Source organism: Dromiciops gliroides, chromosome 1 (assembly GCF_019393635.1).
Source record: "Dromiciops gliroides isolate mDroGli1 chromosome 1, mDroGli1.pri, whole genome shotgun sequence".
Lineage (NCBI taxonomy): Eukaryota > Metazoa > Chordata > Mammalia > Microbiotheria > Microbiotheriidae > Dromiciops > Dromiciops gliroides.
Window position 1 is genome coordinate 53,266,624 of NC_057861.1, and position 144,179 is coordinate 53,410,802.

General features: G+C 45.3%; 2 protein-coding genes across 2 annotated transcripts; both read left to right on the plus strand.

The window, feature by feature from the left end:
• The first annotated feature begins 22,437 nt into the window (after positions 1–22,437).
• Positions 22,438–106,380, plus strand: SCAMP4 (secretory carrier membrane protein 4). Its single transcript, XM_043978664.1, has 7 exons — positions 22,438–22,532; positions 61,196–61,252; positions 75,755–75,883; positions 82,730–82,886; positions 86,326–86,427; positions 98,928–99,045; positions 103,597–106,380. The coding sequence occupies exons 2-7, from the start codon at positions 61,246–61,248 to the stop codon at positions 103,771–103,773; spliced, it is 690 nt and encodes a 229-aa protein (XP_043834599.1). The 5' UTR covers positions 22,438–22,532; positions 61,196–61,245; the 3' UTR covers positions 103,774–106,380.
• Positions 22,452–55,996, plus strand: ADAT3 (adenosine deaminase tRNA specific 3). Its single transcript, XM_043978663.1, has 2 exons — positions 22,452–22,532; positions 53,429–55,996. Exon 2 carries the CDS (start codon positions 53,465–53,467, stop codon positions 54,542–54,544), a length of 1,080 nt encoding a protein of 359 aa, XP_043834598.1. The 5' UTR covers positions 22,452–22,532; positions 53,429–53,464; the 3' UTR covers positions 54,545–55,996.
• Positions 106,381–144,179: the final 37,799 nt, after the last annotated feature.

Sequence of the window (144,179 nt, forward strand, 5' to 3'; positions counted from 1 at the left end):
CTGCTTAATTTAAACTGCCGAGTTTCCCCACTTCTAATATGAGCTAGAGAACCATATAACCAAGCTCGTTCATATTGCGTGTAGATTATGAGTGATTAGGCGCTGAGTGGAGTGACTACTGAGGTGGTACTATGGCATCATTAATCCCCAGATGTTTGCCCTGTTTATGCTTCCTTAGCTGTGCGCTAGACTTAACTAGTATGGCTGGATAAGTGACCCCTGGCTTGGTGAGGCATGACTATAGCTTTATTGCCTAATATTTGTAGAGATCAGACATGGTAGAGCACCTAAAAATGTGGCTCACTTCTAGAGGAAAAGTAAATGGGAAGGAGAGAAAGAGAAGACTTCCCTATACCCTTCCCACCCTGGGGTTTAATGGGTCCCCAAACCGCATCCAGAGTTCTTTGCTTGCTTTTTCTGTAGATTTATCCAATCTTTCCCCAGATAGAATGAAGTCAAATGCTGCTTTGAAGGATGAAGCCTCCTCCTTGGCCAGCTCCAGGCATGGAGCTCCAAGGTTGAGCAGGCTATGAACGAACTGCTCTTAGCTCCCCAGGGCACCCCTGATGGATGGAGTTGTTAGCCTCAGAAGGGCATCCTGGGAAAGGTCGAGTGACTTTTTAAGTGGTGTGAGGTGGGGCATAGTGGAAAGAGCGCAGGATAGGCAACCAGCATCTTATTGCCAATCATTCTTTTTTTTTTTTTTTTTTTTGCGGGGGGCAATGAGGGTCAAGTGACTTGCCCAGGGTCACACAGCAAGCAAGTGTCAAGTGTCTGAGGCCAGATTTGAAGTCAGGTCTTCCTGAATCCAGGACCAGTGCTTTATCCACTGCGCCACCTAGCTGCCCCCGCCAATCATTCTTTAAGCACCAAGCAATGTGCCAGGCACTGGCTAGACATCTGACGCTGCAAATACAAAAGTGAGGTGTCCCTGCCCTCAAGGAGCTTACAGTCTATGTTTGTATCCCAATTCTAACTAGCTGTGGGACCCTGGGCTAGTCACTGTGGGCCTCAGTTTTTTCATCTGTAACAGGAAGGGTTTTATCTCAACAAGGTGTGATATAAGCACCCTTCTAGCTCTCAAATACTATGACCAATGATTAATAGCCCCCTGAGAGAAGGTATCACGGAACAGGAAATACAAGGGACCATAAACATTTATTCCAGTCCCTTCGGGTTTTTTTGTTTGTTTTTTGTTTTTTTGGGGGTTTTTTTGTGGGGCAATAGGGGTTAAGTGACTTGCCCAGGGTCACACAGCTAGTAAGTATTAAGTGTGTGAGGCCGGATTTGAACTCAAGTACTCCTGAATCCAGGGCCGGTGCTTTAACCACTGCGCCATCTAGCTGCCCCCCAGGCCCTTTGTTTTTACAGATGGAGAAAGTAAGGCCCAATTGAAGGAAAACTGACTTGCCTAAGGTCTCACAGCCAGACAGTGGTAGAGCCACTGGAACTCAGGTCTTTTTAGTGGCTCCAGTTTACTTTCTGTTATTCCAGACTGCCTCTCATGTCTTAATATGCCCTTTGTATTCCAGCATAGCAGTGGGCCTGGCATCATCCCTTCCATGTGTTGGTTGGGATGGGTTAGACTGAATTGGCCCATTGAGGAAGGGGGTACTTATTAGTGATAGTAATGGGTTTGGGGAATGGTTCCAAATGCTGACCCTTCCTTTCTAAGTCTTTGTTGTTTATTTCCCCTACACACAGAGGGACAGATCCCATTTCACCCCCCCAGGTAACTCAAAGTACTTTAACTGAAGGAAGAATGAATGCTTAGAGTGTATGCATTCTCCATCATTATTTTTTTTTAATTTAAAAAAAATGTTTTGGTAAGGCATTTGGGGTAAAGTGACTTGCCCAAGGTCACATAGCTAGTAAGTGTCAAGTGTCTGAGGCTGGATTTGAGCTCAGATCATCCTGACTCCAGGGCTGGTGCTCTATCCACTGCACCACCTAGCTGCCCCCGGCTTCTTGTCTTAAGGGACGTGTAATATTGGAATCTTTGACTATCAGAGCTTGGAGGGCCCTTAAAACAAGGGATGACAGAACCAGGAGAGCCCTTGGAACATAGGAGGTCAGTGCTGGGAAGACCCTTAGAATACAGAAGGTCAGAGCTGGGAGGGCCTTAGAACACAGGATATCAGGGCTGGGGGTGTCCTTAGAACCAAGGATGTCAGAACTAGAAGGCTCCTTAGAACCCAGAACATCAGGCCTGGGAGGGCCCTTAGAATAGAGAATGTCAGAATATCAGAAACAGTAGATGTCACCTAGTCCAAGGATTGTTCGCCAAACAGTCCACAGACAGATTTCAGGAGGTCCATAAACTTGGATGAGGGAAAAAAATTTACATGTATTTTCACTGACTTCTAACTGTAATTTAGCATTTCCTTTCATCATGAATATAGACCGCAAACGTTCCTCTGAGGTGTCCACAGACTTGGTAAGCCTGTCAAAGGGGTCTGTGACAAAAAAAGATGAAGAACCTCTGATCTTGTCCAACCTCCCCTTACCATTTTTACAGATGGAAAAACTGATACCAAAGAAAGGGAAAGTGCCTTCCCCATGGCTACCTGGTGGGGCTGGGGTAGAACCTAGAATTCAGATCTCCTGACTCCCTACATTCAGTATTCTTTCAAGCCTCTAAGATAGAATGAAGAGGAGAGATTTGACAGGTGATTCTCCTATGCCCCACACTGCCAGAGAGGATTAACACTGGGGGCAGTGGAGGGGACGGAGAGGCAGGAGATCTGGGGAGGCCAGTGCCAGCTCTGCTGCAGATTTACTGTGGAATTTCGGATGAGTGAGCTCTCCCCTCCGGGCCTTAGCTTCTCCTCTGCACAATAAGAGCCCCGGACTAACAGATCTCTGTGGGCCCCACTAGCTGTTGTTTTCAGGGCCCTCCTGGCCCTGCCGTTTTGTGGATCCTTGATTTTCCTTTGGGTTTCAAGCAGCTGCTTGTAAGCATTAAGCACTCTGTAAATAGGAATTACTGTTGTTTTTTTATTATTATGATTGTAAAAGGTTTTCAGAGCTTGGTCAGGTGGTGGGCAGATGTCCAGAGGTGAACTGATGGGCGAAATGAAATTTGTCCTCTGGGATGACCAAAGCCCTGTCCCTCCAGAGGGACTCTCTGCCAGATCCCCGTCTCTCCCTTGATCCTGTGGGCTGCACTGATTCTAGTGAGGATCATGTGAACTGATTCTAGTGAGGATCATGTGACCTGGCGATGGAAAACTTGGCAGACATCTTCAAGATCGCCCTTCTCCTCCTCCCTTCAATTTCACAGATGAAGAAGCTGAGGCCCAGAGAAAGGACTTGCCCAAGGTCACACAGGCAGTCAATGATTATTTCCAAAGGTCAAATGACTGGACACATTGACTACATATAAACTAGTTTATAACTTTCTCTGTGTGTTGTATAAGAGCAGCCCCATGCAGGAAGAGTTCTGGTACTTGCAGCCATACCCCATCTCTGTTACTGCCACATGGATAGAAACGAGGCAGCTTGGTGGCTTGGCGGCTAGAATGCTGGACACAGAGCTGGGAAGACCCAAGTTCAAATCCAGCCTCATCCACCTAACTAGCTGAGTAACACTGGGCACGTCCCTTACCCTGCCTGCCTCAGTTTCCTCATCTGTAAAATGGGGATGATGATAATAATAATAATAATAATAGTAGCCCCTACCTCACAGGGTTGTTGTGAGGATCAAACGAGATACTATTTGTAAAGCACTTTGCAAACCTTAAAGCACCATAGAAATACCAGTTGTTGTTATGGTTATGATTTTTATGGTTATTGCTATGACTCCTTCCTTCCTGCTGTCTTTGGGGCTGTCTTTTCGTGTTTACAGTGACCCTCGGTGACACCGAAATCATCTGACCCTGAGCCCAAATGCCTCGTCCACCCATTGGCCTCCTGTCTGTCCTGTCCAGTTTTCTTTCAGGGGCTGCTATGGCTCTAAACGTTTCTCGTGGCCTTTGTTTTTCTTTGGCAGATTCTGCTGGTGGCATTATCCCTGTCTGTCCTCCCGAGATTGCTCGCAAACTTCAGACCCCACCCTCCCTCTGGTTATTTCATCTGCCAATGTGAACAATAACCCTTTTTGCCTTAGTACGTGCTCTTCAGGAATCGCTGTGGTTGAAAAAACTTGTCAGCCAGTGGCCAGCCTGGCAGTGTGCTTCTCCTGACTTCACTGGGCTGGTCCTTGAATGACAGACTCTCTCCCTAGGCATGTCCTACAAGCCTTTCCAGCTTAGCTGGGTTTATAGCTTATATTCCAATGGCCTAGTCTTTGAGATCCCGGGATCACCCATATACTATACACCATGAGGCATCAGGGGAGGACTATGGGGGAAGGCTGACTCTATAGCATCACATTAAAATTATGAAACCAGGGATTGAAAGTCTTTGGAAAGTGATGGATATGCTAATGTTCTGACTCTTCCCAGTATCCTTTGGGTGGGAGGCTGCTACCCAGGCACTCACTTATAAGCCAGGTGGTGGGCAGATGCCCAGAGGTGAATTGATGGGCAAAATGAAATTTGTCTTCTGGGATGACCAAAGCCCTGTCTCTCCAGAGGGACTCTCTGTCAGATCCCTGTCTCTCTCCTGAACCCATGGGTTGAACTGAGGTAGGGAGTGACCATATTCATAGACTGTCACCTTCTGTAGGAGATGGCCATTCAGAGATCATAGGATCAGAGATCTAAGGCTGAAAGTATCTAGTTCACCTCCCTTCCCCAAGCAATTTGCTTAAGGTCATGTGGGTGGTAAGACTCATAGGCAAGATTTGAACCCGGGGAATTCTGTCCTCAGAGCCAATGCTCTTTCCACAGAACCACACATTGTCAAGGTAAAGGCAACTAGCCAACTGAATCAGGCATCCAAGAGGAGCCATACCAGTAAGGTCTTGGGACCCGCTGATCATTCTACAGAGAGCTGGTGAAAGTATAGCTTACTGGGATCATTCTGGGGGATGTTTGGAAGATTAGGGTCTTTTGACTGATCTTTCTTTGACTGAATTTTTGAAACTTAAACAAAAGGAACTATACTACCAAAACTTAAAGGGATTTCTCTCCCCTTCTATGTGAATATATTCTCTACATATTTTATGTTGTATAGAAAAGTTAAGAGATGTTCATATAAGTACAGATTGCCACTTAAGTATTTATAGAAAGGAACATTGCCTATGTATCAGTCACAAACATAAGTACAAAAAGAGACTACTGAGTTTCGCTATTTTTTCCCCTTTCTCTCAAACTGGAGGAATGGGCAGACTCTAGAAACTGTCCTTTTTCCCCCTCCCTACCCTTACTCAGGGAATCTCAGAGGAGGGGACATGCTGATGATGTTTTCTAGCTGCGGGGGGAAAAATACCTTTGTTCTTGCTGAATGTTGTCTGTATCTTGTCAGATTGTAACATCTATCTTTTTTAAAGAAAAATATTTGGTGAATTGGTGGTAATGGTTCTTGTCAATGGTTTGACCAGAAAAGGAAAATGTTTATTTTTTTAAAAGAGAAAAGAAAAAAAATTGTCTGAATTCTTCTTGAATTAAGATGGCAATATAAACTAGGAAAAGGAAACCCTTTTCCTGAGTGTAGCCTGTGAAGAGAGAGATGTCTCTTACATAAGATGTATCAGAAGAAAAATAAAATGTTTTGCAGATTGGAAGAAAAAAAAGTATTTCAGTAAAGACAAGAAGGTGGGTTGTGGCTCCCTTACCCTGGAAGGGTTGGTTGGGCTAGGCTTGTTTGCAGAGTGGGGGAAGGGCAACACCATACCAGGTGTCTGGCCAGCATCTTGGTCTTCGGTCCAGGCCAAAAATAGTCCCCTCCAAGTAAAAGTGGCAGAAATCTCTGTCATCTAAGGCAAGGGTTCTTAACTTTTTTTTTTTTCATCACAGACCCTCTTGAGCAGTCTGGTGAAGCTCATGTCATTTATTTATTCATATATCTATTTTGATATTTTAGGCAATCAGGGTTAAATGACTTGCCCAGGGTCACACAGCTAGTAAGTGTCAAGTGTTTGAGGTCAGATTTGAACTCAGGTCCTCCTGAATACAGGGCCCATGCCTTATACACTGCACCACCTAGCTGATTCCTACCAAAATATTTTTTAAAACAAGTTCACAGACCCCTGGGTAAGAATCCCCTGATTCAAAGAAATGGGTCAGGGCACAGCTATCACTAGGAATTCTGGTGCCTGGGATTAGTACCATAAGCCACGCAGCAATTGGGCAAGTGGTCCTATGTATGTCCTCAGTTGAGATTGGAAGAGCTGGGTGGGCTTAGAGAGGTCAAGCTAGTTTGTAATCTGGTAGCTTCTTATTTTTACTAGTTCTTTTTGATTACTATATGCTAAACTCTGTTGTTTGGATATTGCTGAAGAACTCTAAATTCTAGACTCTAGGACAAAGCCTTTGTGGTCCATCCTAGTTATGGCTCCAGTTTGAGGGGAAGAAGATGTATATGGTTTTGGTTTCTGGGTGACAGTTACCCTCATTCATTTAGAGAAGGGAAGGGAAAAGGCATCAACATAGCACCTACTATGTGCCAGGCATTATGCTAAGTGCTTTATAAATATTATCTAATTTAATTTTCACATTTTGGGCAGTCTAGCAAAGCTAATTTTATTTCTATTAGGCAATCAGGGCCAAGTGACTTGCCCAGGGTCATAGAGCTAGTAAATGTCTGAGGTTGGATTTGAACTCAGGTCCTCCTGACTTCAGGGCCAGTACTCTGGGCTAGCTTGACCTTCTCCCTAAGCCCACCCAGCTCAGTATCTGCTCTGAGCAGGGCCATGTGCTTTTGTCTGAGCAGAGAACAGAGATGAATAAGACCTGGTCCACCATCTGTACTACCTAGAAAGATCAGACCTCAGAGTCTGAAGTGGAAGAGGGTTTGGTTTTGTGTTGTTTAGGTTTTTTTCAGTCATATCTGACTCTTTGTGACCCCATTTAGGAGGTCACATTTTTGTTTTTGTTTTTTGGTGAGGCAATTGGAGTTAAGTAACTTGCCCAGGATCACACAGCTAGTAAGTGTCAAGTGTCTGAGGCCAGATTTGAATTCAGGTACTCCTGAATCCAGGGCCAGTGCTTTATCCATTGCGCCACCTAGCCGCCCCTAACAGCTGAATTTTTTTTTTTTATCGAGGTAATTGGGGTTAAGTGACTTGCCCAGGGTCACACAGCTAGTAAATGTTAAGTGTCTGAGGCCGGGTTTGAACTCAGGTACTCCTGACTCCAAAGCCAGTGCTCTATCCACTGCGCCACCTAGCTGTCCCTAGGAGGTCACATTTTCTTGGCAGAGATACCAAAGTGGTTTACCATTTCCTTTTCTGGCTCATTTTTACAGATGAGAAAACTGAGGCAAACAGGGTGAAGTGACTTGCCCAGGGTCACACAACCTTACGTGTCTGAGGCCACGTTTGAAATTGGAAAGATGAGTCTTCCTGATTCCAGGCTGGGCACTCTATCCACTGTCCCACATAGCTGCCCACCTGAAGTGGAAGAAGACCCTAGGATAAATACAAACCTTGCAAGGTTCCCATTTTCAAGAGAAAATCATCAGACATCTTAGGAAGAATCTCAGATTACTGAGGAAATAGGCAGGGAGAGAAGGAAGGACCTACTCAAGGTCACCCAAGGAGTTAATGAGAGCACCAGAATTAGAACCTAGGTCCCCTGATGCCTGACCTGGCACTATTTCCCCCATAACTACCAAGTCAGCTCCTCATTAAAATTTAGTGAAAATGCTATCTTGGCCTTTTTCCCCCTTCAATCAGCTGGTATCTTCAGCTTCCAGAGGGCAAGAGGGAAACATGGTCAGAAAGGAATGAAAGATTGGTGAAATTGTTGGTACAAACCCATTTACAGACTGATAAGCATCAGTCTTATTTCTATTGCAAAACTTAGAAAAGCCTCATTAAAAGGAAAAAGCAAAAAACCTTCACTCAATATGTGTATTTCTGCTTGCCTGGAAGGGAGAAACAGCTGAGCTTCCAAAACACGTTACTTACATAAGCCTTGACCCTTAATAGATTTTTGCTCTCACAAACCTAGACTTGGAAGGGAACTCGAACTCTTCAGTCTCCCCCTCAACATCAGTCTGGACCCCTCTGGAATCCTTGAACTCAGCTCCATCCTTCTTTATAAATACGGATGTGCTTTATTTGTAGATTCCTAGAACATCAGAATGGGAAATTGCTTAGGGAACACCCACTTCAACTTTTTTTATTTGGTGGGTGACGAAACAGACCCTTTGAGAGGGGAGGTCGGAGGTCACAGTGTCAGAGCCTAGAGATGCTGGCAGGAACTTAAGTCTTTTGACTCTTAGTTCAGGCTCTTTGTGTAATGAAGAGTTACACGTAAGTAATGTTTCCAGGCAAACAAAGCTCTCTAGTAAAATGCTCAATTAAAAAAAATTAGCTACTTTGTGTGGATGTTTTTTACGAGTATATTCCTTGCCTTCTTCAGCGGAAGTCACTGAATGTAATTTAGCCTTTTCTTGTTGATTTAGGAAGACCAGAGAGGTTTGTCTAGTTTTGTGGTTGGTACGAATGTTAAATAAAGTCCAATAATGTCGTAGCCGGCAGTTAGGCAGGAATATACTACAAATAATCTAAATCGTAGCCATATGACTTCATCTAGCGTTTTTGTTCCTTGCGTCAAGTTGATTTGTCTGCCAAGCCAGAGAATTATGGGAAGCTAAAAGAAACCTTGGATGCTGCCTTGAATGATTCCTTGGTAGTTTTGTTTGTGTGAGGTTCTTGAAAAGAGCTGAGGGGACATAGACTGACAATCAAAAGGAGTTTTCTAACCCTAAGTCAGGTAGTTGGCTGGAACCAAGGATTTTGGTGTAAGAGTAGAAGCATCAAAAAAGCAGAATTAATCCTAGGCTAAGGGTTCTGGCTAGGTGTGGCTATCATGATTTTAGCCCTCCCTTGCTAAATGGAGGGTGACTACTTGCTTCGCTCCAGCAATTGGTAGAGGAGAAAAGTATGTGGCAAGAAGAGGCTAAAACAGCTGAAGATTAGCAGATGCTAACAGAGAGTATGTGTAGCAAATAAATACATCAGTTAGAAACTAGTATAAATGATGATGATGCATCACCTGACAGAGATGCACTGGTTAGCAGAGAAAAGGGATAAAGAGATGCAACTACTACTCCCACCAAATAGCATCAGAGGACAGAACAGCTCTGTCTCAAGAGAGTATCATACAACTGATGTTGCCTTAGCCATGTTATGCCCTGGCCACAAATGTTCCTATATGTGTGCCTTCCATATGTGTTCCCTGTGTCTATCTCCTTATTCCTGGTCACATGTACCCCTCCATGTATGTTCCCTGGTCATGCATGTACTATTATGTGTTTGTTCCACACTCCCCATGGTGATGTAGCTACCTGTGGCAGAGTGTATCCCTCTGAGTCCAAGGGCAATATTTTCTTGTTATCCAATTTGCTATAATTTGATTAAATGTCTTTTGCTTTAAAGTGTATCTTTTCTGTTTGGTTTAAGAGAAAACATCACTGGGGCTTATGAACTATGGTTGTATGCAGATCCTGATATACCCACAGAATGCCTTAAAGCTGGCAGAATTTTCTGTAGCTAGGGGGAAGGGGAGAGTACATGTCATTGGCATAGATGCAACATATCATCAACTTGGTAAATATTAAGTATAAATTATGCACAGGGGCAGCTAGATGGCGCAGTGGATAGAGCACTGGCCCTGGAGTCAGGAGGACCTGAGTTCAAAGCCAGCCTCAGACACTTAATACTTACTAGCTGTGTGACCTTGGGCAAGTCACTTAACCCCAACTGCCTCACCAAAAAAAAAAAAAAATTACGCACAAAACTTTGGGCATAATGCTGAGGACACAGAAATTCCATATCACAGAGTCTTCCCTCAAGGCACTTACACCTAATATAGGAGATTCATCACATATACCATAGGAAAAGGCAGAATATGATAGGGGCAAATCTGAAATCTAGACAAAATACTTTAGGAAATGTGAAGATCAACACATCGCTTTTAGCTGGAGGATAAGGGAAGGCTTCATGGAGGAGGGGATGGAAACTCAGCTGGACCTTGGAGGACAAGAAAGGTTTCAACAGGGGCAGCTAGGTGGTGCAGTAGATAAAGCACCAGCCCTGTATTCAGAAGGACCTGAGTTCAAATCTGACCTTAGACACTTGACACTTACTAGCTGTGTGACCCTGGGCAAGTCACTTAACCCCCACTGCCCTGCAAAACAAAACAAAACAAAAAAGAAAGGTTTCAACAGATAGACTCCCAGACATGGAGTGGACTTTGGATCCCTAATGCTGAGCACAGTGCCTGGCACCTAGTAGGTGCTTACTAAATATTCCCAATTGCTAGATAATGCCTTTATTTCTCTCCACTATCTTTTGCAATATCTCAATCACCTCTGACTCCTAGCTTCTCCTCACTACCCACATCCAATGAGGTGCCAAGTTTTGTCACTTCTGGATCCACAATGCATATCATGTCCATTCCCTTCTCTCTACTTAAATAATTCCTCCAGGACTTCTGCAATAGCCTCCTAATTGTTCTCCTTGCTTCCACCCTCCCTTCTCCAATACATCCCCCAGAGGAATAAAATTGATATTTGTCAGTCAGTAAGCATTTATTAAGAATCTGTGCAGGGGGCGGCTAGGTGGCGAAGTGGATAAAGCACCGGCCTTGGATTCAGGAGTACCTGAGTTCAAATCCGGCCTCAGACACTTACTAGCTGTGTGACCTTGGGCAAGTCACTTAATCCCCATTGCCCGCCAAAAAAAAAAAAAAAAAAGAATCTGTGCAGAGGGCAGTTAGGTGGTGCCGTGGATAAAACAGCGGCCCTGGATTCAGGAGGACCTGAGTTCAAATCCAGCCTCAGACACTTGACACTTACTAGCTGTGTGACCCTGGACAAGTCACTTAACCCTCATTGCCCTGAAAAAAAAAAAAAGAATCTGTGCAAAAGGCAGTGCAGTGTTTGCCTCCAAAGAGCTCACAGTCTCATGGAAGAGACAGCAAGTAAACAAATGTATATAGCAAATAAATGGGAAATAATTAAAAGAGGAAAAGGCTAGATTTAAGGGGGTTGGGAAGGGCTTCCTGTTGGGACTTGAAGGAAGTCAGGGAAGGCAGTAGGTAGAGGGAAGGAAGCAGAGCATTCCTAGCTTGGGGGGTCAGCCAGGGAAAATGCCCAGAACCAGAACCACGAGATGGAGTGTTTTGCTCTTGCAACAGTCAGTCAGGAGACTAGTGTCACTGGGTCAAGGAGTACCTGTTGGGGGGTAAGATGTAAGAAGATTGGAAAGGTAGGAGGGGGTGAGGTTATGAAGGGCTTTGAATGCCAAACAGAGCACTTTGTATTTGATTCTGGTGGCAATAGGAAGCCACAGGAGGGCATGTCATGATCAGGCTATTGCAATAGTCCAGGTGTGAGCTGATGTGGGTCTGCTCTGGAGGGGTGACAGTATCAGAGGAGATTAAGGGGGCACATTTGATAGATGTTGCAAAGAGGAAATTGACCAGCCTTGGCAACAGCTTGGATATGGGCATGGGGATGGCGGGGGTGGGGAGGGGAGGGGAGAGATTGCAAAGGGTCCAGGATGACTCCTAGGTTGTGAGCCTAAGAGGTGGGGGGATGGTATTGTCTTCTATGCTAAGAGGGAAGGTAGGAGTGGGGGAGAGTTTAGGGGGAAAGATAATGGGCTTAGTTTTGGACTTGCTGAGTTGAAGATGTCTGTTACACATCCAGTTTGAGATGTACGAAAGACAATTGGAGATGTGAGACTGGAGGTCAGCAGAGAGGTTAGGAAAGCATAAACAGATTTGAGAATCGTCTGCACAGAGCTGGTCATTAAATCCATGAGAGCTGATGAGATCACCAAGCGAAATACTAAGGAGGGAAAAGAGAAGAGGGCATGATCTGGATGAAGATCCAACAAAGGAGCATTCTGATAAAAAGGAGAGTCAAAAGAGACTGTTGTCCTGAAAAGGGAGAGAGAAGAGTATATCAAGAGTGATAAACAGCGTCGGAGGTTGCAAAGAGGTTGAGAAGAATGAGGGCCAATGGATTTGTCAACTAAGAGATCAGTGGTAACTTTGGAGAAAATTGTTTGGGTGGAATGAGAACAGATGGTAAGTTAGTAAGAGGAGAAAAAGTGGAGGCACCTATTGTAGACAGCCTTCCCAAAGAATTTAGCCACAGAGAGCAGAAGAGATAAAGGATGATAAATAGCGGGGATGGAAGGATCAAAGGAAGTGTTTTTAAGGGTGGGGGAGACATGGGCATGTTTGTACACAGTAGAGAAGGACCAAGTAGATATAGAGAGATTGAAGGTAATTGACATATCCTTTGGCCATTTGACTCGTATTCTTATAAATTTGACTTAGTTCTCTATATATATTGAGAAATCAGACCTTTATCAGAGAAACTAGCTTTTTTTCCCTCCAGTTTCCTGCTTTCCTTCTAATCTTGGCTGCATTGGTTAGAAGGAAAGCAGAAAACTGGGGGGGAATTTTTTTACAGCAAGTTTTTCTAAGGGCTTCATTTCTCAAATAGAGAACTGAGTTGAATTCATAAGAATATGAGTCATTCCTCTATTGATAAATCATCAAAGGCTATGAATAAGCAGTTTACAGAAGGAAAAAAATCAAAGCTATCTATCATCACATGAAAAAATGCTCCAAATCACTACTGATTAGAGAAATGTAAATTAAAACAACTCTGAAATACCACCTCAAACCTATCACGTTGGCTAAGGAAAATTACAAATGTTGGAGGTAATATGGGAAAATTGGAACACTGATGCACTATTGGTAAGGTTATGAATGGATCCATCTAGTCTGGAAAACAATTTGGGAATATGCTCAAAAGGCTATAAAACTATACATACCCTTTGACCCAGCAATAGCACTACCTGGTCTGTACCAGATTTAAAAAAAAAAAAAAGGAAAGGAAAAGGACCTCTATGTACAAAAATATTTATAGCAGGGGCAGCTAGGTGGCACAGTGGATAAAGCACGGGCCCTGGATTCAGAAGGACCTGAGTTCAAATCCGACCCCAAACACTTGATACTTACTAGCTGTGTGACCCTGGGCAAGTCACTAAACCCTCATTGCCCTGCCCAAAAACCAAAACAAAACAAAATATTTATAGCAGCTCTTTTTGTGGTGGCAAAGAATTGGAAATTGAGGAGATGCCCATCAATTGGGGAATGGCCAAGCAAGTTGTGGCATTGTTGTTGTTTGTCCTTCTTTCTTGAAGCAGACCAATGACATCAGGAGGGTGATATCTTGACTCACCAGTGAATTGGATTGAAGTGAGTCAGAGCTTTGCAAAGTCATCAGCCTCACTCCCTCCTCCAGAGTAACAGGAGTCAAGTGGCAAGATATGCATCAGGAAGGCTGATGGTGGCCCAGGATTGTTTTGGTTATGGCCTGTTTCAGACAGAATCTGAATATTAATTGTCCAAATAATTATATTTGTGAAACACATTAACTTACAACCATCTGAAGAGAGAGAAACTCCATTTCTCCTAGGTATAGTTTATTATCATAAATAGTCACCAATTAAGGGAAGATTCCACTGGAAGGACTACAAAATACTTTTTTTTCCCCTGCTGCTTTCACTAACAACAAATTTTAGTGCCTCTTTCGTTAGTCTTACATACTGAGTTAGGATCTGGCTCAACCTCTTAAATTTCACATTCTTGATTTTAGGAGTGCTTTTATTTAGATTGAAACCACTGTGGAATAAAATGCTTTGACTGCTAATAAAGAACTAAATTTAAAAAGATATTTGCATTTTTGAAAAGGTCAAGAATGTTTCCCAATCTGAAAGAAAAGCTTCTTTTGAAACAGTACAGACTTGCAACGTTTTTGTTTCTCCCTTGCAGAAAATGAGAAATAAACTGATAACCTAAAGAAAGAAGTGATATTCATGTTTTTAAATTAATAAAGTATTTTATTTTTTTCCTGTTACACGTAAAGATAGTTCTCAACTTTTGTTTATACAAGCTCTCCAATTTCAGATTTTTTCTCCCTCCCTCCCCTCCCTCCCCCTTCCCCTAGACAGCAGGCAATTTGATATAGGTTTATATATATATACATAATAACATTAAACATATTTCTGCATTAGTCATGTTATAAGAGAAAAATCAGAGCAATGACGACAAACCTCAAAATAGATAAACATCAGCACCAAAAACAAAAGAAGTAGTATGGTTCATTCAGCATCTATACTCCACAGTTCTTTTTTTTCCTGGATTTGGAGATCCTCTTCCATCATGAGTCCCCTGGAACTTTTCTGTACCATTGCATTGGTGAGAAGAATCTAGTCTATCACAGTAGGTCAACACACAATGTTGATGATACTGTGTACAATGTTCTTCTGGTTCTGCTCATCTCACTCATCATCAGCCCGCGCAAGACCCTGAAGGTTTCTCTGAACTCCTCCTGCTCATCGTTTCTTACAGCACAATAGTATTCCATTACATTCATATACCACAACTTGTCCAGCCATTCCCCAATTGATGGGCATCCCCTCAACTTCCAATTCTTTGCCACCACATAAAGAGCAGCTATAAATATTTTTGTACATGTGGGTCCCTTTCCCCTTTCCATGATTTCTTTGGGCAAAAGACCCAAAAGTGGTATTGCTGAGTCAAAGGGTATGCACAGCTTTATCGCTCAGTTTCCTCACCTGTAAAATAGGATTAATTAGGGTAGTTGTATGGATAAAATGAGATAATATTTGTAAAGTGCTTAGCACAGTAACTGGCACATAGTAGGCATTTAATAAATGCCTATTTCCTTCCTTCCTACTCTGTAAAACATCCAGTATAAAGAAAAAGCTTGCAAGTAGTCAAGATAGTAAAGATCTTTTCAGGAAACAATGAACAGAGATTCTAATTGTAATCTTTAAAGTTATGTCATTGAATTATTCAAATGATTGTAGGGAAAATTACAAAGTTACGGGAAAATATTATTGCATAATAGAAGTAGCACATAATCTATTAGTGAAATAAAAATTTCTGGGGGTAGGTAGGTGGCACAGTGGATAAAGCACCAGCCCTGGATTCAGGAGGACCTGGGTTCAAATCTGGCCTCAGACAATTGTTAGAAACCTGGCTAACCACTCAAATAGTGTTGTGCAGCTCTAGTGTTGCTAGCAGGTCGCTGCCCAAAGAATCCAAGCAAGCAGCAGTCAGTGGGTGAAGGCTTCTTTATTCATCTTCCCAAATATGGAAACTCTTCTGAATGTGTTGGAGAGTGCACTGAAGTAAGGTCCCTCATCTCTATACCCACCAAAGGTCCCTTTTGACCAATCACAGTACAGTTCTCATTTGCATAGAGCACTACAAAAACAACCAATCACAGCATATAGTACCAATTTCCCATATATAGTAACTGTAAGGACCAATCAGATCGTATCAATCAGACAATCAGACTGCCCTGTTAACAACCAATCATATTGTACCGGTCAACCAATCAGATTGCGGCACTAGGCCTTAACCATATTCTGGGCAAGAATGTCCCCATTCCTCACTAGAACAGTGCTGTGTGAACATACATAACCATACATAACTTGTCAAAAAACAAAACAAGTTGGGGTTTGAACATTGGGGTCACGTGGGAATCACCTCAGGCGCCTCAAGGTGAACTCCCAGCCCATTCTGACTCCCACAAAACCCAAGCCCCTCTTCAGGCCCTACTCGGGCCTAAGGCCCAGGAACCTCCTGTGCTGGGTGGCCCCCTACTGGGGGGTTTGGGTAACAAAGCTGTAGGGCCTGAAACCAGATTCACTCTCTGCCTTTAGGGCTCTGAGAAGAGTCTAAATATAGTCTTTTCTTTCATACTTGACACTTACTAGCTGTGTGACCCTGGGTAAGTCACTTAACCTTCAATGCCCTGCCAAAAAGAAATTTCTAATTCCCAAATTTGCTACCATCACTAATTCTGGGTGATAACAAATAATAAATATTATGTTTTATATCCCCCCTAAATTAGTTCCAAAGATAGAATTGGTTGGGTTTGTTTTTGTCTTATGAACTGCACAACAAAGATGTCACTATTTAAAATGTAATACACATTCGGGGCAGCTAGATGGTGCAGTGGTAAAGCACCGGCCCTGGATTCAGGAGTACCTGAGTTCAAATCTGGCCTCAGACACTTGACACTTACTAGCTGTGTGACCCTGGGCAAGTCACTTAACCCTCATTGCCCTACAAAAAAACAAACAAACAAAAGATGTAATACACATTCATTCTCTATCTCTTTCCCTATACACATATACATATAGATACACACAAACAAGTTGTGGTATATGACTGATGGAACACTATTGTGCTATAAGAAAAGTGCTATATGAAAGCTGGATGCACTTAGAAAAACCTAGAAAGACTCACATGAACTGATGCAAAGTGAAGCAAGCAGAACCAGGAGAACACTGTATGCAGTAACAGCAATATTACAGCATGACCAACTGTGAATGACTTGGCTATTCTCAGCAAGGCAATGATCCAAGACAATTCTGAGGTATTCATGATGAAAAATGCTATCCACCTCCAGATAAAGAACTGATAGAGTCTGAATATAGATAGAAGCTTGCTTTTTTTTTTTTTTTACTTTCTTTTTTTTTCTTGGGTTTTTTTTTGCCCATTTTCTTTCACAACATAACCGATATGGAAATGTATTTTGCACGATCGCACGTGAATAACCTATATTAGATTGCTTGTCTTCTCTCTCTCTCTCTCTTTTTTTGCAGGGCAATGAGGGTTAAGTGACTTGCCCAGGGTCACACAGCTAGTAAGTATCAAGTGTCTGAGGCTGGATTTGAACTCAGGTCCCCTGAATCCAGGGCCGGTGCTTTATCCACTGCGCCACCTAGCTGCCCCCTAGATTGCTTGTCTTCTCAATGAGGGGGGAGGAGAATAAGCAAGGGAAAGAACTTGGAACTTAAAATTCTAAAAAATTAATGTTAAAAAATTTTACATGTAAATATTTTTAATAAGATAATTAACAGAGTAGAGGTGCCAGAGGAGACAATCAGTTGGAAGAGAGGCAAACAGGGACCTGCCCAGGGTCATTCAGCTAGTCTCTGAGACCAGATTTGAACTCAGGAAATGAGTCTTCCTGAGTCCGCCCCAGGGCACTCTGTGCAGTATGGTGCCACTTAGATGCCCCAGCCTAGGCTAGAGGTGGTAAACTAAGGTGGTAGCTACCTGGCTGGCCCCAGAAGGTAGAACTACAATACAAGCAAATGGCGGAAATGACAGAGGCATAAAATGACAAAGAGGCTCCATCTAAGGAAAAATCTAACAATTATAGCTATCCACAATTGGTTTTACATAATCATTTTTCTTTGTTACAAGGGAAGGTTCAGTTCTAGGGACAAAGTGTGTGTGAGTAGGTGGGGATATATTCAGAAATTACAGATGTAAAAATAAAATCCATCAACATCGTTAAAGCTTACTTTTAAAACAAAACAAACCCAACCAGAAGCTAACCAGAAGTGAAATGGGTTTCCTTGGAAGCTAGTGACTTTCACATTATGGGTCTTCTTCAAAAAGAGGCTTGGGGTACCACTTTGTCAGGGATGCTCCCCTGACAACTCTTCCACCTTGAAGAATCTGAGGCAGATTTTGGTTCAATACAAGGAATGTATCCTACTAATCAGAGATGTTTCCTCTTCTTGAAATCTCTTTGTCCATATGTTTCACTTAAGAGGTGCAGAAAGAAATAGCTGGCCTAAAAGCCAGGAGGATCTGGGTTCAGGTCCTGTCTCTGATACACACTGGCTGTGTGATCTTGGGCAAGTCACTTAATCTCTTAGTAAGACTTAGTAAGTTTTGGTGAATGTGCTGAGCTACACTGGAAGAGGGAGTTTCCCATACTGAGAAATCAAAGATCCTGTCCATCAATCCCAAAGGACTACTGATGAAACATACCATCCATCTGATGTAGGAGGCAAAAAAAGGTTAATAGAAAAAACCTAAGACCCAAGCTCTAGTACAGATATTAGCTCTAAAAGGGAGTCAGATCCCAGTTAATGGATAACTTATGTTAGGTTCTCCTACCCATAGTGATCAACATCTATAATGGACCAGAACAGGTCAGGTCAAAATAACAGTAAAGGAAAAAGACAACCTATAGAAATTCTAATGAAAAATAGAGATGTTTTGAAACTAGCCATGGGAATCAGAAAGAGACATGTGCAGAAAAGGCCAAATTTGTCCCCAGATTCACCTTATGACGTGTAAACTCCCAAAACACACCTCTACTGAAAAAGGTACCTGCCTCGAGGGTTGACTTAGGACCCCAGGAACTCCAAATTAGGATAGGCCCTCCTTTGTAACACCCCAGGTGGAGAATAGTATAATGAGTAGAACAGGCCCTCCCCTGTACCTCCCCAAGGTGGAGATTATTATAATGAGACTGATAATCAATTTATCCATACTATAAATATAACTGTCTTTCCTTTCCTTATTTGAGAGATACCTTTCCAATATTCTGGTTCCCCGTGGTCACTCACAGTATTGCAATAAAATCTGGGAAACTGAGTCACTGAGTCTTGTCATTCTTTTGGGATGACTCACAATCAATTGGACTCCAAATTCCAGCCCACATCACATCTACAAAGAAAGAACTGATATTGATGGAACAGAATGAAGCATGCTATTTTTCACTTTCTTTCATTTTTTTTCTTTTAGTTAAGTTTGTTCGTACAAAATGACAAATATGGTAATGTTTTACATAATCATACATGTATAACCCATATCTGATTGTTTGCCCCCACAGGGAGGGGGGAGGAGAAGGAAGGAAAGAGGGATAAAAATTGGAACCCCAAACTATAAATAAAAAAGTTTATTATTATTATTTTTAAAAGGTCCTGTACTTTGGACTTAGGATCTCACAGAGTTGAAAGGGACCTTAGAAGTTTCTTAGTCCAATCCATTCATTTCATTTTTTTTTCCACTCAAATTTTTTTATCCTTGGGAAAGTTATTCCAGATAATGTAACTTTAAATTAATGAATATTTTCCTCATAAAGCTTTACCAAATACAGTATTAGATTTTTATGAATACTGTAAAAATTGTATTAACTATAATATAGTCTAAAAATTATAAGTATATGAAAACTTATAAGTTTAGAAAAATTATAATTGGGCCTTAAGTCCTGCTGCAGTCGCTATTCAAATGTAAAAATACTTTTACTAACTTGCTAGCTGGGCCTAATTTATCCAGGGGACTAATCTGGGGACTTTTGACTGGCTGGCTGACTGCTATTAACTTCTCCACACAGTTCCCAAATTGATGAGCAAAAGATTAAGAAGGGGGGGCAGCTAGATGGCGCAGTGGATAGAGCACCAACCCTGGATTCAGGAGTACCTGAGTTCAAACCCAACCTCAGACACTTAACATTTACTAGCTGTGTGACCCTGGGCAAGTCACTTAACCCCAATTGCCTTACTAAAAAAAAAGAAAAAAAGATTAGGAAGCCTCTTAATTAAATAATCAAAGCAGAATTTATTTATAAAAATCAATGTAAAAGATAAGGGTAAAGAAATGCAAATTATACAACCTGTCTGCTTTTAACATAATAAGGGCCGTTGTGGCCTCTTGCCTTAGGGTATGCTGTTTGGATTGATTCTCTCCAACTTTCACCCTTTTTCTCCTTCACTCCAACTTTTATTTTATTGACACCCCGCTGAAAAGCCCCTTAGCGTCCTCACCTCTGTTGCCACCCCCCTGGCATCTCTAGCATCTCTGTATGGTAGTGCTTTCTCCAACCACCTTACTGTCTCCTGTTCTCTTAATCTTCCGGCCTCTCTCAACCTCCATATGTCTCCTGCGTCCCCCCTTCCTGTCTCGCCAGCTCCCCCTGTATATATGTTCCTTCTCTCCCCTCAAACCTGGGGCTCTCTGCACCCCCGCACACACCAAGCACCGCACTACGGCTGTGCCCAGCGGGGCTCGAGGGGCCCCTGCCCCCACTGCACTCCTGGGACCTCGCAAAGGCCTGGGCCTAGGGCCTAGGGCCTGGCAGGACAAGCCTGAGATCTCCAGGGCAGCTCCCCTCAAGGCATAGGGGACAAGCTGGGGCTTCCCCCCCCCTCCCCCGACCCCCAGCCATCTGACCTGGAGTCCTGAAAAGCCCATGGGGCTTTTTTGGCTCAGCTGAAGTGGAGGGGGAGGGGCACCAGCCCCTCACACAGAAAAAACCCCTGAGAGCCTAAGGCTTTTTAATCTCAGCCCAAAGGCAGGGTCCCCAAATCAAAATAAAATTCCACAATACAAACTACAAATAACTTGAAAACACTTTATTCAAATTATGACTGAACATCCTTGTAAACGATTTAGATACTAATTACAAGCCTACCCTGCTATGGGGCATTTTCTTTAGCTCTAATAATAACCTCATTGGGATATGACCAACAAAATTCAATTCAATTCAGTTCAATAAGCATTTATTAAGTGCCTACTATATGCCAGGCACTAAAATAAAGATGAAACTACCAATTAAGAAAACCATTTGCAGGGGCAGCTAGATGGCACAGTGGATAAAGCACTGGCCTTGGATTCAGGAGGACCTGAGTTCAAATCCAGCCTCAGATACTTGACACTTACTAGCTGTGTGACCCTGGGCAAGTCACTTAACCCCAATTGCCTCACCAAAAAAAAAGGAAAAAGAAAACTATTTTCAACCTGACCTGGATTTACTGTCGGAAAAGTCCCCTCTGTACTTAATTTTTGACAACACTTTACCTAAAATTTTGTGCCAAAAAAAATCGTGTTTTTTTCATTGAAAAATGCATATGGTGACAATTTATATTTATATTTCTTTCTTTTTTTTTGTAGGGCAATGAGGGTTAAGTGACTTGCCCAGGGTCACACAGCTAGTAAGTGTCAAGTGTCTGAGACCAAAATTGAACTCAGATCCTCCTGAATCCAGGGCCTGTGCTTTATCTACTGTGCCCCCCTAATTTATATTTCTTACAGGATTCAAAAGTATCAAGCAAGACACACTGTCATACAATTTTTAACTACATGATCCTCTCCTCCCCAAAGTTTGTGGCCTTAATAACTTTTCATTCTTTTCATGAAAAGCCCATCTTTCCAGTCTTATTCCTTTTTCCTCCTCACCTTGTATGTACTCTTGCATCCAGTGACACTGGCCACCTGGCTTTACCACCCTGAGGTGTTCCATCTCTTGATCTGGGCTTCCTTCCTTCCTTCCTTCCTTCCTTCCTTCCTTCCTTCCTTCCTTCCTTCCTTCCTTCCTTCCTTCCTGCCTGCCTGCCTGCCTGCCTGCCTGCCTGCCTGCCTGCCTGCCTGCCTTCCTTCTTTTGCGGGTCAATGAGGGTTAAATGGCATGCCCAGGGTCACACAGCTAGTAAGTGTCAAGTGTCTGAGACCGGATTTGAACTCAGGTCCTCCTGAATCCACAGCCGGTGCTTTATCCACTGCCACGTAGCTGCCCGCTCTTCCCCATGCCTGGAAAGCTCTTTGTCCTCAATTTCTGCCTAAAATTCCACTTTTTACAGGAAGCCTTTCCTAAACTCTCTTAATTCCAGCGCCTTCCCTCTGCTAACTTATTTATTCTATACTTAGCTTGTTTGTGCATGTTTGTGTCCCCCATTAGTTTGAACCCCTTGCAGTCAGAGACTATCTTTTGCCTTTGGGCATCCTTAGTGCTTAGCCTACCTAGTGTCTGGCACATAGTAGATACTTGATGTTTATTAGCGTACTGACTCAGTGTACAATTCCTAAAAGCTAACTCTAAGGTTGTCTCCCCTCTGCTCTATGTATCTTGTACACTCCTATTTATTTATAGGTTGTCCTTCTGAGCCATTAGAATGTAAGCTCCTTGAAGGCAGGAGCTGTTTTTTGTTTGTGTGTACTTTTCCTTCTATCTCGGGGATTTAGGAACAGCGCCTGGCACACAGGAGGCGCTTAATAAACGCCTGCTTACTTAACGACCAGCTCCTAGCACAGTCTTGATAAAGTAGCCTCTCCATAAACAAGTGTTGGATGGAATAGAACGGGATGTCGTTAGGCTGTAAACTCCCCATCACTGAAATCGCTGGACGTGTTCAAAGAGAGGACAGATGATTTCCTGTTGCAGGAAGAGCCGAGTGGACCATTCCGGCGTCCAAGACGCCACGAGGAGACAGGTCGCCACGCACTTGAGGGGCACCACCCCACCATCGTCCCCGCCCTGGACTGCCCCGTGACCCCCCCGCTTCCAGAAAGGCCACGCCCCCGTCACGAGAACAAAGGACCGCCCAAGGGGGGCGGTGATTCGGCTAAGGAGCGCCAGGGCTCCTGGGGGTTGTAGTCCGATTCGGTCACTGTAGGTCCGCGTCCGGTCCCGCGGAACTACGACTCCCGTCGTGCCCCACGGCGTCGGAGACGCGAGCTGGTGGGGGCGGGGGAGGAGAAGACGAGGAGGCAGCCGGCGAGCGTACAGCCTGTTGCTAAGCCTTGAAGGAAGCTCCGTGCTCGGGCTGCGCTCAGGTAAGGTCGAGGAAAGCATCTGTCCGGCGGGCGATGGCGGGTAGTGGCGGGCCGTGGATTCTCTGCGGTCGTTAGGCTGGGCTCCGGGAACGGACCACGCCCCCTCTTCTTTCCAACGCGGTCCCTGGGCCTGGGCCTGGGCCTGGGTCCCGGCCTGGAGGGTCCTGGGAGGGGGAAGGGCTAGGGAAAAGGTAAGGGAGGAAAGGGGAGAATGAGGAGGAGGAGGAGGAGGAAGGAAGGAAGGAGAGGGGAAGGATCAGGGATGGAGAGGAAGAAGGAAAGGGAAAGAGAGATTGAAAATGAGAAAGAGGGGAAGGACAAGGGAGGGGAGAGAGAAAGGGAGGGGGGAGGGAATGATTGGAGGGGAGGGGAGGAAAAAGGGAGAAAGGGGGAGGGGATAGAAAGGGAGAGAGAAAAGGAGGGCAGAATGAAGCCCCTTCAGGAAGGCAGGGTGGCCAACTGGGCACACAGGTGGTCGGTGGGCTGGGTAGTTGAGAGGAAGGCACTTTTGGGGGGGGGGGAAGAATAGTGCTTTCCTTTCTCCCTTTCTCTCTTCTCTGTCTGACAGTCTCTCTCCTCCTCCCTGGCTGAGCCCTTCCCTTTTCTCCCCCTTCTCCAAACAGTTTCCCCAGTGACAATTGCTTGTGAGCTAAGTCACCCTTTCTGGTATAGGAATTCCTCTTCAGGTACTGGTTGGACCAAATTATTTGGGGGAAGTACCTTCGTACTCTGAGATGCTCTTATTTCCTGGAGGAGGCATGAATGAATGAAAGAAAAAGCATTTATGAAGTTTATCACATGCTAGACAGTCAAGCCTGTATGTGCCAAGCTATAAAGATACAGAGAAAAGACACAAGCAGTACCTGCCCTAAAGAAGCTTAGGTTATAATGGTAGGGATTGTAGGTGTTGGGTCGTGTCTGGCTGTGTGCAGCCCCATTTGGGTGTTTGGTTTTTTTGTTGGAAAAGATACTGGAATGGTCTGCCATTTCCTTCTCTAGCTCATTTTACAGAGGAGGACACTGAGGCAAATAGGGTGAAGTGACTTAGCCAGACTCACACAGCTAGTAAGTACCTGAGGCTGGATTTGAACTTGGAAGAGTCTTCCTGACTCCGGGGCCCCATCCCCTATCTACTGCACCACCTAGCTGCCCCATAGTAAAGATAGCACATGTATAATTAGGTACAGACGGTCGCTTTATCTAAGAAGACCAAAGTGATTTTTATGTTTGAATTTGTTTAGGCAGACAGTGGGAAATGGAGGGATGGAGGTAGGAAGGGGGCCCAGCTCCCATGGAGGGTGGGGGTCAGTGCACCATTCAAGTATTTTGGGTGGGGGCCTGGGATAAAGACTGTCCGAGCAGGAGGACGTGCAGGGGACAGAAGTGTCCAGGCTGAATATGCATACACGGGACTGAAGGAAGAGAGACAGGGGCCAGACACCCAACAGGTGGGCAGACCCAACAAAGGTCTTCTCTCTGGGCCCAGAGGTCTCAAGCTGAGCCCCCAGAGCAGCCTTTGTCTCTCCTCTGTAAGTTCTTCTGCTTTCACTTTGGAGGGTTGCTTGGGTTTTGTTTTTTTTTTTAGGGTTTAAGGGTTTTGTTTTGGTTTGGTGGGAGCCCTCAGCGAGCCAAGTGGGGCAGGAGGAGAGAGCACAGTACTTTGTAGTAAAGTTAATTTAGGTGTTTTCTTTGGGAATGCTGAATTTTTTTACTTAAAGCCAATTTGTGTAATGACAATTTACATAAAGTGAGCACTGGAGACTTAGAAAATGCTGAGTAAGTGGAAAGCAGCTGTAGGAGGGAAGGCAGCTGGGGGGGGTTAGGGTAGAGGGGGGGGTCCTTGGAAAAGATGGGGGTTGAGCTGAATTGAAGGAAGGCGGGAAATAAGAAGGGAAAATGAGGGAGGGTATCCCAGTTTATAGGAGATAACCAGGGCAGGGCCTTAGTTTCTTCAATTATAAAATGAGAACAATGATAACCTTCTGTTTTTTCTCACTGGGGCCTGTGATTTCTTTGATGTGGGCAGACTTGCCAGTGAGGAAACTGAGGCAGTTGTTCTTCGACTTTTAGAGCCACCTCAGGCCTCTGCGGGCTTGAATGGTTTGCTCTAGGTCCTTGGGTCTTGGTGTCTGGGACAGGACCTGAATCCTAGTCTAGCTGAAGCCTACTGTAGATTGATGTTTAGATAAAACCCAAGACCTGGGGAGAGCAATAAAAAGTAAACAATGGGGCAGGACTTGGTGGAAAGAGGGGGGTGGGGAGATGCAGCTTCCAGACGTAGACTCCTTCATCAGATCCCTCTGGCTCCACTCTTGGTGTCTTCAGTGAGATGTTTGTAGGACTTCACAAACTCCATCAGAGTGCTTCGTGAACAAGAGGGTTTGGGGTTTTTCTCTGTAACCTTCCTGATTCTCCCTTTTATGTTGGAAAAAGGTGTTCCTGTCATGAATCTGGAGCCCAGGACTGAGTGGATGGCCCCAGCCCTGCTTCAGTACCCGAAAAAGTCAAAGACTTAGATCTGCAGTTCTTAACCTGCAGTCTGGAGATTTATCTTTAAAAGCTATTTTGACAACTTTCAGTATAATGGGTTTCCTTTGTAATTCTGTTATTTTGTTTTATGCATTTACAAACATGATTGCCAGAAGCCCAAAGGCTTAGCCAGGCTGACTGCCAGAGAGGTCCAGGATCCATAAAAGGGTCATGAATGAAGCCCTTATCTAGAGGAAGGAATCTGAGATATTGGGTAAATCCCTTCTGGGAGCTTGTGGGCTGACTAGGTGTATGGATGAGTTGGAGAACACAGAGATAAAAGTATGTATGTCATTCCCCCCTCCCTTCTCCTCACTCCCCATGTTGACCCTGGGTTTTATGAGGGCCGGGCAGGACTTCACTCTCTCCTTCTGTAGATACTCACCATACTGTATTTACTTAATTGGTATTTGTCAAGTAAGGTAGATTTAACTACAGTGAAATGAACATTTCATTTTCATGAGTGCTAGTAGTGAGTTCACTGTCACTCCTGAACTTCCAGTGGAGGCTGAATGATTGCTTCTCCTCCATAATTGCAGAGGGCATTTAGAAGGAAAACAGGCCCCTGGAGGTTAAGGGACTTGCCTGAGGTTACTCAAGTGGTAAAGCCTTAAAGGGAGCATTTGAACTAAAGACATCTGATTTCCAACTCAGTGATCTGACCCTGTACCATTTACACTGAAAGAGACTTTTAAGTTATATGGGTAACTGAACTTTATGTAAATGAGGCCCCGGGAGGATAAGTCATTTGCTTACACTCACTTGGGCTATAAGTGGCTAAGCTGGCACTCCTTCTCTTTCCACTGGATGGTCACCTCAGACTAAATGACTTGCCCAAAGTCTTACTCCCATCATGAGTCCCAGTTCCTAACCATTGATTAGGGTTGCAGGCCGATGAAATTAGGCAAAACTAAGTAGCCTGCGTGGTGCAAGGCCTTCTGGATCAGAAGCAGCAGCAGCACCCATAACAGCCAGCCTGAAAATCTGGGATCATGGAAACATGCAAATATGGGCACTCAGTTGCAGCCATGCTGCTGATAAGCAGGTGAATGGGAGCCATGGGCAGCTTAGCGAAGTGATGACACATGCAAAGAGCTGGTTCAGTGGTTGGTTTTCCAGCCAAGTTTGACCTAATTAGAACACAAGTTCAGGGTGTTCTCCCTCTACGACTGCAGGTGTGTTCCTTGTTAGTATGTTGGCTAGTATCCCCTGGACGTGGTGTATACAGGAGGCTTTGCTCCTACCACTGGAAGGTGAGTTTTCTCAGGCAGTGTGGCCTGATGGAAAGTGCCCTGACCTGGGAGTAAGAGGGGAATTCTTTAGACCATTTATTGGCGGGCCAAAAGGAGGGAGAAAAACAAGTGCAAAGGATATTTGTCAACAGAGATTCGATTACATTCACCTGGGAGGGAGAAGAAGGGAGGAGGGGAAGGGGAGCTGTACTTTTTGGTCCCCCAACATTTTTCTTCTTACCTGAAGGAACTTATTTGGGTGAGGAGACCGAAGGTGGGTCTCATAACATTTGTTTATATATATATATTTTTTTTTAAACTTGGGGGAAGAAATTAACATTCTGCTAGAGACAAATAAGGGTGTTTTGTGTTTTGAGTTGGAGACAGTGGCTGCTTTCATGGAGCCTAGCCTGGGTTTTGTGTACCACGGGAGTCATGTGGTAGGGAATAGATGGTATTCCATCTTCTCCTATCAACTAGAGAGAAACTTGGATTTCAGACCAAGCCCTGTGCCCTGCACAAGTAGCAACAGCCAATTTTATCATTTCTGTAGAAGGATGGGTAGAGGGCTGGAGTTAGGAAGACCAGGCTTAGTCATTTAGCTGTCTGAGCCCTTAAGAAGACTAGAAGTTACAGATTTGTTGTCTGTAAAAAAAAAAAAAAGTCACTTTCAATGATATAGATTGTAGAGATCACTCATAAAGCTATAACAACAGTTAATATATGATGCTTTAAGGCTTGCAAAGTGCTTTGCATATTCCATTCCTATGACCACCCTGTGAGGTAGGTGGTGTTATCCCCATTTTACGGATGCAGAAACTGAGGCTAGTGAAGGACTGAGATGGGACTCTAACTCAGGCCTTTCTGTCTCAAATCTCAGACTCTGTCTACTGTACCTCCTTAGCCACCTGGAATAAAGAAATCATTCTTTTCTAGTATTTACATATACTTGCAAAATGCAGAAGTGATACATTCCAATATGATGGGTCTTTTCAATCCACAGCTAGTTGTTAGAACAAGACTTTTCTAGACCCAATGGTGAGGGCAGAATCAAAAGCACTTAACTGAGCTCATCTTAGTTTCTAAAGTCTTTTCAAGTAGTTGGAAGTAGTAGAAACACCCTTCATTTTCTAGCACCAGTTGGGAGAGGTAGAAACTGACTAACAATTAAGACCTTCCCCTGCTTTGTTAGAGACAGAGAGATGCTGAAGCTTAATGTTGGCCTAGTCACATAACCTTTCTAGGCTTGATCTCCTTGTCTCTTAAATGAAAGGGTTGGATGATATGATTTTCAGGGTCCTTTCCAGCTCCCAGTCCTGCTGTCCTCCAAAGTCCTTGTCACTGGGGTTTGGAGGGGTTTTTTTGTTTGTTTTTGAAAAAAATCTTACTATCTTTATTTATACCTTTTGTTTGTTTTGGAGGCAGCTGGTGGGTAGCTCTGTGGAGAGAGAACACTGGCCCTGGAGTCAGGAAGATGAGTTCAAATCCAATCTCAGACACTTAGCTGTGTGATCCTGGGCAAGTCCCTTAACCCCTGTTTGCCTCAGTTTCTTGACCTGTAAAATAGGGATCATACACCTATCTCAGAGAGGGTTGTTGCAAGGAACAAATGAGATAATATTTATAAAGTGCTTAGCACATAGTAGGTGCTCTATAAATGCTCATTCCTTTCCTTTGTACATTCATTTCTGAATCTGCCTCCTCCCTGCTCCTCTAGTCATCAAGCCATCCCTAGTAATAAAGATCGAAAAATAAAGAATCCCAGGGGCAACTGGGTGGCGCAGTGGATAAAGCACCAGTCCTAGATTCAGGAGGACCTGAGTTCAAATCCAGCCTTAGACAACTGGCACTTACTAGCTGTGTGACCCTCAAGTCACTTTCTTTGCCCTGCAAAGAAAAAAGAGTCGGATCAGCTAGATGGCGCAGTGGTAAAGCACCGGCCCTGGATTCAGGAGTACCTGAGTTCAAATCTGGCCTCAGACACTTAACACTTACTAGCTGTGTGACCCTGGGCAAGTCACTTAACCCCAATTGCCTCACTAAAAAAGAAAAAAGAGTCCCTAGTAATAAAGATTGAAAAATAAGAAGGGAGAAAAATCATTGCCCCGCCAAAAAAACCAAATTAATTAAAAATGGTGACCAGCCTAGGAACAAACACAGATCCCTGGTGCTATATATACCCTGCTCCCCTCCCAACATACTTTGAAGTTCACAGGAAGGCATTAATCATTTTTCTTTGGATAGAACTGGTCAACCAGTTTAGAATCCTCCTCACTGTACTGTTTCATCTAGCTTACTCCTTTCCATCTCGTTTACAAGAGACTTCTATCATATGTTTTGCTTAAGTTGCAGCCGTATAGCTAGCATTTCCCCGAGCTACGGATTTAGTAACCAACCCTAGCAAAAAAAGGAAATGCAGTTCATTTAGCATGACCCGTTCTTAGTGGAGCTGTGCTGGCTCTTTGCTATCCTTGCTTCCTTTTTTTATTTTTAGATGGGATGTTTGCCAACCCTCTCTCTAATAAGACACTCTAAAATTTTGCCAGGAATCAAGTTAAGATTGCTGGCCTGTAATTTACAGATCTATTCTCTTCTCTCTTTTGAAAATTGTGCCTCAGGGCAGCTAGGTGGTACAGTGGATAGATAGAACACTGTTCCTGGATTCAGGAGGACCTGAGTTCAAATCCGGCTTTAGATGCTTAACACTTACTAGCTATGTGACCCTGGGCAAGTCACTTAACCCCAATTGCCTCACTAAAAAAAAAAAAGAAAATTGTGCCTCTCTCCAGCCCCGTGGTCCCTCCCTCTGCTTTTTGTGTTTCAAAGCTCACTGGGTTCAGCCATCCCCCCCACCAATGCTTTCAGGGCCCAAGGATGCAGTTTATCTGGGGCTGCCTGATCTGAATTCAACAAGGGCAGCGGTGAGGGGCTGTCTTAGGACCTCTAAGACCCTGTTAGTCCCTCTTTGGTCCAGAGTTTATCCTCATTGGCAGAGAAAGCAGATCCAGAATAAGAACTGAGCCTCGTTGCCTTCTCTCCCTGTTAGTTGTTATTGTTGTTGTCCTGTCCGCCCTGAGCTCCTCTCCCTGCCTTCGACCTTCCCTTTTCCTTCATGGAATTGAAAGAGCCACTTTCATTGCCCTCCTTTTCCTTACCAGCCCCAGCTCATTCTGAGCGTTGTCACTGCCAACACTGTTCTAGAAAGCCTGCCCTGCTTTTGTATCCTTACCTGCCCCGATTACATTAGGCCGGGGCAGGGCCGAGAATGGGATTGTGTGATTAAAGAAGAATGGCCCACTTTTTGTAGGGTCACAGATTTAGAGCTGGAAGGGACCTTATAGGTCACTGAGGCCAATCCCCTTATTTTACAGGTGAAGAAACTGCTGCCCAGAGAAGTTAAGTGAGTTGTCCAGGGTCATAGAGCTCAAAAAATAACCAAGGCAAGATTTGAATCCAGCTCCTCCTGACTCTAAGTCCTGTGGCCTGTCCATTATTCTATGCTGCCTCACAAGAAGACCAAGGAAATCAAGAAAATGTCCCAAGGACCTGGGCTAGAGCATTGTTTCTAAGCATTTCTTCCTCCATTGCATTGTTTTTTAGTGAGGCAATTGGGGTTAAGTGACTTGCCCAGGGTCACACAGCTACTAAGTGTTAAGTGTCTGAGGCTGGATTTGAACTCAGGTACTCCTGACTCCAGAGCCAGTGCTCTTTCCACTGTGCCACCTAGCCGCCCCCCCCAATTGCATTGTGACTCTGGGCATGACAGCCCTTGGCACCAGTGGGGAAAATGCCCAAGAAATGGGGGGGAGAGTGAAGGGGGGGTTGCCTTGCATGTGCCGGCTGCTTGCCTTTTCTCTGCTGTGGGTAGCCTGAGAGTTGGCAGCTGGCACAGGCCCTCCATCCTGTTCCCAGGACAGCTGCCCACACTCCCACTCACCAGTGCTAGTCAGCATCCCCGCCCTCGGGACAAATAGAAGGGAGTCAGCACCCCGCCAAGTCCTTACAAAAACATGGCACTGAACACGGAAATTAGAGCTTCCTACCTGTGGAGGAAACTCTGTTGTTTCCCTCTCTACTTGGCCCTGGCTTAAAGAGCGGCCATGACCCACTGCTGACATTCAGTCGTTTGTTAAGGCTCCCATAGAAGACGGTCCTGTGGACAAGAGGTGCAAGTGCAAGTGCTGATTGATATCCCCTTCCCCATGTTACAGATGGAGAAATTGAGGCCCAGGGAGTCATAATCAGTATCGCAAGAACCCCTTGTCTTCCCATTCTTCAGCCCGGTCTCCTTTCCCAGTGCACCAGACTGTCTTTAATTCTTATAGCAGCTACTCTCATTTATTTAGCATTTATTTAGCATCCTTAACCCGAACTTGCTTTTTGACGGTTTGATAACTACTCCAGTATAATTGATTTCCTTTGTAATCCTATGTATTTTTTTTTTTTAGTGAGGCAATTGGGGTTAAGTGACTTGCCCAGGGTCACACAGCTAGTAAGTGTTAAGTGTCTGAGGTCAGATTTGAACTCAGGTCCTCCTGACTCCAGGGCCAGTGCTCTATCCACTACACCACCTAGCTGCCCCGCCTATGTATTATTTAATAACATGATTCTCAGAAGGGTCTACCAGCCTCACCACACAGACTGCCAAAGGGCTCCAGGACAGGAACAGGGTGGAGAAGGCCTGCTTCAGCCCTGGGGTATTGGTGACACGACTAACTCCGGACAGCCTGGGGAGGCCCGGTTGTACCAGTGTTCTCTCCATTTTATAGAGGAGCTCAGTGGCTAGAGGAGCAGGAGCTGCCTGGGGGTGCGGCAGTAGGGCTGTCACCCATAGATTAAAGGCCCAGCTCTGGGATGGGCTGCCATGAGGCCAGGCGGGGGCACCACAGGCAAACCCTTTCTTTTTTCATGGCATTACTTATGGGATAAAGAGTTTGGAAGAGGCAGGTGAGTGAAGCCTTGGTTGGTGGGAATGAAGGAAGGCGGTCTTGCTCTCAACAGTGGAAAGGCCATATGTGTACTGAGCTCTTGTTGGGAGTTCACAGCCTCGCAAAGCCCCCGACTTATCAGGGTAACATCTGGAGCCCAGGAGTTGACTGGAAAACCTTACGGAAGGCCTTGATCAGTGACAAAGAAAGGCAGCGTCCCCCTAAGTAATGGGCTTTAGGCAAGAACAACTGGAGCCGTTCTCTAGAGGTTTTAGGGCCTAGTAGGTTTACCCAGCCGGGTCTGAAGGAGCCAAGAACACAGCATCCTGTAGCTACTTCCTCAGTGTCTTACAACAGAGCACGCTGGGCCTGCCTGGGCCTGGCAGATTGTGACCCTCTAAAGGCCGTGGCAAAGGGATGATCTTTGGGGCTCAATAAGGAGAGTGAATGATGATAATAATGTCATCATCACCGCAACCACAATGATAATAATAATAATAAAATAGCATTTATATAACACTTTAAGGTTTGCTGTTAGGCATCTAGGTGGCGTAGTGGATAACTGGGCCTGGAGTCAGGAAGACCTGAGTTCAGATGTGGCCCCAGACACATACTAACTGTGTGACTCTGGGCAAGTCACTTAATCCTGTTTCCTCATCTGTCAAATGAGCTGGAGAAGAAAATGGCAAATCATTCCAGTATCTTTCTTGGCCAAGAAAACCCCAAAGGGGTCACAGAGAGTTACAACTGATACGACTGAACTAGTTTGCAAAGCACTTTATATATTTAGTGTTTTCTTACATCAAGTGAATTTAGGCTTGATGTAAGCAAATATTTTTAGATATAGGAAAAACAATCATTATTCTTGAGAAGGAGAATTAGGTAATAATGACATATTACATATTATATCTTATTATGTAGATATTATATGCTATTATTCTATAGCATTCATAAAATGTTTTAAGGTTTTAAAAATGCTGTACGTTAGTTATCTCACTTGATCCTCATGATATCCCCGGGAGGCAGGTGCTATTATTATCCCCATTTTACAGATGAGGAAACTGAGGCAGAGCATGATTAATTGACTTTCCCAAGATCACATAGGTAGGAAGTGTCTCAGGCAAGTTATTCACTGTGGTACCTGGCTGCTTATACAGAACTTATCTATAACTGTGAATTTGCAAAGATACATGATAAAATAATGGCAGGATTAGGGACTACTGGAAATCAGTCAGTAAGTTGCCAGGTGCCCAGCACTCTGCTCCATGCTAAAAACACATACAGTGAAATAATTCCTATTCACATGGAGTTTAAATTCTAATGCGAGACAACTGGTGTGGAGAAGGGATTGAGTATTGTGTGTGAGGAACAGAGAGATGACTTGTTTGCCTAAATCCCAGAGTACTGCAAGTAATGTCAGTGTGGCTGGGAAGACAGGCTGGGGCCACGTTGTGAAGGGCTTTAAAAGCTAAGCAGAAGAGTTTGGACAAATGACTGTCTTTTCAGATTTTTTTGGAGAAAATTGAATGGGGATAGAGAGGAATTTACCTTTTTCTCAGCAGTACATGACACATACTCAAAAATTGACCACGTATTAGGGCACAAAACCCTCATAGTCAAATGTAAAATGGCAGAAATAGTAAATGTGTCCTTCTCAGATCATGATGCAATAAAAATTACATGTAAGAAAGAGCCATGGAAAGGTAGACTGAAAAATTAATTGGAAACTAAATAATCTCATCCTAAAGAGTGAGTGGGTCAAACAACAAATCATAGAAACAATCAATAACTTCATCCAAGAGAATGACAATAATGAGACAACAAACCAAAACCTATGGGATGCAGCCAAAGCAGTGCTTAGGGGAAATTTTCTTGTCTCTGAATGCTTACGTGAATGAAAAAGAGAAAGAGGAGATCAATGAATTGGGCATGCAACTAAAAAAGGTAGAAGAAGAACAAATTTAAAATCCCCAGTTAAATACTGAATTAGAAATCCTGAGATTCAAAGGAGAAATTAATAAAATTGAAAGCAAGAAAACTAGAATTAGTAAAACTAAGAGGTGGTTTTATGAAAAAATCAAGATAAACCTTTGGTTAATTTGATTTTAAAAATAGATTTTTTTTGTTTGTTTCTGTTTTGTTTTGGTTTTTTGCAGGGCAATGAGGGTTAAGTGACTTGTCCAAGGTCACACAGCTAGTAAATGCCAAGTGTCTGAGGCCGGATTTGAACTCAGGTCCTCCTGAATCCAGAGCCCATGCACAACTTTTTGAAAAGAAAAAAGACAAAAAGGAGAAAGAAAACCAGTAAAACTAATTGACACATCAAGTGGTTGTAACAATAATGTCTTATTTTATCTTTTTTTTTTTTAAGTGAGGCAGTTGCCCGGGGTCACATAGCTAGTAAGTGTTAAGTGTGTGAGGCCGGATTTGAACTCAGGTACTCCTGACTCCAGGGCCGGTGCTCTATCCTAAAGTTTTAAAATTAATATCTTTTTTTTTTTTGCATCACTTTACAAAAATTTCTCTTCCCTACCCTACCCAGAGAGAGCATCCCTTGTAACAAAATAAGAAAGAGAAAAAAGACTCTTCAAAATGAACTCATTATATGCTGTATTCTCCCATAGTCCACCACCTCTCCTGTGAAGGGATTGAAATACATTTTCTCATTTTTTAGGGGGCCAGTCTTGTTTATCATCCTTAGGCAGGGTCCAGTTTCCATTTATGTTGTAATCATTGTACATAGAAGTCTCTTCAGTCTTCTCTGTATTCTTCATGTTCATCATGTCTTTTGATGCAATAAGATTCTATATTATATAACAAAGTATAGAACATGTTTAGCCCTTCTCTCGTTGATGGGCATCTACATCTATTTTGTTGTGAATCCTTTGCTACCACAGAAAGGGCACTCTGCGTATTCTGGTATAGATGGAATCTTTTTTTTTTTTTTTCCTATTAGTATTTGCCTAGCAACAGGATCCCTGGGTAAGAGGTTCTGGGCATTTTAGTTACTTTCTTCGAGTGATTCCAAATTGCTTGGAGCAGTGCACAGCTCCACTAGGAAATGCCTTGGGGTTTTTTGGGTGGTTGGTTGTTTTTTGTTTTGGTTTGTTTTGGTTTGGATTTTTTTGCTGGGCAATGAGGGTTAAGTGAGTTGCCCAGGGGCACACAGCTAATAAGTGTCAAGTGTCTGAGGACAGATTTGAACTCAGATCCTCTTGAATCCAGGGCTGGTGCTTTATCCACTGTGCCACCTAGCTGCCCCCCAGAAATGCCTTGTTTTAAAAGAGCAATAATCCCTGGCCACAGATAGTATCGTGGGACCCATTGTAGGGGCTTTGCTGCGTTTAGATTCATCGTCACTGACTCTACTGTTAAAACACGGCTCCCCTCATTCCCATGTTGGGACCAGAGGCAGGGCAGAGCTCACTTGAGACAGTGTTCCAGCAGATCCAAAGAGGCAAAGGGTTAAGATTTGTTAGCACCACCCTTTCATTTTCTGCTGGAGCATTAAGAAAAACTCCATGTGGAGTAAAACAAATAATGAACCTCCCTTAGAGAATTAAGTCTCTGCCTGACAAGCTAACATTGGAGGTGGGCCAGAGTCCAAAGGCTGGTTGATCAGAACTGACCTGTTGGTAAAGGGACTTGGTGAAGGGCATCTGGTTCTCCAGTGGGTGATATCTCTCACTTTTACGGCTGTGTCAGTAAGAAGAAGGCTGGGGAGATCAGACACTGAGCAGAGCTGCATCCTCCTCTTTATGCTAAGGAACCTCTTCAGAACAAGGCTCCTTCACCCCTTGTATGCCCTGCACTTCCTTGACAGCCAGGCTGCTGAAGCCAGTGGACATCTTCCCAGGAGGACCTTTCTAAGTCATTGAAGGAAGTGCTAAGTTTTAGTCAGACATTGGTTTAAAAAAAAATTGTTTTCTTCCCCCACCCTCACCCCCTAACAGGTGTTCATAGCTCCTCCTCAAATCTATCTATGGACTTGTGGTTTAAGGACCCAAAAGCTGGTTACTAAGTCCTCATCCCATGGACCATTTCCCTCAGTGGACACAAGCAGGGCTAGGATGAAGTTCTCAGGCTAGAGGGTGCAGACTCCCGTGCCTGGCCACCCCGCCATGGGGAAGCCGTTAGTCACATGTCCTTGAACCAAGTTCAAGAGGTTGTGACCTTCCTGAACTGGCGCCACCCAGGCCTTCGACCACCACAGTGGGAAAGTGTCTGAGTCACTGAGGGCAGGGGAGGGAAGGGCCTTCTGGCATTTAGGGCCCTGAGGGCACTCTGTCTGCTGTTGGCCAGAGCACTTACAGTTAAAGCACATGGAAGAGAGGAGTTGAAAGTTGATCAGCCACACCCTGGGTTCCTGAACCCCCTTTACGCTGGAGACTCGTCTTCGTTGGTGAATTCCTTTGGGTCCGGGTTTGTGTGTTGCGTCGCCATGCCTTTGGTTCCTCAGGCCTTCTGTTTTCTTATTCTGGCTGTTAAAACTGTGGCCAGCAGCTGCTGCTCATCGTCAGGGGCTTGGTTTTGCCACCTGGCACAGCTGGTGTGCTTAATTCTTGTCATGTTGGGAGGAGACCCTGGACGAAGGCAGTGATTGCTATCTTTGGCATTGTGGGCTGGGTCATCATCATCAGTCCCAGGGTGTTGCTCACAGCCCCCTCTTTAAGGGATCTAAATTGGGGCTTCTTGTTTTGTTTTGTTTTTTTAGTGAGGCAATTGGGGTTAAGTGACTTGCCCAGGGTCACACAGCTAGTAAGTATTAAGTGTCTGAGGCTGGATTTGAACTCAGGTACTCCTGACTTCAGGGCCAGTACTCTATCCACTGCGCCACCTAGCTGCCCTAAATTGGGGCTTCTTAACCCTTTTCCACTCGTGACCTATTTTCACCCAAGAAATTTTTACACGGCCCTGCGTATATGGTTATATCTAAAATAGTTCTCCATAACCTTTGACTGTTGCCAGATTTTTTCATAGCCCCCACACTCAGTTACCCCCACAGTTGAAGAAGCTTCTAAATTAACAGAACGCTTGTCCTTCTTTTGATTCTAACCATGATTTTCCCCCAATCCCATTTTCTAATAAGATTATCAAGCAAGTCCTCAGTCTCCAGCCCAGTCCTGACCTTTCTTTGGCCTTGCAGCCTCCTCTGGAGTGCCGTGTGACCTCTGGGGGCAGCACAGCCCATACAAGCTGTTTGCTCTCTGCCCAGGTGGCACTTTAAGGGCGCCTCATTCAGCTTTCTCAGCTCTGCACTTGGAGGAGCTCCTTAGGCAGGTTATGAAGGTCACCTCGGCGAGGCGGGGAGGCATGGATGACAAGCAGCTTCCCATCAGTGCTGGGAGTGGTTGGAGAGCACCAAGGGTCAGTGGCCATTTGGTGACCAGGTCAAGGAGGAGGTTTAGGAAGGAAGAAGAGTGAAGGAGGCACCAGGAACCTGTGGGGCCAGGTGTTGTGCCCAGTGAGAGTCCTAAGAGGGCCCCTGTTCTCTTTTTCTTTAGTAGAAAGTGAAGGGAAGGACAGACCTGCCCAGGACTCCCTGTTCAGGAGCCTGGCGTCGGTCCCACAGGACTTCTTGTCCTTTGTCTTCTTTGTCTCCTTGCTCCTCTCTCTGGATAGTCTTGCCCCCTTGTCCAGTCTATAGTGAGCATTGAAAAAATTCCTATATATTAAGCCATCTGTCAACGGACAAGCATCTGTTTGTTAGCTGCCATCTCCGTGTCAGGTCCCGTGGTAGGAGCTTGTGGTCCAGCCTGGGGAGGCACGTGGACAGAATGTTTCTGGGTTTGGTTTATAGAAAAGAGATACTCCATAATGGGGGGAGGGAAGCACTGCCCTGGGAGAGTGTGGGATCAGGAAAGGCTTCGTGCAGAAGGTGGGACTTGAGTGGAGCCGCCTCGAAGGAAATTTGAGATTCTGAGAAAGAGAATTAAGGAGGAAGATCATTGCAGGCCAAGGGGAGAGCCAGGGGAAAGGTGTGGGAAGAAGTGGGATGGTAGTGTGGGCGTGGGAAAGAGAATACCAGTGGCAGGGATACCCGCGGATCACGGCAGCATCCCTGGCAGGACATGATGATAGATAATGGCTGCACAAGGGCAGTGGCTGTTTAGTGAAGATAAAGGGACAGGTACAAGAGGTGTTGTGAATGTAGAAATGACAACTGACAGATGGGATTGTGGAGTGAGGAAGAGTGGGGAGTTGAGGGGAGCACCTGGGGGATGGGAAGGAGGGCAGGACCAAAATAAGCAAGTTGGTTAAAGGGGTGGGTGGTGAGGACTGTCCTGGACATAGTGAGTTAGAGATGCCCATGAGATGCCTAGTTTAACTGAAGGTTGGCGTAAGACTGGCAGTCATCAGCAGAAAGAGGAGGGGCTGAGGTCACTGAGAGATCAGAGAGGAGAGGCCTTGCTATCTTCCATAGCCAGGGGGCTCAAAAGAGCCAGCCAGTGAGACAGAGAAAGGGCTACCAAAGATCCAGTAAGGAGCAGGGTCACAGAAATCCAGCACTGAGAGTGTCCAGGAGGTCACAGGCTGCAGAGAGGCCTTTAGATTAGGCAGCTGAGTGATCAAGGGTCACTTTGGAGGGCGATGAGGTCAGAAGCCAGACAGACGGTGCAGGTGAAAGGTTTGGAAGTTACTCCTGTGCTGGTTGGGAACCCTGGCTAGTCCTGAGTTTGGTGGCCTTCCCAGGGTAGCTAGACGTTATAGGATCTGTGGTGACATAGCCTGTCTGATAGCGAAACAAACCTAAAGCAGGGGCAGCACATTTAACATTTCTTCATAGGTGGTTAGATTCAGGGGCCCATGAGTCCAGGTCAGGTCTCCATCCAATTCTTTTTTTGGGAGGGAGACAATTGGGGTTAAGTGACTTGCCCAGGGTCACACAGCTAAGTATGTGTCTAAGGCTGGATTTGAAGTCAAGTCCTCCTGACTCCAGGATTGGTACTCTATCCACTTCACCACCTACTAGTCCCCGTCCTGCCCCATCCAGTTCTTACGGAAAAAAGAAAAGTCCCTGTCACTGAGTCTTCCGGTTCAACCATTCTGCTTTCAAACATGCATGGTCACTTCCCCAAAGGATCATGGACAATATGGTGTCGCTGAAATTGTCGTCTCTTCATAGAATCTAGACTTGACAGCTAGGAGGGACCTCAGAGGGTCTCATGCCCAACCCCTTCATTTTACAGATCAGGAAACAGAGGTGAAGTGACTTGCCCAGGACCACACAGCACTCTGTCCACTTTACTGCCCAGCTGTCCCAGTGCCAGACATGGTATGGGACACACTACTAAAGGGAGGACTCAGCCCAGTTTGGTTTGGGCCTGACCCTAACAAAAAGTTAGTTGTAGACATTCACAGAAACAGAATAGGCACCTCCAAGAGGGTTGGCCCCATGGATTTTTGGATGTTCAGATGCCATGATGCCAGGAGGCTCCACTCGGAAAGCCCCTTGGAGTATCCTGTGATCTCCTAGAGGGGAATGATCCCGGGGAGGCCAGATTTGCAGCAGGAATGGATTTGAGCCATGGCACCACAAGCAGTGATACCTAGATGGTGAAGCCTAGTTTTTATTCAGTCTGTGGAGAGGGGGAGGGGGGCGGGTAATGGACCTACACACGTGTACATTTGTAGAATTGCCCAGACCTTCTTGCCAAGGGCTGGGACTTCTGGGAATCACTGAGCGAGTCTAGGCCCAACCTTTATTTTGTAGATAAAGAAACTGAGGCCCAAAGACAATCCCAAAGGATTCATGATGGAAAATGCTCTCTACATCCAGAAAAAAAAAACAACTGTGGAATCCAGATGCAGATTGAATTATACTGTTTCTACTTTTTGGTTGTTTTGTTTTTCTTTTTCAAGGTTTTTCCCTTGTGCTCTGATTCTTTCACAACATGACTAATGCAGAAATATGTTTAATGTGATTGTATATATATGTATATAACCTATATCAGATTGCTTGCTGTCTTGGTGAGGGGGGAGGGAATGGAGGAAGGGAGAAAAATTTGGAACTCAAAATCTTATAAAAAAAACCAAATGTTATGGAGCAGCTAGGTGGCACAGTGGATAGAGCACCCTGGAGTCAGAAGGACCTGAGTTCAAATCCGACCTCAGACACTTAACATTTACTAGCTGTATGACCCTGGGCAAGTCACTTAACCCCAATTACCTCACCAAAACAAACAAAAAAACCCAACCAAATATTGAAAACTATTTTTACATGTAACAAAAATAATACAATACTTTAATCTTTTTTTTTTTTAACGAGGGAAAAAAAAAAGAAACTGAGGCCCAGAGATGATAAAGGGTGTGCCTCAGATCAGCCTGAGTGGTAAGCAAACAAACCACAGATTTTCAGGCTCTAAATTCAGTCTAGCCTGGACAGTCAGTCTTATGTGTGACAGTCTTTTACACATTAGTATCCACGTATTTCTACATAGAACTGACAATAATGCGATTATACAATTCCCTCTCACTTCAGCTAAACTGAATAAAACCATCTACTCCTTTGAAAATCCTTGTCCAGTATACATGTTTTGTTAGCGTTGCTATGATGATCTGAAAGCGCTTAGATATAGCATGTTACCCCTGGAAAGGACTGTGAGAATCAGTGTCACCTAAACTATTTCCTGCAGCCCTAAGGGGTTTTCTGCAATAATTTCGGTACTAAAGGTATTTCCCCTCTGAAATATTAAATATGAAATTATGCCTACAAGAAAAGTCTTTCATATTCATGGCTGTTTTTTTCACTGGAAAATGAGATTTTTTCCTTCTAGATTTTCCCAATTCTTCTGTATTCTGAGGGTATTCCAGTGCTTTCCCTCTCCCCACCTCTTAGGCAAGTATTTATGGGTTTCATCTTTTTATTTTGATTCCTCACACATTCAGAGGTCACATTACTACTTGTCCATATAAATACATTTACTTTTCTGAGAGAGTAATGGCAGCTGGTTTTGTAGCAAGAGTGAGCGACAATTTTGCTGCAGGGACCCGTGAAATGGAACTAGACCTAGTAAAAGAAGATCTGCTCCAGGTTATTGAGCTGGACCTTTGTAGAGGATACCAAAGAGACCCCAGACTCTAAAGAATGACCCAGGATGAGATGGGTGTGGCTTTGTAGTGAAGGAGGGAAAACCCCCATCGTTGAGATCTCCATTGAGTTCCCATTCATAGGAGCAGTGATCCCTTGCATTGACAAGGCATTGGTTTTCCAGTTAGCTTTTAGACTTTGTATCTCCTTTGCCCTTTCACCATCAGTTGAAGTGAAGAAGGGAGGTGGAGAGCCATTTTGAGAAGAAGTGTTCACATCCAGGGGTGAGAATGGAAATAATGATTTAAATGGAAAACTCTGACTATACTGTTTTCAACATGTGTACATGGTGCGCTGTGAATTTCAGTAACTGTAATCTTTCCTTTTATCCAGTGTTAAATATAGTGCCTTAGTCTAAAAACAGTCGATCCACTCTACGGGGATGGTTATTGTCATTCTAGTAAATGAGTATTGGTGTGGAATATTTCCAGGTCCTGACAAACTAATTGGAATATGAGCAGCCTACAGCTGGAAAGGATGTGTCTATGAATCATCCTTTCCAGTCATTGTCACCAAACCCAACAACCAAGGGCTTCCCAGCCTAACCCCGACAGCTCGGTAGCTCATCAGTTTATGAAAAAAATGACTTCTACACATCATTTTGGGATGAAATGGGGATTGGCTGATGGAACCAGGACTATTTCACTTGGGTAAGAGAAGGCTGGGGCGCACACGATTGTTGCCTTCAGATTTTTGAAGGGCTGTTCTACAGGGTCCAAGATAGTGTTCCTTAGAACAGTGGGGTCACAGAGAGGCCAAAGTCAGCTCAGTATAAGAACTTCCAGGGGGCAGCTAGGTGGCACAGTGGATAAAATACTGGCCCTAGATTTAAATCTGTCCTCAGACACTTGACACTTGTCAGCTGTGTGACTCTAAGCAAGTCACTTAACTTTCATTGCCCCCACCAAGAAGGGAGGGAGGGACTTCTAGCCAATGATTCAAGCTTTACATGAAGGAAATGGGCTCTCCATCAAAGAAACCTTCAAGCCTGTGCCCAGAAGGCAGCAGCATCTGTCTGTCTCCCCCTCCCTTAAGGAAGGATGCTGATTCTCACTGTAGTGTGAAGATACACCTGTACCACTTAGGAGTCTTCTGTGCTGTATCAGTGGCCTGATTACTCTTCATGGGGCATTTCTGCAGCTTAGTACCACCACCTGCTTGAAAGTTTGCAACTGTCTTCACCCATCAACGCAGTGAAGGAGAAGCCGTGCAGTTTGGGAAATCGAGCACTGAATTTAGAGTTGGAGGACCTGGGTTTGAATCCTGACTCTGCCACTTCATGGCTGTGTGTAGCTATAGACAAAGCTTTTCCTCTCTGAACCTCAGTTTCTTTATCTTTAAAATGGGGATTTTAATACTTGCTCTCCTTAACTCACAGGTTTGTGCACTTTGTAAACCTGAATTGTGAATCCTTATGGTGGTGGGAGGTCAGAACGGGAACTAAGGGCAGGCCGCTGCTGAAAAGAAAAAGATTTTAATACACATGCATAGTTTTGGAGCTAGAAAACTCCACTCTCCGTGAGACCTTGGAATGTGGTTTATAATGCCATACTGCATGTGTTAGTGCAGAGATTTGCTGTCATAGAAAGAGCCCTCTGATGAGTCAGAACTTGGGACTTTTGATTGGAAAGCAGTCAGTCACCTAGAATCAGTTTCCTCATCTGTAAAATGGAGGTGCTAATTGGCACGATCTGCCTCCTAGGGTTCTTGGTGAGGAAGCTTTTTGTAAACCTTCAGGGAACTCCAGGGGTGTGAGCAGTTGTTACTGGGCCAGGGCCAGCTTAAAGGCCCCCAGTGAGTGGGCCGTTCTCCCAAGACCAGCCCTTCAGGAAAGTTATAGACCTTGGTCTTTCATTTCTAATGCTTCCCATCCTCATTAACCAAGTATTTCATCCATTAAGTATGTATCAAGTTATCTGGACACAGAGAACTATGAACACTGGGAGAAATACAGAAATAAACTCCTAAACCTACAGCCTGCTATGTGAGACCCAGACACAGATGAATAATAGCAATATAACACTTACTAGCTGGGTGACCCTGGGCAAGTCACTTAACCCTCTTTGCCTCCATTTCTTCTTCTGTAAAATGAGCTGGAGAAGGATATGGCAAACCATTCCAGCATCTTTGCCAAGAAAACCCCAAATGGGTTCATGAAGAGTCAGACATGACTCAAACACTCAATGACAACATAACAAATACATTAGAGAAGAGCAAAATGAGTTGCTGAGTGAGGTCCAAAGGGACAGGTGCTTTTCCCGTTATAGGCCTGATGCTTCCAGTGCAATGCAGTGAGGCACAGTAGGAGGAGGGCCTGGGTTCGAGTCATCCTTCTGTCGGGCCCAGCTTGGGCACCCTCATTCATTTGACTTCCTCCCTCCTGGTCTCTGTTCCCTCTTTCAAATTGAACCCAACAGCTTCTGGAGTCTCCCTGAGCTCTTCTCCTGGGATGTGGGGGATCCCTCGATCCAGAGCAGGGCTTCTCCTTCCTGTTTGTGCCATGGAGTCCTTGACCAGTTGGCCCCTTCTCAGAATAATCATAACCACTAGCCTTGACAGAGCACGTAAGGTGCTGTACAAATCCAATCTCCCTTTGTCCTCACTACAACTGGGGAGGGAGGCACTCGAGTGTTAGCCCCATTTTACTGAGGCAGGCAGAGGTGAAGGGACTTGCCTGGGGTCACACAGTTAGAGGGAGTCTGAGCCTGGATTTGATTTCAGGCCTTCCTGACTCCAGGCCCAGCTTTCTACACTATGGCGCCACCTAGCTGCACAAAGTTAGGTTTTTTAAGGCATAAAATAAAATCCATAGGATTACAAAGGATATCAACTACATTGAAATAATTATCTGAATATTTAAAAACAAAACCAGGTTCTCGGACTCCAGGTTAAGAACCCATCGGCCTATATCCTCTCCCAGTGTAGGCTCTGCACTGGTCATCCTTCACAGCAGTGGTGGACACCTAGGTGGAGGTTCTCCCTGCTCTCTGTGCTTCCTTTGATGTTGCCAGTTGGAGTGTGATCCAAGAAAGCAGCTCCTGTGACATTTTCCAAAACCCTCACATCGACTTTAGAATATGCAGGGAGATGCCTTTAGAGGAGCGCTTCAGAACAGTGAGTTGCTAGACGGTCAGCAGATGATGAGCACCTGCCAGTTATACAAGAAGTGCTCGGCCATGGCATGGCATGGCATGTCAGCATGTCGTTGGAGAGAGAAAGAGGATCGTTGAGACCCTGCCGTTGGCCGTCACGGTGGGGAATGACGCTCCAGCTGTAGAAGACTGCCCCAACTCCAGCATGTTTATCTTCAGCTGTGCAGAGACCAGGGAAGCTCTGCCCTGGAGTTATTTTTGGTGTGGGCCTGTCATGGCTGGCTGCTTTGATTTGCATGGGGCACAAAGGTGTTTTGTATGTGTGTGCTTAACCACTGCTCTAAAGTTCTGTCCCCAAAGGATTCCTTCTTTAATTGAGAAATCACTAAACATCGACATTTGCATGTCAGACCAGGCTAACTGATGTTGTGAGAAAGACCAGGGGCCTGGCAGGATGATCTGGATTCTAGTCCTGGCTTTGCCCTAACCTCTCTGACCCTGGTCAGGTTGCTCTGTTCTTCTGAGACTCAGTTTCCTCATCTGTAAAGTGAGAGAGTGGGCCTACATCAGACATTCTTAACTTTTGCAGGGCCATAAGACCCCTTCAGCAAGTCTAGTAAAACCAGTGGACCTCTGCTTAGGAAAGTGCTTTTAAATGCATAAAATTACAAAGGAAACAAATTATTAGTTTTTAGTTGTACCGTGGATACAGTTTGGGGCTGGTGTCAGGAAGAGCTGAGTTAAAATCTGGTCTCAGACGCTGAGTTAGCTGTATGACCCTGGGTAAGTCACTTACCTTTTATCTAGCTCCATTTTTTCTTAACTGAACAATGGGAAGAGAAATAGCACCTCACTTGTTGTGAGGATCAAATGATATAATATTTGTAAAGTGCTTTGCACAATGCGTGACACATAGAGGTGCTTAATAAATGCTTGTTTCCATCATATATTGAAATAGTGACTAAAATATTTTTTAAAACAAAGTCAGGTTAGGAACTCTTCCCCCATCCCTATACCATGGTCTCTAAGGGCTCTTCCTTCTCTAAACATTTGGTATGACAGTTTGTGATCATCAATTAGACAGAGCTGAACTCAGGCTGCGATATTTTACACTGGTTAGTTAAGGGCTTTGCCCCCATCCATATTGCTGCTGTTACTAAAATCAACTCCAGAATCAGTCCTATAGTGATGGGTTTCATTTTGCGTGTAAATAACACTCTCTTTCCCTTGCCTTGCCTCTCCTCTTTTTTTTTTTTTTATTTAAGTGAGGCAATTGGGGTTAAGTGACTTGCCCAGGGCACACAACTAGTAAGTGTTAAGTGTCTGAAGTCGGATTTGAACTCAGGTCCTCCTAACTCCAGGGCCAGTGCTCTATCCACTGTGCCACCTAGCTGCCCTACCTCTCCTCTTGATAACAACAGCAACTCATTTGAGTCATGGTCAAGTTTAAAATGCCACCACAATCAGCCTCCAGGGAGTTTGGTGGGAATGAGAAAGCAACATCAATGAATGTGTTTCTGTCTCTGTCCTCCTCGGAGATGGTCTTTATGTCCATTTGGGGGATGGAAAGGCACTGAGTAATTTTCTGCATTCCTGGTATGAAGCCAGTTGACAAGAATGATACCATCCTATGCCTTCCTCCAGAGGCTCTTGGGAAATCGTTTCCACACTGTTGGGGTTCTTGCAAGAGGGGCAGTAACTCAATTCATAGGTTGGTTACTGTGTGGTAGTGGTAGGGTGAAGAGAACTCTGGGTTTGTAGGTCAAGGCCTTGGTTTCGTTTCTAGCTCTGTTCCTTATTACTGGTGTGACTTAACAGTATCGGACTCTCTCTGTAATATGAGGGGGTCAGATTAGGAGGTCTCCAAGCAGCTCCCTTCAGCCCTAAATCCTGTGATCCAAGAAACTTGCTTTGTGGTTTTGGATCAGACATCTTTGCTTCAGGCCACTCATGGGTCTGATGGAGGTTAACCACTTCACAAAGCCTGCCTACCTACCTGAGGGGTTGTTTGGGAAAAGCCATAAGGGAAGTCTAAATCAGAGGATCACTTACTGCCCCAGCAGAGTGTGTGCAGCTTACCCACGGCTTGCCTTCTGTCTGCAAGCCTGCTCTTAGGAAACTGGCATCAGTTCTCAGGCTGTCATCCTCCTTACTCAAACCGTCATTTACAACAGTGTCACTCATTCATTTTGGTGCGACTTGAAGTCTTACACAGTGTGCACATGGGCTGGAGACTGGCTTACTTTGAGATGATCAAAGTGTCTAAGATAACCCAGCATTTAAAATATGTTGGCTGAATTAAGGGAATCCTAGGATGCTCGTAGGGTGAGTTGGTGAGCAGGTTGTCTTAAGACTGTGAGATCTTTGCTTTAAGATGAATATATTTTGTTTTCTATATTACTTTCATTTCCAGATATGTCCTTCCCCTTTTTCCCCCAGCCTTGTAACAGAATAAAAAAGAAGGGAAAGAAAGCAGTTCAGTACATCAACTGGGTCCAACCAGGTGGTGTCCCATACCCTTGAGTCTTCACTTTTGCAAAGAAGGAAAGGAAGTAACATTTTCCCCTGGACTGGTTCCTTCCCTCTCTGCTTAACTCCCCCAACCTTATTTCCCATAATAGACACCCTTCATTCCACTCAGACCAGAGAGAATCACTGTCTTATAAATGAACTATACTCATTCGCATCTTTGACCATGTTACTTAGCTATTCTTCAAGGCCTAGCTCAAGAGTGTAGAGACCTAGGTTTATATTTGGGCCTTGATACTTTTTATTTCAGTGACTGGGAGTGAGGTGGGGAAGGAGGCCATCTTACCTCTTTGTGCTAACTTCACCCCCTAAAAGAGAGGTGTGGCTGCAGATCATCATATTGCTGTAGGCCTTAAAAGGGCATATAATTATAGGATGCTCTCCCACCCCTCCCTTATAACTTTCCCTCTCTTCTGAATTTCCAGAACCGTTTAAGCCTTTGTAATATTTTGCCTTGATGTTTTCCAGGTTTTTTATATTTGTTATGTCTCCTTAAGTACACCTGAGCTCCTTCTAGCTATACTGTCTAAAATATCTAATGAGTGGTTGCCAATAAATTATAAGCTTTAGCAAGAGTTTAGACTTTTAAGCATTTATTAACGAGAATAAGAATTTGGTGAAGAGAGAGAGAAAGGCCTAGATTTCATCTATCTCTCTCGGGGAGCTACAGTTCTCCTGCTCTGCTCTCCATGAGAGTCCTGGAGAAAGAGAGCGAGAGAACCAGCCTCACCCCCTCTTCCTCCCACAAGCAAACATCACTTCCTGACGCCAAAGAAAAGCTGCATGGCTTGCCCTCAGACGCCTTCTCCTCATGGCAGAGCTTTCCTACAGTAAGTCTCCAGCAGTGGTGTCATTCCAATCGTTACAGTATGTGATTGGATCTTATATTTTAGTACTAATTTAGCAAAGTGTCCAGAATACTAAGCACTTGCTAAATGTATATTGATTAATTGATAACTTTAAGGATGATTTAAAATTCTGATGTCTCCTTCCAAAATTTTTTAAACTTGTCATTGTTTTTAATTCATTTCAGCCAACATTAAGTGTCCTTGGTCTGGGTTGTGTGCAGGACCCCATATCCCAGACCATAGGGATGAAAAAATGATAGTTTCTGCATTCATTGAACTCATACTCTAATGGGATACATAGACAAATAAGTATGTTTCCAAGCAGAATGTGATGTCAGGGGGAGGGAGAGATCATTTTTACCTGGTGGTGATCAAGGAAGGTGTGGAAGTCAAGGTATGGTAGGAGCACCCTTGGTATGAGTGACTCCATCTTGAATTTTTAATAGACAGAAACACCCAAGCACTTTGAGAATATCAGCAACTGGTTTGTGTAAATGTTGGTCAGGACAGGCAAATAAATGCATGTTGAAAACCCTTTGCTGGATATAAAATAGCCAGACATACTTGCCATAGGTTGTTTTACCAAACGGATGAGAACCATCTGTAGGCCCATTGTCAGTACATCAGCGTATTGGCACAAATCCCCTTGAGGCTTGACTAGACAATGATTGCACAATATCTAAGCCAATTGGCTGCATTGACCATAAAAACAAGTTATGTTGAACCTGGATCTCCACTCATGATCCGGATAAACAGACCTGAAGCTGTAGTACTGCCAAGATCCCTACCCCAACGGTGGTGTGTTGATGGTGTGTCTAAGCCTGAAGAGCGGACTGAGAAGGCCAGGGAGACTGACTTAGAGTCAGAGCCTCGCAGACTGGACTCCCTGCTGCGGTCCGAGCTCCCAGCTCTCAGATCACTGACTTCATCATTTGCTCTGCTGGGGGGTAATGAAGAGGAGGGGCGTGTAACCCCTGCTTGGCTGGCAGTCCCCACTGGCCAGCCTCAGGACAACTAAGTGCTTTCCTGTTATGTGGAGTAAGGAGCCAGGAAAAGGCCTTCCCTTCTCTTCTGATCAAATGGCTTCTTTTTGGGTGTGTAAGTTTAACTTGCAGTGAGTAAAACATTTTCTGCTCAGCCTTTCTCTGGTGCATGTGTGCCAAGTATGCTACATGATGCCTTGGCTGCCTGGACTCCAATATATACCATGGAAGAACCTATAACACTAGGATCTAGGAAGGAGGAGGTCTATTCCAGGCCCACTAAGGGACACCCGCTAAGGAAGTGAGGGCACGATGAACTAATGGAACCGTGAAGAGGCCAGTTTGGCTAGAACTCAAAACACTGGAAGGGGAGTGATGTGAAATAAAGCTGGGGAAAATGTCTTGCTCCATAATTAGCCTACCCTTGCATTTTACAAAGGTCGATTGTAGAAATGTAGGTAAGAAACGAGGGCTGGCCTTGTGTCTATTGTTGCTTTGGAGAGCAGTGAGTACTCTCTTCTGGTGAACTAAAAATAATTGAAAAGAAAAGCAAAGGTTGGTTATTTTTTTTGCAGTTCCTAGACTTCAAAAGGGGCCCCTTTAACTAATGACGCACATACTTGACTCATGCTGACTCAGTTGTGTTCAGCTGTGACAGTACCTATTGTGTGTTAAGGACGGTACTGCCTAAGTTCGGGGCCATGTCTTTCAAAGAGCTCTTCGTGTTGCTAGAGTCAAAAGCAGAGTTTTTAGAAACCCAGAGCAATAACCCAGCATGGGAGACTGCTTACCAGAAGCTGTGTGACTGTGACCAAGTCATTTGCCTCTTCTGAAACTCCTTTTCTTCTATATGAAATGATGAAGTTAGACAAAATTATCTCCAGGGTCCATGCCAGGTCTAAATTATATGATTTGTGCTTTTCAATAGTTCAGGTTTCTTAGCCTGCTTCTTAGCTTTGACAGCATCAATGATTTAAATCATTGTTTAAAGACAAATTTTTATTACTATCTTTTGTTTTGGGGTTTGGGGGGATTTTTTTATATCATCAATATTTTCCCCAGTATTCCTCCCCTCTCAGTCATCCCGTAAAAAGGGGGAAAGAGGGGAAAGCTAGGTGGCGCAGTGGATAAAACACCGGCCCTAGATTCAGGAGGACCCAAGTTCAAATCCAGATCCAGACATTTGACACTTACTAGCTGTGTGGCCCTGGGCAAGTCACTTAACCCTCATTGCACTGCCCCCCCCCAAAAAAAAGGGGGAGGGGGGAAAGAAGAGAGAAAAAATTAGTAAACTGTTCAGTACATTAAAACATTGGGCAGGTGGGGCTCCTTAGCCTTGGCAGGCAACCTGCCTAGGGGAAGGAAACCCTGATTTTAAACCTCCCCTGCCTTGCGGCTGTACCCATATATGGGAGAGGCTTCGGGAGTTAACCCCGAGGAAAAATCAGGAGTCAGAGTCCCTTAGGCAGTTGGATGTTGGACATCAGATCCCTCTGGCACCTCCTGCGGTGGCACTGGTGCCAAACTGTATTGGCTCTGCCTCTCCTTTGGATCCACCAGTGTCGCGGAGAGGGAAAACCTGCTGCATGGGCAACAGCTTGTTTTCCATATTTATCTTCCCAGGCCAGCGCCCTGGAGAGGACACTCCAGCTTCTCCTCATGGGGTAGATACAACATGGGATGTGGCAGTTACCAGTTGTAAGTCACTCAGGAGCTGTGGCTCCCGTATCGGACTGCATGGTCACACTGTGGCCTGTGGCTCTTCAAGGCGACGATCCATGGTCATCGGCGACTGGTGGAGGCCTACTACTACATTTTAAAAATCTGGAAAATATATATAGTTGACCACCCCTACAGAAACCCACCTTTGTGAACATCTACTTCTGCAGTGTTGGGGGGTTGGAGGGAAGGTGTTTTCTCAAAAACTTTCTTTGGGACCAGCCTTGTTCTTTGGAATTTTGCAACATTTGGGTGTTTTTTTTTTTTTTATTTCATGAAATATTTCCCAGTTACATGTTGAGTTCCAGATTTTCTCCCTTCTGTCCCTTCCCCCCCCCCTTGATAAGGCAGGCAATTTGATATCAGTTATACATGCGAAGTCATACGGGATGTATTTCCATATGAGCCGGCAACCTTCCCTTTTGGTATTTTTGCTTTGGTTGTTCTTTCCGTTTCCATTGTCATGGACGTTGGGTCTTTCGTTCTTGTAGGTCTTCTATCCTTGGTTATCTTTGCCAGTTTGTTGGGTAGGAGGTGAGACCTCTGGACTGTGATGGGCATTTCTCTTATTAGTGATGTGGAACATTTTTTCACCAGTCAACTTCACTGAAAAAAGATCCATCGTGATTAGCCCTCTTTTCCTCTTGAAATGACTTTGGATGTATTTTTCATTTACTTGCATACATGTGTTAGCCCTTAGTAGAAAGTAAGCTTCCTAAGGGTAGAGATTTTTAGTATTGTCCCTAACAAGGACCTTCCAGCTTACTTGAAGATGATCCTTCCATCTGTAGGCTGTCTGTGCTGTTTTTCTCTAGCTCTCTTTTTTTTAGGACCTCCCCTCTCCCCCTTATGTTAAGCCTAAATTTGCTTTTTTGAAGGTTCTCCCCATTGTTCCAATTTAATGGAATTAGAATTTATATCTTTTTCTCTAGATATTATCCTAATTATATCTCATCAACTATCTTTTTAAAACAGTATTTTATTTTTTCCAATTGCATGTAAAGACGATTTTTAACATTCATTTTAAAAAATTTTGAGTTCCAAATTTTCTAAAGCGGTAAATAGTTTGATGTAGGTTATATATATGAAATTATGTAAAACATATTTCCATATTACTCATGTTGTGAGAGAAGAAACAGACCAAAAGGAAAGAAAAGCCCATGAAAAAATAAAGTGAAAATAGTCTGCTTCAGTCTGCATTCAGACTCCATTGTTCTTTTTTGGGGTGTGGCTAGCATTTTCCATCATAAGTCTTTTGGCTTTGTCTTGGATCATTGTATTGCTGAGAAGAGCTAAGTCTATCACAGCTAATCATCACACAATGTTGTTATTTTGTAAAATGTTCTTCTGGTTCTTTGCACTTGACTCTGCATCAGCTCATACAGGCCTTCCTAGACTTCTCAGAAGCCATCCTTTTCATAATTTCTTACAGTACAGTAGTTAATATTAATTATGTTAATATACCATAACTTGTTCATCCATTCCTCTGTTGGTAGTCACCTCCTTACATACCAGTTCTTTGCTGCTATACCTATGTTTGTACACATTGGTCCTTTTCCTTTTTCTTTGATCTCTTTGGAGTGTAGACCCAAAGTCTAACCCCAGGCCCAGTCGACCAAATTGCTTTCCAGGGTGAATGGCCCAATCCACAGCTCCCCTGACAGTGAGTGCCTCAGTGTGCCTATTCCCTCTGTAACGATTGGAATAACGCCACCTGCTGGATACTTACTGTAGAGGAGTTCTGCCCATGAAGGGAAGGTCTTTGAGGGCAAGACCAGGAGTCAGGAAGTGACGCGGGCTAGTGGGAGGAGGAAGGAAGAGACTGGCGCTCAGTCTCGCGCTCTGGCCTTTGGACTCTGGTGGAGAGCGGAGCTAGAAATGTGCTCTCCCTTTAATAGATAGGAATCTAGGCCTTTCTCTCTCTCTTTACCAAATTCTTCTTTTCCTTAATAAATGCTTAAAAGTCTAACTCTTGCTAAAGCTTATAATTTATTGGCGACCACTCATTAGATATTTTAGACAGACTAGCTAGAATTTTAGCCTTAACACCTCTCAGCCCTTTCAGCTTTTGTCATTTTCCTCTTAATCAGTTTCAGGTATGGTTGACTCTAATCTGCTCCATGAGCTCTTTCTCTCCAACTCTATATTATCTGTAAATTTGAAAAGTCTGCCTCTATCCAAGACATTTAAAAAGGGTGAAACAGTGCAAGCCCAAGTATCTTTCCCTGGGACACTCCACTAGGAACTAAGTTGCTGTGGTCAGCTAGTTTTGATTTACCTGATGATATGATCATGTAGCCCACATTTCTCTCCTATTTTCTCTCCTTGTCCAATATCAGTTTAATTCAGTGCATGCTTTGTGTAAGGTACAGTGACAGGCACTGAAGATACAAAAACAGCATAGGGTGTGGACATTCTTCTCTTGGGTTCCAAAGTACGCACAGACAAGTAAATGCCAGGGAATCGAGGAAGGAGAAAGCACTAACAAGGTGGGGAGACGAATCAGGATAGGCTTGAATAAACAGGTAGCACTGGCGCTGTGCTTTGAAGGAAGCTAGAGGCTCTAAGAGAATAAGAATGTAGGTGTCCAGGAAGCCTGGGCAAAGGCATGGAGATAGGAAATGGAATATCAAGCCTGAGGAACAGTTCATGGGCCAGTTTGGGGAAAACAGAGGACACATAAAGGAACAATAAGAATTGCCTAGAAATGTAGGCGAAGGCTAGATTGGGAAGGCCTTTTCATGTCAGGCTGAGTCATCTGTATTTTATCCTAGAGGTGAAAGGCAATCACTGAAGAGTTTTGAGCAGCACGTGGGTGACATCTGATCTGTGGATGACAGTGCACAGTATAAATGCCAGTCACAAGTATTAACGTGCTAGTATTGTCTATGAAGAGGCAGGTAGTGAGTTCCAGAGGGGTGCTTTCAGATAAATTTGGAGACAATGAGGAACCCATCAGGTGGTAGCCTGTGCTTCAGCTGAGGGGAGAGGACATTGGAGTTGGGGTCAGGGAAACCAGTGGTCAAATCCTCCTCCTTCTGACACTTCTTAGCTTTGCCACCCTGGGCAAGTCATTTAACCCCTCCTTGCATCAGTAAAGGAGGGTGTCGGGTTTTTAGATTCTTTCTCAACTCTAAAGCTGTGATCTCTAAGGTGGGGGGTTGGGCTAGGTGACCGCTAAGAGTCTGAACTGTGGTCCTGGATAGAGATGACTGCTCTGAATTGAGTCTCACTTAAAGGACGTCTCACTTAAAGGACTGCAAGGGGTCCTAGAGCTCATTTAGTCTAACTCGCTGATTTTACAGGTGGAGAAACTGAGGCTCAGGGATGGAAACAGTTTATTTCAGGGCATACCAGAACTCTGTGCAAAGCTAGGACTAGAGTGCCGGTCTTCTGACTCCCTGATGCTGCTTACAAACAGGAGCTATGAGATCCAGGGCTCATTATCGCCCAGGGTTGGGTCCTGGGACAATTTGGCATCAGCAGTGGGCAAACCCTTCATACCCCTAGGAGGCCACCAGAGACCCTACAACAAACTGTGTGTGGGAGGAATGCAGTAAGAGTCACAAAGGAGGTTGTTTCTTCTTGGGCCAGTCGATTCTAGGAGCCGTGCCGAACGGGTAGTGCTTTTGAGACTGTTACAGAGCACCTTGCCTGCATTCCCTCAGTTGGGCTTCCCGGCATTCTAGGGAACTATAGGGACTGCCATCCCCATTTTACAGATGAGGAAACTGAGACTCAGAGAGGTGAATTGACTTGCCCGTGGTCCCTTAAACAGAATCAGTGTCAGAGGTGGGATTTGAACCCAGGTCTGCCATACCTCGTGTCCAATGCTCTCTCCACTTTGCGGCATTGTCTGTCCATGTAACTGGCTTTACTTAGGCCTGCCTGCTGCCTCCCTCCGATTGACAGATGTTGCTCTCCTCCGATCTCTGTCTCCTACAGTCAAAGTCTTTGCGGCCTACTATCTCGGTGAAGAAGATGGACCGTGTCCTGTGCCCAGGGGAACATGGTGAAGAGAATGGCTCGGTAATGGAACACAAGGCACTTCCTTGGCAGATCTTCCCGGTCCTTTCAGATCAGCAGTCTCAGGGAGTTGAACTGGTCTTGGCATACGCAGTACCTATCCTGGACAAGAAAAAGACTTCTCGCTTGGTGAAGGAAATTTCAGCTGTGTACCCCCTGGAGGGCCAGCAGCATCTCAGAAGGGTCCGGGCATGCACGGATAAGGCCAGTCCTCACCCACTGGAGATGTTGATTCGTTTAGCAAAGCCTGGGGAAGAGAAGGCAGAAGGCCTGCACACGCTTTCAGAGCTCCTAGCCGATAAACCAGTTGACTGCGGTGGCCTAGGAGAACCGTTCCTTGTTCATGTGCCTGCCCACCCCCCTTTGACTAGGGTGCAGTTTGAGGAAGCCAAGTCCCATTGGCCTACGGCCTTTCATGAAGACAAATATGTCGCCAGTGCCCTCACAGGGCACCTCTTCTCAAGGGAAGACAAGGTGAAGATGCAAACTTACATGAAACAAGCCGTCTGGGCAGCCCAGCAAGGAGCAGAGAAGGGGATGAAGGCTATTGGAGCTGTGGTTGTTGATCCAGCCACAGAAACCGTTCTTGCTGTAGGCCATGACTGCAGAAGTGCCTCAAATCCCTTGCTGCATGCCACAATGGTCTGCATAGACCTTGTTGCTCAAGGGCAGGGGAGGGGCACGTATAATTTTAAATCTTACCCTGCTTGCACCTTCTCTCCATTGGGGAACAGAGACCCATCAGTCTCAAAAGCTATCCGAGCTGGGACAGTGCGAAAATCTGAATCCAGAGATGATGGGCTGCCCTATATCTGTACTGGCTATGAGCTTTATGTCACAAGGGAGCCGTGTGTAATGTGTGCCATGGCTCTGGTACATTCCCGGATTCAAAGGGTCTTCTATGGGATAGCATCACCCGACGGGGCCCTGGGCACCAAATATAAGATTCACACCAGACAGGATCTCAATCATCGTTTCGAGGTGTTCAGAGGCATCTTGGAGGACCAGTGTTGTTCCTTAATCAAAGCTAGCTAGGCAGACAGCCAGTCGCGCAAATGGCTTTCACTTTTCTTTCCCAGTTCCTTCTCTTTTCATCACAGTGCAGCCCATATCCTATCCCCCTGTCTCCCACGTAGCCAGGAGACTTCTCTTCACCAGTGCTAGCTATCCTTAGGTAGGGAGAATTGCCACGTAGTCAGTTCTCTTGCTGCCTCTTTTTTATGATCTAGCTGTTTGTCGCTAAAGACAAAAATTCAAGGGACAGCTAGGTGGCGCAATGGATAAAACACCAGCCCTGGATTCAGGAGGACCTGAGTTCAAATGTGACCTCAGATACTTGACGCTTAACTAGCTGTGCAACCCTGGAAAAGTCACTTAACTCTCATTGCCCCGCCCCCTCCCCCCCCAAAATTCAGTAAGGATTCAGAACATCACTTCTCCTGTTACATTTATAAATTTGTTTTGATACTTACTGGCTAATCACCTGGCTAAAATGATTTGGTGCATGCCCTTCTTATGATCATGCAAATTAAGTCCATGCCTATCCAGATGGAACTTATACTGCATAGCATTTCAAACTGGGGGCCCTTGTTGGTATGTGACTAGGATGTGGGGCCTCTAGCAGCATTATGAGGTGGGAGAACCATTCCTTTGTTTTTAAAGCTTGAAAATCTTGGATGTTACGTTTTAGGATAACTGTGATTGTCTTTTTTATTAAATTATGGAAAACAAATCTTGAAATACCAAAATAAAAATAGGAGAAATCAATTTGGATCATTGCTAGAACTTATTAGCAGTGTGAACGTGGACAGGGTGTGTCATTTCTGTGACATTGAGTTTTCTCATCTGTGAAATGGGGATAACACTATTTTTACTACCTACCTCACAGGGTTGTTGTGGGGAAAACACTTTGCAGACCTTCAAGGGCCATGCAAATGTGGGTGGGTTATTAGCATTGTTAGCACTGAGGCCTAGGCACCACACAGCCATGCCTGTGTTGATCAGCTTCTGCAGTGTCTGTGATGGGCTGAGAATCTTCAGTGCCCATTTGGGGACCTCCAGAGAGCGGTGAGTTAGGCTGAGCAGCGTTTCACACTGGGCACCCTTGGTGGAGCATGACTTGGGAAAATACTTCACCAGCAGCATGATGAATGAGGTGGGAGAACCATTCCTATGTCTTTTAAAAATCTCTAAAGCCCGGGTTGTGACTCTCGCAATGGAGGAGGTGACTGCTCTAACAGAACACTGGACACTGGATTTGGAGTGAGAGGACCTGGTGCCAAACACATGGTCATGTGACAGTGATCAAGGCACTTCCTCTCCTGGGGCCTCAGTTTCCTCATCTACGAAGATGAAGGGGTTGGATTAGTTGTAAGATCCCTTCTGGCTTCAAATCATGCTGGGCCAGTATTGCAAAAACTGGCTGATTCAGGGACTAGATTGCACATGCATAGAAGGGAAAAGATTGCTGCAGAACCCAGGAGCTTAACAGATAGAGGTTGAATTCAGTTCAATAAACATTTTTTTTTATTTAAAAAATTTTTTCATTGATATTGTTTGGTTTTATATCACTTCTTTTTTTCCCCGCTGTTATCCCTTCCAAAACCCTCTCCCAGAGAGGTATTTCTTATAATAAAGAAGAAAAAAGAGAAAGGGGGGAAAATTGTAAAACTAACCATCTTAACAACAACAAAAAAGACACATTCAGTGTTGCAAACCCATGGTCCATCGCTTATGTAATGAGGTGGTGAAGGAACTATCTTTCCCCCATTAGAATGTAAGCTCTTTGAGGGCAGGGACTATTTTGCTTGTCTATGTATCTCCAGAGGTTGGCACAGAGTAAGTACTTAACAATACTTTCATCTCTCTTCTCCCCTCTTCTTTTTTGGAGCCAAGCTTGGGCTTTATAATTTTGCAACATTCATTTTCATTTATTTGGCAATTACTGTTGTGTAGATTTTTTTCTTCAGGTTACTTCACTTTGAATCAATTCCTTATGTCCTTCCATGCTTTTCTGTGTTCATTATTTATGGTTTCTTGCAGTACTGTCAAATTCCATTATATTCATGTACCACAATTTGTTTAGCCACTCACCAGTGGGTGGGCATCTACTTTGTTTCTTTGTTCCCACACACACACAAAAATGCTGCTATAAATATATGGAGCCTTTTGTTTTTGTTTGGTTTTTGACATTAACATCCTTAGACCATATATGAACACTGCATAATTCCATATTACTTTCCAGAATGGTTGTACTAATTTATAGCTCCACCAACAATGCATTAGTGTGCCTGTTTTCCACAGCTCTTTCAGCATTTACAGTTCCCATCACCAGACATTTATTTAGTGACCAGATGTCAGACTCTGTGCTAGGCATGGAGAAGACAAAGACAAAAATAATCTTTGCCCTTAAGGAGTGTACATTTTACTGGGGTGATAGTGATATATCATGTCTACTGATGAATAGATGCTAAGTACAAAACCATTTTGGTTTACTAATAATTGGAAGGGATCAGGAAAGGATTTATGTAAGTGATGGCCCATGAGCTGAGCCTTGAAAGAAGCAAAGGATTCAGAGAGGTGTGGTGGGTTGGGAAGAAGTGCATTCCAGGCATAGAAGACAGTGTGTACAAAGACAGGGGGTATGAAGTAGATTATCTCAGTGGTGGAACAGCTGAGAGGCCAGTAGTAGAATTGTGGTAGAATTGAATTTATATCCACTTTAACAAGGAAGTGCAATATTCTTCCAGTGTTTACAGCTGATCCTAGGAGATGAGGGTGTGTGTGTATTTGTGCACATGTAGGGATAGGTAGGTAGAGCATTTGATCTGGAGTCAGGAAGACCCAAGTTCAAATGAGTTTAAATCTGGCCTCAGAGACAAGTATTAGCTCTTAATTTCAGCATTTATAAAATGGGGATAATAATAGCTCCTACCTCCCACAGTTGTGAGCATAAAGTGAAATATTTCTAAGTGTTTTACAAAACCTCAAAGTTCTACATAAATGGTTGTTATTATTATTAGCGGTTATTATTGCTAACTGGGTACTATATTCACTTTTTTCTGCCTGCTGAAGTATATATGCTTTTAGCCCCCTCTAAAATTTGGTACTTGGAGACAGAGTTCCAGTTGCATGTCCTAGTTACAGTTTTTGGCTTTTTTTTTTTTTAGTATCTTCCACTGGACCTTGCACAATGCCTAGTACATAGGAGGTGTTCAGTAAATATTTATCAATTTATTATTGATTTCTAAAAATTAAGTATTCATTAATGAGTTCTATCCATGGGAAAATTAGGTTTCTAATTCTGATTTGAAATAGTAAGTTACATCTTTAAGATAAACTAGAAAAATTAGATAAACAAGATAAATTAGAATTATCTATGTGTTATAAGGTACTTCTGTCTAACCTTTGGTGGTTCTCTATTTTGGGGGTGGGGGCTGGGCAGTGGGGGTTAAGTGACTTGCCCAGGGTCACACAGCTAGTGAGTGTCAAGTGTCTGAGGCCATATTTGACTTCAGGTCCTCCTGAATCCAGGGTCGGTGCTTTATCCACTGCGCCACCTAGCTGCTCCTTTCTGTCTAACCTTTGACAGCAAACTTGAAGTAATCATCTTCTCCCAAAGAATTTTCCCGTCATCCTAACACTCTACTTCTGTTGGTAGCATCACCTAAGGTTAGTTTTCTCATCCATAAAATGGGGATAAAAATGTATGATTAACTTCCTCAAAGGAGCATTGTGAGGAAACACTCTGCGTGTGGTAAAGGGATAGAGAAACGGGTGATCTGCTTATCATTCTGTACAGTAACATACAGGTAGTTTTGTGGGAGTGAATGGACTATTACAGATCAAGCCCCATTTAAAGAAATTGAAGCACTTCTTGCTCCTTTTTTCCCCACTCTATTTCTTTGCCCGAAACCTTCCTTTTGTCCCTCTGCTCCTGGTGTTTTCTCTGACTGTCTTCTTTGCTTGAAATGCTCTCCCTCCTTACTTCCACTTCCTAATCTCCCTGACTTCCTTCAAGTCCCGCTGCAGTCCCAACTTCTACAGGAAACTCTTCCTAATCCCCCTTAATTCTAGCGCCTTGCCTGTGAGACTGCCCCATTTGATCCGATCTCAGTCTTGTTTGCACACAGCTGTGTGTGCATGTTGTCTTCCCTATTGGACTGGGAGCTCCTTGAGGACAGGAACACTTTTGCCTTTCTTTGTATCCCCAGCTTTTAGCACAGTGCCTGGCATGGAGGAAGCCCTATGGAAATGTTACAGCTATTTATTTCCTCATTATTATTACTGTCGTTGCTATTTTCTTCACTGGTGTGTTCCTTATACTAATGATGTCACAGGTCCTCTCTGTCAGGAATCCCATTCAGTGAGTCCATGATAAAATCCTGTTATTGAATGAAATTGATTGTCTAACACCAGTGGATCCGTGATGGTAACAGGATGGGCCCTTTGTGTGATTCTTGGCTGTGCCTTTCCACACCTCTTAGATTCAAGATCTACTCAGTGCACCAGAGCCCTTCCTATCCTGGTTCTCCCATTTCCTGGATACCAACACAGCTCTGAGGCAGCCCCTTGTGTCAGTTCAGGATTGGCCTTTGGCCTTTGCAGGTCGTACATGTCTTCTCTTGCTCCTTTCATCATTTGTGACATACTATAGCCAGTATCCACCTTGTTGTTCAGTCGTGTCCAACTCTCCGTGATCTCATTAGGGATTTTCTTGGCTGGGATTCTGAAATGGTTTGCCATTTCCTTCTCCAGCTAATTTTACTGATGAGAAAACTGAGGTAAACAGGGTTAAGTGACTTGCCCAAGGTCACGTATCTAGGGAGTGTCTCAGGCCACATTTGAACTCAAGAAAATGACTTTCTGACTCCAGGCCTGGTACTCTATGCACTACACCACCTAGCTGCCCCTGTATATACCTACTCTGTGTCTTTTTCTTGCATTTTGAATTCTGAGATCATGGTTCCAGTGATGCACAGTCCTGTAGCATCCCTGGGAGAAACTCCATGTGTCGTGTTTGTAACAGTGAACAGTATGGGCTCAGTGAAGGGGCCTGTGCCTTTTCTCCTGTGCAGCTCAGCCTGATCCCTTCCTTCTGTGGCGCAGCTGATGGACACATCTGTAGCTGGGGGCTCAAACCCAAATAGAAACAGGGCCACTAAACTGTACACAAGGATCTTTGCAGGCTGCATATTGACTTAGAAAACCACATAGTGACATCATCTGTGTTCTATCATTTTTTTTTATTTGGTTAACTATTTTCCGTTTTTAATCTGGTTCAGGAATGTCGGGGGGGGGCACCCCAGGCTATGGTATCTGTCTAAGATAGAGAGGAATGAAGGGACTAATGCATTGCTTTGCCTGTCCAAATGCATGTCATAATGATAATTGTGTCAGAAAGGCAGGGCTTGGCCTTTTAGAATGAATTTCTTAAAAGACATTGAGGATTCTTTCAGTCCTCATTCTCCTCGGCCTCTGCACACTTTGACATCATTGATCACCTTCTCCTCCTTGATCGTCTCTTCTCTTTAGGTTTTTGGGACCCCACCTTCTCCCGACCTCTCCTCTGTCTCCTTTGCTGGCTCCTCCTCTAGTCTAGGCCTCCTTACCTGTAGGTGCCCCTCAAGGCTCTGTCGTGGGTCCTCTTTTTCTCTTCCCTCTCTGCTACTTCATTTAGTGATCTCATCAGTTCCTATGGATTATCAGCTCTATGCTAATGATTCTCAGGTCTGCCTATCCTGCCCCAACCTCTCTGCTGCCTTCAAGTCTTAGATCTGCCTTTGAAACATCTCAGACTCAATCTCCAGGAGACATTTTAAACTCGACATGTCCCAAACTGAGCTCATCTCCCCCCCCCAACAGTCTTCCCCTCCTCATTACTATAGAGGGCCACACCATCCTCCCAGCCCCATGGGCTCATGGCTGAGGAATCCACCTATACTCTTTACTCTCACACATATCCAAGCTGTTGCCAAGGCCTGACAATTTCACCTTTGCAGCCTCTCCAATACACCCCCTTCTCTCCTTGGACACTGTCACCCTCTAATGCAAGACCTCACGCCTCATGCCCTGATTGCTGGGATAGCCTGCGGGGGGTGGGGTGGGGGATCCTCCAGTGGTTTCCTGTTGCTTCTGTTGGGCATTGAAAGCCCTTTGTAACTTCGGCCCCTCCTGCCTTTCTAGTCTCCCACACCTTCCTCCCCACAGTACACTCGTAGCCCATGACAGTGGCCTCCTGCCTTTTCTGTGGCATTCTCTCTGATTGTTCTCAGCCTGGAATACTTTCCTTCTTCAGCTCTACCTACTGACTTTGCTGGCTTCCTTGATGTCCCATCTTTTACTGGAAGCCTTTCCTAACTCCTCTGACCTCCAGTGCCTTCTCTCTGTTATTTCTTTCCTATATATCCTGTATGTGGCTCAATTTGTATATATCTGTTTGCACATTGTCCCCCTCATTAAACTATAAGCTCCTTGAGGACAGGGGCAATCTTTTGTCTCTTTCTGTATCTCTGGTGTTTAGCACAGTGCCTGGTATATAGGAGGTGTTTAATGAGTGTTTAGTGATTGGACTCGGCAGCTGAACGTGAGGTTGTACATCGCGTAGCAAATGTTTTCCAGCCAAACACCACTTAGGGCAACTGCACTTGGTGGGACTCATATGACTTCTGTCTCCTTCTCTTCTAGGGTCACTGTCCTCATCAGCCCACTGACTTGTGAGAGCTTCTGGACCAGCAATGTCAGGTAAAGAACACTGTCCTGGACAGCACAGTGACAAATGGCACAAGTGGCAAATGCCTAAGGACAAGGTGGCTGGATTGACTCATTTGTGTGACTTGGAATTCCTTGTTCTCCAGGCATCTGTGAGGGTGGAAATGCTCAGTGTCCACGCTGAGCAGCTTGGAGAAGCTCTGCTGTTCTGTTCTCTTACCTCGACTGCTGATTCGTGCATTAATTGAGTGAAGATTTGCGGGGCCTGCCTGTGTGTGGCCCTGTGCTCTAAGCCTCAGGGGCAGCGATAGATTTGGAATCATTTTGTAAACAGTTGTTGTATGCAAAGCACTGAGTCCCTGTCCTCAGAAAGCTTTGATTCTACCGGGGCATGGCCACAGGCCAGTGCTCTTTGTGGTAGTGGGTGGTAGTGGGGCAAAGGGCAGATCCAGACAAAGTGTTCTAGGAACGGGGCAAGGCAAAAACCACTTTCACTTGAGGGAAATTTGGACTGAGGGCTGGAAAGGGCCTTAGATTCCCTTTGATTCATTTTACAAATGAGGAAACTGAGGACTAGAGGGGGAAGTGTCTTGTCTCCGTAGCAGGCCTGGGATTGCTGCCCCAGATCCCCTGCCTCAAAAGTCACTTCAGTGACTGCAGTTCCCAGCTGGGGTCAGCCCACTCCCCTAGCGCGAGAGAGAATTGCCTGAGAAAGCTTTTCCAGGCACGTGTTGCTGCCATCCTGGACCCTTCCTTCCTGTGCTTGGAAGTCTGGTCCTTGCCTTGCAGCTTCCTCCTTGGGTCCTGGCCATTTCTGGGCTGATCTTCCACTTTGATCTCCCCTGTTGCTGTTAACGTCACCCTTCCTCCCTGGTGACCAAGGCCTCTCTGGGATTGCTTCCTATCTCTTGAAGATTCAACTTTGATCTACATATTATTCCCTATTTGCTCTGAAAAAAATTTTTTTTCCTCAATTATGTGTAAAGAAAAACATTTGGGTTTTTTTTTCCCAATTTGAGTTGCAAATTCTTCCCTCTCTTCCCCTCCCTCCTGCTTGAGGAGGTCATCCATGTGCTGTCATGCAAAACATTTTCATATTAGCCATGTTACAAAGGAAAATGCAGACCCAAAACCCCAAAATAATAAATTAGGTAAAAGAAAGCCTTCTTCAATCTCTATTTGAGACTCCGTCAGTTCTTCCTCTGAAAGTTAATAGCATTTTGCATCCTAAATCCTTCCCAATTGTCCATGATCACGTATGGCTGAAAATAGCCCTGTTTACTCTTTTCTTTCATCCTTCCCTCCTTCCTTCATTCCTTCCTTCCTTTCTTTCTTTCTTTCTTTCTTTCTTTCTTTCTTTCTTTCTTTCTTTCTTTCTTTCTTTCTTTCTTTCTTTCTTTCTTTCTTTCTTTCTTTCTTTCTTTCTTTCTTTCTTTCTTTCTTTCTTTCTTTCTTTCTTTCTTTCTTCGGAGCAATAAGGGTTAAGTGACTTGCCCAGGGTCACACAGCTAGTAAGTGTCAAGTGTCTAAGGTCTGATTTGAACTCAGGTCCTCCTGAATCCAGGGCCAGTGCTTTATCCACTGCGCCACCTAGCTGTCCCCCAGTTCTGTTTACTCTTATTACTTGTCTAGCTATGGGCCTCAGTTTCCTCGTCTCTAAAATGGAGAGACTATGCAGGCATTAAGTGCAGGCCGTCTGTCGGACTGTACTCACGGGGAGACAAAGAAAGGTCAGGACAGCCTGTGCGGGTCCTCCAGCCTAGGTTGTTGTGAAGAGTAGGCCACGTTGCCCTTTCAGCACTCCACAAGTGAGGCTGGTTATCTTGGCTCCTTGGTTTGGCCCCCAGCTAGGATTTGCCTGATCCTCATCTGCCCCAGCCCATCGTGGGCTGTGACGAAGCACCCACTCTAGCTCCGGTTCCGGCCCCTCCTTCCAGAGGACACACTGGACACAATCGGTGGCTTGTATTTCCATGTCCAGCAGCACTTGGAGGGGGAGGAAGTTGGCCAGGAGGTAGCTGAAAGTGAAAGGGGTGTGTTGGCTTTGGGCTGTGTCATTCAGTTCCAGTGACCGTGTCATTTTCCTCTTGCTGTCTTTGCCCTCCATGAGAAGGCCCCACCCAGCTCCTCATTGTAGCGTAAGAGTGACCCCCATAGGTGGGGGTAGTGGAGCCCAAGCTCGGGCAGGTCCTTCCTTCAGAAGGGAATCAGAATAATGACAATAACTAGCATTTTTATAACAAAGCCCTTGACAGAGATTATCTCATTGGATCCTCACAACACCCCTGGGGGGAGGTGCCATTATTATCATCCCCATTTTACAGATGAAGAAACTGGGGCAAAGATTGGTGAAGTGACTGGAGGGGGTCTCGTGGAGCTGGGATTTCCTGCAGATCCAGTGCTCTGTGCACTATGGTGCCCCCTGGCTGCCCAAAGTCTATAGCACCTGGTATTCTCAGCCATTCTCCCATCTGAGTACAGGCTTAGCTTCCAAAATCAGACCAGATCAGGCACATTCAGGACCATCTCACCAGGAGTCTCCTCCCAGGCCTCATGTGTTATATATGAGGCTGAGTCTAGGGGCAGGCAGCTACCTAAGGTACAACATGGGACATTTTTAATGGGATACTTAGCAAATGTTTGACCACCTTCCCCCCGGGGACCAGTCCAGCGTCCTCCCTTGGGAGAGCATTGAGGGGCCTGAGGCAGTTTGCTGACTTCAGAATTGCACAGCATCTGCCATTCTGCGCGGTGAAGGCAGCGTCCTTGCCACATATTCCCCATGCTAAAGAAATCACAGGTCCAGACCAAAAAGAAAAAAACTTTCCAAAAGTTGCGATTGGATTGGGAATAATTTACATGATTTAAAAACGTGACTGGACATTAATTGTGTCTCATTCTTTATTAAAATACACAACGGGGGCAGCTAGGTGGCGCAGTGGATAGAGCACCGGCCCTGGAGTCAGTAGGACCTGAGTTCAAATCCGGCCTCAGACACTTGACACTTACTAGCTGCGTGACCCTGGGCAAGTCACTTAACCCCCATTGCCCCACCAAAAAAAAAAGAGAGAGAGAGAGAGATAAAATACACTACTGCCTTTGACTCCAGAATATTATTGCTTTTTATAGACTCAGAATCTTAGCTTTATTTCATTTTTTGTCTTTTATAATCAGCACAGTAGTACCAATAGTGCATACATGCATATATGTTCATAGGAGCACATGTGATCTGAAAACTTTTTACAGTAGAGCACACAATTTAAAATGTTTGGAAACGGGGCAGCTAGGTGGCGCAGTGGATAGAGCACCAGCCCTGGAGTCAGGAGGACCTGAGTTCAAATCTGGCCTCAGACACTTGGCACTTACTAGCTGTGTGACCCTGGGCAAGTCACTTAACCCCAATTGCCTCAACAAAAAAACCCAAAAAACAAAAACATTTTTTGGAGACCATCAAGGCATAATCAGAATCTTCAGGGTGGACAGAGTTTAGGTGTTAGGCCAGTTTTTGCATGAATCTCTGCACAACCCCCCAAGTATTGGTCCAGCCTTCGCTCGAAGAGCAGCTGTACCAGGGAGCTCACTGTCGCACAGAGGAGACTTTTGCATTGTTAGACACCTAATTATTAGAAGAATCTTGCCTATATTAGACATAAGTTGGCCTCCCTGTACCTTCTTGCTCATTATCCTCTGGAGCCACAGAGAACAAGTTTTCTCTCTATACCCCACAATAGTACTTTGCTCTTCGAAGATGCCTCCTAAGTCATCTCTTATCCAAGCTAGAGAAGTGAAGCTCGTGTGCTGGGGTGATTACCCACACTGCCCCTCATGCCCCCAGAACATGACCCTTAGGTTTCCCCTTAGGGTTCTAAGATTAGCCCAAAGGGGTCAGGAAGGCGTTGGCTTTCGAGTGCTGTCAGTAACTCAGACTTAATTATTTTTCAGAAAGGTGATATAGTAAGAACAGTTGATATAAACCATCTCCCTCCCAAAAGTACTCAGCCAATCTGAACAGACTTTCTAGGGGTGGGTACAGATCTCGCTCACACCTAGTTCTGATTGGCTCATTCCATCAAGAAGTGTTCTCATCTAACACACTCTTCCAACTCAAGCCCAGAGAGCACATGTGGGAAAGTTTTCTCTCCCAGCTCCCTCAGGAGTCCTCAGGACCTACCTTTTGGTGGTATGTGGCCTTTCAGTCAGACTCCTTTTGGAGCTCTGAAGCCGACTTTCCACATGGGGACCAGTCTGCTCTTGGCTGCTGATGCAGATCCTGCTGCCAGCCACCGCTTCCCTGGTTGCATTGCTAGTGTGGGGTTGGAAAGATGGGGACTCCACACCCTTTGAATCCTGTAGGGTCTTCTGACCACAGTGACAGCAACTTGGGGGTATGGGAAGAGACCTGGGCCAAAGTGGAGGCACTCACCTCCTCCCCTCTCCTACCAAATGTCAGTTCTCTCTCCTCTTCCCCACCAGATATGCAAATCTGTGTCCTGAACTACCCCTGGTTTTATACAGACCTTTTAGTGTGACCAGGTTTCCTCAGCCAATCTGAACAGACTTTCTAGGGGTGTGTCCAGATCTTGTTCATACCTAGTTCTGATTGCCTCGTTCCATCAAGAAGTGTTCTCGGGGGGCAGCTAGGTGGTGCAGTGGATAGAGCACTGGCCCTGGATTCAGGAGGACCTGAGTTCAAATTCGGCCTCAGACACTTGACACTTACTAGCTGTGTGACCCTGGGCAAGTCACTTAACCCCCATTGCCCCGCAAAAAAAAAAAAAAGAAGTGTTCTTACCTAACAAAGGTAATTAGTAATCAAAGGATGCTTCTCCCCCTCCCCCCACAATATAAATAGCCCTATTTCTTTTGCTTCTTCAGTGGTTTTAACATCTCCCCATCATGCTGGCCACTCTTCATTCACTGAATTCTAATATCCTAGTGTGAGATTAAAATTGGATATTAGATCATAAATCTCCCCTCCTTAACCTTTCCCTTAATTTATCTCCCAGACTAGTAAATGGAAGGAGCTTCTGGTTTTCTAGTTAGAGCTTTTATTGTATGGTAGTCACAAGGTGATGTTGATTAGAAGGATAGGAAAGGGGGCAGCTAGATGGCGCAGTGGTTAAAGCGCTGGCCCTGGATTCAGGAGTACCTGAGTTCAAATCCAGCCTCAGACACTTGACACTTACTAGCTGTGTGACCCTGGGCAAGTCACTTAACCCCCATTGCCCCACAAAAAAAAAAAAAAAGAAAGAAGGATAGGAAAGTAGAAATACAATACAAATCGTCTTAAGTCTAGGCTTAGTCTATATTCCGTATAAAACTCACCAAAACCCAAGGCCACCTTTGGGGAGAGAGACTGAGTCAAGCGCATGCTGTTAACCGAGAGCCGGGCCGAGTCAAACTCTAGTCAGCGTCGGTCTGTGCAGCGCAGCCAGGAGACCAGCGGAGCAGGAAAAAGCCCCACTTCCGTTCTCCCCTTGCCTTTTAAACCCGCACCCCGGAAGTCGAGTGCTCAGCAGGCAGTCTGACGTGCGTCGCAGGCAGACTGGTGTGCGTAGCTCATGCTGTTGGTCTCCTCCCCAAAAGGGTGGTCCTAAAAAAAACTGGCGTCTCTCCATTATCTAACCGACTGTTAAAACTTTTTACTACACTAGTATCCTTACTGAAATACGGTACTCAACAAATACAGCAGATTTCATCTCACAAAGGTAGCACACACAGGAACTGTTGTCCCTTCTGGACACTCAGGCTCTATCAACTTAGTATGAATTGCTTTCTTAGCATTCATTTGATCAACGAGCATTTATTGAGCTCCTTCCTACCATATGCCAGGTCAAGTCCCTACCTACCCTTAAGGAGCTTAGATACTATGAGAGGAACTCCATTTATATAGAAGATGGAGAGTCATTTGAGGGGAGAGGGCATTCACTGCTGGGGAATCCAGAAGGGCCTCCTGTTGTGGAGTTAACCTTTGAACAGAGCTTTGGAGAAAGAGTTGGGAACGAGGAAGGAGGGCATCCCAGGTGCAAAGGCCTGAGCCCCAGATGGGTAATCTCTCTGAGCAGGAACAGCAAACCCTCTGGCCATTCCACTTGGCAGGAATGCAGACAAAGTGATGGAAAGTCATCCACAGAAAGCCTAGAAAGGCAGGTTTCAACCAGATGGGGAGGGACTTGCCAAGCCAGTGGGCTTCCCTGCCAGACATTGTGCCATGGAATGGGGCACAAAGACAAAACGAGCAATTCTTGCCCTCGGGGATCCTGAATTCTGTAGGGGGCAGACAGCGCATCTGCATAGAAGCAGATATAAAATGCATGCAAGAAAAATATTAGGGGGGCAGCTAGGTGGTGCAGTGGATAAAGCACTGGCCCTCGAGTCAGGAAGACCTGAGTTCAAATCTGGCCTTAGACACTTGACACTTACTAGCTGTATGACCCTGGGCAAGTCACTTAACCCTCATTGCCCTGCGCCCCCCCCACCCCCCCAAAAGATAACTATTAGTTAATTAATTTGGGGAGGAAGACACCAACCGCAGGGAAGATCAAGAAAGGCCTCATGTAAGAGCTGCCCTTGGAAGGAAATGTCGAGGGGGGAGTGCCTTCTAGACATGGGAATACTGGGTGTTAGAGGTCAGAGGGGGCCACCAGAAGGACCTGGCTGGGTGCTGAGACCCTCTTTGAGGAGTTCTGGGTATATGAAGGTTCTCAAGGAGTATCCAGTCTTCTTTGAGGGGCTGGGGGTAGGAAAGACAGGTAATCTAGATAACAAATAGGTGGGAGAACACGGTAAGTGTGAAGGCCAGAACTAAACTAAGTGCCATGGAGGTTTTAGGAGAGATCAGTCACTTTCCCCTGCGGTTGGGGGCAAGGAAGGAAAGTTTCATGACAGGCCAAAATTTGGGCAGCCATAGTGTTGCTCTGCTTTTAATTTGAGGAGATGAGGAGCAGCCAGGTGGTGCAGTGGGTAGATGTTGGATCTGGAGTCAGAAGACCAGACCTTCAACCCTGTCCCTCCTTGCCCCTTTGGACGACTCTCGGTGAGGATCAAATGATGTAAAGTGTGTCCATCGCTTTCCAGGCTTTAAAGTGCCGAAGTGTTAGCTTTTGTTATGAGTTGGAAGTAGTCCTCTGTGAGATTACCAAGCATAATGTGAAGGCTAAAAGTGCTATAAAAAGACTACTTATTGTAAACGTGATACTAAGTTAGAAGTCTGTCTCTACCTGTTTCTCACTATGGAGGTTTTCCCAGGACATGCTTTGTATTTTTGTTGTTTTCTGTTCTTAGTCCAAGAACAAGGCTTTTATTAAACACCTACTGTGTGCCAGGCACTTTGCTAAGCACTGAGCATGCAAAGAGAGGCCAAAAAACAAACCAACCCTTGCTCTCAAAGACAGTCCCATCCTCATGGGGGAGACAACCTTGAAACGACTGAGGAGCAACAAGATTCATACTGGGTGAGCTGGCGGTAATCTCCGAGGGAAGGCGCTGAAAGGAAGGCAGGCTGAGAAAGGCTTCCCGCAGAAAGGGAGACATTAGCTGAGGCTTGATGGACGCCAAAAGGTGGAGACGCAGAGATGGGGAGAGAGCCAGGCATGAGGTCCGGCCAGGGAAGGTAGCTGGAGTCAGGAAGCGGAGTGTCTTCTGGGAGTGTCACTGCATCAGAATGTGTGAGATTCTGAGAGCTGTAAAAGGCTGGACAGGTGCGATGGAGGGCTTTAAAGGCCAAACAGCATTTGTATTTGATCCCAGGGATAACGGGAGCCCCTGGAGCTGGTCGAATGGGATGTGACTTGGTCAGGCTTAGACTTTAGGAAGATCCACATGACTGGTGTGGAGAGAGGACGAGAGTGGGGAGAGTCTTGAGACAGGGAGACAAACCAGGAGGCTGCTGCCGTGGGCCAGGCTTAAGGTGGGTGAGGGCCTGCTCCATTCTGTGGCCGTGAGAATGAAGAGAAGAGGACGGGAAGGAGAGATTCTATGATGAGACTTGGCAGTAGTTTGTCCGTGTGGAGTAAATAAGAGTGAGAGTTAAGAATGACATCTAAGGTGTAAGCCAGGGTGACTGGGAGGGTGGCGGTGTCCTTGATGGGAAGAGGGCAGAGTTGGAAGGGAGAGGTAGGAAATAAATTCTCTTTGGGACATGTTGAGTCCAGATGTCTACAAGACGGCCAGTTTGATGTGTCTGAAAAGGAGGGGCAAAGCCAGGATGGCAGAATGAAGGCAGGGTCTCGCCTGAGCTCTCCTCAATTCCCCTCCAAACAAAGTGAATTCTGGAGCAGCAGGTCCAAAAAACATTGGGGTGAAACAAATTTCCAGCCCAAAACAACTTAGAAGGTCATCAGGAAAGCTCTGTTGCAGTGGGGTGTGAGTGGAATGCAGTCCAGCACAGGCCATGCCCACACAGGCCTCCCCCAGCAAGCCAGCAGCTGGCCTGGGGAGTCACTGAAGTAGCAGCAGCAGCTGGAACTATCAGTGCTCAGATGGTAAGGGGGTTGGACAACTGCTCACAAGAAAGCGACAGAGGCCCCTCTTCTGGCACTGGGTACAGGATTCTGTTACATTGTCTATAAGCAGTTCCAGGTGGCAGGCTCAGGGCAAGGAGGAACACTAGTACACTAGAGTGCATGGGAGTGGGAGCCTTGGTCACAGTTCCAGGATGGAAAAGGGTGCTTGTGGTCACACACAGGCCAAGAGAGCAGTGACCACACCTCTCCTTAGATCATACTACCTTCGAAGAACTAAAAACTTACAGACAGCCCCCTCCCTGAAAACAGCTGGAAAAATGAGCAAACAACAACAAAAAAGAACCTGACCATAGAAAGTTACTATGGTGACAAGGAAGGTCAAAACCCAAAGTCGGGAGACAATGAAATCAAAGCAACTACATGCAAAACTTCAAAGAAAAATGTGAATAGCTTTCAGGACCAAAATGAACTCCTGGAAGAGCTCAAAAATGATTTAAAAAAACAAGAGAGAGAGGAAAAATTAGAAAAGAAATTAAAATGATGCAAGAAAATCATGTAAAATGATTTGGTAAAGGAGGTACAAAAAAAATTCAGAAGAAAATAGCATCTTAAAAAACAGAATAGGCCAAATGATAAGAGATGTCTGAAAAGTATTTGGAAATGTGAAATCGGAGCCAGGAGAGAGTTTAGAGCTGTACAGTTAGATGAGAGTAATCTGCACAGAGATGATAAGTGAAACTGTGGGTGCTGATAAGATTGTCAAATGAGGGGCAGTTGGGTGATGCAGTGGATAAAGCACCGGCCCTAGATTCAGGAGGACCTGAGTTCAAATCTGGTCTCAGACACTTGACACATACTAGCTGTGTGACCCTGGGCAAGTCACTTAACTCTCATTGCCCTGCCTTTCCCACCCCCCCACCCCCCCCAAAAAGATTGTCAAATAAAATAGTATAAAGGAAAAAGGGAAGGTGGATGGCCCTGGACAGAGCCTTGGGCAGCACCCACAGAGGAAGATCCAGGAAAGAAGACAGGTTGATTAGACAGTTAAGAGGAGAAGAAAGCAGCGACATGAAAACCTAGAGAGAAAAGAGTATCTAGATGGAAAGGGTGATCAGCAGTGCCAGAGGCTGCAGAGAGGTCAAGGATGAGGACTGAGAAAAGGCCAAGAAGAGCCCGCCAGTGACCTCGGGGATGTGAGATCAGAAGCCAGACTGCAGAGTTGGGAAGAGAGTCAGAGGAAAAGAAGGGCAGGCAGGCAGTCTTCTCAAGGACATCAGCCACAGAAGGGAGGAGGAAGAGAGGGCGACAGACAGCAGAGAGGCAGCGCGGTGCGTGAAGTGCTCGACCGAGACTCAGGCCGACTCATTTTCTCGAGTTCAACCAACACTAGCCGTGTGACCCTGAGCAAGTCACTTCACCCTGTTTGCCTCAGTTTCCTCATCTGTAAAATGAGATGGAGAAGGAAATGGCAAACCACTCCAGTATCTTTGCCAAGAAAACTCAGAAAGACTCGGCTGAGAAGGACTGAACAACCACAACAGAGAGTAGGAATGAAGGGATCACATGAGGGTTTTTTGAGAATGAGGAAACCCGGGCGTGTTTATAGGCAATAGAGAAGCAGCCAGTAGACAGAGCTTGAAGTGAGAATAGGGATGGTTGAGGGGGCTGTCTTCTGGAGAAGGTGGGATCGCTCGTCCATGCACAAGAAGCAGGGCCACCTCTTTGTGGAAGAGGAGATGGTAACAGGAGGCATCCGAGTGTGGTGAGATGTGGAGGTGGGGAGAGGTGGGCGATCTTAGCAAACTGCTTTAGTTTTTTCAGTGAGGCAAGATGCTTAGCTGAGAGGGGGGTGGAGATGGGAAATCATTGGAGCCTTGGGGAGGATTGAAAAGGTTTGGGAAGGCCGCTTTGGTGAGTGGGATAGCAGTCAGTCAGGGAGGTAGCAAAGGACCCCTTTGGCACATTGAGGTCCTGTTTGAAAGTATTTAGCATAAATTTGTAGTCCTCGTTTTCTTATTTTCTCCATATTTAGTAAGGTAGCCCATGGTGGGAGTAAGCCAGGGCTGAGGCTTGGCAGGGCAAGATTTTCAGTAGAACAGAAGGACAAGAGACTCGAGATGAGAGGACAGTGTAGAATTGAACCTGGTCTCCAATGACTTAACATTCCCAGCCCATCATTTCTTCCTCCACCCCAGTGATTGAGCCACCAGTGTTCAAATCCTGTTTCTGGTCCCCAACTGCCTTGCCCCCTTAGTCACACCCTTATGACCCTTTGTATTGGGGTAGAGAGACACTGATAGTGCGGGGGTGATGGGAAAGAACTGAGAGCTGGAGAAGTTGGAGGTGATGTTGAGGCTGAAGAAGAAGGCTTGAGGCTGTAAGGCAGAGGGAGAGGTAAAATGACAACACACATTGACCAGACCAGGCAATGTCACAGCTGGCAAGCATGAGAGGGGTGCGTTTGTGGTCATGGTAAAATGCCTCATGGAAAATTTTTTTTTAAAAAGGGGGGGCAGCTAGGTGGCGCAGTGGATAAAGCACTGGCCCTGGATTCAGGACTCCCTGAGTTCAAATCCGGCCTCAGACACTTGATACTTAACTAGCTGTGTTACCCTGGGCAAGTCACTTAACCTTCGTTGCCCTGCCCAAAAAAAAAAAATGCCTCAGGGATGGTCATCTTTGTGTGGGACTGAGGTATGGTGGAGGAGTAGGGTGTGGAAAATGAGTAAGTTGGGGTACTTGGGCTCAGGGGTGTTTGAGGGAGTGTGGTATGTATTCTGAGCCCCCTAGAATGAGGGCAGGAGTTGGGGAGGAGAGAGAGAGATTATTTGAGGCACTGAGCTCACTGAGGAAGGAAGTAAGAATATTTTGAAGGTGAGTAGACAGCTTCTACCAGAATCTCGATTGAGTAATAAATGTGAATGAAATGAACCTCAGAGGGGAGAGGGTATTGAGTAAAGAAGAGCCTGGAAGGAGCAGTGGGGTATGTGGAGTATTCCTATTCCTCCTTCCTTTTTGGCAAGTTGTGGGGTATGAAAGTCCAACCGGGGTCATGAGCAGGGAGTCAGACATCGATGAATGCAAGAAGATGAAATGAATGAGAAAGTAAAAGGTGGAAGTAAGTTTGTTGCCCCGGAAGCAAACAGTCCAGAGGACACAGTGGGAGGGCTGGTGGACTTTGGTTAGGGGGCTGTGAGAAAGGGAGCAGACAGGAGGGGGCCAAGAAGAGGATTTGAGCAACAGCAGCCAATGGTGCAGAATCCCTGGGGTGAAGGAAGGAAGGCTGGGGTGGCAATATGTTACTGATCACGGGGCAGACTTGGGGAGTTTTAGTTGGTCAGAGATCACACTCAGAGCAGAGTGGATGGCTGCTATGGGAGCCCCAAATCTATTGATTTGGAAGATCTGAGATGTCTAATTAATATCCTGACATCCCAGGAAGGAAAAAGGAAAGCAACTTAATGTCCAAAGAAAAACTCTATGTGCTCCAGCATGAATTACCTTCCCCACGGTCTTCTCAGAAGCGAAAAGGAACTAAAGCTCCTTAAGATCACTAGGTCGGGGACAGCTAAGTGGAGCAGTGGATAAAGCACCAGTCCTAGATTCAGGAGGACCTGAGTTCAAATCTGGCCTCAGACACTTGACACTTATTAGCTGTGTGACCCTGGGCAAGTCACTTAACCCTCATTGCCCCACCAAAAAAAAAAAAAAGATCACTAGGTCAGTTACATTTCTGCTTCTTCCAGCATCCACTGATAGATGCACCTTCTGACCCACCCTTACCCACCTTAGATGGTCTTTATCAGTTGCTACGACAGAAAAATTCATCTCCTGGTCACTCACCTAGTGAAGAGCTTCTCGGCCCTTGCCAGGCAGGGCCTTGAGTAATAGGCACTCGGTCTGGTTCTGAATCTGCATGTGAAGCTCTCTGGCTTGGCAGGGACATGCCAGAACCTGTGATGCACTTGGAAAACTTCTGAGATCCCATGGTCATTGCCATGCCAGGCTGCATCATTGGAGGCCTTCAGGGTGATGATAATAATCCTACAGTCGTAAAGAACCCAGGTTTCTTCCCTGTGGGTGTGGCTCACACCCCTGGAGATCAGAGCCCTTCATCCTGCCTCATAGGAATTTAGCAAGGTCCTCTTGGGCTGCTAAGGTCTTGCAGAGCCCGTGCTTACATTCATACCCCAGTCGTGGCATGTAGGACCTGGAAGAGAAGTTGGGGATCACTGAATCCTCATTTTACAGATGAGGAAATACTTTCAGAGAGCAAAGTGCCTTGCTCAGCATCACCCAGGTAATAAAGGACAGAGCTGGCTTTCGAACTCGGGTCCTCTGACTCCAGGGTCTGTTCAACAAGTCAGTAAATTAGCAAGATTTTATTTAGCTTTTTTGAGGGGAAGGGGGTAAGGCAATTGGGGTTAAGTGACTTGCCCAGGGTCACACAGCTAGTAAGTGTCAAGTGTCTGAGGTTGGGTTTGAACTCAGGTCCTCCTGAATACAGGGCCAGTGCTCTATCCACTGCGCCACCTAGCTTCCCCCTTATTTAGCATTTCTACATGCTAGAGGCCTTGTGTTCAAGTATGAGGAATGAAAGAATCCCAACTCCAAAGGAGCTCACCTTGTTGCAGGAAAGATAAGCACAAAAATAAAAATATATAGAATAAATGCAAGGTAATCAAACACCAGGTAGGGGAAGGAAAACCCTTACTTGCCATTGTGGAAGAGGAGAAAAACTTCTTGGTTCTTAGCCTAGATTTCAGGGGGTCTGTGAAGTTGGATGGGAAAAAAAAATTTTTTTAACCTTTCTTTTCACAAACCTCTAACTGACATTTAGCATTTTTTTCAGTTATTTAAAAACGTGATTCTCAGACAAAGTCTGAGGGCTTCACTAAATTGCCTGAGGGACTCATGGCCCACAGAAAGTTTAGGAACCTCTGCTGTTGAAGGTGGTACTCGAGCTGTCTTTTTTTTTTTTTTTAGTGAGGCAATTGGGGTTAAGTGACTTGCCCAGGGTCACACAGCTAGTAAGTGTCAAGTGTCTGAGGCCGGATTTGAACTCAGGTACTCCTGAATCCAGGGCTGGTGCTCTATCCACTGCGCCACCTAGCTGCCCCTCGAGCTGTCTTTTTAAGGAAGAGTAGAATTCTGTGAGGTGGAGAGGAGGGAGGGCACTCCAGGCAAGGGGGACAGCCCACCAGTGCAAAGGCATGGAGATAGGAGATGGCGATCCATGGGCATGTCTGCATCGTGGGGCATGGGGGGAGTGACAGACAATGAGACTGGAACCATAGCTTTTTACACCAAAGATTTATTAAGGGCCAACAGTGAGCAGGACTTGGGGCCAGGCCCCCCTGCGTGGCACTGCCTCCTGATGATGACTGGCATCAGCTGCACCATGAGATATTCCCAGCTGAGAAGTGGACTAAGAAGTTATTCTGTCATGTCATAATGCTCGGGTTTGACTAGTGGTATCACTTTCAGATATTGAGCTAGATATGAGAACATGGAATTATAAGGAAATGAAAAAAAATACTAAGGACCAAGGAGTCATATTTCTTTGTGGGTCTGACCTGCAGTTTCACTGGGATGGGAGATAGCTACCACTGAAGAAATTCCTCTACCAATTCTGACTCCCGCTCACCTCCCAAGGCCAGCCTTAGCAAGTGGCCTAGTCACCAAGAGGAAAGGACTTGTCCAAGGTCACGACCAGTGGGACTTGAGCCTAGGTCTTCTGGCTTGGAAGCCAGCTCCCAGGCCACTGTACCCCACTGACCCATCCTGTGTCACATATGGCACCACACAGACGTTTGGTGGTACAAGAGAAGAAATAATTCACATTTTCCTGGCCCTCTACGGAGGCCCAGGCATACAGCAATAGGAAGAGGCAGGGCCAGAGCTCTCATGACTCCAGGGGTGCCCTCATCACTAACTGTGTCACGTAGCTGTGGCAGACATCATTGTGAGGCATGTGGATATGCTCCAAGACTTACACACTGCTGCTGGCAAAGCATTCAGAGTTCAGTAACCTACTTCTAATGATGTGTAATTGTTTTTGTCTTTACAGAAAAAGCTAACAACTTCCCTCCACTGCCAAAGTTTATCCCTCTGAAGCCCTGCTTCTACCAGAACTTTGCTGATGAGATTCCAATAGACCACCAATATATCGTGAAAAGGATTTACCATTTATGGATCTGTAAGTGCTTATTGGGACCATTCTAAGGAAACCCTGATGGGATAGACAGAAAGAACAATGAACTCCCATCTGTTTGCTTTAAAAGAACTGTTTTAAACTATGTGAAATGACACAGTTAAGTGCTAGGAATATTACCTAACCTATTGGAGCAGGAAGCTGAGAGAGTTCTTAGAATATAGAGTGTCAGATCTGAGGGTGAGGGGGAACCCTAGAACCTAGAAGAATGATGCTGAGAAGGCCTTTACATAATACCCTGTTAGAGCTGGGAGGGCCCTTAGAGATCATTTAACAAATGAGTCCCCGCAAACAAACCAACAAACAACCCTGCAAATGAGTAAACAGGACTGTCACCTAGAAGAAGGTGTATTTATTCATTCATTCACTTATTTATGTATGTATGTAGGGCCTGGAAGGCAGAACTAGCAGCAGGAGGCAGTTCTAGGTTGTCTGGAAAACCTTCCTAAGAAGAACTGTCCAAATGTGGAATGGGTTGTCTTGGGAGGTAGTGAGTTCCCCCTCCTTGGGGGAGGGAGGTCTTCTAGCAGAAGCTAGAAGACCATTTGTCTAGTATATTTTAAAAATTATTGTTCAGATATAGATTCAATTAATTTCAACCAGCATTTATTAAATGTCTCCTCTGTGTCCTCAGACACTGTACGAGGTATCAGGGATATAAGACAAAAGGGAAGCAATTGGAGGACTTAGATTCTACTAGCAAGAAAACAAGTGCACAGCAGTGAGCCCAAAATGTCCATTCAGGAGCTTTAGATAAACTGCCTGGGTAACTGAGGACACAAGCAAAGCCCTCCTGCTGTAAGAGGCATCTGGCTTGCAGACATTAGGTGGCAGTGGGCTGTAGGTCCGACATTGACAGTGTATATGGAATACCACCAGGCTTAGTTTGGCCAGGGTCTGGAGGTGGGAAGGTATCATATGGAAGAAGGCTAGAAAGATGAGTGGGGGCCAGCTTGGGAAGGGTCTTACATAGCAGGCTGAGGAGGTTAGGCTTTATCTTAGAGGTAGTAGAGAGCGCTAGTGTTGTTTGAGGAGGGAAGTGACACAATCTGAGGCTGGAAACAGGAAGGCCCATTGGGCAGTAGGGACTAGGCACAATCCCCCATGAGAGGGCTCAGTGGATAAAATACTGGCCCTGGATTCAGGACGACCTGAGTTCAAATCCAGCCTAGACACTTGACACTTACTAGCTATGTGACCCTGGGCAAGTCACTTAACCCCAATTGCCTCACCAAAAAAAAAATCAATCCCTGGGGCGGCTAGGTGGCGCAGTGGATAAAGCAAAAACAAAAACAAAAAACAAAAAATCAATCCCCCATGAGAGGAAATGGAGGGGCAGCTAGGTGGCACAGTGGATAAGGCACCAGCCCTGGATTCAGGAGGACCTGAGTTCAAATCTGGCCTCAGACACTTGACACTTACTAGCTGTGTGACCCTGGGCAAGTCACTTAACCCTCTTGCCCCACACACACACAAAAAGAAAGAAAGAAAAAGAGAAAGAATGGAAGCCCAAGCTAAGGGAGGAGCCATACACGGGACCAAGGGGTGGTGGTTAAAGATGCTGTGAAAGGCAGAGTCCACAAAATTAACAGCAGATGGTCTTGGAGGTTAGGGGAAGAGGGGCAAAATTGTGAACCTGGACAACTAGAAATGTTTCTTTTTTTCTCAGGCTGGGGGGAAGGGGCTAAGATTTCTGGTTTGGATTCATTGGATTTGAGATGCCAATAGGAAATCTACCTGGAGATATAGCAAAGCAGCAGTTGATAATGTTGGAGTGATGTTTCAGAGACTGATATGGGCTGGATGGATAGATCTGGGAATCATCTACCTAAAGTGATCATTGAACCGATGAGTGGTGACGAGATTACCAGAGAAGAAAGGCCAGGCCGGGGCTGTGGAGGATGACACATTTATTGGGTGGGTAAAAGATGATGTTTTAGCAAAGGAGACTTAGAGGGGAGTGTCCAGGCAGAACTGAAGAGATCTGAGAGAGAGCAGGCCCAGGGAAGAGACTGTCCAGGAGGAGGGAGGGGGTACTGGGCAGTGTCAGCTAGAACAAGGATTGACATGAGGCCGTGAAGGGACACCAGCCTTGGAAAGAGCAGGTGCAGTCAAGTGATAGGCCGAGGGCATCAGAGGCAGCAGGTGTTTCAGGTGTCTGGCTATGGAAAGGGAGCCCAAATGGGGGACGATGGCCTGAGTGGGCAGCGGGGCAAATGAAGATATTTTGTTTTTTAAATGGGGAAAGATTTCTATGAATTGATGCAAAGTGAAGCAAGCAGAACTAAGAAAACAGTATACACAGTGTCTATAACGGTGTAAAAGGAAGCCCAAAAGAAACAAACCCACCCCAGACAAGCACAGCATGTTGTAAGGTATGATAAACCAGTTTGACTCCAGAGAAGAGAAGAGAAGGCACATCTTCACATGCACCCTTCTTGCAGAAGCAAAAGACAGTGGGTGTAGAACATTGATTATATTGTTTGACTTTGTCAAAAGGGGGTGGGAGGGAGATTTGGAAATGAATGTGATAGAAAACCAAAAGATGTCAGTTTATTTTCAAAAGAAGAATGGGAGGTCCCTGGGCAGGAGCCAATTAAAACGGAAAGATTGAAGGTGAGAGGTCTCTTGTCACGAGGTCACAAAGGTTATAAGCATGCTTTCTGACCCCAGAGCCAGGAGAAAAGGAGAGGGAGAAAGACAAGAGAAGGAGAACGGGGGAGGCTGGTACAAGCCAGGGCAATAAATAGAGCAGCTTGGCCTCCTTAAGAAAGAAGGGCCCACCTCTTTGTCAGCGGTTGGATGTAAGGAGGAGAGAATGGAGAGATCGGCTAGAGCAATTTTGGAGTGAGAACTTGAGGAAAAGAAGGCACCTGCCCGGGAGAGCCTCTTTCTGGGACTGGCTTTGCTGGCCTCTGTGGATCCCACAGCTCTCCCTACAAATAAATTCCATGATTCTGATTCTGAGGCCTCGGTCACTCCTGTTGTCACTGAGGGAATCTTATATTCATCTTCTCGGGTCAGGAAAAACCTGCAGAGTGTGTAGAAGCCAGTGTTGGCCAGCTCTCCCCCCAGGCCCTTTCTAGTCCTACTGCAGTGACCCACTTCGGGCCTTGTGGCTTATTTGGCCTTGGCCTTCCTAACCAGCCCGTCTCTCTGCTGCTTCCTCTCTCCCTCTTCCAGGCTGTCCTGCACAAGTTAACTGGTTCATCTTCCTAAAATGAGCCCTGATGAGGCCCCTCTCCTGCTCAGACACCTCCCCGATTCTCTGTTGCCACAAACCTGCCACACTTGGTTCCGGGCCTCCCCTACCAGCTCCCACTTACACGGTGCTTTGGGCCCCACAAGATGCTCTCCCATCTTAACAGCTGCCGGCTGTCAGTGGCCTTGGGCTCCAGCCAAGCCAAGCCCCCTGCACGTGGCCCAGAGCCCCTCAAATTCTCCTACCCCTGTCTACACCCTCAGGAGCCCTCCCCCCATTCTCTGCCTGTTGAAATTCTTACCCCTTGTTCAAGGCCCCTTTCTTTTCTGAAGTTTCCCACACTCAGGCATTCTTCCTGGGATTTCCACCTGGGGTCGGGGTGTTATGTGTGTCATTCAAGGCCTGGCTAATTCACTTTTAATACATTTCAGAGACATTCAGATTTCAGTGCAGGGCTTAACTGGCAGGTGTTAGTAATTTAAAAATTGATTCACTCTGACATCCAGGCAGCAGTAGGTCTTTGTGTAAGTTCCTTTTCTAATTTGCATCCCTGAATCAAATTAGCCCCAAAGATCTCACCAGGAGGTAGCTTTTGAGAAAATAGTTTCCTTTTCCTAGAATGTGGGATAAAGCCTGAGCCTGTGGTTTCACTGATAAAGAGAAGCTCGTGGGTGAGGAGATCCCCTCTGCGGGGTGACGGGTTCTGCAAATTATCATTGCTTAGATGTTGCCTAGAACATTGAGAGGGTAGGTGACCTGCCCAGGGTCACCCAGCCACAATGTGTGTCTGAGATGGGATTTGAACCCAGGCCTTTCTGACTTTGAGGCCACCTCTCCATCCAGTATGCAGGGCAGTGTGCTGTCCATGGGGGAGTGCACTGAGTTGTACTGGTGAGCCAGAATGTGTCCCTTTGACCAGAGAGTAATTGGTACTGATTGCCACTCTGGTCTGACCTCTAGGGATCGGGAGGCTTGGGGGAGTCTGTGCATTGAGCAGACATGCACAAATAGGAAGGATCAGAGGTCCAGATCTGGGGACGGTTGCTCTGATGGGCCCTTTCCTGTGGCCTGGCCCTGAGGGAGGTGGCCCAAAGGGACCTCATGGGCCACAGGTGAGGAAACTGAGCCCCAGAGAAGGTAAGGTAACTTGCCCAAGGGCACAAAGGTCAGAAGCATGCTTTCTGAGCCTGGAGCCAGGGATCTTTCCCCTGTACCCCACTGCCTCCTAAGCGGAACACACAGCTAAGTCTTGGCTATTTTTATGAAGTGACAGTTCTGTGGGTCTACAGTTTTCCTGCATAGAGAACTAGTACCCACCTTTAGATTAGCTTCTCTCTCTCTCTCTCTCTCTCTCTCTCTCTCTCTCTCACACACACACACACACACACACACACACACACACACACACACACACACACACCACATCCCTAGCTGGAGATTGCTGGTGTTTGGTGCTGTGACAAGAGAGCTAGAGGCCAGGGAGGGAGACGGGTGAAGGGAGCTGGACCTTGAGTCATCCTCAGGATCCCAGTTTGGTGTCTTCCTGGGTAACTGACCGAGCAACTAATCAGGGCAAAGCACTCACTGCATCCTCTGTTTGCCCATCTGCAAAGCAGGCACCATTATCCCTGAGCTGCCTGGCAAAAGTTGGGAAGTGGCAGCAGGGGCACATCTGTCTCACAACAGAGCCAGGAAGGAGCAGAGAATCTCTAGAAAGGGCTGGGGAGGAGTCAGTTTCCAGCACTCCCTGCCAAGGAGAAGTAACAGAACCTCGGGTCAGCCTGAGAAGCTGAAAAGGGATCGCTGGGAGCAGAGGAGAGGCCCAAGGCTGGGTTCTGCTGCTGTATCTGGAAGGGAGGGGCTGGGAATTGGGGGTGGGGGCATGGGTGGGAGGAGAGATGCCATAGTCGTTGCTTTTGTAGCTGCTCCCAGTCTGGGACAGTTGCATTTTGGGAGCACTTGAAAAGCAGAGCAGCTTTTCCTATTATAGTCTCCTGTTTGGGGAACACATCTCCCATGTGGAGATCTCCAGTGGAATCCTTTTCCTTCTGCAGTATTTTTGAGGTGTTTTCTGGATTTTGGGGAGACTGCCTGGCTGGAGGTGCAGCAGCTCCTTCCTAGGCCTGACCCTGATACTGCCTACCGGCTCCGGGTTTTGGGTTTTTGGGTTTTTTTTTCTTCTGCCCTGGGCCAGGCTGCGCCTCCTGTGCTCTGCTCCCCAGGGCTCACCACGTGTGCTGGTCTTAGTGCCCACCCCAGAGGCCAGTAGCCTTCCTGCAGCTCCACTCATCCCTGTACTTTTTTTTACTCCTGTTCATTTAAAAAAAAATCATTTTATTGATTGTCTTTTTGTTTAATGTCTCGTGACCGCCCACTCTGTCCAAGTCAGAGTCCTCCACGGGGACATTTCAAAGAAGAAGCAGCTCAGGAATTTTGATCCTGTTTTAATTTTTCCATATTTGGGAGCACTGAAGTTTAGAGAACCATCATTTATATAGTGTGCTGGGCACTGCGGCTGCAAAGACAGAGGTGATAACCCCTGCCCTCGAGGACCTTACGTTCCATTGAAGGAGACAGTGGGTACAACAACACTCAAGTTTATGGCATGTATTAAGATTTATGAAGCACTGTAACATGGGATCTCATTTTAACCCTCACAACAACCCTAGATGCTATTTTTAGACCCATTTTGCAGATGTGGAAACTGAGGCTGAGAAAGGTTAAGTAACTTGCCTAGGAGGGGAAGACGCTAGTGTGTGTCTGATGCAGGATTTGAATAAGTCTGTAGAGGGTATATAGAAAACAACTGCAAGGTGATTTGGGGCTGGAGCTCACCGGGAGTTGAAGGGCACAGAAAAGGCTCTGTGTAGGTGGTGCTGGGGGTGAGGAGGAAGTGCGTTCCAGGCGTGGGACATGGCCAGTGCAAAAGCAGAGATGAGAGGTCCTAGAAGAGCAGTAAGCAGCACAGTGGGGCTCTCTGGGGAGTGAGCGTAGGGAGATCAGAAAAAGGTCGGCGGGCTTTGAAATGCCAGACACAAAAGTTGGTATCTTGTTAGGAGACTGCATTTGGGAACCCCTGGGATTTGTTCAGCTGGGGAGTGACGCAGTCAGAGAGCGGTGTGGAAGGGAGGCCAGTTAGGAAGCTGTTGGCCTGGCCTTGACTCTTTAAGGCCTGTGGCCTTAAAGTGAGGAGAGAGGAGCCATTAGGTGTAAGTGACATTGTGGCAGGTGAGGCAGAACAGGAGTCAGGTGTAATGCTGAGGGCATAGGCCTGGGAGACCAGGCAGAGGGGGCCTTGTTTTCTCAGTAAAGCCAAAGTCTCAGGCCTCAGTTGAGGGACAAGGGAAGGGGACAGGTGGGTGCTGGGTGTGTGAGACCTGAATGGGGGCTTGGAACAGGGTTCTGGGGAGTGGGCCAGAGACGTTGTTGGGGTGAACGGTGGAGGAGCGGCCTGCTACATGAGGTATCGGGGACTGGGCTCAGGCTACTCAGTTCCAGAAAGTTCTCATGAGCCCTGTGGGCAAGGAGGGGAGGAGAGCGATGTGGGGCCCCAGTGGGGGCTTGGCGAAGGGGAGGCCAGAGAGCTCTTTGTGATCCCCATCCCTGAGCTTCTTTGTTTTCCTCTCTAGTTTACTGCATCACCCTCATGGTGAATCTCATTGCCTGCCTGGCTTGGTGGATTGCCGGTGGTGATGGAGTGAACTTTGGCCTGGCTATACTCTGGTTGGTTCTCTTCAGTCCTTGCAGCTACGTGTGCTGGTTCCGGCCTGCCTACAAAGCCTTCAGGTAACTTAAAACTTTTTTTTAATAATAAAAGGATTTTATTATTTTCTAGTTACATGTAGAGATAGTTTTCAACGTTTGTTTTTATAGGGTTTCTAGTTTCAAATTTTTCTCCCTCCCCTAGACAGCAAGCAATCTGATATAGGTTATATATGTACAATCACATTAAACATATTTCTGCATTAGTCATGCTGTGAAAGAAGAATCAGAGCAAAAGGGAAAAACCTCAAAAAAGAAAAACAAAAAAAGCAGAAATAGTATGGTTCAGTCTGCATCCAGATTGCACAGTTCTTTTTTTCTGAATTTGGAGAGCATTTTCCATCATGAGTCCTTTGGAACTATCTTGGACCATTGTATTGCTGAGAAGAGTCAAGTCTATCACAGCTGATCAACACACAATGTTGTTGACACTGTGTACAATGTTCTCCTGGTTCTGCTCATCTCACTCATCATCAGTTTGTGTAAGTCCTTCCAGGTTTCTCTGAAATCTGCATGCTCATCGTTTCTTATAGCACAATAGTATTCCATTACATTCATATACCACAACTTGTTCAGCCATTCCCCAGCTGATGGGCAACCCCTCAATTTCCAATTCCTTGCCACCACAAAAAGAGCAGCTATAAATATTTTTGTACATATGGGTCCTTTTCCCTTTTTTATGATCTCTTTGGGAAAAAGACCTAATAGTGGTATTGCTGAGTCAAAGGGTATGCACAGCCCCATAGCCCTTTGGGCATAGTTCCAAATTGCTCTCCAGAATGATTGGATCAGTTCACAGCTCCACCAACAACGCATTAGTGTTCCAATTTTTCCACAGCTTCTCCAACATTTATTATTTTCCTTTTTTGTCATATTAGCCAATCTGATAGGTGTGAAGTGGTACCTCAAAGTTGTTTTAATTTGCATTTCTCCATCAGAAAACTTCCTGTTCATATCCTTCCACCATTTCTCAATTGGGGAATGACTTGGATTCTTATAAATTTGATTTAGTTCCCAATATATTTTAGAAATGAGGCCTTTATCAGAAATACTGGCTATAAAAATTGTTTTCCAGCTTTCTGCCTCCCTTATAATTTTGAATGCATTGCTTCTGTTTGTATAAAACTTTTTAATTTAATGTAATAAAAATCATCCATTTTGCATTTCATAATATTCTCTATCTTTTGTTTGGTCATAAACTGTTCTCCTTTCCATAAATCTGAGAGGTAAACTATTCCTTCCTCTCCTAATTTACCTATGGTATCACCTTTTATGTCTAAATCATGTACCCATTTTGACTTTATTTTAATGTAAGGTGTAAGATGTTGGTCTATGCCTAGGTTCTGCCATACTATGTTCCAGTTCACAAAATTGTTTTTCCTCCATGAATTTTTGGCCCTTTGATATTCCATAGGATTATAGAATATTAGAGCTAGAGAGGACCAGAGCTGAGGGGGCAGTGAGAGACCTCAGAGTACAGGATGTTAACATTGAAAAGAAGCGAAACGCAGAGCACAAAAACTTAGGTCAAGCTGGAAGAGATGTTACAGCACAGAGCAAAACTTGACAAGTAACAGACTATAAAAACATGGAATGTCAGAGCTGGAAACAACCTCAGATCCTAGAACATCTGGAATACGTGGGATCTTAGAATGGAGAACTAAAGAGGATTGTTACAAGGGCTGCTAGAGACCTTCTAGTCCTCCTTGTCGCGTCACATTTGGAAAAATCAAGGCCCAGGGAGGGAAAGGCACAGGTTAAGTGAGTGGCAGAGGTGGGGCTAGAACCCAGGCCTGCCAACTCCCACCTCTCTGTTCTTTCCAGTGAATTAGACTGGAAGGCTTAATGTCAGCTGAGCCAAATGCGACAAGAAAGGGAATTTCTGATGACTTAAGGGAGAATCGGTCGATCAACAAGTGGCAGCTGGGTGGCCTGCTGGATGGGTCAGGGGTCAGGCAGAACGGAGGGTGAGAGACTAGGGCGACCACACTAGGACTGGGGCAGTGTCAGAGGAGGGAAGGTGCCATATACTAAGGGTAACAGGAAGGGAAGAGCCTTAGAACTTGCATGGTAACAATGCATTGAGGAATGGGGAGCGTTGGGAAGCAAAGATGCTGAGCTCAGTTTTGGACAGGATGAGTTGAAGCTTTCTACCAAACATCCATTTCAAGATCTCCAATAGGCAGTTGATGGTGCTAGACTAGCAGAGAGAGGTTGACTCTGAATCTGGTTCCTGTTCTCGTGGAGCTCAGTCTGTTGGGGGAAATGACATAGAGAGCTGTGAGACAAAGTGATACATGAGAGGCACAAATTAAGTGTTGAATGACCCACTGGGAGAAGGATTGGTATTGGTATGGGGGGATCAGGGAAGGCTTAAAGGAGTAACACGTTTACCAGGCCTCAGAGAAGGATCAGGATTTCGGCCAATGGAAATGAGGGAGGGGAAAGCCTTTCCCATTTCGGGGAACTGTCCGGGTATAGAGGCCTGTGAATTGACTTTTGGGGCCAATCGGCATCTGGCCAAAGGCAGTCTGTTGTTCATTTAACAATCGTTAACCACCTATTTTGTGCAAAGGTTGGAGTTCAGGGTTGGATGCTTTCTCACAATAACAGTGAAATAGTACTGTCTCCATTATACAGATAAGGAAATTGAAATTCTTAACCTTTTCAGTGTCATGGAGCCCTTTGGCAATGTAGTGAAGCCTATAGACCCCTTCTCAGAATATTTGAAAATAACATACGTGTGAGGGCAGCTAGGTGGTGCAGTGGATAAAGCACCAGCCCTGGATTCAGGAGTACCTGAGTTCAGACACTTGACACTTACTAGCTGTGTGACCCTGGGCAAGTCACTTAACTCTCATTGCTCCACAAGATAGATAGATAGATAATGATGATGACAATAATGATAATAAAAATAATAATAATAATAGCTAGCACGTACATATCACTATGTGCCAGAGACTGTGCTAAGTGCTTTTCAAACACAGTCTCATTTGTTCCTCACAACAACCCTGGGAGGTAGGTGGTGTCCTTATGCCCATTTTATAGTTGAGGAAACTAAAGCAAACAGAGGTTAAGTGACTTGGTTAGGGTCTCACAGCTAGTAAGGGTCTGAGGCCAGATTTTAAGGTCAGGTCTTCCTGACCCCAGGCCCAGCATCCTATCCCCTGTGCCCCTCAGTGCCTTACTAATAAGGAATAAAGTTGAGATTAGCACCCAGATCTCTTGACTTGAAGTCTGGGGCTCCATTCCCTACCCTCTGCTCACTGTCACGTTGTACCTTCCTCCACCATTGGGCCTCTAGCCCCTCTGCTGCACAGACTTTTACAAATGCAGAGGCCCCCCTAGGCCATCTTAGTCTGACCCCCTTGTTTTTCAGACAAGGAAGCTGAAGTTTCAGTGACTGACTTGATGGAAGAAAGTGAACAATGAAAGCAGTCGTTTGTTTTGTGTTCTCTCACAGGGCCGACAGCTCGTTTAATTTTATGGCGTTCTTCTTCGTCTTTGGCGCGCAGTTTATCCTGACCATCTTTCAAGCAATCGGCTTCCCCAAATGGGGAGCATGGTAAGCAGAGCTCTCCCAGGATCTTTTGAAACATTCATTCCTTGACATTGGACTTGGTAATGTTCTGAGAGACTAGAAGAGGGAGACCAAGATGGTGAGGAGTCTTAAAACCAGAATGACTAAGAGAAGCAGGAATATCCAGCCCCAGAAAGAGAAAGACAGGAGAACTGTCTTCCCCTAGGAGAAGGGGCAGCCTTGCTCTCTGCTCCTCCATCTCCCTTCCTCTATCGTGGCTTCAGGGTTGGGGGCAATGAGAGAAGATGAGACTTTATTTAGATTCTTTGCTGAGCAACAGTTAATTCTGATGGACAGGTCCAGGACCCAGAGAGCTCAATTTGTTACAAGAGTTTATTCTCCCCAACTGAGAGACAGAGGAGGTGAGAGGGAGAGGCGAGGTGGTGGCTAAAAGAAAAGAGAGAGGGACATCGAAGCGTTTGTTTAATGTACCGAAGAGAAGGAAGCATAGACAGGTGTGGTAACTCTGAAATGTAGATATTGTGGTGAAGCAAGCCGCACTAAGGAAAGACTTGTGGTTTCATGTCCTATCCTTTCTCCATTCTACTTTGTATAGGAAGGTACTCTCTTATTTGGTCTTGGTTATGTTTGGGATTTTAAAAATTCTTTTAACATATTAGGTACTTAATTAGTGTTGACAGTTTGAATTGAACTGAGCTAATCAGTCAGCCTCCAGGAATAAGGAAGTGATGGTGCTCCTGTCTAGCCTCGGTCAAACTATAGTTTGCCCAGGGTGGCCCGAGCACAGGGCTCCTCACAGGGGATACAGCGGGAAAAGGGAGGCAGTGCCTGTTCTCCTGGGGCTCTTGTACTTGGTAGAGGAGATGACACATAAAGGGGATTCAGATTCGCTCCCCACGGCTCTCAGCTCCCCTCTAACTCTAAGAGTCTAGGATGGGCCCTGTTAGAGCCCAGCCAGTCTGTCTCGGTCACGACATGCTGTGTGCACATCTACATGGCAGCCTTCTAGAAGCCCGGAAGACAAGGCCTCCATACGCTCATGGAAAAGTGACAATTCTGCAGAACACAAAGGGGAGAAGCCACACTCCTCATCAGGAGGAAGAGCCTCTTGGAGGCAGGCATGAGAGGCAGCATTGTGAAGTAAGGGAGGCAGGGGGAGGGGTCAGAAGGCCTGGGCTGGACATCAGTGCAGCCACCTCTGCTGCCGTGATGGCCTTGGGGACATCTGTCCCCTCTCCCTCCCCCCCCCCCCCGGGCCTCAGTTTCTTGTCTGTGCACCATCCTGAGGGGGTGGGGAGGTTGGGGTGAGGGCCTGGCCTGTGGGCCTCCTTTCAGCCAGAGCAGGTTCTGCAAGCCACCTTCCAAGTGGAAGAAGGATTCCTGTTGGCTTCAGTACCCATGCAGTTGCAATTTTATAAGATGCAGCCCTGAATAAACTGGGAGTAATAGGGCAGCTAGGGGGTGCGGTGGATAGAGCGCTGGGCCTGGAGTCAGGATGACTGAGTTCAGATCTGGCCTCAGATACCGACTAGCTGGGTGACCCAGGACCAGTCACTTCACCCTGTCTGCCTCAGTTTCCTCATCTGTAAAATGGGGATAATAAGAGCACCCACGTCCCGGGTTGTTATAAAATATCTAGGCCAGTGCCTGGCACCCGGTAAGTACTGCGTAACCGCCAGCTAGCGTCGTCATTATTGCTCATGGCATAGTTATAAGGGAGGGACTGTATATCTAATTTCCCATAAATTTTCATATTTATGGGTGATGTTTGTAAAGCAAACTTTCCTAAAAGTTCGAGTTTTGTGGCTCTTCTACCAGTAATAACAAGGGTGGTCCGGCATGGCCAGAGGAGGGGCGGCAGGGGCCTCACATACCAGGCCCAGGCAGCTTCTTTCTTTAGCTCCACCTCCTTAGAGCACAGGCTTGACATCCAGTCTGACGGGCAGTCGGGCTGCAAATGCTCGTTAAGCACCTGCTGAGGAGGAAGCCAGCCCTTCTGTCTAACAGTACATTTAGGCAGGGTAAACGCCAAACAGAGGAGCTCACTTGGGATTGACTCTCTCCACACTTCTCCAGTTACAGGGCCGGGTGGTTTGGAGGGAGAGATGCATCCTATAAAGGTGGTACTGGTGCCACACCCTGAAGGAAGAAGAGGATTCTGTGAGAGAGGTGGTCCCAGCATGAGGCATGGCCGTTGCAAAGGTGTATAGAGCTGAGAGATGAAGTACTGAGTGAGGAACGGAGGCCAGCTTGGCTGGATCAGAGAATATAGGAGGGGCAGTAACATGTAACGAAGCTGGAAAGATTGGTTGAGGCTCGGTTGTTCGGGGCTCCAAAAGCTAAACAAATTTATAGTTGATCCTGTGGAAAATAGGAGTGACATCAGATCTGCACTTAAAATGACTTTGATGACAGGAGCTGGGAGAGACTGGAGGCAGGGACACCAGTGAGGAGGCCACTGTAGTCACTTAGGCCAGAGGGCGTGGGGGGCCTGAGCTGCAGTGGCAGCTGTGGGAGGGCAGAGGAGGACTCACACCCACAGATGGGGTGGCAGGAGAAATGGAAAGATTCAGCAAGTGATCATAGGCCGGGGCTGACAGTCGAGGCTGACAGTGATGGTGCCTTCAGCAGCAGTGGAGAGGCTGGGCTGGCATGGGTCAGCAGGGGAAGCTAAAAGACCTGTTTTCTTCAGAGTGTATGTGGGGGGTCTCCGGGATGTTCATCTTGAAGTACTTTACCCAGGAGGTAAGTTGTGACAGAAGCTTGGGGAGAAACTAAGGCTGACTCTGAATCTGAGTCACCTGCACAGAGCTGGTATTAAACCCGTGGGAGCCAATAAGGTCACCAGATGAGAGAGAAGAGAGCCCAGGACAGGAGCCTTAGGGAATAACCGCAGTAGAACCAGAGTTGATGGTGGTGGTTCTGCAGTTGTTTCAGTTGTGTCTGACTCTCCTTGACCCCATTTGGGGCTTTCTTGGCCAGGGCACTGGAGGGGGTTGCCATTTCCTTCTCCTGCTCATTTCATAGATGAAGAAACTGGGGCAAACAGGGTTAAAGAACTTGCCCAGGGTCACAGAGCTAGTAAGTGTCTGAGACTAGATTTGAACTCATGATTTGATGGAGTCTTCCTGACTCCAGGCCTGACACTATCCACGGTGCCACCTCACTGCCCTATCGAGAGTGAGTAACAGCACAAAATCCCAGATAGAAGAGAGGATCCGGGCAGAAGCATGAAGTTTAACTGAGGAAGGGAGGAGAGATGGAAGGCAATAGCTGAAGGGATGGTAAGGTCTAGTGAGGGTTCTTTTTTTTGTTTGGTTGGTTTTTTTCTTGCAGGGTAATGGGGGTTAAGTGACTTGCCCAGGGTCACACAGCTAGTAAGTGTCAAGTGTCTGAGGCCGGATTTAAACTCAGGTACTCCTGAATCCAGGGCTGGTGCTTTATCCACTGTGCCACCTAGCCGCCCCGAGGGTTCTTTTTTTTAAAGGTGAGATGGTTTATTTGAAGACAGTAGAGAAGGAACTGGTGGATTAGGAAGAGGTCAAAGGTTAAAGAAGGGATAACTGAGGAGGTACACACTAGCCAGCAGAGCCTGAATAGCATGGAAAACTTTCCTGGAATAACAAGAAGAGAGTCTGGAATTGGTAATGGGTATGGAGGGGAGGGTGACCAGGGGTGTGACCAGCACTGGGGGAGGAGGCCTCCCTGAGAGCAAATGGATGGGAAGAATGGGAGAGAAAGGAAACTGTGCTCACTTATGGCATGGAAATTCCAGAGGAAATCAACAGACACCTACTCCAGGCCCAGCATCATCCCACACCTTCCTTACCAGGGGAGACACGGGGAAGTCAGCCATCTTTGGGGGCTTCAGGTTTGCTAAAGGGGAAAAGACATCAATGTAGGGAAATTTAAATAAGAATACAGTATCCAAACAACAGTCCAGCGCAACAGTACAAGAGATGTAATTAGGCCATAGATGATCATAAGGTGCATCTCACTTACCTAAAGTAAAGGTCACAAAGAAATTTCTGTTGTCCACTTCTCACTAAGAGTCATGGTGCAGCCAGGTGGTGCAGTGATCAAGTGCCGGCCCAGAGTCAGAAAGACCTGAGTTCAGATCCGGCCTTGGACATTTACTAGCTGTGTGACCTTGGGCAAGTCACTTAACCCCATCTGCCTCAGTTCCTCATCTTGAAAATGAGCTGGAGAAGGAAATGGCAAACCAGTGCAGTGTCTCTGCCAAGAAAACTGCTAATGGGATCACTGAGGGTTAGACATGACTGAACAACAGCCTGTGAACAGATGCACATTAAGTGTGTCGCTCACCATCCACCCTTTCCATCAAGCAGTCTTAAACCAGCCCCAGACCCCAGGATTTTCCTGCCCGAGTGCCCGTCATTTTTATAGGATAGAGATCTGGGAGGGACACAGAGATCACCTGGTTCAGCTCCCTGATTTTACAGAGGAAAAAACTGAGGCCCAAACTTGGCGTGACTTATCTGGGGTTCCATGGATGGGAAGTAGTGGAGGCAGACTCTAGCCTCCTGCCCCCCACCTCCAGCCCTGCCATGCTTGGCTCTTCCAGTCTCTCAGTGTCCTCCTCCGTGTCAGGCTGTTCTTACAGGCTTCGTGGGGCAGCATCTCTTCTGTCTCTGCCCCAGCCCCAGATCAGTGCTAGGGGCTCCCAGTGACCGTGGAGGGTGTGGTCTAGGGAAGAAGAACCAGGGACCAGGAAGCTGGTCCCTGGGGGTTAACTTGGGAAGGGCTGCTGAGCTGCTTCCACTCCCTGGGCCTCGGCCCCTTTATCTGTCAAAGATGGGACTGCATGTGATCGTCTCCAATGCCCTTCTAGCCTTGACGTTCTAAGCTTCTGTCCCCTTCTGGTTCTCTCTGAACGAGCTCATGAACACTTGATCCTAGTTGAAAGACGCCTGCCTTAGAACCATGTGCTGTTTAAGAATCGGCCACCAGGGGGAGGGAAGGAGCAGTTGCTGGCCGCCTATTCCTCCTTGCAGCTTCAACTCCCTCAAGAATCTCAGACTTCCATCCTGTGCCCGTCTCTACGTTAATCATAAGTTGGAGTGACGTGTGCCAGCCACAGCGGCAGCCGTTCCCTTCTCAGTTTTATTACCAAGTTGACTGAGTGATTGATAAAGCTCCTGTCCAGCAGTCAGGGGATCTGAGTTCAAATTCTGGTCAGTGATTTGGGGCCTACTTTCCTCATCTAAAAATGGAGGTGTTTGTCCTTCAGTGGCCTCTGGGCCCCCTTCCAGATTTACATCTGTGATTCCTACCTTGTAGTCAGGGTGGTAAGACATGTACAGGGAAGAAGAACGCAGATCAGAAGGCAGTTACGTGTACAAGGAGAAGGGGAGGGAGATCAGGTGAGAGAAAGCTCCCTTCCAACCAGGAGGGGGATTTATGCTCTGAGGTCACCTTGCTGTGTGGCAGCCTCACAGGTTGCTTCCAAAGGTTTGGGTGGTTGTTGTTTTTATGACTTGTTAATAATGGTATAAAGTAGGATAGAGCACTGGTCCTGGATTCAGGAGGACCTGAGTTCAAATCCGGCCTCAGACACTTGACACTTACTAGCTGTGTGACCGTGGGCAAGTCATTTAACCCCAATTGGCTCACCAAAAAAAAAAAAAACCACAATAATGGTATAAAGTAGATTAGAATTTCAACACCTCCCCCGTTTCCTTGTGCTTCCCATGGGGTACCTGTAGCCATTCGTTCCCTAAAGAAGCTTCTTTGTGGGGGAGATGTTTCCATTGGTTTTCCAGAATGGTGCTTACTTGCCAGATCCTAATGAACCTGAAGCCAGGGAACCTTGCATTCAGCCATTGCTTCTGCTGATCTCATTGGAGAATAGATCCTGATGGCCTGTCAACCACTGACTGTGCCTGGCCTATAAGTGGATCCCTTTAAAGGGCTCCTTTATGTGTGGCGATAGGCTCTTAGGGCTGGGTGGAACCTCAGAAGACAAATAGCCCACCCCCTCCTGTTAGAGAAAGAAGAAACTGAGGCCTTGAGCTGGGACCTCCCCCCAAAATGACTTCATGCATTTTGTCGACTTACATGGGAACACGTTGTCTCCCCGTTAGAAGATAAGCTCTTTGAGGGAAAGGGACTTTTGTCCCTATACCCTCAGCTCCCAGCACATGATAGGCACTTAATGCTGTCACTTGAAGGCTAAGACATCAGTTACTCCGGCATGCATCACTTTGCCAACAAGCGATGTTTACCACACAGCCGTGATTGAGAAAGCATCTCAGCAGTTTCCCAGAGAGACGTTTTTTGGTGGGGAGGGGTGGAGTCTAGATTTATAATTTCATCGATATGGGGATCTTTTAGTGTGGGATTTCCCTCTACCCGTGTGGATGGGCAACTAGTCTATAACTTAGAAGTCTAAAAGAATTACAGGGTGCTGGACACGATGGTGCACACCCGTAATCCCTGCTCCTGGAGAGGCTGAGGCTGGTGGTGGTTCAGGAGTTCTGAGCAGCAGGATGCTAAGGCCAACAGCAGTTTGCTGAGCCTCTGGAAGTGGGAACCACCAACTGCCTAAGGAGGGCAGAGGAGCTAACTAGCTTCTGTATTCATCAGCTTGGGGAGGTGGGGCAGGGGCAGACTCTGCTCCTCTAGCCTAGACAAGGTAGTTGTTTTTGTTGTTGTTTTTAAGAGAGATTCTCCCCAAACAGTTATTTTTGTTTTGTTTTTTTTAGTGAGGCAATTGGGGTTAAGTGACTTGCCCAGGGTCACACAGCTAGTAAGTGTCAAGTGTCTGAGGCTGGATTTGAACTCAGGTCCTCCTGAATCCAGGGCCAGTGTTCTATCCACTGTGCCACCCAGCTGCCCCCAGAGTTATAATAAGTACATTGAGAGATGGTGCCCTGACTGCAGATTTTACCGCTGTGCCCCAGTTGGAAGCCCTGGGACTTGCCTTAGTACCTGTGGTCTTCCTACCCAGGACTTCCATTTGGGGGAGGGGTCAGGCCAGTCATTTGCTCCTGATTCTCTGGACTTCAGCACCTCATCCTGGGCTCCATCCTCCCCTCACTTCTACGCTCCCTTTGTCTTCCCACACTAGAATGAAAGCTTCCAGAGGGCAGGGCCTAGCACTTCATAAATGACTATTGACCAGCTGACTGCAAAGCAGTGTGTTTGTCAGAGGCCAGACTAAGCCCCAAGACTTCCTCTTTCCACTACATTTCGATCTCATAGCTAGAAAATAACCACATTGTATTCATCATTTGGCCTCCAACATAGAGAGACCATGAGAGAAATAAGAGTGGACTGCCATTTAGGAAGTGGGCGGCCACACTGAGAGAGGCACCTCAAATGACTGTTCCCTCTTACCTCATTCTCTACCATTCGCCATCTAATAACCCTTTGTCTTGTTCATTCAGTAGACACCCTGTGTCCAAAGCACAGCTTTGAACTTTGATGGGAATGAGCTAGATGAGTAAGAAGCCTAGAGGAGGGAGCCTCAAAAGTCTTTTGCTCTAAACCATGCCTGAACCAGAGTCCCCCATTTCCCTGGGCACGTGGTCATCTCCAGCCTTTCCTTAAAGTCTTCCATTGCTTTGGGACAGCTCTCTCTCTGGAAATGTTCCATTCTGTTGAGAGGAAGTCTTGTCTCTTCTTTTCATTGTATCCTTCTTCCCCAAGACAGTCTTCCCAACAACCCAAAGAGAACTATCTTCTCTCTCTCTCTCTCTCTCTCTCTCTCTCTCTCTCTCTCTCTCTCTCTCTCTCTCTCACACACACACACACACACACACACACACACACACACACACACACACACACACACACACACACAGAGACAATAGTCTTCTGACCATCCCCCATTCCTTATGCCCATCTCTGTATGTCGAGGTCTCTACTCTACTTTGTCCACCTGCATACATGTCACTTTATTGCTGTTCTTCCTGATGTGCTCAGAATTAAACCCAGAAGTCCAGACACGGTCTTACTTGGGCAAACGCCAGTGGGGACGTCACATGCCCCTGGGATGCCCACTTCGTCAGTAACTGCCCCTTTCCTTTCCCTTCCTTCCATTCTCTGGATTCCTCCTGGTGACCTGGCTACCTTTCCCGCACTGGGGAGCTTGGCAGAGATCGGAATCCTAAAGGGTAATTGGTAGACATAGCCTTCCCTGGAATGATAGCCTGGACCTGATTGCCGTCCTCAGAGAGAGAATTGAGGGGAGTGTATGCAGCACGCCTGGCTGGCTGTCAGTCAATGGCCAGGAAGTGGTCACTAGTCAGAGCCCAGGGTCACAGAGGTGGGACCTTCGATTCTAGATGCAGCCGGAGGCTTCAGAGTATGTGGCGTCACAGAGAGGTGGCCGGGAAGAGCCAAGAAAGAGATGCCATCTAGTTCAACCACTTTTAAGGAGGAAACTGGGTCCCAGAAAGTGATTTGTGACCGACTTGTCCAAGGTCCCTGCTATATGTAGCTTCCTGATTCCCAGACTGGTCTTGCGCTGGGCTTTGACAGGAGATGGGTAGAATTTGAGCAGAGAGACTAGAGGAAGGTGCTCCAGGTGGTCAGGGGGACTGGGAACAAAGCAGGATGACAAAGGCTGCCAGGTGGGAATGAGCAGAGTGTATTTCCAGGGTGACAAGACCTCGTGAGTAATAGGCAGGATCCTGGAAGCCCTGAGAGGTGGCTTAGCTTGTTGCCACTGCTGGTGATAGAGCACCCTCCATCATGGCTCTCAGAGGTTGAGCCTAGGAAGGGTAGACCTGGAGGCCAGTATTTGTCAATAAAGGGCCTGCCTCACCAGGTTCAGAAAGCCTTCTGCCCATTCCCCATCCCCCAGAGGTTTGGCTACTGCCACATACCAGGGTTGTGGGGGAAGTCTGAGAGTACCAGTGTTGATGGAATCACATCTCATTGAAGTAATGGCACCTGGAATGTTTCTGAACTAAAGAGTGATGAGATCAAAACCTTTTAAGAAGATTAATCTGGATGCTATGTGCAGGATCAGCAAGGGAGGGACCCTCTGGTGACAGAGACGCCGATTGGGAGCCTCTTCAAGTCCTTCAAGTAGGAAGTGATGAGGGCCTTATACTGACATTGGAGCAAAAGGAAGAGCCAGCAGACCTGGTGACTGTAGGACCAAGATGGGGGAGTCAGGTCAGACCTTGAGGTTGCAGGCACTGATGGATGCCAAGATTAAGGAATCCGTCAGAACAGAGGGAGAGGCCATTTTTCAGCAGACATTGCCTTTGCTTGAGTTGGAGGTGACTGTGATTCCACCACTGGTAACAGGCTTCTTTCTGTGGCTGTATCAGCCTTTCAGCAGTAGACGAGTGGAGGGCCTTTGTGCGCTCTGCCTTAGGTTAAAAAAACAAAACTAAGCCAAATAACCCAGGTCCCTGAGAGCGAAGGATGAAGTCAGACTACCAGACAAGCTAACACAGCCTATCTCCTGTTGATAAGAGAAGCTGTTGGGTCAGGCTGTGGACTTGATCACTCCTCTCTTCTCCGATGGTAATGGAAGCCGCCAGCTCAGAGAACAGCGTCTGTGGCACAAACCCTGATTAAAACTGGGCCGTCATTATTCATTTGAATGACGGCTTGCAGTTGATTCACTTGGGCTTTATTGAACATCTATTCAAAGAGCTTGGAATGAAGTCATCTTTTGAGCCTGAAATGAAATCTATCTTATTAGAACTCAGGAGGCTGGCTGCTCATTTATGGGATTCACTTAACAGGTAGCTTTTAGTGAGTGGGAACCCAAACCTTTTGCCAAATGTAAAATTTTCAAATGAAGATGAATCAGTACTTCCTGTTATTGCTGGCACGATAGATGGGGTTTGGGTGGAATTGAAGCCAAGTAGCCAACATCAGCCAGCCATGCAGCCAGAGGCTCCTTTTTGGAGACTAAGGCTCCCTGTCTTGCCCAGGTGGAAGGGCAGCAGCCACTTGAGACCCGTGATTGATAGGCATGGAAGCTTTGACCTGCTTTGTTTCCAACTTAAGCCAGTTTGCTCCTCCTTAGGCAGCCCAATGCCTCACCCCCCCCCCACCGCCACTCCCAGATGTTCCCCACAATGGTTCTGGACTTAGTGAGGGCACCAGATCAGCTGTAGCCCTCCTGTGGCTCAGATCTCCTCAACTTGGTCTACCAGCCTCAGCCTCTGCCAGTAGCCACAATTCCAGGCCTTCCCAGCCAGAAGCCTCTACAGTAGCAAGGACCCAAACAGAGCCCTCAGCCTATGAGCAGGAGTGACAGCCCCCCAACTCTTCTCTTCCTTTTCCTACTGTTACTCCACCTCTAATAGAGCACTTGCAGTTTACAAAGTACTTGTTTCAGCTTGAAAAGTTACACATCGAATTTATTACATATTTTTTAAAAGGCAGGCAAGCTGTATGTAACAGATTCCTTGTTTCATGCACTTCCTTCTTTTTCTTTTCCATATATATATATATATATATATATATATATATATGGAAATTTCAGGGAGAGAGGGGATTGGTGTTAAGATTTTTAAAAAAAAATTCTAAACAAAACACTTGCCTCACATTGGTCTAGTGAAGCATGTGGCACAACATGAGAGTCCACATTTGACAGATGAAGAAACCAAGCCCCACAGAGATTAAGTGAACTGCCTGGGGTCATATCCACAAAGATTCAAGTTCCAGACTTTTAAATTTTATATTATAATTAAAATCTATTTTTTTTCTCCTTCCCACCTTCCCCACTGGAAAGAAGGAAAAAACCCTTGTAACAAATACGTGTACTCAAGCTAAACAAATTCCCCCATTGGCCATGTCCCCCCAAAAATGTCCATCTCCTCCCTGTCAGAAGAGGGGGGCAGCCAGCTTCATCACCCATCCTGGAGTCATAGATGGTTATTGCATTGATCAGACTTCTTAAGGTTTTCACAGTTGTTTGTCTTTACAGTGTTGTTGCTGTATAAAATTATTCTCTTGTTTCTGCTCATGTCAGTCTGCATCAGTTCACACAAATCTTTTCAGGTTTCTCTGAAACCATCCCCTTTCATCATTTCTTACAGCACAAAATAGTATTCTGTTACATTCACGTGTCATAACTTGTTTAACTATTCCCCAAGAAATGGAGAAATTCCCAGTTCTTCCCACCACAAAAAGACCTGCAATAAATATTTTTGTATGCATGATCTTTTTCCTCTTTCTTTGATCTCTTTGTGATTTTATATTGGCCTAGAAATAGTGTGTAGTTGGGTCAAAAGAAATACACAATTTAGTGATTCGGGAGTCAGAGTTTGAAATAATAATAGCTAACATTTATATAGCCCTGTGCTTCTCATTTGGTCCTTACAACAACCCTATGAGGTAGATGCTGTTATTACCCCCATTTTATAGGGGAGGAAATTGAGGCAAACAGGGCTTAAGTGGCTTGCCCAGGGTCACACAACTAGCTAGTAAGTGTCTGAGGCTGGATTTGAACTCAGGTTTTCCTGACTCCAGGCTCCATGCTGTCTCCACTGTGCAACCTAGTTTTCCAGAACAACTGTAGAGATTCACAGATTCTCCAACAAGATTAATGGACCTTGTTTTCCTGAGGCCCCTCCAGAGTTTTTCACTTTCCTGTTCTGTCATCTTCATCAATTAGATGAATGTGTATTGGAACCTCAGAATTGCTTTTGATTTGAATTCCTCTAATGGTTATTTACTGTTTATCAATTAGAGAATGACTTTTGTTCTTATAAACAGATTTCTTGACTTTGAGCCCTTGCTGCCTCCTTCAGGCCTATGGTGCAGCTCTAGGACAAATACCATCCTTGAGATAGCTGGGTAGCAGTGGGTAGAATGCTGGGTCTGGAGTCAGGAATGCCTGAGTTCAAATCCAGCCCACATAGTAGGCTCTTAAATGCTTATTTCCTTCCTATCTTACCCTGTCTCTTTACGGAACCCCTTTGTTCTACCTGAAACCCTAGTTTTCAGGAATAGAACAGACCCTCAGTGTCATATAGTCTATCCCTCTCATTCTTCAGATGATAAACTAAGAGGAAGTGATTTGTCCAAGTTACTTGACTCTGGCTAGAGGCATCTGTCTGGGCCTTAGCTGCCTTTCACATAGAATGAGGAGGTTGGACAAGATGATTTCCAAGGATTCTTCCCAGTCTAATATTTGGTCTCTCCATACCTGTTTTACCTGGGGCCCTGCTGTGATCAAGAGATGGGGGGTGGGAGAGGATGTGTTGTGTTGTTCACCAGGTCCAGGAAAGCAGGTCTTCCAGTGTTGTCAATGTAGTTTCACCCAGCCATCCCCTCACCCTTTGGTGCTCCACCCGCTGAAGCCAAGGTTCAACGTAGATGCAGGAGAGAGGGGCAGGTGAGGTGAGGGTGGCGCACCACCCAGTTAATCCTGTCATCCTCTCCCTGGCTCCCTCCCCATTCCTTTTCCTTTGTTCACACAGGCAGCACAAGGCCTGATTTCCAGTTCCCGTGTGTCACACACAGTGAGTCGACTGAATTCCCAGGCTCCTCCCCTCACACCTTCCATCCCTTGTTCTTCCTTACAGTGGCTGGTGGTCAGCAATCTTCTTCTTCCAGACAAATGCCGCGGCCGCAGTGTTCATGCTCTTCCCGGCCATCATGTTCACCCTGTCGGCGGCCATCATGTGTGTGGTGCTTGTGAGGGTAAGTCTGGGTGTCCCTGCGGCTCTCGGGTCCCACCAGAGTGAGAGGTAGCACAGACCCTCGGGAGCGTTCTCACGAGCTAAGATTCTTGTTCAGGTTCTTCCGTGTTTCTTCCACAGAGGCCCTGACTCCTGCAAGAAGCCTTCCCAGAGGTGGGGAGGAGCAGGGGGGCCTCTCCCCAGGACTGCCCTACCTGCTGGGACAATCACTCATTTCTCTGGTGCTCTGAACGTGCCGCTCATCTAACATGATCTAGAGGCCATCCAGTCCAACTACCTCATTTTACAGAGAAGGAAACTGAGACACAGAGAGGGGAAGGAACTGGCTCAGGGTTGTACAGCTTAATCAATATCTAGAGCAGAATTTGAACTCAAGGCTTTTATTCACTGCTCCACACAGCTGCTTCCTGCCACACAGGTGCCTACCATGTACCCTTTTATTTTGTAAATGTATTATTTTTAACATTTTTTTTTTAATTTTGAGTTCCAAATTTGCCCCCTCCCTACCCATTGAGAAAGCAAGCAACATGATATCAATTATACATGTGAAATCATGCAAAACATATCGCTCCGAAAAAGAAAATGAAATAATTATACTTTAGTTAGCACTCAGAGCTCATTAGCACTCTCTCTCTCTGAAAGTAGATGGCATTTGTCATCATGAGTCCTTGGTAATTATCTTACATCACTGTATTGATCAGAGTAGCTAAGCTACATTTGATCATCATTTCAATATTGCTGTTACTGTGCACAATGTGGGTCTGCTCACTTCACTTTGCATCAGTTCATGAAAGTCTTCCCAGGTTTTTCTGAAACCACCTCCCTCGTCATTTCTTACAGCATAGTAGAATTGTGTCACAATCACATACCCCACCTTGTCCAGCTACTCCCCAATTGGTCCACCACGCATCTCTTCGTTGTCCTGTGGGTCACTTGCAGCTTGGATTCCTTGGAGATTGTGTTGCTCCAAGATGTGCAGCCACAGAACATTTCCAAGAGAACATTCGTGTGAAAGAGGGCTGGGGAGCAGCCTGACTTTGTTAAACGCACAGTCCCTTCTGCTAAGTCGTCTTCCTCTTCTGCTCTGTGCCCACAGCGCCATCCACAGGCAGCGAGCGCTTCCCCCAGGTGCATGTGCTCATGTGGCCGTTCTATGGACAGGCTGTCTGGGTGTGTGTGAGAGGCTGCACACTTGGCATTTTTCATCCCTCTCTAGATGCTAGGTCAGTCAGAGTCCTTCGCATAACCATGTTCCCATGGAGGAAGACCCAAGGCTTGAGGACCTCACAGGCATATCAGGAGGATCTCACTGTCTTCCATGGGACCCTGCACAAGCATCCTCTGGGACTGGCAGATATCTGCCTCCCTGTTGGATGATTCACTGGACAGTGACCCAGGGGTCATTGGTGTAACGATTGGAATAATGCCACCTGCTGGAGACCTACTGTAGAAGAGTTCCACCCATGAAGCAAAGGTCTTTGAGGGCAAGACCAGGAGTCTTTTCTTTGGCGTCAGGAAGTGACGCGGGCTAGTGGGAGGAGGAAGGAAGAGACTGGCGCTCGGTCTCACGCTCTTTCCTTGGGACTCTGGTGGAGAAGGGAGCTAGAAATGTGCTCTCACTTTAATAGATAGGAATCTAGGCCTTTCTCTCTCTCTTTACCAAATTCTTGTTTTCCTTAATAAATGCTTAAAAGCCTAACTCTTGCTAAAGCTTATAATTTATTGGCGACCACTCATTAGATATTTTAGACAGACTAGCTAGAATTTTACCCCTTAACATTGGACACTGCACTTCTCAAGGACTCCTGGCTGGGCCTGGCTCTTGAAAGGAACCTCCTGTTACTCCAGAATAGTGTCTTTACCTGCTGAGCCCAGGTCGTGAGGGTTTGTTTTATGGGCCCTCGTGTTGCTCTGCAGTGACTGGAAAGGGCACCTCTGCAGGAGAGGTCTTCTCCCAGCTGGCCTGCTCAAGTCGCTTCTCTCCAAGGATGCCTTCAGTTTCTATGGAGACCATTCATTGAAAGAGTGTCCCAAGAGGAGAAAGGTCTATGGGGTCAGTGTCTGTTAAAATTCACTCACTTGTCTTTTTAGACATTCATAGAATTGGAGATTCCTTTCCCCCTTCTTCTGATGTCTTCTTCTCCCAGAGATGACTTCTGCTCTTGAGAGGGCCTGAGGTGTCAGGGTCCAGCCGTGGTGGTTCCTCCATCACTGATGATAAAATGATTTAGTCATGGAAACCCAGGTGGACTGTCACCATTTTATGTCTGTTTGTGGTCCTCCTGGCAGTGTCATGTCTGAGCACTCTTGGGGTGATGTGGATCCATTGGGGCTCATACCAGACTTTCTGTAGACTCACTTTTGGTTCCCCTGCTTTGGAACATAGTTTATTTGGGTCTGGCAACCAGCTCTTCATTGAGCTTCTCTTTACTTCTCTTGTTTTTCAGTTCTCTGCCAACTACTTTTGGTTCTATAGAGAATTCTCCTTGTTAGGGGAAAACAGAAGCAAAAAAGGAGTTGGGTAATTCTGTCTTTTAGGGCGGGGGGCAATGAGGGCTAAGTGACTTGTCCAGGGTCACACAGCTAGTAAGTGTCAAGTATCTGAGATTTGACCTCAGGTCCTTCTGAATCCAGGACCAGTTCTTTATCCTCTGTCTTCTTTTTATCCCTTGTTATCATCAGTCCTAACCCTTCTTTGTTCTTCTGTCTCCAGTCCAGCTTCTGATAAAGCCAGTGCTCTTCGTTGCTACTTCTGGTTTATTCTGGGCTTTAGCAATGACATTCTCTCAGGGCCATTCGGTCCTTTTATAATCATTCTCTGCTAGCTGTAGTCCCTTTCATTTTCCTGTACATCTCTCTTTTTTTTTTTTTTAATGTCTCTTTTTAAACTCTCCAATTGCTGGGTCAATTCCCTACCAGCACACCCGTCTCTCTAGACAATTCCTCCTTTTCTTCTTCACTGCATTTATTTGTGTAGCATGATCAGAACTTCCTCCTTGAGAGCCTTCTAGAATCAGAAGTCAGGGGATTCCCCCTTCGCTTTCATTGACCTCTGAAATCTGTTCTGTTGGAAACTGAGGAGAAGCCTCAGAGTAGGCCCAGCAGGTTCCCTGATACTTCATTTCAGACTGAGATGTCACAGTCACTGTCTCCCAAGACCCTGCCGTTTTAAACTTGGCCAGCAGCTCTTAGGGGTCCTCGGTAGAAAGCCCTTTTCGTGTTTCTTCCACTTTCAGGGAGTGAGATGTGTTACTTACTGGTCTCCAGCAGGCTAATTGTCAGAGGATAGGAACAGCTAACTGAAAAAAAGAGGAAATAAAGATTGTAAATAAGTACTTGAAAAAATAGAAATGTTTGTGGACTTAAACTACCTCATTAAAAATGTAAGAAAGGCACATTACACAATGCTGGTATCACCTCACACACACAGCGACCAAAATGACAGAGTTCCTTGTTTCCAGCACTTTAGAGAAACATACATTTCCATAGCCAGTCAGTAGCATCATGCTGTAAGCCCAGTCTGGCAGTACACAAGGAAGTCTTGGATGGACTGGGCTTGCCCTTTGTACTCTCTCAGTGACCTCATCAAGTCCCACAGGTTTAATGCAGTTGATGCTCAGACCTATTTGCCCGGGCCACAGTCCCATATCACCAGTTGCCCATTGGACATTTTATACTGGACATCCCAGAAGCTTCTTGAACTCGGCATAACCAAAACAAAGTATTTTCTTTGCCCCAGAAATCAACATTGACCAGATTTCCCTGTTTCTGTTGGGCACCACCACCCTCGCAGGCCCCTAGATTCCCAGCCTCTACATTGTCCTCAGCTCTTCATTCTCCCTTGGGTCATGCATCCAGTCATTGCTGAATCTTACCATCACTATGTCCAGAACATCTTCTAATCTGTCTCCTTCTCAGTCCTGTGTCCTACCCCTGCCCCCCAGAGTTCTAACTCTTCTCATTGGTCTCCCAGCCTCCAGTCTTGCCTTTATCCAATCCACCCCAAAGTGATTTTCCTAAAGTATAGACACTGACCAGGTCCCTGCCCTGCTCAGTCATATCCCCTCACTCCCTGTTACCCCTAGGATCATTCCTCCAGTTTGTTAAAGCCCTTTCCATCTGCCCCCAGCTCACCCTTTCTAGCTTGATATGTGACTCTCCTTCCCATTTGCTGCATTTGAGCCAGAGTGGCCTCCTCGCTGTCCCTCTCACATGCCTCCCCATCCCATCTCCACGTCTGGAGCACATCCCTTCCTCACTCTAGCCACACTGTCTGCTTGAGCCTTTCTTGATCTTGTCTTCTTTGTGTTTCTGCACATGTGGGTGGTATGCGCGCGCACACACGCACACCCCACTAAGCACAGGGCTCTGCATACAATAAGCACTTAATCTTGTTGGAAGCCTTTTTTCTTCCATGTCATTACTTGAATCCGTGATGATGGTCTCCATGGATTGGACGCCATTGAGCATGTTGGCCACCACTGAATCACTCCAGGAAGAGGAGCAAGCGCCTCTCCCTGCTGACCCCTCCTGTGTCCCATCTCTCTTGCAGGTCCATCGGTTCTACCGTGGCTCGGGCGGCAGCCTCCAGAAAGCCCAGGATGAGTGGACCACAGGAAGCTGGAGGAACCCACCCACCCGGGAAGCACAGTTCAGCAACTTCTCAGGCAACAGCCTGCCCGAGTACCCCACTGTGCCCAGCTATCCCTCTGGCAGCCACTGGCCCTAGGCTGAGCCCAGCCGGCCAGTGGCACCTTCTTTTTGCTTATTTTGATTTAAAAGTTTGTTTGCATTTGTTCTCCCCACCCCCTCCCCCCATCATCCAGTGGGGGATGGGATGGGGATGGGGGGAGGTATTTTACTTTTCAGTGGGAGAGACCAAGCTTCCCCAACAATGAGGTTTCCTTTGGAGCATCCTTTAGAATTTGGCACATGACATGTATCTGTGCCTGGCTGCCAGTATTCGTTCATCTCACTTCAGTCCCTTCACTGTCACTGGCCAGGGAGCCTTCTTCAACCAGCTTCCTTATAGCAGTGACCCCACAGCTTCCCCTGGAAAGGCTCAGTTACTAATACGCTCCAAGTCCTTCCCTTGACCCTTTGTACCCTGAGGCCCGCTGGGTAATGCCCTTCCACCTTCCACTCCTGTCAAGCCCATCAGAAACCACAGACTCTAAAGGAGTCGTCATGGGTTGGGGGCCCTCGCCCTGACAGCTGAGCAGGAGCCAGGTTCAGACAGACTCAGGGGCACTAGCATGACTTACAGTTTGGAAGGAAGTAGAGAACTGGTGTCACCTAAGGCAAGGCTGAGTCAGCCTGATCCGGCCCCGTTGGCAGAAGAGCCTAATCTGCAATTACTCCATTGTCCCCTGAGTTCCCCCTTCCAAGGAGAATAGTGCATACGTTGGACTTGCTAGTGGAGGAAGGTCCCATTGGCTGTTGTAGATTCATTGGCTACCTCTAGCTCAGGCCACTGGTCAGCCTGGATCAGACTGAGTCACTCTTCTGGGCTACTTTTTGTGCCAGATCATCCTTAGAAGCCTCTATCGCTTGACCTTAGACTGATAACCTAGGAGGCTCATGGTGCTTTTGTATTGCGTTGGCTAGAGTCTGGTTACAGGAGGAGTTTGCCAAGACTAGGAACCTTCTACAAAAACAGAGAAATGAAACCCCTTCATTGGCTGAATTGGTGGAGAGCAGGTGGGCATTTCCCCAGCCTCGTGAAAGGCTCAGGAGTGTCCTCCTCTCAGCATGTGAGCAAAAATAAGGTCAAGGGAAGACAGTTCTTTTACTGAAGTCAGAGTTGGCATATCATACATTGGTGCATGTCTGCAGCCTGTGTCCTGACAAAAACTGGATTAAAGTCAGAAAATAAGAAGGTGCCTCACCCTCAGGGGCCTCTTCAGGAAACATAGTGGTCGTCCTCTTGCACTTACAAGTTTGCTTTACAGTTACCTTTCTCTTAAGCATTAACAGGTTTGGGGCTGCTGCAGGACTCCCAGGTCCACAGTATAATCTTGTCACCTCCCCTTGATTTTCCTTCCAGTTGTTGACTCTGGTTTGGGGCCAGAGTGAGGAGCTGGGCTGATCTGTGATCTTTCATCACAGGCCCGGCCTCCTTCCCCCCGGGATCCCCAGGACCCTGGTAACAAGCTCTCACAAACCCAAGCTGGAAGCACAGGCTGGGGTGACCTGCAAACACAATTCTCATCCATTCATAACAATGCTTTACAGCTATCTCCTTGCAGAAAAGCCTCCGATGGAAGGAACTGGGGGGGCCAAGGGCTTCTCCCCAGTCCTCAGAGACAGCTGTTTGGCTGCAGCCCCAGAGGTGTGAGGCTGTCCCCACAGCTGAGCTCTCCGGTGGGTTTTTTCGGTTCTCCATCCTCACCTGCAGCCTTCTCACAGCAGGGCAGAACCTCTGAGGGCACTGCTGCCCTCACATACTGACCTGGCCCTGGAGTGAGCTTTCAGTGGAAATAATTACTACAAGTCTATGTGCCTTAAGAAAGAACTAGAAAAAAAATGTTTGGGTTTTTCTTTTTAGATTTTAGGTGACAAGTTTTCCCTCCTTTGGGTCCGTTCTCACATTTTCCTAAAAGATTTTGTAAACATTTATAGAACAGAAATTGATATGCAGTCACTGGGATCTGTGGAACACCTTTGTTAACAGGCCAAAAACCAAAGTTTTGTAACTTTTAGCACAACAACAAAGGCTCCCTGAGATGTTTGTTCCCGAGATGTCTGTGACTCCCCAAAGTAGTCATCTCCTTGACCTCTGATTTCCTCTCCATTCCTAAGACAGCGACTGCTTTCCTGCTGCACTCCTTTGTAAATACAGGGACTGCTGCCTCGCACCAAGTTCTCCGATGCAGCAGGATCCTGTTCCTCCTCCCCTCCCCCCTTATGTGATGTGCACAGAATGAATGTTACAGGTGACTGCCGCCCCTCTGTCCACAGTGGCCAGACGGCCTGGCCTCTCATTGCCTGTTAGAGGACAGGAGGATCCACCTGTCTGCCAGCCGCAGGTCCTGAGCCCAGAGTGCTGAGCTCCCGCTAACCTTCCAAAAACATGCCTCCAGGCCCAGAAGCAGCTTGCAAGAACCCTGGCTGGAAGGACACACTGTGTAAACCATTGTGGCTTATTTTTGTAATTATTTTTTTAATATATATATTTCTATTAGACTCGTACGGCATTAACCCTGGGGGAGGGGAAAGTAGTTTTTGGAGTCTGCCAACAAGTTTGTTTCCCCTCCCCTCTTTGGCATCATGTTATATTGTGGTGGTTTTTGTTATGCGAAATTATCCTTAAAATAAATCCTTTTTCTGCATCAGACTGATGGAGTCGGCTGCAGTTGGGGTGACTGGGTCCCTTAAGGTGTGCGTGTGTTCCTTCAGGGGGGGAATGACAGAGAGGCGGGAGGGGAGGCAGGCGGGGGGGGGGGGGGGGGATCAGAACCAGGCCTGTTTGACCAGGGGCTCAAGAGGGCAGCAGCAGCGAAGGGCCATCCCCATGAGAAGGATTAGCTTGATTTCGCTTGGCCCTTGAGAAGAGAACTTGGAACGGAGGGGACACTTTGCAGAAAGTCGGATTTTGCAGATTGTCAGGTCTTAAAGGGGCCTGAGAAATGACCTAGCCCAACTCCCTCATTTTATGGAGGGGAAAACTAAGGCCCAGAGAAGTGACTTTTTAGGAGGTGATACTGGCTATTTTGTAGAAGAGCCCAACCCCAAGAGGCCCCACCCCTACTCCATTGCTCTAGGAAATTCCTATCTGCAAGTGGTGGTAAGGAGCTCCCCATCCTTGAAGGGTTTCACATTGTGAAAAGACAACTTGTTGGCAGTGTTCAAGTAGAGATTAAAATGCCCTCCAAGGCCTCTCCTGATTGCCCCTGAATACTCTTTATGGTTACAAAATAACTATCATGTGGAGGGGCAGCTAGGTGGCTAGGTCCTGAAGTTGGGAGGACCTGAGTTCAAATCACCTCAGACACTTACTAGCTGTGTGACCCTGGGCAAATCACTTAACCCCAATTTCCTCAAATATCAGGGGCCATCTCCAGTCATCCTGATGGCTCTGGTTGAGGTTGCTGACCTTGCAGAGTCATCCCTCACTTCAATCCACTGCAAGTCAGTAACATCACCCCAATGCCACAGTCTTCTTTGAGAATGAAGGACAAACAACATCTTTTGTATGGTTAGGATTATTCCTAATTGGTGAACCTACATCATGAAATCCAATTTACTTCTGTTAATTTCTCCAAAATCTGAAAGAAAATGGAGAAGAGTGTGACCTGCTGCCACCATCTTCCCCAGCACTGTCCTGGAGCATGTGCACGTGTGTCCATAGGCCCCTAGAGTCAAGCCAAACAGCCCTTAACTGCCAATCCGGACAATTAGGTGAAGTCTTCCAAAGCCCAGGAGCCTGGGGGAGCCTGGGGCAGGGCAGATAGAAAGGCCTGGCCTTGACAATAGAGGAAAATATCAGGGCCTTGGCGAGAAGTGTGGCTCTCTCTCCTGGCAAACAGACCGAGCAAGCAGGGCCCATCTGGGCACAACTCATTGCATCAGCCTGTTTGTACTTAAAGCAAAGAAAGAGCAGTTTCTCTCTGATCTCTCATTTGTTACTCTGCCAACACCCTGAGTGAGAACCTTAGAAAACCAGGCTGACCTTTCTCCTTGCTGCTTCCTAGAGTCTTGGCCTAGGGGTGGAAGGAGGCCTGGCCAGGACAAGGCCGAATCTGCCCCCTGGGAGTTGATACCCAGTCGTGTGGCTGCAGAGATAACTGTGTGTGTGCTTAGCATCAGGCCCTCCTCCCTTCTCCCCTGGACTAAACAACCACCTAAGTGTTCTCTCTCTACCTCAAGCCTTTCCCCACTCCAACAATAATAATAACAGGGAGCAGTCATGTGCTTACTTAACTAGATCGTTAGAGAATGCTTGAAGGATTACATATGGGGATATGTTCCCTCCCGTTTTTTCAACTCTTAGTGACTTGCCCATCAGACAGCTAGTAACTGGCCACTCGGGCTTCAAACTAAAGCCTCAACCGACTGTCACTCCAGGCTTCTATTTACTGAGCTGCCATCTTCCCCCAGAAGCTACCAGTAGTGTCCCTGGAGCACAGGTCTGACCAGGCCATTCCTTCGCTCAGTGACCTCAAGGCCCAAATACAGATCTCTGCGGCATTCAAGCCTTTCATGACAGCCCCAAGCTACCATTTCAGCCTCTAACTTATGTATGACACTTTTAACACTTAAGTGCATCCAAACTGTCCTTGTGCCCTGCCAACTGCTAGTTCCCCCACTCCCCCAATAACCTTGTAGTTCATGTGTGGTTTTCCTATATACTTGTTCTGCCCATACTTCCAAATGTGTTCATGTTTCCCCTTATAGGATGGAAGTTGGGGCAGGGGGAGGCACTTTTTTTGTCTTTCTATCCACAAGGCCTGGCACTGAATAGATTGGGGGGGGGCAGGGCAATGAGGGTTAAGTGACTTGCCCAGGGTCACACAGCTAGTAAGTGTCAAGTGTCTGAGGTCAGATTTGAACTCAGGTCCTCCTGACTCCAGGGCCAGTGCTCTATCCACTGCACCACCTAGCTGTCCCTCTGAATAAACTTTTAATGAATGCTTACTTGCGTGATTCAAGTCTGGGACATGGACAGTCTAGGGAGCCAGTTTCCAGGCCTGCAAAAGAAAGAGGGGCCTTAGCCAAGATGCTCAAGACAAGAGGCTAGTTACAGGAAGGATGCAGGAGTTCAGGGCATCAGCAGCAACGGCAATCAAGCGGCTGGAGTCCTGAGCCCTATCACCACCAAGGACCCCAAGGGGCTTGGCAGCACCCCAGTCCAGAATCAAATGCTCCCAGAGTTTGGGTGAAGGGTTTAAATGATTCAGTGGAAAGGCTAAATGGCTGGGCCTAGCCCTAGAGGGTTCCAGACATGTAGGGACCTAAGCCAAGCTTTATGTACCACCATTACTGGGGGAGGCGGTGTGGTAATAATGGAAGGAACCTGGAGTAGAGAGAGACCAGGATTGAAATCCCAGCTCTCATACAGGGTGGGCCAAACGCCACAAAAGGGTTTCAATACTTAACTCCTTAATTTACAATACCCTATAAAAAATGATGAAAATTGGGGCAGCTAGATGGTACAGTGAATAGAGCACCGGCCCTGGATTCAGGAAGACCTGAGTTCAAATCCGGCCTCAGACACTTGACACTTAGTAGCTATGTGACCCTGGGCAAGTCACTTAACCCTCATTGCCCTGCCAAAAAAAAAAGATGAGAATTTATAATACCACAGCATTGTAGACAGCATATATAGGAAATGAATTTGCATTATCTGGGCAAAATCAAATCTTGTAAATGGCCAAAAAAAAAAGGAAAAATAATTTTCAAAAAGTTATTAAAACATCTTGACTTTTGGACCACCCTGTACATTTGAGTCATCACAGACAAGTCAATTAATGCTAGGCAGTGGATAGAGCATAAGACCCGGTGTTAGAAAGACCCAAGTTCAAATCCAGCCTCAGACATGTATTAGCTGTGTGACCCTGAGCAAAAGTCACTTAACCTCTGCTTCAGTTTCCTCACCTGTACAATGGGGATAATAATAATTAGCACCTACCTCCCAGGGAGGTTATGACGATCAGATGACATATATAATGCACTTTGCAAACCTTGAAGCACTAGATGAGTGCTCATTATTAGCTATTTCTATTATATAGTTCTCCTAAGCTCTGTAAGGAGGGGTGTGTGTGTGTGTGTTTTCAGTTTCATAAGTCAGTTCCAAGGACAGGGCCTGCCTCCTCCTCTGCCTTTATATTTCCAGCACTTGGCATCATGAAGTTTCTTCCATTCCCTCTCCTGTGACTTGGTGCCCTCCACACAATAGATATTTAATAAATGTTGGTTGAATTAGTGGCAAAGCTAGGGGGAACCTTAGAACATTGCGCCTCAGAGCTAAAAGGGACCTAGTAATAATGAATGTTAGAGACTTGAGATTTTTTAGCCCTACCCCTTCATTGTACTCATGAGGAAACTGAGGCATAGAGAAGTGACATGTCCAAGGACACACCAGAAGTTAGTGGCAGAGCAGGGGAAACTCTCCTTAACTCTACTCAATTGCCTGCCGCAGGTCTGGGAATTTCATCTATAATTAGTCCTTGGCACTTCTCACCTCTCCTGGTTTTCACTTGCTTTTGTTCTGTAATTAAAATGGCTGGCCTGCTGCAGCTGTTGCTTTCCCCTAAGATTTCCTTCCTATCCATTGCCTAACAACTTTGTTCCACAGACACATGGCAAGATGGTAAAAATCCCTGTCTTAACAAGCCGGGCTCCTTTTAAATAGGGCCAAAGGATGGAGTCAGCACAACACGGGGAAAGGCAGTCCCTGGAGCCCTGTGCCCACAGTTTGTCCAGCCCTCCCAATAATTTGCTGTCTCACCCCCAGCAAGTCACAGAATTTCCCTGAGCCTCAGCGTTGAGCTACGTCAGCAGTCCTAAGCATAAGAAAATATCATGGGTAGTGACATTTTCTTCTCTAAAATATTGAATAGGAATACATGTGCTTCGTGAAAACAAATATGTATTTGGAAAGGGGGGAGACAAGGTAGGAAACCAAGGTCAAGGTTGCTTTTCTTCCTTTGACTTCTGAATGCTCCCAGACTCGTGAACCATTCCAAACCATCATAGATTGAACTAAAAAAGATGGGCTGATCACGTGAAGAGAACAAAAAATAACCCATGGGCAGACCACACTCTCTAGTGGAATATGCCAGATGTCAGTAGAAATTGAGGAAGGGGGCAGCTAGGTGGCGCAGTGGATAAAGCACCAGCCCTGGATTCAGGAGGACCTGAGTTCAAATCCAGCCTCAGACACTTAACACTTACTAGCTGTGTGACCCTAGGCAAGTCACTTAACCCCAATTGCCTCACTAAAAACAAACAAACAAAAAAACAAGGAATGCAGGGGCAGCACCATATACCACAAAATATTTATAGTGGCACTTTTTGTGATAGCAAAGAATTGGAAACAAAAGAGATGCCCATCTACCCGGGACTGGCTAAACAAATTGTGGTACATGAATATAATGGAATATTGCTGTGCTGGAAGAAATGACGAATATAATGAATAGAGAGAAACATGGAGGGACAGCTAGGTGGCGCAGTGGATAGAGCACTGGCCTTGGATTCAGGAGGACCTGAGTTCAAATCCTACCTCAGACACTTAACACTTACTAGCTGTGTGACCCTGGGCAAGTCACTTAACCCCAATTGCCCTGAGGGGGGAAAAAAAGAGAGAGAAACATGGAAAGATCTATATGAACTGATACAAAGTCATCAGACCCAGGACAATGTTGTTGTTCAGTCATGTCAGACTCTTTGTGATCCCAGTTGGGGTTTTCTTGGCAAGGATACTAGAGTGGTTTGCCATTTCCTTCTCCAGCTCATTTTACAGAAGAAGAAATGGAAGTAAATAGGGTTGAGTGACTTGCCCAGGGTCACACAGCTAGTAAGTATCTGAGGCTGGATTTGAATTCAGGTGTTCCGGACCTCAGACCTGGTGCTCTATCACCAGGCCACCAAGCTACCCCTACAATGAATGCAAATGAAAAGAACAACTATCACAAAACAATTGAAAAATGAATGTCAGTAAATTAAAAACAACAAGTTTGGTTCCCCCCCAAAAAAAGATCTGAGAATACAGTTCTCCCCACTCCTTTGTAGAGGTGTGTGGAAAGGAGGGGATCCACAGGTGTGGAACATCGCATTTTAATATCAAAGAGTTTTTAATGTTTTGCTATTTATTTTCTCTTCTTTTTAAAAACAAAATCTTTTTAAAAAAAAATAACCAGGGGCAGCTAGGTGGCGCAGTGGATAGAGCACCGGCCCTGGATTCAGGAGGACCTGAGTTCAAATCTGGCCTCAGACACTTAACACTTACTAGCTGTATGACCTTGGCAAGTCACTTAACCCCAATTGCCTAACAAAAAAAAAAAAAAACCATATCTGTCAGGGGAAGGGAATTTCTCAGGGAAAATTTAGATGATGTAAAAACAAAACAAATATAATAATTTTAATAGTTTAATATTAAAATGTTTTAATTTAATAATTCAAATTTAGTTATTCAATCTTTAAATGTAAGATTTAGGCATTTAACATTTAAATTTTAAATTTAGTAATTAAATTTTTTTAATAATCAATTTAAGGGGCAGTGGATAAAGCACCAGCCCTGGATTCCGGAGTACCTGAGTTCAAATCCGGTGCTGGACACTTGACACTTACTAGCTGTGTGACCCTGGGCAAGTCACTTAACCCCCATTGCCCCACAAAAAAACAAAACAAAACAAAACAAAACAAAACAAAACAATTTTTAAAATTTAAGTCCCTAGAGTCAATACCTATTCCTGCTCAATGGCCAATAAGGAATTGCTTTGTCATCCTCCAAATGAGAGAGTGCTGGGCCAGCCAGCACATGTGGTTGCTGGAAGCAGACAACAAGATGGAAAGGGGTTTTGAGGTAGAAAGGAGGGGCAATAATGGAGCTCACAATGAATAGCCTCCTTCAGGACTAGATGATCTTTGAGAAACTCTCCTGGGGTCTTAGTTATCGCTCTAGTTCTAGGATTACTATCTGTCTATGACGGGCAGCTAGGTGGCACAGTGGATAGAGCACTGGCCCTGGAGTCAAGAGGACCTGAGTTCAAAGCTCACTTCAGATACTTACTAGCTGTGTTACCCTGGACAAGTCACAACCCCAATTGCCTTAAGCATCCAGGGCCATCTCTAGTCGTCCTGATATATATCTTGCCACCGGACCCCACTTGGCTCTGGAAGAGAGAGTGAGGTTGGTGACCTTGCATTGCCCTTCCTCACTTAAATCCAATTCACTGCAAGTCATGACATCACCCTGATGTCATATAAGATCCTCTTTGAGAATGATGGACAAAAACAAACAAAAAACAAAACAAATCTATCTATAATGCCACTTCCTGGGTCAAATAAGGAAGTGTGATGCTGGGATTGCAGCCTAGATTAATTAATGGACTAGGTCCAGAATCCCTGTTCAGGGTAATACAAAATCAGAAGGAAGTGAATTAGTAAGGTGTTTTGCTTCTCTTTTGGAGTCAACTTGGAGTAGGATTTGGGTAAATGGAGGCTATGGGTAAAGCTCTCTGGGATTTTGAACTCTCCTCTGGTTTACCTCCTACCTGTCTTGGTTTTTTTGTTTTGAGTGAGGCAATTGGGGTTAAGTGACTTGCCCAGAGTCACACAGCTAGTAAGTGTTAAGTGTCTGAGGCCAGATTTGAACTCAGGTACTCCTGACTTCAGGGCCGGTGCTCTATCCACTGTGCCACCTAGCTGCCCCATACCTGTCTTGTTTTAGACACCTGATGTCTGTGTGACCCCAGGTAAGTCACTTAAACCTGTTTGTCTCAGTTTCCTCCTGTAAGATGGGGATGATAATAATAGCACCTGCTTCAAAGGGTTATTATGAGGATCAAATGAGATAATATTTGTAAAAAAAAAAAAACAACAAAAACCCATTTAGCACAGTGCCTGGCACACACTAGACACTATTCCTTTCCCCTTCCCCCTCCCATGTGACCATTCCTTCTGAGTCACCAATGCTGGTCCATCATCCATATCCATATCCCTCCCCCTATATGCCAGAGTTTCCTTTGTCCTGGAATCTTTTTTCTGTCACTTCATTCTCCCTCTTAGTGATCTCTTCAGTTCCCATGGATTCAATTATCTCTATGCTGATGTTGCCCACATATAGATAGATAGACAGATGGATGGATGGATAGATAGATCTAGATAGACAGATCTATAGATAGATGATAGATAGATAGATAGATAGATAGATAGATAGATAGATAGATAGATAGATAGATAGATAGATAGATAGATAGATAGATAGATAGAGATGGATGGATGGATAGATCTAGATAGACAGATCTATAGATAGATGATAGATAGATAGATATAGATAGATGGATAGATAGATAGATGATAGATAGATATAGATAGATGGATGGATAGATAGATAAATATAGATGGATGGATGGATAGATAGATAGATATAGATAGATAGATAGATAGATAGATAGATAGATAGATAGATAGATAGATAGATAGATAGATAGATAGATAGAGATGGATGGATGGATAGATATCCAGCCCCAGTTTTTCCTCTGAGTATCAGTCCCACTGAGGTCACTAACAGCATATTAGACATTTCAAACTTTATGTCCCATGGAGATCTCAAATTCAACATATCAAAAAAAATTTACCCCCAAACCCACCATCTTCCAAAGTTCCCTATTTCTGCCTAAGGCAACACTTATTCTTCCAGTCTCCCAGGCTTGTAACTTTGGCATCATCCTTGACCCCTCACTCCCCCTCATCCCTCATATCCAATCACTTCCAAATCTTGGCATTTCCACCTTCATAATACTCAATCTAGCCCCCTTTCTTTTGCTCACACAGCCACTTCTATATTCCAGCCCCTCAGCTCTTTTTCTGGGCTATTGAGATAGTTCCCCAATTGGTCCCCCTACCTCAAGTCTTTCCCTGACTTCAGTTCATCTTCCACACTGCTGCCAACATGATTTTCCTTAAGCACAGATTTGCCCATGGTACCCCTCTACTCCATAAACTCCAATTGTTCCCTGATGCTGTAAGACAAACCCTTTTGTTCGGCTTCTAAAGCCCTTTTACAACCTGGCCCCAGCCTATCTTTCCTACCTCCTGTTATGTTCCTCACACCCCTACATTCTGTGATCCAATGTGCCATCTCTCTTCCTCACATTCCTCACTTCATCTCCCATCTCCTTATCTTTGCATTGTTCACACCCCATCAAAGACCCTCCCATGCTTAGAATGCTTTCCTTCATGCTTCAGAGAATCCTTCTCTTCTTAAAGACACAGCTCGGATAACATTTTCTACATGAAACTTTTACTGATTCCCCCCAACTGTCAGGGCTTTACAGCTCCCTAACTCACTTAAATTTGTTTTGTATTTATTCTCTTTGTATTTACTCTGCATATACTTGTTGTGTCACTGTAATACTTGTGTCACTGTTAGAGAACGGAGTCAAATTTATAAGAATACAAGTCATTCCCCAATTGATAAATGAACAAAGAATATAAACAAGCAGTTCTCAGAAGAATCAAAGCTACCTATAGTCACATTTGGGGGGGGGGCAGGGCAATGAGGGTTAAGTGACTTGCCCAGGGTCACACAGCTAGTTAAGTGTCAAGTGTCTGAGGCTGGATTTGAACTCAGGTACTCCTGAATCCAGGACCAGTGGTTTATCCACTACGCCACCTAGCTGCCCTCCTATAGTCACATTTTTTAAAATAGTCTACGTTACTATTGATTAGAGAAATACAAATTAAAACAACTCCAAGGTACCGCCTCACACATATCAGATTGGCTAATATGACGGAAAAGGGAAATGACAAATGCTGGAGGGGATGTAGACAGTAATACGCTGTTGGTGAAGTTGTGAACTGGTCCACCCATTCTGGAGAGCAATTTGGAACTATGCCCAAATGACTATATAAAACCATGCATATCCTTTGACTCAGCAATACCACTACTAGGTTTGTATCCCAAAGAGAGCAAAGAAAAAGGACAAAAGACCTATATGTACAAAAATATTTATAGCAACTCTATTTGTGGTGGCAAAGAATTAGAAATTGAAGGGATGTCCATCAATTGGAGAATGGCTGAACATATTGTGGTATATGATTTTAATGGAATACTATTATACTATAAGAAATTATGAGTAGGATAGTTTCAAAAAAACAGGGAAGACTTATATGAACTAATGCAAAGTGAAGTGAGCAGAACCAGAAGAACATTGTACACAGTAACAGCAACATTGTATCAGCTGTATGGCTAGCAATATTGATCAGCTGTGAATAACTTAGCTGTTCTCAGCAATACGATGTTCCAAGACAACTCCAAAAGACTTATGATGAAAAATGCTATCCACCTCAAGAGAAAGAACTGATGGAGTCTGAATGCAGATTGAAGAATGTTTTTTTTCACTTTATTTTTCTTGCTTTTTTTTTGGTAACATGAAAATATCAAAATATTTTTGCATGATTTCACATTGCCTTTACAATGGGTGAGGGAGGGGTTGAGAGGAAGGGAGAGAATTCAGAACCCAACTTTTTTTACAATTAATATTTAAAATAAATAATAAATTGTGTGGAAATTTATTTTGATTTGGGGACCCTACCTTTAGGCTGAGATTAGAAAGCCTTAGGCCCTCAGGGTCTCTCCCCCTCCTCCTCAGCTTCAGCTGAGCAAAAAAGCCCCGGGCTATACAAGACGCCAGGTCGGACCGCTGGGGGGGGAAAAAAGCCCCCAGCTCCCTCTGACCTGAGTGGAGCTATCTGAAAGATAGCCTGTGCTGAGGCACATGAAGTGGGAGTGTACCCCCCCCCCCACAACCAGCACAGCCCTGGCTGGCGGATTAGCTTGGTCTGTGGGGGCGAAGGAAGCCCCAAGATTTGAGTGGAGAGAAGAAAAGGTATATATAGACCTGGAAGTTAGACAGGAGAAAGAAAGAAGGAGCGAGGACGGACTAGATAGAGAGACAAGATTAAGGAGAGGGGCTGACTAGAGGAGGACGGACTAGATAGACAAGAAAGAGGGTGTGACTAGAGGGGAGCTCGGACAAGGACAGAGGGGAGCTCGGACAAGGACAGAGGAGAGTTCGGTTCGAAAAGGAGAGACAGGGCTGACAAGGTTACAGGCCTTAAAACAAACCAGGGAAAGTGTAACGTGCCCTGAGGCCGGAGGCGGCTAAGGCCCTTATTGTATTCAAGAAGTTCGAGGCTCAGCTGGTGGGAAAGAGATGCAGTGGAAAGAGACCACAGGAAAGCAGTCAGGTTGTACATTTTATTTTCCTGTATTCCTAATTTGAAATAGTATCTCATAAATAAACTCTGCTTTGATTATTTAGTTAAGAGGCTTCTTAATATTTTGCTTATCAATTTGGGAGCGGAGCAGTGTGGTGGAACTTTATAAACGGCCCACATTAAATTAACAGAAGTCATATAGCCAAATAGTCAACAGTCCGCAGAGTTAGTACCCCAGTTAAATTAGTCCCCCCAAATTAGGCTAGTCAGTCAAAAATATTCTAACAATTGGAAATTAAAAAAAAAAAAGAATGTAAGCTCCCAACTCTCAGTAGGGACTACTTTATTTTTTTTTTCTATTTATATCCTCAACCTTTAGCATAATGCCTGGCACATAATGAGGGACTAATAAAAGCTTATTGATTAATTGATCATGGATATTCAGTGTGCTTAAGGGAAATCACGGTGGGCCAATTGTCAACTAGTCAAGATAATTCGTTGCAACTCCAAAATTTTGAGTTCTAAGGATACTGTCAGCTCTGACATTTTATGTTCTTTTTTTTTTTATTTAAATTTTTATTTTCAGTTCCACATTCTCTCTCTCCCTTCCTGGTGTGCCCCACCCATTGAGAAGGCAAACAGTATGATCCCCATTATACGTGTGAAGTCATGCAAAACACATTTCCATATTAACCATGTTGCCAAAAAAAAAGCAAGAAAAATAAAGTGAAAACAGTGTGCTGTACTCTGCACTCAGGGTCAGTTCTGTCTCTGGAGGTGGATAGCACTTGCCATCATGAGTCCTTCAGAATTGTCTTGAAGCATTGTATTGATCAGAGTAGCTAAGTCTTTCATAGTTGATCATCAAACAATATTGCTGTTACTATGTACAATGTTTTTCTGGTTCTGCTCACTTTACTTTGTATCAATTCATGTAAATCTTCCTAGGTTTTTGTTTGCTTGTTTTTAAACGGGGCAATGAGAGTTAAGTGACTTACCCAAGGTCACACAGCTAGTAAGTGTCAAGTGTGTGAGGTCAGATTTGAACTCAGGTCCTCCTGAATCCAGGGCCGGTGCTTTATCCACTGTGTCACCTAGCTGCCCCCCAGGTTTTCTTTAAAGCCATCTTGCTCATCATTTCCTAAGGGATGATAGTATTCCATCACCATCCTATACCATACATGTTTTACATGATTTCACACGCATGATGGGTATCACGTTGCTTGCTTTCTTTTACAGTGGATGGGGGAGAGGACAGAAGAAGAGAGAGGATTTGGAGCTCAAAATTTAAAATAAAGGGGCAGCTAGGTGGCGCAGTGAATAAAGCACTGGCCCTGGATTCAGGAGGACCTGAGTTCAAATCCGGCCTCAGACACTTGACACTTACTAGCTGTGTGACCCTGGGCAAGTCACTTAACCCTTATTGCCTTGCATCATCAACCATTTTGCATTCTAAGTGCCCTGACACTCTGTGTTCTAAAGGTTTTCTTAGTTCTGACATTCTGAGTTCTAAGGGCCCTTCCAGTTCTGATAGTCTATATTCAATCAGCAATCATTTATTAAGTGCTTACTCTATCTTAGGCACTGTGCCAAGCCCTGGAGATATAAAGAAAGAGAAAAACATGGTCTCTGCTCTCAAGGAGTTCACATTCTAATTGGGGAAGCAACATACAAATGACTCTGTACCTACTAGATATATATGCTGCAAATGGGAAGTAATATCAGAAGAAAGATATTAGCAGTGGGGGGTTGGGGATGGGGGTAGGGAAGGGGATTGAAGAAGGTGGGGTTTGAGCCAAGTCTTGAAGAAAGCCAGGGAAGCTGAGGTGAGACGGGAAAGCATTCCAGGGATGGGGGATAGACAGACAGGGAAAAGGCACAGTCTGGAGATGGAATATCTTGTGGTGGGAACAGCCAAGGGGTCAGTGCTCCTGGGTCATAGAGGACACAGAGGGGAGTAAAGTGTATGAAGTGCAGGAAGAGATCAGCTTGTGGAGGGCTTTAAAAACAGAGAGGATTCTCTACCCCATCCTGGAGGGAATGAAGAACTGCCGGAGTCCATTGAATAAAGGACAATATGATCAGAATTAGGCTTTAGGAAGATGACTGACAGCTGCATGGAAGAAGGACCCAAGTGGGGAAAGATCTGAGGGAGAGGGACCCACCAGCAGGCCACTGGAATAGCCCAGGCATGAGGTGATGAGGACCCGCACCAAGGTGGAGGTCAAGTGATATCCAGGAGAGACATTACGAAGGTCGAAAATGACAAGACTTGGCAACTGATTGGATGTGTGGGCTGAGTGTGAATAGAAGTGAAAGAGGATATTGAAGCTTAAGTCTCAGCGACCGGGAAGGTGGTGGTTTACTTGGTAGGAATAGGGAAGTGCAGAAGAGGGCAGATTGGGTGGGTGGGGAGATCTTCAGTTGCATTTTGTCTGTGTTGAGTTGGAAATGTACAAAGGGCACCTGATTTGACATATTCACTAGGCAGTTGTTGATGAGATCTCGGGAGAGGTTAGAGCTGGGTAAATAGATCGGCGAATCATCTCTTCTAAAGTGTCCTCCGGCTCTAACATTCCAAATTCTAAGGCTCTTCCTGGGTCTGACATTCTGGGCTCTAAGGACCCTCCTTGTTCTGATGTTCTTTGATCTAAGGACCTTCCCAGTTTCTGACTGGGTACCATAAGTGCCCTCAGTTTCTCTCCTCTTTTGACCTCATCTACCACCAAAACTGCTCTCTCCAAAGTTACTGATGATCTCTAGTTGTTAAACCCAATGGCCTTTTCTCAGTCCTCATGTCCCTTAACCTCTCTGCAGCCTCTGACACTGTGAATCAATCTATCGATCTCTCCCCTTCAATACTCTCTTCTCTCTAGGTTTTTAGGACAGGTGCTCTCCTGCTTCTCCTACTTCTCTGACTGCTCCTTCTCTGTCTCCTTTGCTGGATCCTCCTCCAGATCTTTTCCTCTAACTGTGGGTGTCCCTCAGGGCTCTGTCCGGGTTCCTCTTCTCTTTGCCCTCTATACTACCTCACTTGGTGATCTCATCAGCTCCCACGGATTTAATTATCATCTATATGCTGATGATTCTCCAATATACCTATCCTGCCCTAACCTATCAGGGCTGGAAGAGATTTGCAGATTGAATATGAAGCAAGACTTGGAGTCAGGAAGACTTGGATTTGAATCCTACCCCAGACACTTAATAGCTAAGTAACCACAGCCAAGTCACTTAACCTTTCTGGGTCTTGGTCTTCTCATCTGTAAAATGGGAGATAGTAATAGCATCTTCCTAACAGGGCTCTTGTGAAGATCCAATGAGATAATCAATTAATTAAGCTACTATGTGCTAGGTACTGTGCTGAGTGCTACATTGAGATAATACTCGTAAAGTGCTTCAAAGACTTTTAAGAACTATGTGATGTCAGAGTTGGTGATGATGATATTCTGTGTCCTAAAGGGGTTTTGACCAACTGTGACTCTTACAGCTTTAAGAATTTCCCCAGTAGAATGTGAACTCCTTGAGGGCATGTACTGTTTGAGCATAAAACAGACAGGTCTTGGCAACAGATTAGATATGGGGGGTGGTGAGAGTCATCTTGAGGATCACACCTGGGTGGGGCCTGGGGGCCTGGCAGGTGTGAGGGGATGTTGTCACACAGGATGTTGGTGCCCTTAACAGTCAGAAAGAAGGTTGGGTGGGTGGGAAGGGCAGGTTTAGTGGGAAACATCATAAGTTATTTTTTGGATGTGTTGTGTTTAAGATGCCTACTGGACACCTAGCACCTAATACCGTGACTGCCTGCTACATAGTAGCCAATCAGTAAATGTCTATTGGATTTTCTTCTTACATTAAAACCAGTTCTACAGTTTTTCACTCCAACCTTGCCCTTGCAGTCTTGGTCAATAGCAATTCAAGCTGTTCTCTTTAAGTGTGGCAACTGAAAATTAGACCCAGTGCCTTTGTGGGGATCTGCCCATTCTTGGTCTCAGAAAGACGTTGGAATAGTTCATTCATTAAAACCTGGGGTGGCCACTCCACACCATGCTAGCTGGCTCTTGGGGTGGTTGCTCTCTCTCGGTTTCTCCTCTTTTCCTCTCTCTCTTTCTGTCTCCCTCCTTCTCCCTCTTCTCCCCTCTCTTCCTCCTTTCCCCGTTCCTTCAGAATTCTAGAATGCCAAGAATCCAGGCTCTTTGTGAATTGATAGGGGGAGACCTGGGGCAATGCCACTCTTGAAAGGTAAAATGAAAACTGATCCAGGCTTTGAGCTTTCACTTCCTCCTCCCTCCCTGCCAAGCAGACCCTGTAATTTGAGAATAAATGGTCAGCTGATTAAATTGAAGGGTAGAATTCTTTTGATCAAATAAAAAGAAAGGGCTTCTAATCTGTGGCTCACATTTCTGGAGGGCTTTATGGCTGACAATCATATTTTTTTCTTATAATAACCCTATGAAATAGGAAGTGCAAGAGTTATTCTCCCAGTTTTACAAATAAAGAGTGTGTGGGGGTGTTCTTTTCTAATTCTAACATTCCCCTGTGCATGTTCTAACATTGCTTCAAGTTCTAAGTTCTATGTTCTAAGTGCCTTCTCACCTCTGCTACTGCACCTTCTATGTTCTAAGGGCCTTCCTAACCTCTGTATTCTGTTTTATGTTCTAGGCTCCCTTCTGGTTCTAGCCTGTCATTTTTTTAAGGTCCCAACAAGCTCTTCCATCCCGTTTTCCAGGTCCTAAGGTCCCTCTGACATATGATGTTCTATGTTCTAAGACAGAATAACTAGTCCTAGCCAACAATGCAAGCCCAAAGCTCCTCAATCCTGGCCTATCATTGTCAACTCTCTGGTGTTGCTCCCCTTTTGATTCATTCTAAGGACTTGTTTACATTTCATAAAGATCCCTGGCAGAGCTGTTTTACAGTGAGTTTAATACCTTAACATCTTGCTATGGGCCCCCTTTCTGTGATTAGATCTTAGGCTTCCAAGGACCAACTCCTTTACCTTTTCATGGGTTCCAATAATACAATTCACAAAGATAAAATGGGGGAGGCATGGCTGAACAACAGTTTGTCTGAAAAGGATCTGAGGGTTTTAGTGGACCAGTAGCTGAGTATGACTTATTAGAGTGATAAGTAGCCAAGAAACTTAATGTAGCCTCAAATTACAGTTACAGAGGCATAGCACTCAGGAACAGGAAGTTAGGTTAATTAGTTCCATCATCCTCTGCTGTGGTAACTCACATCTGGAGTATGGGTTTATCCCTGGGAACCACAATTTGGCAGGATATTGATAAGGTGGTGGTGGTTGTTCTTTGCCCTTCTTTCTTGGAGAAGACCAATGACATCACAAGTGTGGTATCTTGACTTGCCCATTGTCATGGGGAAATAGGTGGTGAGGGTCCTTAGGTATTCCTCTTTAAAGGTGGAATGACCACCTGACTATGGAAAGTTCCCTTTGGCAGTGGGGAAAGGCTTGAATGAGAGGTGGTGGTCCTGACTTCTGGAGTTATCTCTGTCCCCTGGTGCCTTCTCAGGTGTGTCCATCCTGATAGCCAGTTGGCCAGTTTAAACTTTAATAGTCCCAAAATTCCTCAATATGTTCCAACCCCATTTCACCCAAAAATTGGATTTGAATGAGGCAGAGCTGCACAAAGTCATTGTGAGAAAAATTACTCCAGCAATAATTTTCTGGAACTCAGCAGTGGTGATGTGCCAAAGGCTCATTTATTGTCATTCTCGTAAGAATGGCCCATGTTCAGCTAGTGGGTGACCAAAAATGGGGGCTCCCAGGCCGGTTTTTATCTCTTCTCATCCCTAATGAAAAATGGCCCCTCCCCTTTTTCATCATTGGTCCGATGACTCAAGGGTTACAATCTTTTTTTTGGGGGGGGGGCAGGGCAATGAGGGTTAAGTGACTTGCCCAGGGTCACACAGCCAGTGTCAAGTGTCTGAGGCTGGATTTGAACTCCAGTACTCCTGAGTCCAAGGCCAATGCTTTCTTTATCCACTGTGCCACCTAGCTGCCCCCTTTTTTTTTTCAAGGGTTACAATCTAAGCACAAAAACTAGCTAATCAGAACACACTATTTCTTTTTTTTGTTTGTTTTTTTGTTTTTTTGTGAGGCAATTGGGGTTAAGTGACTTGCCCAGGGTCACACAGCTAGTAAGTGTCAAGGGTCTGAGGCCGGATTTGAACTCAGGTACTCCTGAATCCAGGACCAGTGCTTTATTCACTGCCACCTAGCTGCCCCAGAACACACTATTTCTTAGCCAATGGGGGAGCTGATACAGGGACAATTCTTCAGTTCTTCCCTTATATGGACACAGCTCAGGAGTTTATCTAATCTGGACCAGCTCAGGGGTTCCCTGTACCATGTGATTTTGTTTGTGAGAGTGGGGGTTAGGGGGGAGAAGGAGACCTTTTTCCTCAAACAGGTCCAGAGGAGTGTAATTTGTTTGTTTGTTTGTTTGTTTGTTTTTTTGCAGGGCAATGGGGGTTAAGTGACTTGCCCAGGGTCACACAGCTAGTAAGTGTCAAGGGTCTGAGGCCGGATTTGAACTCAGGTACTCCTGAATCCAGGGCCAGCGCTTTTATCCACTGCGACACCTAGCTGCCCCCCCCCCCCCAGAGGAGTGTAATTTGAATGGTGACTTATATTCTTATTGAGAGGAGACCAATCCCCATTTCCTCACAGTCATACCCTCACTCTCTTTTCCAGAATCATCAAAGTCTGGTGACAAGACCAAGGTCAAGGTGACTGGCAATGACCCCACTGATGAGGTAAAAGAGAGTTCAAATGATGGTGAAGGACCTCAAATCCATACCGTGGGAGGATTGGCTAAAATAATTAGGGACAGTTAGACTGGAAAAGGCTTGGGAGGGGGTCATGATCATTGCAATCTCCCAATATTTGAAGGTTTTTCATGTCACCTGTTCTACTTAACCCCAAAGGGAAAAACCAGGAGGAGCGGGCAGGAGTTACCAAGAGGGAAAATGCAGAGTTACTCTCAAGAAAAACTTCCCAACCCTTAGAGCTATCCAGGAATGGAACAGGCTACCTTGGGGACTACTGATCTCCCCCTCCCTGCAGGTTGTCAAGCAAAGACTGGACCCCCACTTGTTTTGTTGGTTCGAGAGGGAATTCTTTTTTTTTTTTGCAGGGCAATGGGGGTTAAGTGACTTGCCCAGGGTCACACAGTTAGTAAGTGTCAAGTGTCTGAGGCTGGATTTGAACTCAGGTCCTCCTGAATCTAGGGCCGGTGCTTTATCCACTTGAGAGGGAATTCTTTCTGGGTATGAGTGATACTCAATAGCCATGGAAGTCACTTCCAGCTCTGAGGATCTATGCTTGCATGAAAGGGCTGGCACAGAGTATACCATTTGCTGCCTTTGACTTCTCTGACTCCGGCTTGTTTCAGGATTACAAGGATTAATGACTGCTTCCAAAATCTTCCCAATCCTCTCTCCGTCTAAGAAGGCTCCATCCCGAAGTCTCCCTTTCTATTCTAGCAAAGAACTGGAAACAGGAGATGTCCTTGGATTGGGAGAGGCCCAGAGGAGCTGTGCATGTGCTACAAGGCATTCAGTGGACTGACTGTGCTGGAAGAAATGAGCTAGCTGATGAATGCCAAGAAGAATGAGAAAACTTAGATGAGTTGATACAAAGTTAGTAGATCCAGGAAAACCATACACACAGTGACTCCCTCAGTGTAAATGAAAAGGAACAGAGAATAAAACTGAACTCAGTGTAATGATAACAATCAAACTTTGTTCCAAGAAATAGATGAGAAAATCCAGTCCCCTTCCTTCTCCTTAGAGATGTAAAAACCAGTGGATGCAGAAACTTCATAATACTGTTAGACATGGTTAGATTCTCCTCTTTCCTTTAAAATCTTTGTTACCAGGGATGGCTTTCTGGGTAGTCTGGAGAGCAGGGGTGTGGCCATAAGTGTTGAACAATGGACTCTCCAGAGAAAAATGTACTTGTGATACTTCTTTTTTTTGAGGAAATTGGGGTTAAGTGTTCATGCCACTTTAAAATTTAATCTGTGTCTGACTTCATATGTATAATGGGTATCGTATTTATTGCTTTCGCAGTGGGTGGGAGAGAGGGTGTAAGAAGGTAAAGAATTGGGAATAAAAAATGAAATAAAATAAAGCTTAAAAAAGAATTATTATTCAAAAAGATCATCAAAAGAAATTAATTTGTATGGTTAACATTTTCTTCATCACTTTCTTAACTGAACAATCAAACAAGTCCTGATTTGTATCTGGCTGGTGTGATGTTTTAAAAATTCAAGGGATATAGTTTCTGGGTAATTTAATCATTTTATTAATAAGATTAACATGATATTAATTCTAACTAATCTAATAGTGTCACTCTGGAATGCCAAAGACAATCGTGGTGACAGACTCACAGTTTATATATATGCCCTTGGAAGAGGGATGTTCTTGAGGGTGGCAATCAATTCTGATTGGTTAACAATTAATGAAAGAAGGAATGTTTACAATGAGGAGATGGACCTAGTCTAAGGAACTTTAATTATGTAATTTCCTTCTAAATTATCCCCAGCTTTGGGCAATCTAACAAAGAATTTATCTTCCCCATCCCCCAAACCTGAGTAGAACACAATGGGATTAAATTCCTTGTGAGGCTGGGTGGGGTCAGATAAAGATTGAGGAGAGTTAAATCAAGGTCCTTTAAGAAACTGAACTTTGAAATGAGAATTATAGGGGGGAAAAAAGGGAGGGGCAGCTAGTGATGCAGTGGATAGAGTACTGGCTCTGGAGTCTGGAGGACCTGAATTCAAATCTAGCCTCAGACACTTGACACTAGCTGTGTGACCCTGGGCAAGTCACTTAACCCTGATTGCCAACCCCACCCCCCCCAAAAAAAAAGAAAAAAGGGAAACTCTGGATCTCCTGAAATCATTGGTTATTTTGTAAATAGCATTTTATTTTATTTTTTCCAATTACATGAAAAGATAGTTTTCAACATTTTTGTAAGATTTTGAGTTCCAAATTTTTCCCTCCCCCCTCCCAAAGCCATTGGTTATTTTTTTGTTTTTTGTTTTTTGTTTTTTTTTTTTTAGTGAGGCAATTGGGGTTAAGTGACTTGCCCAGGGTCACACAGCTAGTAAGTGTTAAGTGTCTGAGGCCGGATTTGAACTCAGGCACTCCTGACTCCAGGGCTGGTGCTCTATCCACTGCGCCACCTAGCTGCCCCCATTGGTTATTAATAATAATTTCTCTCACTGGTTGCCAACTATAAATGTTCACCCTGGAAATCTAACAGTGGGCTCTCCCTAGGCCCTTTCAGCTGGCTCCAGCACATCCCTGGGCGGGGGTGGGAGTTGGGGGGGTGACTATATTCAAAAATGGATGTGACCAATGATATCAATAAAATCAGATAAAAACAAAAAATCTTCCTAAGGGAAGAAGGAACTCTTGCTTGTACTCAGAAGGACTCACCCAAACAATAAAATTGACATTGAATAAAAAAATGACCCTTCACCCCCTTAGAGCCCTGCATCTCTATCCTGCTTCATCCCTAGCCACCCTATCACGTTAAAGATTTCAAGCCCTTGGTCCACCATTGTTCATTATTAGTAGAATAACAATAATTCCCATAAATGCCATTTAGGCATTTAACAAGCTTTTTTCTTCACACTAGCTCTCTGAGTTAGATAGTGCAAGCATTGTTATTTCCATTTTATGGATTTAAGCAGCTAGGGGGTGCAGTGGATAGAGTCCTAGGTTTGGAGTGAGGGAGACCTGAATTCATATCTTGTCTCAGACACTTAGTAGCTGTGGAACCCCTGGACAAGTCACTTAACCACTCTCTGGTTCAGTTTCCTCATCTCTAAAATGGAGAGAATACTTCAGAGGGTTGTTGTGAGCCTTAAATGAGATAACATGTAAAGTGTTTTGCAAACCTCAAAGGGCTATATAAATGCTGTTATTGTTCTTGTGGATGGTGAAGGGACATTCCAACTGGAATGTTGGGGCTGATTTATCTCCCTAGCTTTCCTACTTGGTATTCCCCCATCCTATGTTCACCAAATTCCCACCTCCTGTTCTTCTAATCCCTATAGTTCAGGACCAGTGTCTTCTGAGGCCAAAATTTCATTTTCCTCTCCTGAGCCATGCACTGTCATGCTTTAGTTTTTCCTTTGCTCCAAGCCTTCTCCTATACCTCCTGGAATGCCTGCACGTTTTTTTTTAATATTATTTTATTTTTCCCCCAATTGCATGTTAACACAATTTTAACATTCTTTTTAAAGTTTTGAGTTCCAAATTCTATATCCTTCCCTCCCTCTCCTCCCAAGGTAGTAAAGTAGTCTTATGTAGTTTATACATATCTAATCATGTAAAACATTTTCATATTAGTCACTTTGTACAAGAAGACTCAGGAAGGAAGGAAGTGTAAGAATATTTTGTTAACTTGCCTAATTTGCGGGGCTAAACTGACTGGGGTACTTAATCTGGCGACTTTTGACTAACTGGCTATCTGACTGCTATTAACTTAATATGGGCCATTTATAAAGTTCCACCACACTGCTCCACTCCCAAAATTGATAAGCAAAGGATTAAGAAGCCTCTTAACAAAATAATCAAAGCAGAGTTTATTTATGAGATACTGTTTAAAATTAAGAACGCAAGGAAATAAAATGTACAACCTGACTGCATTTGGGCAACTCTTTCCACCTGCTGGCCTGGCACTTTTTTTTTTTTTAATACAATAAGGGCCATAGCCACCTCTTGCCTTAGGGTATGCTCCACCTTTCTCTAACTTTCACTCTTTTTCTCCTTCACTCCAGCTTCCCTGCCTCACTTTCACTTCTAACTCCAAGCCCCTTTCCCTTTGTCTATCCTCCTGCATCTACCTTTCCTCTCCTTACTGTCATGGCTGAACCCCTGTGTTTCTCTCTCACCGACCTCTCCTTCCGTTCTCCTAGTGCTCCAGTGTCCTTCTGTTCTCTTAATCTTCTGGCCTCTCCCAAGCTCCGTACATCTACCTCTTGCTCTAGTCCTTTAGCCTTCTCCTGCGTCCTTCTCCGTTCCCTTAAAATCTTGTCAGTCCTCCCCTAATGTTGTCCATAGGCCTCTCTTCCCTTCTTGCTCTTAGCTTTTTCTCCTTCCCCAGTCTCTTAGTGCTCCAGCCTTTCTGCTCTCTTAATGTCGTCAGCCTCCCTCAATCTTGTCCTTCCGGCCTTCCTTGCCATCCAGCTCCCAGGAATATATATATCTTTCTTCTCTCCACTCAAATCTCAGGGCTTTTTGTGAGTGCCACACCCAGGGCTCCAGGGGCCCATGCCCCTGCTGTGCGCCTGGGACCTCGGCACGAGCTATGCCAGAGCCTGGCCTGGATGAGCCCGGGATCTAGATCCGCTCAGGGCAGAGGGAGCTGGGGTTTCCTTCCCCCAGCTGTCTGACCTGGTGTCTTGTACAGCCCATGGGGCTTTTTGGCTCAACTGAAGCAGAGGGGGAGGGGCACCAGCACCTCCCATACAGAAGAGACCCTGAGGTCCTAAGACTTTTTAATCTCAGCCCAAAGGTAGGGTCCCCAAATCAAAATAAATTTCCACAGAAGAAAGGAAGGAAGGAAGGAAGGAAGGAAAAGAAAAATAGCATGCTTCATTCTGTATTCAGACAGTATCAATTCTTTCTCTGAAGGTGGATAGATAGCATGCTTCATCATGAGTCCTTTGGAATTGTCTTGGATCCATTTTATTGCTAAGAATAGCCAAGTCATTCACAGTTGATCACTGTACGATATTTCAGTTACTGTGTACAATGTTCTCCTGGTTCTGTTCACTTCACTTTGTATCAGTTCATAGTAGTCTTCCCAGGTTTTTCTGAAACTATGCTGCCTGTCATTTCTTTTTTTTGGTTTGTTTTTTGTTTTTTTAGTGAGGCAATTGGGGTTAAGTGATTTGTCCAGGGTCACACAGCTAGTAAGTGTTAAGTGTCTGAGGCCGGATTTGAACTCAGGTACTCCTGAATCCAGGGCTGGTGCTCTATCCACTGCGTCACCTAGCTGCCCCTTTCTTTTTTTTTTTTTGAAGTAATAAACATTGAACATGTATTTTATTTATTTTATTTTATTTTATTTTGGGGGTGAGGCAACTGGGGTTAAGTGACTTGCCCAGGGTCACACAGCTAGTAAGTGTCAAATGTGTGAGGCCAGATTTGAACTCAGGTCCTCCTGAATCCAAGGCTGGTGCTTTATCCACTGAGCCACCTAGCTACCCTTCTTTTTAACAACTTCACCACAACTTGGAATTCCTTGGTCACTTCCTATTCTCCCTGTCAAACCATCTCAGTTCTGCATCACCCCTTCTCTTCAACATCCCCTCCAACATCTAACATTTTCCTTTTCTGTCATATTAGCCAATCTGATAGGTGTGTGATGGTAGCTCAGAGTTATTTTAATTTGCATTTTTTTAATCAATAGTAATTTAAAGCATTTTTTCATATGACTATAGATAGCTTTGATTTCTTTACCTGAAAACTGCCTGTTTATATCCTTTGACCATTTATCAACTGGGGAACGGCTTGTATTTTTATAAATTTGATTCATTTCTCTATATATTGGAGAAATGAGTCCTTTATTTGAGATCCTTTTTTCCCCAGTTTTCTGATTTCCCTTTTTTTTTTTTTTTTTTTTTTGCAGAGCAATGAGGGTTAAGTGACTTGCCCAGGGTCACACAGCTAGTAAGTGTCAAGTGTCTGAGGCTGGATTTGATTTGAACTCAGGTCCTACTGAATCCAGGGCCTGTGCTTTATCCACTGAACCACCTAGCTGCCCCACTTCTGCTTTCCTTTTAATTTTGGTTGCATGTCTGCACACTGTTAAACAAACTCTCCTTTCTTCTTCTCACACTCCATCCATGTTCTGGTGTTCACAGACACATGGCTTTCTCCCAATGACACTGTATCTTTGGACACCCTCCTTAGTTGTACTCTTTCTTGTGCCCTGTTCTCCCCAAAGCCCCTATAACACATAAGTCCAGAAGTAGAAGTCAGAATATATTTTTCTCCCATTGCTGCTGGAATGAGGAAGACCTGATTTCAAATCCAGCCTCAGAAACTTAATGGTTCTGTGATCCTGGACAAATTGCTTAACCTCTGTCTCAGTTTCCTCAACTATAAAATGAGGATCACGATAGCATCACCCCACCACCACCAAAATTGTTGTAAAGATCAAATAAAATAATATTTATAAAGCACTCAACACAATGCCTGGCATACAGTAGGCACTTCATAAATGCTTGTTCCTGACTCTGTTCTCTTCCCTCAGCCACCATCTGTCTTCTTTGAAGCTGACTCCATCCATGTCACCCTGCTTATATCATCCCTCTTGGCATTATCTATGGGCCTCCAGCTCACTCTTCCATCTTTTCAATGGTTCTCTTATTCTTCATTTTCCCCTTGTCTTTGGTGACTTTAATATTCATGTTGATGACTCTTTAAATGACCTGAACCTCCCAATTTATTAATCTTCTCAATTCCCATGGTGTCCATCTCCATTCTACCTTACAAACCCATGGGCATGGTCACCCCTTAGACCTCATCATTCCCTCTATCTTATACCTCCGTGACCTTTGCCTCTGACATTGCCCAGTCTGGTTCTAATTTCCTATCCTTCCCAATTTCTCCTTGCTTCACTTCTTTGTAACCTCACCACAACTTGGAATCCCTTGGTCCCTTCCTATTCTCCCCAACAACCATCTTGGTTTTGCAGCACCTCCTTCTCCTCAAAATATGACCCTCCACTTAACCATTTTAACAAGGAGTCATCTTCCACCATACTTGCTCTCTTGTCCTGCTGCTTATGCCCTGCTAATCCTCAACCCTGGGTCACCCCTAGCATCCATTCTCTTCAACCCCCCCCACCCCCTCAATCTGCTGAATATTGTTCCTGGGGGAAGTAATAAATGAAACTGTGATGAATCATATCATCTAATTTCAACTAGGCTCACATCTCCATGCTACTTAGTAATCATTTTATTATTCACCTCTGATCAACTCTATTACAGCCAAAACTATCATTTTTTCCCCAAGCTGGGGGAATTGTCAGAGAGGTAGAAAATATTTTTTCTAAACTGCTGAAAGTGGGAGGAAATCTGCTCCTGAGAAAAGAGGCCACGACCTCTATCACAGAGGTAGGGTCAAGCGAGGGCAGAGTGCAAATGTTGGGATAGTGCTACTAGAGCCCTTTAATTCCCCACTCTGATGCACAGCTCCATAACCCTGCCCTAGTTACAATTCTGCTCTCCATAGCACTGCCCACACAGGCTTTTCCAAGCTTTTTCCTCTCTCAAGCTCCATGATTCACCCACATCTCTCATTCTCGGAAGATGGTCTCACCTCTTGGTTGGTCGTTGTCCTTTGTGATCAAAGAGGACCAAAATGACATCACTCTGTTGGGGTCAAGGTACCGTGTGTCCTACTGTGGCTGATCAGACCAATAGGAGCTTGGAAGGCTCTACCACAGGTCAGGTACAAATAGTCCATATGAATATTTGGAGTGGAGAGGTCTCTACATTTGTACATCTCATGTTTCTTTGAGCTACTGCAATTCTGATTTGCTAATAGAGCACAGTACCTTTAATGCGGGTATACCATACCATTGTGGAAATTGATTTTGATTTGGGGACCCTACCTTTAGGCTGAGATTAGAAAGTCTTAGGCCCTCAGGGTCTCTCCCCCTCTTCCTCAGCTTCAGTTGAGCCAAAAAGCCCCGTGGGCTGTACAAGACACCAGGTCAGACAGCTGGGGGGAAAAAGCCCCAGCTCCCTCCGACCTGAGCAGAGCTATCGGAGAGATCCTGGATAGCCTGTCCTGAGGCACGGGCTGCTCGCCCCCCCCCCCCCGCCCAGCCACGGCCCTGGCTGGTGGATTAGCTTGGTCTGTGGGGGCACAGGAAGCCCCGAGATTTGAGTGGAGAGAAGAAACGGTATATATAGACCTGGGAGATAGATTAGAAGGAATCTGTCAGGGGGGATGAGACGAACAGTAACACAGGACTAGGAGCAAGGAGGAAAGGCCTGTGGACAAGATTAAGAGAGGCGACAAAGGCAGCAGAGGATGGAGCAGACAGACAGAACAGGAGGCAGTGGAGAGCACAGAAGCGGTCAGCACAGGGTATAGGTTGGAGAAAGTGAAGATTAAGAGGAGTTAGAATAAAGTACCTGAGTGCCCTGAGGAGAGAGGCGGCTAAGGCCCTTATTGTATTCAAGAAATTCGAAGCACAGTAGGTGGGAAAGAAATGCAGTGGAAAGAGACTGCAGGAAAGCAGTCAGGTTGTACATTTTATTTCCCTGTATTCTTACTTTTAAATAGTATCTCATAAATAAACTCTGCTTTGATTATTCAGCTAAGAGGTTTCTTAATATTTTGTTTATCAATTTGGGAGTAGAGCAGTATGGTGGAACTTTATAAACGGCCCATATTAAATTAAACGCAGTCAGATAGCCAAATAGTCAAAAGTCCCCAGATTAGTCCTCCAGTCAGCTTTAGCCCCAAAATCAGGCCCAATCATCAAAAATATTCTACACCATGCTAGATGATTCTGTTCCAGTGTGTCCTATGTCTCATAATTGATTCCAAAGTTCTTCAGAGAGACCTTGAGAGTGTCCTTGTATTGCTTCTTCTGATCTCCATATGAGTGTTGGCCTTGTGTCAGTTCTCCATAAAATAGTCTTTTGGGCAAACATATGTTTGGCATTTGAACAATATGGCCAGCCCATCGAGTTGTGCTTTCTGCAGTAGAATTTGAATGCTTGGCAGTTCAACTCCAGAAAGGACCTCAGTGTTCAGTACCTTATCCTGCCAGATGATCTTCATAATCTTCCTAAGACAATTCAAGTGGAAGCGATTCAGTTTCCTGGCATGGCACTGGTAGACTGTCCAGGTTTCACAGGCATGCAACAAAAAGGTCAATACGATGGCTCTGTAGAACTTCAGCCTGGTAGGTAGCCTAATACCACTTCTCTCCCACACTTTCTTTCCAAGCCTCCTAAACACTGAGGTAGCTCTGGCAATGTGTGCATCAATCTCATTACCCTGTGGACGTCCCTGGAAATCATGCAGCCAAAGTAAGTGACTTTATCCATAACATTCAAATCACTGCAACCAATAGTTCCACATTTGGATGGTATGGTGCTGGCTGATGGTGTTTTCTCGGTGTTAATTGTTAAGCCAAAATTCACACAAGCAGCAGAGAATCTATTCATACTCTGTTTCATCCCAGCCTCAGAGGCTGCATTGAATGTACAGTCATCTGTGAATAAAAAGTCACACACTAATTCCCCCTCCACTTTAGTCTGGGCTTGTAGCCTTTTCAAGCTAAATAATTCACCATCAGTGTGATAGCTGACCTTGATACCATTTTCATCCTCATTGAAGGGGTCCAACATGGGAGCAAGCACAAAGACCTGCTTCACTCCATTGGTGACTGGAAAAGTGCAAGAGCATCATTCATTATCTGTAACCTGTTCAAGCATGCCATCATGAAACTGACGTACAATATTGATGAACTTCTCTTGGAAGTCAGATTTTGCCATGATCTTCCACAAGCCCTCATGACTGACAATATTAAAGGCCTTGGTCAGATTGATGAATGTTGTTTACACACCTCCGTTCTGCTCCTGGCATTTTTTCCTGGAATTGTCAGGCTATAAACACATATCGACCTTTCTTTGGCTCTTTCTGAAGTCACACTGGCTCTCAGGTAGATGATCATCTTCCAGATGAAGGATCAGCCTATTAAGGAAGACTATGGCAAGAACCTTACTGGCAGTGACTAAGAGAGAGATCTCCCTGTGATTGTCACAGGACAAACTATTTCCTTTTCCTTTATAGAGATGGACAATGAATATCTTTGAACTCCTGGGGGATAATCCCCTCTTGCCATATAATCTGGAACATTCCAGTCAGCTTTTGTATGAACAGTGGACCCTCTGCGTGGTAAATCTCAGCTGGAATAGAATCAACGCCAGGCACTTTGCCACATGAGAGGAGTCTAATGTCATTCAAAACCTCTTCTTCAGTTGGAAGTTCAGATAGAGAGATTAACTTTAACCTGAGGTATATAGTCAATGACCTCAGCCTTGGTTGATGATGGTCTGTTGAAAGTGGTATGGAAGTCTTCAGCCAGTCTCTCAAGAATCATGTCCTAATTATTAGTCAATGTGACTCCATCAGCACTAAGTAGTTGAGATGCACCATACATCTTTGGCCCATTAATAGCCTTCAGGGTAATCATAGAAGCACTTTGGATTATTACCATCAAATCTGGATTTCATTTGCCTTCTTACTGAACAAAGAATCCTGCATCCTTCTAAGCTTCACTTGCACTTTATTTTTGGTAGAATTAAATACTGCCTTTTTAGAGATGGACAAACTAGTCTTCTGGTAAACTCTATGGAGTTCTCATTTTTTACTTAGCAGCTTCTGAATTTTCCTATGTTTTTTGTCAAACCAACTTGATAATCGTGAGTGTTCTGGCCCAGATAAGTAAATATGGTACTGTACACCAAAGCTCTGAAAGCTGACCATTCCTTTTCTGCTCCACTGTTGCCAAATGTGTGTTGGCTCAGCTTTTCCTCCAAGTTATCAACAAACCATTCATGCTAGGAGAAGCACTCTGTTGGCATAGTCTTGCCTTGAGGCCACCACTTTTGTTGAATGTGAATGTTTAGCTTGGGGAGGATAAGTCTGTGATCAGTCCTGCACTCTGCACCACACATAGCCTTCATCATTTGAACATCCTGTCTTTCTCTTCTACTTACAATGACATAGTTATGAAATGCTAATGTTTGTTGGAGAGTACGTCCATGAAGTTTTAATGTATCTAGATAAATAGAAGACAGTGTCAGTGATGAGGTCATGAGACACACAAGTCTTCAGTTGTAAGTTGCTGTTACTGTTGCTAATTCCAATTACATTCTTCCTAAGGACTCCCTGCCATGTCTTATAGTTTGTATCTACTCTGGCATTGAAGTCACCTAGAATTGCAAGCACATCTTTTGGCACATTGAGGATGAAGGTCTCCAGATCTTTATAAGATTTTTCTTTGACCTCATCAGGGTTCATCATGGTGGGAGCATGCACAATTGATGATGGTGTCATGGTTCTTTACTGCAAGTGGCAACTGCATTGTCATGAACCTGTCATTCACCTTCTTTTGGGAGGCATACAAGTTTTTAACTAGATTAGTTTTGATTGAGAAGCCTACGCCAGCTTCACAGCACTCCCCATTACTGTGGCCACACCCCCCCAAAAAAAATGTGTATCCAGCTCCAATTTCGGCAAGCTGATATTCATTTGACAGCCTTGTTTCACTCAGGGCTACTATTTGGATGTGATACCTGCTGAGTTCTCTCTCAACAAGACCTGTTCATCTTGCAGATCTACTGGATTTCTTGCTGTCCATAAGCATGAGCACATTCCATGTACCACTGGTGAGTGGAATCATCTTTGCAAAAGTTTTTGCACATTTTTTGTGTGTTTCAACTACAGGGTAGGATCCCTGATTACCATGGTAAGCAGGCCAGGGTTAGGTCAGGTGAAGCAGACAATTTGGTGGGCACATTTTCTAGATCCTTCTCAGACGCACGAAGGTTGCCAAATCCCACTTCTGCTTCCAATGAGATGATGACCCTATGGCCAGGGCTTCCTGAGTACATGATTGTGACTACAGCTCCCAGTATATCTATACCTGCTACGTTGTCATTTGCCCATTGCACAGAACTTTGAGGTAGGTCAAAATAATAAAATGGCATGGGCGATGTCTTTCAGCTTGCATATAAATTGGATTTAAGTGAGGCAGAGTTGCACAAAGTTGCTGACCTCACTTTTTCTCCCAGAGTTATTTGAAGTTCAATTACAGGACAAAAGTTGAGACAACTGGCAATGGCCCAGGATGCAGTGGATGACCTTGGCATCTGTGATGTCTGACCAAGCTCTATGCTCCGTAGCATCTGCTTCATTCGCCTTCATGGCTTTTGTAATAAATTGTTCTCATCCACCCACTCCTCTGGGAGAATTCTTCACATACTTAGGGTAGACACTCCCCTAGTTCACTGACAGGTTTGAGGCTTGTTGGTTACTCTCGACCTGGTTTGGTTCATCTTCTGAAATGGTTTACCAGGGTGTAACTGCTGCCCATGCTACAGTTTCTTGGAGCCACAGGTGAGAGCTGGATGCCAGGGGACAGGTGGATAAGCAGCCCTCATGCCAGAGGGGCGAGTTTTCCCTCACCACCCATACACCCTATTATCTAAAGGTACTGAGCAGAAGAATGAGATATGATCAAGAATGCAAGCTGGAGGGGAAGGAAAAGAGAGTGGAGGCGAAAGACAATAGGAGATAGCTGTAGAAATATTAAAATTAAGGTACATAAAAAGGTTGTGGTCGTAGGAAGAAGGAAGAGAGCACAGGTGCTAGAGATACCATGGCGTTGGGATCAACAGGCCTTGGTACCTGACTGGATGTGGGGGAAGCAGGATAGTCAAAGGGAAGAGGGAAGAGTCAAAGATAACACAGATTCCGGGGCTCAGCTAGGTGGCTCAGTGGATAAAGCATTGGCCTTGGACTCAGGAGTACCTGAGTTCAAATCCGGTCTCAGACACTTGACACTTACTAGCTGTGTGACCCTGGGCAAGTCACTTAACCCCCATTGCCCCACAAAAAAAAGAAAGAAAGAAAGAAAGAAAGAAAGAAAGAAAGAAAGAAAGAAAGAAAGAAAGAAAGAGAGAAAGAGAGAGAGAGAGAGAGAGAGAGAAAGAAAGAAAGAAAGAAAGAAAGAAAGAAAGAAAGAAAGAAAGAAAGAAAGAAAGAAAGAAAGAAAGAAAGAAAGAAAGAAAAACAACAACAACAACAACACACCCCCCCACTACCAGATTCCAAGCCTGGATGTCCTGCATCCAGCGGTGAGGCCAATGTGACTGCTGGCTAGAGTGAGACTCAGTGTTGATGGGAGGGAAGAGAGAGTGTTGGGACTCAGGGTAAAGCAATGATAGTCCAGAGAACAATGTGGTCTCTGTGAAGCCAGAGGTAAACTTGTCTGGACTGTCCAGGATGCACCTTACAGGCTTCTGAAAGGGGCCCAGGGCCCTTGGCCAATCTCCTTACAGACCAATTGGCCACAGAATGTGTTCCAAAACGTAACTCCTAACACCATTTCGAGGATGTAAGTGCTTGTGGTGGGAACTGATTAAGAGCAGTGAACTTGGTTGGGGGAGGAGGCTATGAACTGGTGAGTACTGATAGAGATGCAAAAAAAGTATAATAAAACTAAAAAAAAAACACTTTATATTATGTGTGTATATATATATATATGTATATATATATGTATATATATATATATATATATATAAAACCTATATCAGATTACCTGCTGTCTAGGGGAGGGGGAAGGGAGAAAAATCTGAAATTGTAAAGCTTGTATAAACAAAAGTTGAGAACTATCTTTACATGTAATGGAAAAAATAAAATACTTTATTAATTAAAAAAAAAACTTTAACCCTGAACTTCAAGTTAGGAGACCAGCATTCAAATTCTGCCTCTGACCTTGGGCTCATCACTCCCATTTGCTGGGCTTCAATTTCCTCATTTATTAAAAAAAAATATGGGGGAATCCTTATGATCCTTCCCCCATGGAGTTTAGTAGAGGCAAGTGTTTTGAAAATCTTAAAATGCTCCATGAAACATTGTACACACTATCAACAACTGTGTGAGAATCAACTGTGGTAGACTTAACTCTTCTCAGCAATACAATGATCCAAGATAATTCCAAAGGACTCATGATGGAAAATGCTCTCCACACCCAGAAAAAAGAACTGTGGAATCTGGATGCAGATTGAACCGTACTGTTTCTACTTTTTTTGGTTTTGTTTTTTGTTTTTTGAGGTTTTCCCCTTTTGTTCTGATTCTTCTTTCACAACATGACTAATGCAAAAATATGCTTAATGTGATTGTACACATATAACCTATATCAGATTGCTTGTTGTCTTGGGGAGTGGGAAGGGGGGAGGGAAGGGAGGGAGGGAGAAAAATTTGGAACTAGAAATCTTATAAAAATAAATGTTGAAAACTATCTCTACATATAACTAGAAAATAATAAAATGCTTTTATGATAAAAAAATGCTCCATTTATGAAGTTGTCTATCTGTTTTTTAGGTTCAGACTGTGATTTCCTGGTGTGGGGAATATCCCTGGTATGGAAACTCCCTTGCTTGATGCATATTGGCAACCATTTTGTAATTCCTAGTCTGAGCTGGTTCCCCAGGACACTGAGTTGAGTTTTTCATGCTCATCCATCCAGTGTGTGCAAAAGACTGGACTGGAGGCCGGGTCTTCCTAACTCCAAGGCTGGTTTTCTATCCATTACATTTCATTGCCTATCAGTGGGAGTAATTATTATTAATCAATCAATAAACATGGATTAAATGCCTACTACTTCCCAGGCACTCTGCCAAGTGCTGGAGACACAAAGAAGAGCAAAAGATAGTCCCTGCCCTCAAGGAGTTTACAATCTAACAAGCAAACAAATATAAACAAAGTAAGCTATATACAAGATAAATAGGAAATAATGAGCAGGTGGGAAGCACTGGAATTAAGAGGGGTTTGCAAAGGCTTCCTGTAGAAGATGGGATTTTAGTTGGGACTTAAAGGAAGCCAGGGAGTTCAGTAGTTAGCGCAGAGAAACATTCCAGACATGGGAACAATCCAAGAAAATAACAAGAGCCCAAAGATGGAGCGTTTTGTGTGTGGACCACTAGGAGGTCAGTGTCACTGGATACAAGGGTAGATTCCAGGAATAAAGTAGAAGAAGACTAGAAAGGTAGGAAGGGCTTTGAATGCCAAATAAAGCATTTCGCACTTGTTCCTAGAGGCAAAAGGGAATCACTGGAGGTTATTGAGTTGGGAGTGGGGTGAGGGGAATGACATGATCAAACCTACATTTTAGGAAAATCACTTTAGTGGCTGAATGGAGAATGGATTAAGGTGGGGAGAGACTTGAGACAGGCAGACCCACCAGCAGGCTATTGGGATAGGCTAGGTATGAGGTGATGAAGGTCTACAGCAGAGTGGAGACAGTGTGAGAGGAGAGAAGGAGGGAGTATTTGAGAGATGCCGCAGAGATGAAATCAACAAGCCTTGGCAACAGCTTGGATATGGGGGGTGAGAGACAGTGAGGGGTCCAAAATGATGTCTAAGTTGGGATTCTGAGGAATGGAAGGATTGTGGTGCCTTCTCCAGTAATAAGGAAGGTTGGGGGTCCTTTCTGGGGTAAAGATATTGAATTTTGTTTGGACCTATTGAGTTCGAGATATCTGATGGACATCCAGTTTGAGATGTCTAAAAGGCAGTTGGAGATGCAAAATTGGAGGTTGGGGAAGGAAAGGTAGATTTAAGAATCTTCAACCTAAAGATGGTAATTCAATCCACAGGAGTTGATGAGATCACCAAGTGAAATAGTTTAGAGGGAGAAGAGAAGAGGGAATGATCTGAAGGAGAATCCAGCAAAGGAAACGGAGAAGGAGCAGTCAGAGAGAGGTAGGAAAACCGGGAGAGTTATGTCCTGAAAACCTAGAGAGAAGAGAGTACCAAGGAGGAGAGAGTTATCCACAGTGCCAAAGGCTGCCAAGAGATCAAGGACAATGAGGATGGAGAAAAGGCCATCGAGTTTGGCAACTAAGAAATCATTGGTGGGGCAGCTAGTTGGCACAGTGGATAGAGCACCAGCCCTGGATTCAGGAGGACCTGAGTTCAAATCTGGCCTCAGACACTTAACAATTACTGACCGTGTGACCCTGGGCAAATCACCTAACCCCAATTGCCTCACCAAAAGAGAGAGAGAGAGAGAGAGATCATTGGTAACCCTGGAGAGAGCACTTTTGGTGGGATGATGAGGTCAGAAGCCAGAATGTAAGGGGTTAAGAAGAAAACAAGAGGAGAGAAAGTGTAGGCATCTATGATGGCCAGCCTTCCAAGACGTGTAGCCACAAAGGGCAGAAGAGATAGGGGAGGGATGGAAGAATCAAGTGAGGGTTTTGAGAATGGTAGAGACATAGGAATGTATGTATTGATGATCCCTAGTGTGAAGTCAGGAGTTGGAGAGGAGAGAAAAATTGTAAGCCAGGTATCAAGCTCATTGAGGAAGGAAAGGGAGTAACATATTGTCTGTAGACAATAACTACCAGGATATGGGTTGTGTGGCAGATAGGAATCGCTTGAACCTCAAAGGAAAGAAAGGTAACTGAATGATAGAAGAAGAGAGAGAGCCTGGAAGTGGCAATGGGGAGTAAGAAGTACTCCGATAGGCCAGCTAGGTGGCGCAGTGGATAGAGCACCGGCCCTGGAGTCAGGAGGACCTGAGTTCAAATCCGACCTCAGATGCTTGACACTTACTAGCTGTGTGACTCTGGGCAAGTCACTTAACCCCAATTGCCTCACCAAAAAAATAAATAAATAAATAAAAAGATGTATTCTGACTCCCCCACTTTAACCAGTGAGCCAAGGGGAGTAAGTGAAGATGCAGGAAAGAGAAGCCAGGGAACCATGTCACCAGGGGGAAATCAGGTTTCAGTAAGATGGAAGTAATGGGAGAAGGCTAGATTTAAAAAGATGGGAAGTTTATTGCCTGTGGAATAGGTAGAGTGGATAGAGAGCTGGTCTTGTAATCAGGAAGACGTGAGTTCAAGGCCTACCTGTGTAATACACTGTGTGACCTTGGGCAGTTACTTAACTTCTCATTGCCCCAAACAAGTAATTGTAGAACATGTTGGTCTTTACTGGTAAAGAGAGTTCCTCACCAAAGGCTTATCAAAGCATAGGACTGATCATCAATCAATCATTTATTAAAAACCTACTATGTGCTGGGCACTGTGATAAGTTCTGGGAATACAAAAAACAGGCAAAAGACAGTTCCTGCCCTCAAGGAGCTTACAATCTAATGATGCCATGCCAAACATTGTGCTTTATATTATGTTAACTCTCCACTTACTTGAACGTTCAATTAACCAGAATCCCAGATAGGTTCACAGAATTGAAAGCTTGGATATCACCCAGCTCAATTCCCTCATTTTTTTTTTTTTAGTGAGGCGATTGGGGTTAAGTGACTTCCCCAGGGTCACACAGCTAGTAAGTGTTAAGTGTCTGAGGCCAGATTTTAACTCAGGTCCTCCTGACTCCAGGGCCGGTGCTCTATCCATTGTGCCACCTAGCTGCCCCTCAATTCCCTCATTTTAACGATGAGGAGAAACAAGGTCCCAAAAGGGTTATGTGACTCACTCAAGGTCACACAGATGGGAAATCAGAGAGCCAGGATCTCATCCCAGGTCTTTCATCAATCAATCACTCCCCAAGTAATTATTATTTTTTTCTTTCTTTTTTTTTTTTTTAAAGTGAGGCAATTGGGGTTAAGTGACTTGCCCAGGGTCACACAGCTAGTAAGTGTTAAGTGTCTGAGGCTGGATTTGAACTCAGGTACTCCTGACTCCAGGGCCGGTGCTCTATCCACTGCGCCATCTAGCTGCCCCTCCCCAAGTAATTATTAAACACGTCCCACCCACATGCCTGGCACCGTACTAGGTACTGAAGATATAGGTAAAAAAAATAATACAATGGCATGCTTGGATACCTCTGACACATACAGGTTGTGTGACCCCAAGCATGTTACCGAATAACTCCTACTACCTCCTCCCTCCCTCCACCAGACAATTCTTTAAGACCTGAGGGGGCTCCGGGAGAGTCTGTGAACTTGGGAAAATTAGATACTGATTTCCACCAAACTTAAATTTGTTTTGTAACCCTCTACCATGCTGATCCTATACTATTAAATGACCTAGGGACCATAGGCTTCACCCGACTACCAAAGGGGACCAGGATAGAGAAAAGGTTAAGGATACCTGCTTTAAGGTTATAAATTACATTTGGAACTATGCCCAAAGGGCTATAGAACTGTGCATACCCTTTGATCCAGTAATACCACTGCTAGGTTTATATCCCTAAGACATCCCCAAAAAGAGAAAAAGACCTATTTGTACAAAAGTATTTAGAGCAGCTCTTTTTGTGGTGGCTAAGAATTGGAAATCAAAGGAATGCCCATCAACTGGGGAATGGCTAAACACGCTGTGGTATATGATGGTGATGGAATGTTATTGTGCTATAAGAAATGACAAGCAGGATGATTTCAGAAAGGCCTGGAAAGACTTGTATGAACTAATGTATAGTGAAGAGAGCAGAACCAAGGGAACATTGTGCACAGAGACAGCAATATTGTTTGAGGAAGAACTGTGGATGACTTGACTTTTCTCAACAATACAATGATCCAAGACAATCCCAAAGGACTATTGATGAAACATACTATCTTCCTCCAAAGAAAGAACTGATATTGATGGAACAGACTAAAGCATGCCTTTTCACTTTCTTTCATTTTTTTTCTTTTAATCAAGTTTTCTTGTACAAAATGACAAATATGGTAGTGTTTTACATAATCATACATGTATAACCTATATATGATTATTTGCTGCCTCAGGAAGGGGGGACGGGAGGGAGGGGAGAAGGGATAAAAATTGGAACCCAAAACCATAAATAAAAATATTTATTATTTTTTAAAAAGATTATAAATTGGGGGCGGCTAGGTGGCGCAGTAGATAAAGCACCAGTCCTGGATTCAGGAGTACCTGGGTTCAAATCCAGCCTCAGACATTTGACACTTACTAGCTGTGTGACCCTGGGCAAGTCACTTAACCCCCATTGCCCCGCCAAAAAAAAAAAAAAAAGATTATAAATTGCAGGTAGCAATCTGTATTGGAGGGTTCGAGAGGATGGGAATCTGCAATCTGCATTGGTAGACGGAGTTTCCCTACCAAGGATTTCCCCAGAGAAGTAAAATCACAGGTCTAGTCCCTATCCTGTCCTAGACAGAAGTTTGGTTTTGTCACTATATAACTGTGAATCATTATTACAACAAGGCTGCCCAGGTGAGAGAACGTAGCTGATCGGTACTGAACACTCCACACTATTGGGAAGAAAAGGGGGCAGGCAAAGAGTTGAGGTTCTGAAGGTCAGGAAGGTCTTCTTCATCTTGACTGGTTGGCACATCCCTTGCTTACAACTGAACTTTGTGGTTTGGGGTTTTTTTTAGGTTTTGGATTTTTTTTTTTTTTTTGGTTTGGTTTTTAGCACAGAGTTGCTGCTGACCTAAAATTGAAGACTTGGCTGCCCTGACTCAGCAGGATACAGATATGTGAGACAGGGAGCTCATCCCTGGGGGCGTGTGTGTGTGTGTGTGTGTGTGTGTGTGTGTGTGTGTGTGTTCCCCCAGCCATCTCCCTTCATGCTGGCATCAGGGAGCTTGAAAGCCTGATGATGGATAGCAGGTGTGCCCAGGCCTCTGCGGAGCTGGCTAATTGTTTCTAGAAGTGGAGGCTGATCTTGCAGCAGCAGCAGTACACCTCAACTGGACCCACTGGTTGATCTAGTGACTGATGGCAAAGTCAGGGGAACCAGCCTGGAGTATGGAGGGAGGGAGAGGGGCATTGAAAGTGCTGCTTTAGGGGGCAGCTAGGTGGTGCAGTGGATAAAGCGCTGGCCCTGGATTCAGGAGGACCTGAGTTCAAATTTGGCCTCAGACACTTGACACTTATTAGCTGTGTGACCCTGGGCAAGTCACTTAACCCCCATTGCCCCGCAGCAAAAAAAAGAAAAGAAAGAAAGTGCTGCTTTATCTGGCCTCAGACACTTGACCCTTACTAGCTGTGTGACCCTGGACAAGTCACTTAACCCTCTTTGCCCCATTAAAAAAAAGTGCTGTTTTATGAACCTTTGTTATATCCAAGCATCAACCACCTGCTTGGGCTATTACACCAACATCTTAGCATGCCTCTCCGCCTCCAGTCAGGCCATCCAAACCCTTCTGTGCAATCTGTCACACTCACCTTTTTTTGGGGGGGTGACTTGCCCAGGGTCACACAGCTAATAAGTATCAAGTGTCTGAGGTCACATTTGAACTCAGGTCCTCCTGAATCCAGGGCTAGTGCTCTTATCCACTGTGCTACCTAGCTGCCCCTACACTCACCTTTTTAAAGAAAAAAAATTTAAATAAGTTTTATTGATATTTGCTGTTTCTTATATCACCATAGTTATCCCAAGTATATCTTCCAGAGAGCCATCCCATATGACAACTATATATCTATTTTAGAAAAGAAAAAAGAATCAGCACAACTGATCAATAAA

Coding starts and splice junctions, on each gene's coding strand:
- ADAT3 (XM_043978663.1), top strand. CDS start 53,465: ATGGACCGTGTCCTGTGCCCAGGGGAACATGGTGAAGAGAATGGCTCG.
- SCAMP4 (XM_043978664.1), top strand. Junction 75,884..82,729: donor GATTTACCATTTATGGATCT/GTAAGTGCTTAT, acceptor TTTCCTCTCTAG/TTTACTGCATCACCCTCATG. Junction 99,046..103,596: donor TGTGTGTGGTGCTTGTGAGG/GTAAGTCTGGGT, acceptor TCTCTCTTGCAG/GTCCATCGGTTCTACCGTGG.